This window comes from Dromiciops gliroides, chromosome 1 (assembly GCF_019393635.1).
Source record: "Dromiciops gliroides isolate mDroGli1 chromosome 1, mDroGli1.pri, whole genome shotgun sequence".
NCBI classification, from domain to species: Eukaryota; Metazoa; Chordata; class Mammalia; order Microbiotheria; family Microbiotheriidae; genus Dromiciops; species Dromiciops gliroides.
Window position 1 is genome coordinate 338,966,472 of NC_057861.1, and position 123,004 is coordinate 339,089,475.

Below are 123,004 nucleotides of genomic sequence, written 5' to 3' on the forward strand. Positions count from 1 at the left end.
TACTTCATTTAATGACATCCATCAGCAAAGACACTGACCAAACAATTATTTTAGGTGACCGTGTGTGTGTGTGTGTGTGTGTGTGTGTGTGTGTGTGTGTGTATGTGTGTTCACTATACTCTTGTAGTTAATTCTTTCTTCTGTAATAGGAAGACAAAGATTTTCCCCTTATGTTATCAAAATGCTCTTTGCACAGGCATGCCCACTTCCAGAAAAATCAGATAATCACTTCCACCCGAAGCTGGAGAGATTCACTGTGTCCTGCCAGACTCTGGCAAATACAGACAATGTATAAGGTAAGCAAGTAGGCTCCTTATGTAGGGTGACCCTTAAGGTTAAGGAACTCTGCTTTAGAATCATAAGATGTCAGCGCTGGAAAGGACCTTACAAATCATCCACGGGTTCTTAACCTTTTTTGGGTCATGGAGCCCTTTAGCAATCTGTTGAAGCCAATAGATCTCCTCTTTTGAGTAATATTTTTAAATGGAAAAAGTAAAGCACAAAAAAAGGAAACCAATTATATTGAAATATAGTCATATAGGGGGAAGCTAGGTGGCATAGTGGATAGAGCACTGGCCCTGGAGTCAGGAGGACCTGAGTTCAAATCCGGCCTCAGACATTTGACACTTACTAGCTGTGTGACCTTGGGCAAGTCACTTAACCCCAATTGCCTCACCAAAAAAGAAAGAAAGAAAGAAAGAAAGAAAGAAAAGAAATATAGTTATATAAATACATATATTTTCAGAAGTTATTTGACCCCAGGTTAAGAACCTCCGGTGAGTCCAATGCCTTTATTTTACAGTTGAGGAAACTGAGGCTCAGAGAGTTAAATGACTTGCAGTAGGCAGTGGCAGAGACAGGATCTGAATAGAGGTCTTAGGTTGGGGAAGCAGGTGCTCTTCCTACTTTTCCACACTGTCTAAATTTAAAGGCCATACTTTTTTTTTTTTTTTTTGTGAGGCAATTGGGGTTAAGTGACTTGCCCAGGGTCATACAGCTAGTAAGTGTCAAGGTGTCAAGTGTCTGAGGTCAGATTTGAACTCAGATCCTTCTGACTCCAGACTGCAGGGCCGGTGCTCTATCCACTGCGCCACCTAGCTGCCCCTTAAAAGCCATGCTTTAAACAGGGCTTGTTAGCATTCTGAGGCTCTGCTGTGCACAGGAGCCCATAGGTCCACTGTATAGCCTTCATTGTAATCTCCTGGGTATGGAGGCATCTTTAGCCTTGTCTGAGAAACTTAAGCCAGTACAAAAGAATTTGTAGAGATATTGCTTGTGTGACTTTTCTAAGGATTTCAAGCTGAAAAGGAACTTTGATACCATCTCCCCCAACCTTCTTTGGAAACTATGACAAAGTAGGAAAATGCAAAACCTTGTGGTCATCCAGAATGCTACAGAAAGAACAGTGTGTGAAGTTCCTCAATAAGATCATTAACTTCTCAAGAGTAAGGCTATTCCATTTTTTGTCTTTGTATGGCTAGCACTTAGCAAATTCCTGGCACAGGGTAAGCACTAAATTAATAAACACTTGTTGGTTTTCTGTTAGTTAGAAGGGTCTTTCTGTCATACTAACACCCAGCATGACTGCTGATAATAGGTGGCCACCATGAAATATAACAATCAACTGTATTGTACCTCCCTTGTTGGTTGATTGTAAGCTTCTAGTCTTAAAGGGTTATCCAAAACACTGAGAGATTAGCTGATGCCCAGGATCGCACAGCTAGTACCTTATCAAAGACAAGACTTGAACTCAGGCCCTCTGTCATGCAAACTATCTTCTAAAGATGATAGCAATTCTATTCACTGAGAATTTATTTTCAGATCTGTTGTTGTCCCTCAGGGGAACACAAGTCCATTGAATACCAGAATATCTTGAACACCAATTCCATCCTTTTCTGAATAATTGGGTCCTTGGGGACCCCACTGACTCTTTAGACCAAAGAGTAACTGTTTATGATCTGGTCAGTGTTTTGGACAACCCTTTAAGACTAGAAGCTGCAGACAAAGTGTTGCCCTGAATTGGTAGAGGGGGTTTCCTCATTTTGAATTCTCTGTATCAGAGAGATCACAGGTCCAGTTCCTTGGCTTTACCCTCCTACTCTCTTTAGAAGGTAAGATGGACAAAGCTACAGAAAACAACCTGTCTACTTTCATTGATTGGTTTTTATAAAGAAAGGGCATTAGATAAACCAACATGAAAGGGGACCATTCTAAAGGAACATTGTTCTGCCATTATTGGGTGACTGGTCAACAGTTTTAGGATGTTATGGTAAGATGTGATGATAACATTTCCATGACATTAGTCCAAAGCAAAAATCTTCAGGACAATATTGAGGGAGATGTGCCAGCACAAGGTTTTGAGGAAAATAGCATCTTAATAACTTTATTTAATGCTTAGCCAAGAAGGGAATATGGAAAGTAGGTATTTGGGGACTGGGAACCTTTCCAAGAGACCCTCAAGTCATATCAATTAGGTTCATAGCTGCTAAATCCAGGGGGATTTGCTTATAATATTAAGATAGGATTTTAGAGTTGGATAGGACATTGAGATTATGTAATCTAAGGGGTTCATGAACTTGGGACTTTTAATATTTTGGTAACTTTATTTCAATACAGTTGATTTCCTTTGTTATCCTATGTATTTTACTTTATACATTGAAAAGTGTAATTCTGAGCATTCATAAGCTTTCCCAGATTACCAAAGTGATCCATGACAAAACAAAGTTAAAACCCTTGTTCCAGGCTAATCCTCTCTTTTCCAAGATGACTTAACTGAATCCCCGAAAGTTAAAGTGATTTGTAGGAAGTTGTACAGTGTCAGTCAGGATTCTAAGATCTCTCAAAGTCAAACTCAATGTTCATTCCACCACACCAAAAAATATGGGTAGACAGTGGAGGGAAGTTCTTCAAGAGCTCAGTTTAGTATCATTAGAATCTTCTTCGGTGGAATGCAACCTTATAATTTGAGGTATGTTTGTTCCCCCCAAGGAGGGAAGGTACAATGTACATATACAAAGCAGAGAATAATTATCAACTAGTACTTCCTCTAAGAGTTAGTGAAATGAATGCTCTGCAATATCTGAGCATACTTGGATAATAGCTATCATTTGGGTTATTCTATGGAGAGAATGCAAGACTAATGCTACTTTACCATTTAAAAATATAATTTATATACTTCTAGATTGTTACTCAAATTTTAGAAATTTCAAAAGATTTTAAAATACTTAAATATACATTCCTTTTATCTGACTGTCTACCTATCATCTATAGATTCATTCTTCTACTTATTTTTTTGTGTATGTATATATGTATCTACTTAGCTATCTACCTATCTATCTGTTTGTACTTGGGCTAGACCTGTCAGGACTTTATTGATGTGGGGAGTTGTGGGACTGTTAATATAGATCAGCTATTCATCCTTAATTTGCAGTCTTAGGGAGTTGCCAAGGTTAAGTGCCTGAGAGGTAAAGTGATTTGCTCTTGAGTCATACAACTAGGATGCATGAGTCAGTAAGCCTTGTGTTCGTGACTCCAATGCCACTATACCGTACTAGATCATTCCACAATTTTTGTGATATACAAGCATGCATATATATGAATGTAAGTATTACATATCTAGAATTTGAATTGTGTAAGAGAGTTGCCCCAAATATTATCATTTCTAACGAAATGGTGTGAATCACTCCTTAAAGACAACTCTAATGGGAGATTTAAGCTGTAGCTAAAATGTATTAGCCTCTATGGCCAGCCAGAGTGTGCATATTTATAGAACTGTGATTCACAGTGTAAATATCTCAAAACACATAATCCTCAACTCTCTCTCTCTCTCTCTCTCTACGTGGGACAATGAGGGTTAAGTGACTTGTCCAGGGTCACATAGCTAGTAAGTGTCAAGTGTCTGAGGTTGGATTTGAACTCAGGTCCTCCTGAATCCAGGGTCGGTGCTTTGTCCACTGCACCACCTAGGTGTCCCCTCTTAAGTCTCTTGATAGTGATGACCAAGTATAGCTTTTGGAATTTAATAAAAAAGAAAATAATTGTCTATCCCATTGAATCTTGCATCTCTATAACAAACAACCTTCCATAAAAGGAACTCAAAGAAGGAGGTTTTTAGACTATTGGTTACTCTATTTATTGTTTCTCTCTGCTATTCCCCATAGTAACTTTTCTAAACCTTCTCCTCTCTCTTTAACCTTCCAATAACAGCTCCTATTGCCTTTCAATACATACTTACAACTGAAGGTCAATTCTCCCACTTTATACAGATTAAAGTAATTCCAACTGACCTCTCATAGGTCCCTTTCTTCACTACTTAAAATTTCTTTGCATATTTTTCACTCTTTCCTTCTTTCTTCCCATCCTAGAGGAGGGCGCATGTATAAATATGCATGTGTGTGTGCATGTGTGGTATGCACATGCATATGTATATACTCACACACATCTATATGTATATGTGTATGTATACACACATACACAGATCTTTGGACTTCAGGTCTACATTGAATAGTTATGCCTTCCATTATAAGAGATCAAGGGATGTTCCTGAAGCAGGGTCCTGTATTCAGTTTGGGGTACCAAATACAATAGGGTACAGGTCCTATTATTCCCAGACTCAATTTTATTGGTTCATATGTACTCATATCCATCCCTCTGGGACTTCCTCTTAGGTCCTTGAGGTTGTTCACAAGTGACTCAGTCTCAAATTTGTAACTAGACATTTAATTAGAATTTTTTTTTTTTGGTGAGGCAATTGGGGTTAAGTGACTTGCCCAGGGTCAAACAGCTAGTAAATGTCAAGGGTCTGAGGCCAGATTTGAACTCAGGTCCTCCTGAATCCAGGGCCAGTGCTCTATCCAATAATTAGAATTTTTTAAAAATCAAGAAGCATTAACCCTTCATGAAATGTGACATTCTGGTCACTTGCCAGTTACAACCCTCCTTTCTTTGTTGGAGTCCATTTTCAACCTCTTCAGTCTCATAAGTTACAAGAGAGGCACAGCCTGGACAAAGGATCTTTTGGTAAACTTCCCATATTCCAGTACAGTCACAATGGAATCCAGCTGTTAGCTTACAACTGGCTACCACATATGGATTGTGATTTCTATAGAAACTTTAGGTGATCCTCTCTGTTATAACTTCAAGGGCAAATAAGACAATAGGATGACTGACTTCATGGCCCTATGTGTGGCTCTAAGATCTAAAAATCATAACATTGTGGGCGCTTGTGCACCTGCCTAACCCTGCAATAGCCTCACTGAAAAGAGATGATGCTCAAATACTTGGACTGTCACAGTTCTAACCCATGGGGGACAACTGGTACGGGTAGCATTTTTTGTCCTTTGACTTTCTCCACCTTCACATAGAAATCACGTAGCTTGTGCCATGCCCGTGAAGTCATCCAATCTAAACTCACATACTGAGGCATTTAGCATTTTAGGAGGAAAGGGAAAACCAAGCTATAAAGGAATATCAAAGTACTGGCAGAGTATTTAAATGCCCCCTTTACATTGTAAAGCAAAGGGAAGGAAAGTTAAGCCTGATGTGGGGTGTGCCAAAGGTTTCTGGCCTATCAGATCCAGACAGGGCGTGACAGGACTGGAGTTTGCCTCAGTAGTTTCAAAGGCAGGGAGGTCAGGTAAGACTGTACTATATAGAGGAAATAAGCAATAATTGTTTTTTATAATCTCTCCTTCCAAAATAGCATTCAGTCATGGCAGAAGTATGCAAACTGTTCTTTCATGATGCCATCTTAGCCTTTTTTTTTTCAACTGATGGGAATGGACTTGTGGCTCATGGCCTTCGATAGACCCTAGTTTCTTAAACTGTGGGTCATGGCCCCATATGGGGTCACATAAGTGAATGAGGGGGTCGTGAAAAATTTGGCAACAGTAAAAGGTTATGTATACCTATTTTATTACCTATATTATATACCTATATACCGGGGTTGTATCACAATTTCTCAGGCAAAAAGGGGTCACAAGTGGAAAAAGTTTAAGAAGTACTGTGGGGGCAGCTAGGTGGCACAGTGGATAGAGCACTGGCCCTGGATTCAGGAGTACCTGAGTTCAAATCCAGCCTCAGACACTTAACACTTACTAGCTGTGTGACCCTGGGCAAGTCACTTAACCCCAATTGCCTCACTAAAAAAAAAAAAAAAAAAAAAAAAGAAGTACTGTGGGCTGTTCACGCAAACATGGATGGGGTTAAATTAGGATTTTTAAATAAAATAAATGGGAAATAAGTATCAGTGGAACACATTTACCCTTTAAATTACTTATTCCATTGACATCAAACTATTATTAATATGGATTTTCCTTCAGGAAGTATTATAAGGCTTTGCTTGATTTTTTCCTGTTAGATTTTGAGTCTAAAGGTCAGACTCCTAAGGGTGTAAAATTCTATGTTAAAATGCAATGTGGACATTAAGTCTAAAGCTCACTATTCAAATAGGATGAAAGATGATAAATGGGCAAGATACTTCCTGCATTCATCTCTAGCTTATTTGTTCACTTTGTTTAATACGAAAAGAAAAATAATTCCTCGGCAAGTATAAAATTAGCACGTTTCATTTATCTGAAATATTCCTCTTCTGAAGAGCAAATACCAGATGTACCTTTTCTTTACCGAGCAAGATAGGAGATTGCAGGTTTGGGTTAGAGTCACATTCATGTAAAAGGAACATAGGAGACTCACTTGGGAGTCCGAGGTCTTGTGAATTCCATTTCTGCTACTTTCTACCTTTGTGACTTGGGCAAGTCTCTGGGCCTCAGTTTCATCCTCTAAAACTAAGGGTTTGGCATCGATATTTTATATTTTGAAAACCTCTCATAACTTCCCTAGCAAGGTAGAAGATCCTCTTATAACAGGTAGTTATCCAACCTCTATCTCAACCTTTCCAGCGAATGATAATAACAATGATGGTAATAATATTATTTAAGAATCCTGAAAACAAAAAAATACCAGAAAGTACCGTTAACCTTAATCATCATAGGTATCAACCTGCGTTGGTATAAGAAATACTCTCATTCTCACTTTGGGAATTCCCTAGGCAAATGAAACCACAGGTCCAATCTCTATCCTTCAATCAACAATTGAAATAAAAAGGCAAAAGATTAAAGGAATATAAGGAGTTAAGGCAGTTTAAAGAACACAATGAACAATTCAATATAAAAAAAACCCATTATATAGAAGTTTGAGAAACAATGCAATTATTGAAGAGAAAAAAACTCCTGAAGGAGGAAGTGAAGAATTTATTTTTTAAATTATCAGTGGTCTCAAATTATATTATTAAAATACTTTTAAACCCCCTCCAATATGTTTATTTACTTACTTATAAATTATTTACACATACTATTATATTGATAAATGTCTATCAAAAAATAAAAAGAAAATCTAAAAATGATGAACTAAAAATGAAATGTATTAAAATAATATTTATAAATGATACAAAACTTTTAAACTCACCTTATTATGAATAATAGTGTTTTTTAGCAAGAGCAATGGCAGTGAATATGTTTTTTTTTTGGTGGGGCAAGGAGGGTAAAGTGACTTTCACACAGCTAGTAAGTATCAAGTGTCTGAGGTTGAATTTGAACTCAGGTCCTCCTGAATCCAGGGCCGGTGCTTTATCCACTGCGCCACCTAGCTGCCCCTGAATATGCTTTTAAAAATATCTTTGACACCTTGTGGTACAGTGATTCAATAATGATCTGGTACTGTTTAATTTATTTGCAAACTTGGTTTTAGTTGCTGCCATAGGTTAAAAAAAATGTTTCAGGGGGCATCTAGGTGGCGCAGTGGATAAAGCACGGGCCCTGAATTCAGGAGGACCTGAGTTCAAATCCGGCCTCAGACACTTGATACTTACTAGCTGGGTGACCCTGGGCAAGTCACTTAACCCCCACTGACCCACACAAAAAAAAAAGCTTCATAAAGAAAAGATCTCTGTTTTGGAGATTTTGAGTTTGAGCTGCCCATTGGTCTAGTTGGATATGTCTATTAGGCATTTGGTGATGCATGACTAGGGCCCCCAAGTCACATTTCCACTGCCTCTTTTCCCTCTGTCCCTGGATGGCAAAGCTATCTGTCACTCCATCCAATGACAGCTTCCAATGCTGTTTATGCTGACTGGTCTGCTGCTGATTGGAGGAATGCTGGAGGTCACAGAAAAATCGATAGTTTGCCCAGCAATTCTTTGGTCACTGGTGGAAGCAGGAACCTAGAGGCTAGCTTGGCTTATCATGATTCAGAATGTTTGTCCAAGACAAAAACCTAGATTCATTGCTTGCCCCATACTAATATATTCTGTATTGGGGGTTGCATTGAGAGGTGGGTAGGGGGAGAGGAGAGGGTCTAACAATTAAATCACAAGCTCTCCCCCCTAAGGAAGTATCACAATGGTCACATAAAGAACAGCTCTACTGTCAGTCTGAGGCCCTGGTACTTCCCAGCCTTTGGCCTTATCTTTATCACCTTTACCTGTCAGGGCACTCGTGAAATTTATCTTCATGGAGGTCAAGCTGTCATCCTACACATTTATTCACTTTGTACCTCTTTATCCTTTCTTAGGTCATGGTTTAAGTGTACACCCACTCAGAACCTGCTTTTTGGCTGAAGGTATAGTCAGAATATACATTGGCTTTCATTACTATCTCCATATTACTGTACTGACAGCACCCAGCCAGCCTGCAGCCACCTCCAAGCCAACTATGCCAGTGTTCTAGCTACTTCCTGATGCTCCTAAATAATGCCAAGGGTATTGTAGTCAAGTGCTCCCTACTGGTTCTCATCAGCCAGAGATGAGAAAGAATCTTCTCACACAAGAGGCAACACACACCTGTCTTTTCTTCTTAATCCAGCAGCCTCCTGAGGGCCCGACAGGCACATTCTCCTCTACTTTTTCCTCTCTGCTATTTCAACACAAGAAGAAAGTTCTAGTACAAGAATTCTTAATCTTGTCTGTGTGTGTGTGTGTGTGTGTGTGTGTGTGTGTGAATGCATATATGCCATGGTCCCTTTTGAAAATGAAGCCTAAAGACCTCATTTCAGAAGAATGTTTTTTAATAATTAAAGGAAATCTAAGCTTGAGTTAGAGCTTAGTGAAAATACATATAAATATATAAATACATATATTTTCCCCATTCATGTTTACCGATCCCATGAGGTATAGCTACAGACCTCCTGAACTGCCAAGTTAAGAATGCCTGTTTTAAGCAGAGATGTTGTTGTTGTTGTTTATCCTTTGTTCTGAACTTACAATGAATTGGATTTAAGTGAGGAAGGGCTGTGCAAAGTCACCAGCTTCACTCTAATCCAGAGCCATCTGGGTCCAGTGGCAAGATATACATCAGGATGACTCGAGATGCCCATGAATGCAGTGGGAGACCTTGGTCTCTTTTTTTTTTTTTGGTGAGGCAATTGGGGTTAAGTGATTTGCCCAGGGTCACACAGCTAGTAAGTGTCAAGTGTCTGAGGTCAGATTTGAACTCAGGTCCTCCTGACTCCAGGGCCGGTGCTCTATCCACTGCGCCACCTAGCTGTCCCCAATTGTGCATGTAATTGTTGAACTTTCTTTTCTTTTTTTCTTTTTTTCATTTTTTTTTTTGAGACCTTGGTCTTTTGAAGCTAAGGTCTTTCCCAGGTCTCAGTTTGCCTGAAGCAATGCCCATTCAATGGTTAAGGATAGGTAAGAAAAAAAAAAGTGATATCTAGAGTTAGTAGATGGGAAATAGACTTGGAGTCAGAATTATATGGATTCAAATTCTCTGACATTTACCAGCTGTGTTATCCTGGACAAGTCACTTTGATGTCTCTGTGTCTATATTTCCTCATTTGTCAAATGAAGGGGTTGGACTCAATAACTCTAAATCTGTCTGTCTATCTGTGTCCATCTGTCTATCCATCTGTCTGTCTATGTGTCCATCCATCCATCTGTCCATCTCTCTGTCTATCATCTATCCATCCATCTATCATCTATGTCTACCTCTCTCTGTCTCTCTCTCTCTCTGTCCATCTATCTGTCTGTATATCTATCTATCTATCCATCTATCTATCTCATCACTCCAAATGACATTAGCCAACTTGAAATGTATCATGGGGTGAATAATCACTGTTAGAGCTATTTAAGACACCATGGTGAATCTCAAAGAGATGTTGGAGACCCTCTGCTAACCACTGGGAGCCAAAGACATTCATTAGCCAATCAACTGGTAAATGGCAGCCACGTAGAGGAGTCAAAGCAGGGACAGCCACTGTGGGTGAGGAAAGACTGTCCTTTTCTCATCTTTATGATCGTTGATGTTAGGAGGTTTCCTGATAAACCTATTGCACAAATGGCCTCTGTAGGACAGCTATTAGCTGGATGGAAGTGAGGCAGAGATCTGAGACATTTTCTGGAGCAGCATAGCTGTTTGGGAATTTTAATATTGTACCATTTAAATGTCCCAGACCATTAATTAATCTATATGTGCACTAATCTCTATCGAGTGTACATTTTGGGGGGTCACTTGAAGTTGGGAAGATGACAAGAATCTTAATGGGATGGGGATAAGGCGAGCAAATTTGAATAAATTTATGAAATACTGTATGATAATGACATTTGAATTTTAAACCCTAGATTGAGTTGAAGTAAAATTGGGGCAGGCGCTGGAAGGTTAGGAATGCTTTCTGATAATTACACAGGGATCTAAGCAGGCTGTGAGGGAGGCAAGTGGGCACCATCCACCTACCTACATGTCTTTCTAACTCCAATACCTGTGTAAAGGCAGGTGTTTCTGTTTAGGGGAAATTTACCTATACCAGTGACAACTGAGGCATGGGGAGAAAATCCAGTCAAATGATACTTAACTTCTTTTTGGTTAGCAATTTCACACCTCCTGGTCTCCTAATTCCTTGGAGTCAGTTTCTAGCTGCTGAGGTATATTTTCCCCACCCCTTTCCTCTTCTACCCCTGTTTTCCATTATTTCTATTCCCCTCTGTTTTTGTTGTTGCTGGTCAGTGGTATCTGACTCTTCATGACCCAGTGGACCATAGGACACCTATACTGTCCATGAGGTTTTCTTGGTAAAGATACTGCAGTGGCTTGCCATTTCCTTCTCCAGTAGATTAAGGTAAACAGAGGTTAAGTGACTTGCCCAGGGTCACACAGCCAGTAAATTATCTGAGGTTGGATTTGAACTCAGGTCTTCCTGACTCCACTGCATCACCTAGCTGTCTCACCTCTACTTTATCACTGTTTCAATAATATTTTTCTTGATTGTGTTCCATTGTGCCTTCTGCAATCTATATCTCTCCAACCTCCCCCTATCCATCTCTTCCACCTTTTGAAAAACTTTTAAAATAAGTTTTTAATTGACTTCTTTTTCTTATATCACATAGCTATCCTGAGTATTTCTCCCCCACCCCCTCCCAGAGGGTCATCTATAACAAGTTCATTTTAAATTTTTTTTTAGAGAGGAAAATAAAATCAGCAAAACTGAAAAAGTGTGTGAACCTGTGCAATGAGTAATACCTGTGGACCTCACACCTCCTCAAAGGGGTCCATTGGGGCTGTCCTCTCAAATCTCTTCATTCGAATCCTGCTTGATCTTTTTTGTTTGTTTGTTTGTTTTGTTTTTGCAGGGCAATGAGGGTTAAGTGACTTGCCCAGGGTCACACAGCTAGTAAGTGTAGTAAGTATCAAGTGTCTGAGGCTGGATTTGAACTCAGGTCCTCCTGAATCCAGGGCCGGGACTCTATCCACTGCGCCACCTAGCTGCCCCTCCTGCTTGATCTTTGTAATTTTGTTATATTCACTTTTAATTTTTCAGAGTATAGTTGGTTTTTTTCCTCCCATTTACATTGTTGTAGTTATATGTAGTGTATGTTATATTTTTGGGTAAGCTTATTTCACTCTGCATCATTTCACTCCCCTCCCCCCAGATTCTGTTGTTAACAAATTTCCCTTCACATTATACTATTTTCTTCTCACAAAGTCTTCTTGTACTATTGAAAACCTAGCTCTCTTAAATGAATCTCTTTCATGGGAGCACTAAGTCAAGAAGCAAGCTCTTGCTCCTTTCTCACTGCCACACATAGACCCTTTCTCTGCAGCCATTGTGCATCAACCTCTCCTAATATAGACTTTCCTCCATCCACCCGAGCCTGTCCAGATCCTAGTTACAGTCAACAGGTTCTACGTCATTTTCTCTCTTTTCCTCCTTTCTGAAACTGACTTACAGGCTCCTTTTCCACCCTAACCCCTTCCCTCCTATTCAAGGACTTCAATGCACACATGAATGTGCCCACAAATATTATCCTTATCTCCCATAACCTATACCTTCATTCCACATTAGCCACCCATAGGGACTTGATCTCTCCATGACTCACAATTGTTCTCTCTAATCATAGCCTCCTATCCTCTTGCTTCCTCTTTCTCTTCTCTCTCACTCTTTCCTTTTCTCTCTCTCCTCTTTCTCCCTCTCTTCTTTCTTCTCCCTCTCTTTTGTCCTTTCTCTCCTCTCTCTTCTTTCTCCCTCTTCCCTCTCTTCTCTTTTTTCTCTCCCCTTTCCTCTCTCCCTCTTTTCTTTCTCTCCTTTCTCCTTCTTCTCTCTCCTCTCTCCCTCATCTGTCTCTTCTCCTCTTCTTCCTTTCCCTCCCCTCTCTCTCTCTCTCTCTTTCTCCCCCCCTCCCCTCCCCTCCCCCCCTCTCCTACTTGAATGATTCTAAATGTCACCTGAGGAAGTCAGAGAGCCAAGGGAATAAGTCTACTATGAATTGATGTTATCTAATCTCAAATGGGCCCTCAATGCTGCATGCCAATTCCATATCAGTTCTTACTTACCTCCCACAGCAGCTGTTCCCAACCTTCTCTTTTTCCTCCTCAAGCCTCCTGTGTCATGTTCTTTATCTTGTCTTTTGGCAGTGGCCTTCACTAACTTTACTTTCTATTCATTTCCCAAGGTACTCCATCTTTTGTCTCTTGGCTTTTGCCCTGGCTGATTCCATGTCTGGAATGTATTCTGTCTTCACCTTTACCTCAGAATCTCTTTCTTCAAGACAGTTCAAGTACTAGGTTCTACATGAAGCCTTTCCTGACCTCCCCTCCCCTCCTTTATAAATCTAGCTACTTGTCTATGTTCTAGATTAAATATATCTAAATCTAAACCCAGATAGACATCTAGCTTTATCTACACATCTATGTCTAGCTTTCTCAAAATAGATCTGATATATTTAGGTGTCATCTGCTTAGTAGTAGCAATGGTTGACAAGGAAAAATTCAGAGCCAAAGAGACACAGAGAGAGTGAAAGAGAAAGCAGAGTTCAGTGTGACTGGGGTTCCTTGAGGAGTGAGCTGGCATCAGAACAAGGAAGACCTTGGTCAAAGTCTCCGTTCTAACTCTTCTTGGAGCTGTGACTCTGGGTAAGTCCCTTAACTTTCTAGTGATCTTGGGAATTCTTTTAAGACTATAAATTGCAGGGGGCAGCTAGGTGGCCCAGTGGATAAAGCCCAGCCCTGGATGCAGGAGGACCTGAGTTCAAATCCGGCCTCAGACACTTGACACTAGCTGTGTGACCCTGGGCAAGTCACTTAAACATCATTGCCCCCCCCCCAAATTTTAAAAAATTATAAATTGCAAAGAATTCCCTGACCTGCATTAGTAGAGGGAGTTACTTCATCTCAGATTTCCATATACCAATGAAATCAGAGGTCCATTTCCTAGGTTCTAGGTGATGTAGGTGTTGGGTTTGTTAATGTGTTAAATATAGGCACTCTAAATAATGTATGTCCATGATAATCAGCATTAAACAACGGTACTCAACAAAATCAACATTAAAATGTAGTGTCTAAAGGGGCAGCTAGGTGGCACCTGCCCTGGATTCAGGAGGACCTGAGTTCAAATTCGACCTCAGACACTTGATACTTACTAGCTGTGTGACCCTGGGCAAGTCACTTAACCCCCATTGCCCCGCAAAAAAAAAAAAATAATATTACTATTAGATTTTGTGGGAGGCAGCTTTTAGATTATGACAGGGTAATAGTTTGCCTGTAATAATGTCATTCTATGTATGCCTCTGCTATATAATATCATTATTCGGTCAATAAACACTAAATGCCTACTATGTGCCAGGTTCTGTGCTAAGTGCTAGGGATATATTTTTTAAAAAAGGCAAGAGCCAGTCCGTGTTCCCAAAGAGCTCACAGTCTAATGGGAGAGGCAACATGTAAACAACTATATACAAAGAGGATACATATATAAATATAAATATATGTATATATATATATATAAACAAGATAAATTTGAAAAATCAATAAAAGGAAAGCACTAGAATTAAGGGAGTTGGGGAAGGCTTTCTATAGAAAGTGGGCTTTTCGTTGGGATTCAAAGAAAGCCAGGAAAGCCAAGAGGCAGAGATGAGGAAGGTGAGCCTTCCTTGCATCAGAGGCAGCCAGTGAAAAGAGTCAGTCAGAAGATGAAACAACTTGTTTTAGGAATTGGATCACCCCCTGTTTGGGTGTGGGGCAGGGCAGACAGTGACTCCTAGGGGAGGGGCAGGTTATGAAGAGTTTTGAACAGCAAACAGAAGATTTTATATTTCGTTCTGGAGATGACATGGAGTCATTGGAGTTTATTGGGGGGGGGGATTAATATGGTCACACCTGCACCTTAGTAAGATCACTTTGATATCTGAGTAGAGGATGGAATAATGTAATATTGTTATTATATTTGTATTTAAGCAGTTGTTTAAATTATGAAAATGCTTTCGTATTTATTATCTCATTTTCCTTGTCAGGGAAAAGAGTTAGGGCAGGTATTATTTTTAGTATTTGAGAGATGAGGAAACTGAGGAATAGGAATATGGAAGCTAGGTGAAGTGCCTAAGGTTACATAGCTAGTTGGGCAGATAGGTGGCACAGCAGATTGAGCATTGGGCTTGGAATCAGGAAGATTCATCTTCATGAGTTCAAATCTGGTGTCAGGGGGCAGTTAGGTGGTATAGTGGATAAAACACTAGCCCTGGATTCAAGAGAACCTGAGTTCAAATCTGGCCTCAGACACTTGACACTTACTAGCTGTGTGACATTGGGCAAGTCACTTAACCCTCATTGCCCCACAAAAAAAAAAATAAAAATCTGGTCTCAAACACTTACTAGCTGTGTGACCCTGGGCAAGTCACTTAAACCTATTTGGCTCAGTTCCTCATCTATAAAATGAACTGGAGATGGCAACCTTCTATAATATCTCTGCCAAGAAAACCCCCCAAATGGGGACGTAAGGGGTCAGACACTACTGAACAACAATAACATAGCAAATTAGTAAATGGATGTAACTAAACCCCAGAACTGCTTGCTTCTATGTATGGAGATCTGAACATGTCTATGTTTATCTTGGAAATAAGCAAAATAACAAACACACATGGGGTACTGACTTCTGAGAATATGACCCTTCTCACAAAATAATTTCTCTGACTACTCTGGGTCACTCAGCTAAAAACTTTAATTTTAGGGTGCCTTTGTGATCAAATCATGTGCTTTACACAACTATTAGGTGAAAGTGAAAACCTAAGGAGGCACCTGTGATAGGAGGGAAATTGTTCTATGTCTCTGGAAGTATGTACTCAAACAGAACTGTGGTTTCATTCATTTGAATGTTCCCTCTATTGATTCAGATTGCCTTGCATCCATCTCTACCCATCCTGTATGACTCTAGTCCATATGCTCCTCTGTGTTTCTTCTAAGAGGTCCACTCATAGATCTAGGGACCTTTTTTTTTTTTTTTTTTTTTTTTTTTTTAGTGAGGTAATTGGGGTTAAGTGACTTGCCCAGGGTCACACAGCTAGTAAGTGTTAAGTGTCTGAGGTTGGATTTGAACTCAGGTACTCCTGACTCCAGAGCCGGTGCTCTATCCACTGTGCCACCTAGCCGCCCCAGCCTTTTTTTTTTTTTTAACTTGTGCTATCACAAGGATATAAGTAGAGCACACAGGTTATCTATTTGTAATTCCTCATTCTTGTCATGTCACTAGTCCATCTTTTATTTCTGAAATTGAAAGACAGCCCATGATATGTGTTCTTTTTCAGTGAATAACTACACATTTGTTTTTCTTTCCAATGAGAGCTCATTTTAATGGAATGTCTTATATTCAGATGTGGACTATTTTTTTTTTTTTTGCCAGGCAAAGAGGGTTAAGTGTCTTGCCCAGGGTCACACAGCTAGTAACTTCAAGTGTCTGAGGTCAAATTTGAACTCAGGTCCTCCTGAATCCAGGGCCTGTGCTTTATCCACTGTGCCACCTAGCTGCCTCTGAGTGTGGACTGTCTTTACTTAGTACCAAAGATCTCACGGTTTACTGAATGTAAATGAGATTTTTTTTTTTTTTTTTTGCTGGGCAATGAGGGTTAAGTGACTTGCCCAGGGTCACACAGCTAGTAAGTGTCAAGTGTCTGAGGCTGGATTTAAACTCAGGTCCTTCTGAATTCAGGGATGGTGTTTTACGGGGCACCTAACTGCCCCGTAAGTGAGAATTTTTAAGCATGAGAAAAAATGAAAAACTGAATCAACAGAAACAAATAATACCCATTTTCCTAAGGTGTTTTTTCCCAATTTAGGATTTTATTGTTAGTTGTGACCCGTACAAGGTATTTATTGAATAGTGAAACGTGAATTGACATTTATGACATCAGGGTTTCTACGTAAAGTACACAGAAACTATAAACTTAAAATTGAGAAGGATCCCCCCCGGATCCCCCTCTAGCACAAGCACAAAACAAGTTGTAGACAACAAGCTATGATGTCACACAAAGTTCTATAGGCATTTGTTAGACTTCATCTTCCACATGCATTAGACAGCTGGGAAATAGACTCATGGGTTCAGAAATCCACAGGTAAGACATAACTAGAAGTTGCTTTAAAAAAAAAGGTCATTGGTATTTTTCCACATTCATTAACAGCACCTCAATGTTCAACAGCCATTGTACAAGTCCTCATACAAACAGCACAGAGTCAAAAGTTTTCAGCATGTGCTGAAATGTCACATATGATGCCCAACAATTCTTGAAAAATGTCTATGATGAGATATTCTTGTTAGGGACATTTAGGTATATAACAATTGGAAGCAGTCATAAGTGCTAAACTTTTAGACCCACCAAACACATCATGAAGTATTTCTGCCTATTTAATATTTCTAAAAAACATTCTCCTAACATTAAAATTAATATTGTTGTCTATTGGGTGTATTTAGAAGAAATAAAATTAATTATTGTTACTTCTAGCCTTAAGTCACAGCTCTTTAAAAATAGAGGTTCTTCTTTCCTCTTTCTTCCTTCCTTCCTTCTTTCCTCCCTCTCTCTTTCTTCTCTCACTTTTTCTTTCAGGTGGTGCAGCACCAGGATAAAGTAATACAAAAAGTTCTTTCCATTACTAGTTAGAGGGTAGCATATTCCACATTAACATTGTGTTAGAATCCAGATCTGCTCACAAATCAGTGAATAATGGCTAGACGAGTAAGTTATTTGGTTCTCACGACTCTGAGAGGTACTTGCCCTATATCATATGGGTGAGACTCTGGTTATAACTTGTTAAAAGTTCACAGGATAGTAAAAAGATACAGCAGGAACTAGAATCATGTCTTTTGACTCAGTACAAATACTCTAACCCATATTTTGGATGTGTTCTAGGATAGCTTGTTTTTATATAGTTATAGTGTATGAATATATTCCTCTTTAATGGTCATTGTTCTGCTATGTCAACTTTTTTTTTCTTTCAGATCTTCAAATCCGGTTTTCATATATAGATCTGTGACATGATGTGATATTCTGTGATGTGCATTGTGACTAGAGAATAGAGGTTCTTAACCTGGGCTCTGTTAATAAAAAAAAAATCTTTATAACTGAATTTCAAAATAATTGATTTCCTTTATAATCCTGTGTATTTTATTGCACTGTTTAAAAACATTCTAAATGTGGGGAGGTGGGAGGGAGGGGTCTGTAAGCTTTACCAGACTGCCAGGGGAACTTATGACATAAAAAAGGTGAAGAACTGGTTTAGAGCAACATGAATCATATGGGCTCTGGCTTTGTTGTATAAGGCATCTCCCAGGTTCCTGGTTGTCCTTTTAGTTATCCCTACAACCTGTCCAGACTCTCCAATGAGGAGGAGTCTAGGGTTGGTTAACTCAATCATGATAAAAACCAACTTAAGGCCAGTGCAAAAAAAAATACTCAAACTAAATTACTCCTCTAGCAATAGAGGACAGAAATGTATTTCTGAGCTGTCAGGCATAAATCTGTTGACAGCTCAGTTACAAAAAGAAACCATAGAATATGAATTGTGCTATGCTGTGTTACTTGGTAGGCTCTTGGCACTCAGTGTCAACTAATGATTTTTACTTCATCTCTGAAAGACAACAAAGTCATAATTTCAGACAGGCTCCATCAATCAATACAGTACTTTTAAATCAATATGCCCAAAAGGCGAAGTATATTTCTGTGGCATTTCCATATTTTGTCTCATTCAATCAGCAAATTAAAGCCTGTGGCATGGTAATGTTACTGTTATAAAGATGGACATGCAAGGAATGAATCAATCAAAAATGGAACCCCACCTCAGATTAAGGGTTATGGTTGGGAAATCAAGACATACACATGCAGGCAGCTGATATTCCAGAACATATTTCTTGCTATATTATAAAACTGGGCATAGACTGACTGGCCACTTCATAATTAGGTATCCCTCTGATGATGCACAACTGTGATATTTAGCTATACCTGTATTTGCCAACTGCATGCCCCTTCTAGTCCAGAAACTCTGTTTTGCTGTGTCCAAGAGGATACTCAGATGCTGCTCTGTCAATTCAGTTCAGAGCCAAGTTGTATTAGATTGTTCTGGATCCCCCAACCTATCAGGTGTAAAGCTGCATCATGTTAATTCAACTTATCTCTTTCTCTTGACTAAATGAAAATAAATTTTATCCCTGATCATACTTAGTATATGTTTGACCTGGATGGTTTCCTAAACATACCACTATTATATATTACACACAATCATAATTCTTATTTTTGTAACCTTAACTTTGAACTAGAGATTATTAAAGTGGTCTAAAATCAAGAATTACTTCTTTTGTTTCACATTCTCCACAATTAAACAAAATGGAATAGTTGGTTTCTGTAGGTGAGCAAAAGTCATCTAGGAAGTTGATGATAGATATACAAATTTGCAGCATAGCATGTCCCTGATAGTTACTGAATAGGACATTTCTTTCTCTCCAAATTCACCAAGAAAACATAAACAAGATGCTGCAGGTTATGTTCCTCTGACCTTAAGTGTGATTTGGGGGAAGGGGTTTGCATGAATAGCATAAAGTGATTTACTCTTTCCTCCTAGTAGCAATTGAGCATTTGAACCAAAGAACTCGCCATACTAATTGTATGCTATATTTAACCAACACAGGACAATGACAATAACTTATCCCTTGGTGCAGACACTGTAAACAGTCAGAAGAGAAAAGTCTTTTTTTTTTTCTTTTTTCTTTTTTTCCCCTTCTTTGCAGTAAAGAAGAGGTTACATAGTAAAAATAGTCTTCCTTTCTCCATCAGTTCATGTTTTGGTTCTTCTCCCCAAGCTAATCTTCTCATTTTCTTCTTTCTTCATATCATTTTACACCATTAGCCAATGGCGGAGCTAGAAAAAGAGAAAATGGATTTCTATTGAAATTGAACAGTGCTTTACCTAGGGACTCTAAGGAGTGGATGGCCATACTTGGTGCCAATAGTTCTCAATCTTTTTCAGTCTATAAACCATTGCAAAAAGGCTAAGCACTCAATGGGTCACTTAGCCCCCTTCCTATCCCTGCTCCTTCTTGCCAAATGCAAAAGGAAACCCAATAAGGGGCAGCTAGGTAGCGCAGTGGATAGAGCACCGGCCCTGGAGTCAGGAGTACCTGAGTTCAAATGCGGCCTCAGACACTTAACAATTACTAGCTGTGTGACCCTGGGCAAGTCACTTAACCCCAATTGCCTCACTAAAAAAAAACAAAACAAAAAAACAAAAAAAGGAAACCAAATATATGAATACAAGGGAATACTATTGTGCTGTAAGAAACGATGAGCAAGAGAAGTTCAGAGAAACCTGGAGGGTCTTGCATGGGCTGACGATGAGTGAGATGAGCAGAACCAGAAGAACATTGTACACAGTATCATCAACACTGAATGTTGATCTACTGTGATGGACTATATTCTTCTCACCAGTGCAATGGTACAGAAGAGTTCCAGGGAACTCATGATGGAAGAGGATCTCCAAATCCAAGAAAAAAAAAAAGAACTGTGGAGTATAGATGCTGAATGAACCATACTATTTCTTTTGTTTTTGGTGCTGTTGTTTTTTCTGTTTTGAGGTTTTTCATCATTGCTCTGATTTTTCTCTTATAACATGACTAATGCAGAAATAGGATTAATGTTATTATGTATATATATATATATATATATATATATATATATATATATATATATATATATATATATATATATATATATAAAACCTATATCAGATTACCTGCTGTCTAGGGGAGGGGGGAAGGAGGGAGAAAAATCTGAAATTGTAAAGCTTGTATAAACAAAAGTTGAGAACTATCTTTACATGTAATGGGAAAAAAAGTACTTTATTAATTAAAAAAAAAAAGGAAACCCAACATAAACTCATAGAATATTAAAGCATGAAAGGACCTATTTGGGGGAGTGCGGATAAATATTTAACAACTAGTTCTCCAGAGAAAAAAAAGGACCCACTACAACCTTTTAAGTTTAATCTGCCTAATTAATATTTTCTTCATCACTTTCTTAAATCTGGATAATCAGCAAAACAACAAACCAAACTCTGTTTTATAGCATTTGCTGATTTCAATGTTCACTCTGACAATTTGTCCATTGCTAGTCAGTAAAAGCTGGCTTTGGCATACCTGTTCAAATCCCTCATTTTAGAGATGAGGATACTGAAGTCCAATGAGTTGAAGGACCTTGTCCACGTGTGGTTGGACTTTATTGTTTTTTGCCTCTGCTGCGTGGGATATTGAGGACCTTCACTGAGGAAGAGTGGCCGAGCTGTCCTGTCAGAGCCCAGGTGAGAATGGGATGACATCTACATTCCCACCACCAGGCAAGAGCATCTCTGACTTTTTTTTTCTTTCCATTCCCTCTCTCCCCCTTCCTTTTATCCTCTTCCCTTTCCTCTTCAATTCATCCAATGTCCTCAATTCAGGGGAGGACTAGGCTGGTGCTTTAAGATCACAAGGAGGCTATCCTACTGGCTTCCTTGCTGCCTACAGTATAGAAGGCCTAGCTTAAGGAGGAACTGGTGTCAAAAGGTTTATCAAAGCCCCTACTGCCCAAGGGAATGCTTTCCCGACCCAGTGGGGCCTGTTGTCTTGGTAATTATGGAGCTGGAGGAGAGTAGCATTTTATATCCTTTTAAACTATGGTTATATTCTTTTAAATGCTTAAGATTAATTTTTTTTGTTTTTGGTGGGTCAATGAGGGTTAAGTGACTTGCCCAGGATCACAAAGCTACTAAGTGTCAAGTATCTGAGGCCTAATTTGAACTCAGGTCCTCCTGAATCCAGGGCCGGTGCTTTATCCACTGTACCACCTAGCTGCCCCCATGATTAGTTGTTTTTAATCACATGTTAAGTGTTAAGCATTTTAACCCCCTAGCCAGAAATATTATCCTGATGTGGATTAGGCCTGGCTCAGAACACTAAGGTCACACAGCTAAAATATAAGGAAAGACTAGCATTGCTTTTGATAAGTAACAACAAGGGAATCTTTTCTTTTATTTGTTGGAGTCAAATTTTATATATATGTATGTGTATTATATATGTATATATACATGTATGTATATATACATATACACACAGACACACATATATAAATATATATTTTAATATATATATATATAAAGTATTATGGAAATGTTAGTTATGATTAACTTATAAACAAAAGTATGACACTCATATTATAAACTTGTGACAATAGACTTCTTGCTACCTGTGTGGCCTTAGTCTAACTTTTTTTGGTTTGTTTTTGTTTTTAGGCAATCCATGTTAAATGACTTGCCCAGAGTCACATAGTTAGAAAGTGTCTGAGGCCAGATTTAAATTCAGGTCCTGCTGACTCTAGAGCTGGTGCTTTATCCACTGCACCACCTAGCTGGAGTAAGGAGAACAAGAGTTCAAATCTGGCCTCAGATACTTACTAGCTGTGTGACCCTGAGCAAGTCACTTGTCTCAGTTTGCCTCATTTCCTCATCTCTAAAATGAGCTGGAGAAGGAAATGCCAAATCACTCTAGAATCTTTGCCAAGAAAACATGGATATGACTAAACAACCACCACCACCACTTCTACTTCCTGACTCCAGATTGAGTGCCCTAGCCACAACACCCAGCTGGCTGATGGGATAGTACAGGAGTGTGGTGTACAAGTCTGGGTTTGGAGTCAGAACAGAGACCTGGGTTTGCATCCCATCTCTAACTTTAATTTCATTAGAAGAATTGCAAATCATCTCTCTGAACCTCAATTTCCTCTTCCATCTATGAAGATAATATCCAGGCCGTCTATTTCACAGGGTTGCTATAAAGATAAAATAATAGTTCCTGATCCAGTTTTGTCCTGACAAGCTAAATAGCGGGGCTGGCCAGTTACTCTCTGTGCGACTGGACCTTAGGATTTAGACCTTGAAAGGGTTTCTCAATCCTCAATCAGGTAACAGGAGAGGCTTAAAATCTATAACTCTATCTTGATTTTATGGATAAAAAACAAAAAACTTAGCCCCACTAACCAGTGGTAATGACTATCTGCCCACCTGTTTCAGTTTCTTGGGATTGATGTATTTGTTTTTTGTTTGTTTGTTTTGGTGGGGCAATGGGGGTTAAGTGACTTGCCCAGGGTCACACAGCTAGTAAGTGTCAAGTGTCTGAGGCCAGATTTGAACTCAGGTCCTCCTGAATCCAGGACCAGGGCTTTATCCACTGTGCCACCTAGCTGCCCCCTAATTTTTTTGTGTGGGGCAATGAGGGGGATTGATGCATTTGAACAAATAGCTATTTAGGCTTCAAGTGACATGTCATACCCTATTATTATGGTACTTCTTGCTTTGGTCTAATTGTGAACCTTATTCATTTGACAACAACCATGTAGTCAGGACTTCAGCAAATCAATGCATGCACAGTTAATAGCTGGCTAATAATAATGATAATAACTAGCATTTATTTAGCACCTATTAGGTGCCAGGCACTGTGCTAAGTGCTTTAGAAATATTATTTCATTTGATTCTTACAACAACCCTGAGAGGTAGGTGCTACTGTTATTATTGAGGAGACTAAGTCAAACAGAGGTTAAATGACTTGCCCAAGGTCACATAGTTAATGCATATTAGAGGCTGGATTTGAACTCAAGTCTTCCTGATTCCAGGTCTAACGCTTCATCCAGTGTACCACCTAGTCTAAAGCAGTAGCCATGGCAAATACAAGGATAGCTGATCTTCCTCTAGAAACTAAGTCTCTATAGAATATACATTCCTCCTCTCATGCCTTAATTGGGGAACAGAAAGGGAGAACAATTCTTGCTCATTTACTAATAGTGGTTTTATCCAAAATGGGTATCTCTGAAGGCAGGAGGATGGCATCTGTGTTAAATAGTAAAAGTCCCAGTGCTGCCTCTAACTCAGACACATCACTGAAGCTTCTCTCAAGAGGTTAAAATGGAGTGTTTAAGTCAAGGCAATAACAGGGTAAATTTCCTGAGTTTAAACTGCCCAGAATTGTTCATCTAATCGCAGGAATGGAAAGTTTCTCAATAATTAGCAAGCTAGGTCATTGCTCTTTCTAATTGGTGCAGCTACTACTATAAGTGTAAGTGATTCCAGCAAGATGTCCCATGGCTTTGATTTGATGTGTTGTTCTTTTAATATATTCATATAAATACAGCATAGTGGCTTGTATAGGTTGAACATTAAAGAATGTCATTTCTATAACGGAATTGCATTCCACTTCAAACAATTGAGATTATGGATAATTAGTTATCCATTTTGGTGAATTATATTATTTTATTTGATCTCATATAAATATACTTTTATTAATCTAATACATAAACCGAGCCCTCCCTAAAGCCTGATGCCTCAGGGTGGATAGCTTAGAGGTGATCTGGAGTTCTGAAAGGCACACAAACTCTGTCAGATCCTACCAAGCTAGAAAGACTTTGGGTATATGCCTAGTGATGGACTTTGACCTGTTGGCCAAGGATCAGTCTAAATGTGGATAGGTTTGTTATCAGAAAGTGAGCTACCACCCAGTTGATGTTTTCATCAGTGGTATCTCATGAAAGTCAGTAGAGAGAGTGCTCTCTGTGTCAGTACATGCTCAGGGTCAGGAAGCACTAAAATTTCTGCCACTGCCCAAGGTTAAAAACCATTTTTCCCCAAGCAGTGATTACTTACAGTGAATTGACGAACTTCCCCATTCTCTACCAAGCCATGTTCTTTCTCAGGAGTGATTGCATAAGCTAGTTTCTGAAAGAAATCCATGGAAGATACTAGTTAGCATTAGAAGGTATCCAGGGCTGGATTGAGATTGGCTCAATTTTTATACCAGTGTCTTTTCTGAAAAAGCAAACAGAAGATTACTATTGGTCTATGAATTGATCAAATTAGTAGAATGTCAGCTTTACAGAAACTGTTTAAGAGATTATAGGTCCATAGATTTAGGTTTAAAGGGACCTTAGAGAACATTTAGTTAAAATCCTTCATTCTATAGATGATCAGCTTGGGCCCACAGAGGATGTGACTTGCCCCAAATCATATAGGTACTAAGTAGAAAAACCAGGATTTGACTCCAGGTCCCCTAACTCCAGGGCTGATGGATCTAGTTCCTTGCTAATTATATTTAAGATTAGCCCTACCTGTAACCTTTCTTTTTAACCTACATCAAGATTTTACAAGTGTAAGAAATCATGTTGGCTTTTCTTAATTTCATAGGTAAAGTGGAACATTTTCTACTATAATATAGTACTTGTGTGAACAGAATACCCATACATGTAGTTGAACTTTATGGCTTCTGTTTCAAATACCTTTGCTACTAATGTAGAATTCTATGACAAGCGATTCATGACTTTGATTTAAACATAACTTTTCCCAGGTATTTTGCTTAAAAATGTTAACACCTCTTGGCTAAGAAGTTGTCACTGATATTGTCAAGACAAATAAATAGCCATAATTGACAGGCCTGATAAAGACCGAAAGCATGCAAAACAATGATCAGATTGGTCAATACTTGGATTTTTTAGAAAGAGTTGTGGATTGTTGGAGGGATTCAAAGGAACCTGCCCAATGACCTCACTTAATCTACCATCTACTACAATCTGGCTGACCTAGATGCTTTTTTTTCCCTCTGAGTAAGGATTCCTGGGCTCAAATGAAAAAAATGCATACTGGAAAACACTGAACATTATCTTGTTTATCACCATAATCACTAACTGGATATAGATATGTTAAATAACAAAGCAAAGCACACACTTCTATTTATCAACTACTTTGTAAAGATTTTTCCTGTTTTCCCCTCATACAGTTCTTTGGAAATGACAGTTGTGTTGTCAAAACTTTAGTCTTTTGAGGGGGAAGCAATTACTCTTCCCACTTTTCTAGCAAAGTCAGACATGGCTTGACAGTTACTTCCCTTGCTAAACAGACTCAAGAGTGGCAGGTTCTTAAGTCCATAGCTTTACTTCTTCTTTTTTCTTTTTTTTTTTGGGGGGGCAGGGCAATGAGGGTTAAGTGACTTGCCCAGGGTCACACAGCTAGTAAGTGTCAAGTGTCTGAGGCCAGATTTGAACTCAGGTCCTCCTGAATGCAGGGCCAGTGATTTATCCACTGCACCACCTAGCTGCCCCCATAGCTTTACTTCTTATTGCTGGGTAATCTTGGACTTGACCTTTCTGGGGCTCAGGTTTCCAAGCTATAGCGCTTGTCATTCATCTGAATCATGGAGAATTATAGTAGGTAACTATTGGTTACACAAAATGCTTTTAAAATCAATAATTCTTCAGTTTTATTCCTCGATTTTGATATCTCCCTCCCTCTTATGAAGTCAGGGCAGCATACTTTCTGAGTGACTGTATAATAACCATTGATCTCTCTCTTTTTCTTTCATCACAGTATTGCTTCCATATTTGTTTGTTTAGGAATAGAAGTAGGAAAAGGAAAAGGTGGGAAGAGTGTGTGGGAGAAACAAATGTAATTCCTAAAAGAGTACTGTAGCTACTCCAGATTAGTGTTTCCCAATTCTGACTATGCTTTGATTTGGTAAAATACCTAAAATTTATGTTGTTTTATTCCTTCCCCATTTTAGCTTCAGTGCAGTGCTTCTTCAATTCTGTGTGTATGTGGGTGTGTTTATGAAGGGATGCAATGATTAGGTATGGGGACCCAAGAAAAGAAGGAAGGCAGGAGTAGAATAAGCATGATTCACAGAGACGGAAGAAACTTTGTTTTTTAAAATTTTTTTTGGAGTTTATATATTTTTAGAAGGGCCTTCAGCAATAAAAGTAGTGGTGGTGGTGGTGGTGTGTCTGAGTCTTTGTGACTCATTTGGGGGTTTTGTGGCAGAGATTGGAGTGGCTTGCCATTTCCATCTCCAGCTCATTTTACAGATGAGGAAACTGAGGGTGAAACACAGCTAGTAAGTGCCTGAGGCCAGATTTGAACTTAGGTTCTCTGGACTCCAGGCTTAGTGCTTTATCCACTGTGCCACCTAGATGCCCCAAAAGTTTTATAGATTAGTACAAATTTGCTACAAGCCAGAACTGGCCCATGCACCAATGATTTGAATCCCTTGCTCTGGACAGTTCTGTCACCTCATACTGTTTAACCTATTCAGTTTGTTTGTTTGTTTGTTTACTTATTTATTTTTCTTTTCTTTTCTTTCTTTCTTTTCTTTTCTTTTCTTTTTTTTTTTTTGCGGGGCAATGAGGGTTAAGTGACTTGCCCAGGGTCACACAGCTAGTAAGTGTCAAGTGTCTGATACCAAATTTGAACTCAGGTCCTCCTGAATCCAGGGCCAGTGCTTTATCCACTGTGCCACCTAGCTGTGCCCCCCCCCAGTTTATTTTCTAATAATACTTCAAATCAGTTTAGTGAAAATGAAAGTCACACAAAACAATAACACAGCTGTTTCAACTCTATACCAGCTTGGTAGGTGGCTAAAGTAATCAAAATACAACCTTTGGGGCACTAAATTTTAGTTTCACTCTTTACAAACTACATCTAAGCCCCATAAGAAGCTCACTGGCATTTTAAGAAGGCCTTTCAGATTATTGCAATTCTTGCCCCTCTTCTCCCCTATTCTTTCCCTCCTCTGAAGACACTACCCCTTATTCCACCATTTGTGAGAACTGATGTCGAGCAACATTATTTCAATGTTCAATACAATTTTAACAGTTTCCAAGAAATATCACAGCATGAAAACTCGGGATTATTTCTAAGAATCTCTCATTTTTACTGCATGTTAAAATGGGTTTCATATTCCTTTAAAGAGAATGTTGGGCCTCACTGGTGTTTTTTTCCTCCTAAGAATTATGTATTCATAGAATTTTAGAGCTGAAAGAGACCTTTGAGATAATTGGATCCATTCTGCTCAATCGAAGTCCAGAGAAGTTAATTTCTCAAGAATATACAACTGTCAAAAGCAAGATTAGAACCCAGTTTTAGTTCAAGATGTGTTGAAGAATGTTGGTGTTGAAAAAATGTACGTATAGAATTCTCCAGACCAATGTTTCTCAAATATTTTTCAATTTGTGCCATACCAATGGACTTGCTAGAGGGTGAGGAGGTGATCATTTTCCACTCCCACCTGTACCTACATTTAACAATCTGTCCATCTATACCAGCACTGGCAAGTGTATATGTGTATTATATGTACATGTACCTGTATGTGTATACACATATAATATGTAATACATATATGTACAAACGCACACAAAGTATGCATTCCATATCCCCCACCACCAACATCCCCTTCTTTTTTTTTTTTTACCACGGTTACCATCATCTCCATTCTATATCTTCCTGACCAAAGGGAGTACTGAAACCCAGGATATGAAGACACACCATTACCATTTTTGGAATGCCCTAGACCAAATACATACCTTGCGAAAGGATCCAGGTAAGCTGCAGAATTTGTAGGTGGCGTAAATTGGTACCATTGCCATGGAAGAAGTTGCAATTATCCAGCCCACCACATTGGCCCAATCTGGAAAGATGTATGTTCCATAGTTGGGTGGTTTGAATGTAACAATGCTGACCACCACCACAAACTGAAAAGAGTGGAGGAAGAGAGAGAAAAAGTCAAGAGATAACCAATTTGGCTTAATTCAACTAGCATTTATTAAGTACACACTGTGTGAAAGACACTGGAAAAATAGGATAGCTGACTGTCACTTTTTGAAGTTTATAGAGTGCTTTACATAAGTTATCATTTAAATCACACAACAATCTTGGGGGAAAAGGTATTTCAGGTATTGTTATATCCCCATTGTACACATAAGGAAACTGAGATCAGAGAGGTTGAGTGACTTGTCCATAGTCTCATGGCTATACTCATCAGAATATGCTCTGTGTGAATCAAAAACCAGAACTCTGTCTGATATGCCATGCTGCCTCAGTATCTGATTATTTAGTAGGGGAAAATCACTTGACTTGCTAGAACATGTTAGATTTTTTTACCCCATAAGTAAATTTTCAATAATCATTGGATTATTTAATAAATATCCTTTGTAAAAAATGAAACCAAACACTGTGGTTCTGATAACTAGGTTTGTTCCTGAAGAAGAAAAGAGAAAATAAACAACTTTCCATTCTTTGCAGTGGAATGCTCCATATGCTGTGAGATTCAGCTGATGTGTTGGTTAGTTTTGCTGAAGTGCCTCCCCCCCCCATTTCTTTACTTACTTATCTATCTATCTATCTATCTATCTATCTATCTATCTATCTATCTATCTATCTATCTATCTATCCATCCATCCATCCATCCATCCATCCATCCATCCATCCATCCATCCATCCATCCATCCATCCATCCATCCATCCATCCATCCATCTATCTATCTATCTATCTATCTATCTATCTATCTATCTATCTATCTATCTATATTTCTTGCAGGGCAATGAGGGTTAAGTGACTTGCTCAGGGTTACACAGTTAGTATCATGTGTCTGAAGTCAGATTTGAACTCAGGTCCTCCTGAATCCAGGGCCAGTGCTTTATTCACTGCACCACTCAGCTTCCCTCCCCCCATTCATTTTAAATCTCTATTACAAATCTTGTTAAGGGCTAAAATTCTAGCCAATGTCACTTCCTGACACCAAAGAAAAGACTCCTGGTCTTGCCCTCAAAGACCTTTACTTCATGGGCAGAACTCTTCTACAGTAAGTCTCCAGCAGGTGGCATCATTCCAATCGTTACAATCTGAAATTGGAAAGCTTGTATAAACAAAACTTGAGAACTATCTTTTCATGTAATGGGAAAAAAATAAAATATTTTATTTTAAAAATTAAAAAAATTAAAAACCAAACCAAACAAAACCAAAATGACTAATATGGAAATGTCTCACATAATTGCATATGTGTAACCTATACCATCTCAGGGAAGGGGGAGGGGAGAGAGGAAGGAAAGGATAGAATTTGGAACTCAAAACTTTAAATAAAAATGATTTTAAAAATTGAAAAAAACTCTATTATAAGTAATGGCTCTTTGGAAAGGAGAAGGAGAAGATACATTAAGGTAGGAAGGTGAATAGATATATTAAAAAAAAAGGAAGAGCATGTCAAAGCAAAAGCCACCAATAATACTTAAAAACAAAACATCTTTTTTGCTGTTCATTTTTTAACAAGAGAAGCAATCTATACATGAATCAAGTTTTCAAATTCCTAGAAAGTATTTATAAAATGTAAAAAAAAGAATAAATAGGAAAATTAGTCAGGAACTCTTATGTGCTTTATGATGACACAGAATAGTGTGAAGTACCCATGAAGCTGATACTACAAGTAATATTCCCATTTAACAAATGAGGAAACTGAGGCTCAGAGAAGAAAAGTGATTGACCTAAGGTTGTCCAGCTAAAATGTGAAATGGGATTCGAACCCAGGTCTTTGTGGACTCTATGTCCAGGACTCTTTCTACTATGTAAACTATAAGTAACCTCATTCAGCAGATGAAGAAACTGACATTCAGTATGGTTAGGTGGGTGATTCATCCAAAGTTGTACAGCTTAGAAGTGACAGCCTGGGATTTGAATATAGTCTTCTGATATCAAGTCCAGTGCTCTTTGCCCTACATTATGTGGCTATTTGTTCTATATCAAATGCTTCCAGATTGATAGAAATGTAAATAAGAGCCAGAGGAGCTTGGTGCCTGGATTTTGTAATTATTTTGGCTGCTCAAAAGCTGTTTTGGCTCACTTCCTTCTTGGCTATGTTCTGGATAGATGAGGTTGTGGTACAGCTGAATTTCACATCAGTTGTTATTGTAACAATTTTTCTTGGTTCATTTGACTAGTTACCCATTAAGCACTACATTTATGAAAAAGAACTGTTTTCAACAGGGCTATAATTTTACATGTCAAACAGCTTTGATCTGGTGTAAATTATCTTTCAGATGAGTTGCAATTGTGACTCTGATTAAAGTCAGAGAAACCATCTGGGAAAGACTTGTTCCACATATGTAGCATTCTCAATAAGTTTGATTTTTAGAAAATCTCAACTGATCAGCCATGTAAACAATTATAATAAATATAGTGTAACGATTGGAATAACGCCACCTGCTGGATACTTACTGTAGGAGAGTTCTGCCCATGAAGGGAAGGTCTTTGAGGGCAAGACCAGGAGTCAGGAAGTGACGCGGGCTAGTGGGAGGAGGAAGGAAGAGACTGGCGCTCAGTCTCGCGCTCTTTCCTGAGGACGCTGGTGGAGAGCGGAGCTAGAAATGTGCTCTCCCTTTAATAGATAGGAATCTAGGCCTTTCTCTCTCTCTTTACCAAATTCTTATTCTCCTTAATAAATGCTTAAAAGTCTAACTCTTGCTAAAGCTTATAATTTATTGGCGACCACTCACTAGATATTTTAGACAGTTTAGCTAGAATTTTAGCCCTTAACAGATGGCTGACCACGAAGAGGAAAGCTAACCCTCAGTCTTCTTCTGATCTTCTGGTTGGGTAAGAAATTTCCCCTCCCTCTCCCTTTAACTGCTAAGTACTGGCGTACTGGCTGTGTTTTCCTTTAAATTTTTTCGAATGGACCTTTTAAACTCCCTAATTACCCTATTTTTGATTTTAGTCTGTTTAACCAGACAAATGGGAGATAAGATCATGTTAATGCTTTGTTTTTGTGGATTTTCTATTTTTCTTTTTATTTTTGTTAAAAGAGCCAGCAACTTACTCACACAAGGAAATATCTCTCCCTCTCCCAACCATGCTTTTTCAGAGAAACCTGAAGAGATTCCTGCAGCTTTTCCCAATTCTAACAGTAATTGTTGCTTTAATTTTGCATGCCTGGAGGCAATGACCCACCCTCTAGAAGCTTTTAATCCCCTAGCACCTGGAGGCAAAGTGGGGGAAGAGGAATCCAGGCCTGAGTTCAAAATCAAGTCTGATTCAAATTGCTCTGGTCCCTCCCCTCCTCTCCAGACCCCACCCTCTACTCCTCCTATGGCCAAGCCCATAGCTTCCCCTGCCTGGGAAGTCCAGAGATCTGATGCGCATGCTCAACTTTTTCTACCTGCATTTGCAGCTTCAGGCTCAGCCCTTCCCCGGCCTGGCTGTGCTTTTGAGACAATCTTAGAAAACTCTTTAAATTCCAGATATGCTCATTTTGTTCATAATTTTGCTAACCTGCTTTTGTCTTTAATTAGTAATCTTATAAAGCATTTGTATGGTGAAAAGCCCGACAGACAATATAGAGGGGTTAAAGAAGAAAAACTTAAGCTGAATAAGAATGACAATCAACATAGTTCAAGACTCTGCTTCTTTTGCCATGGAAGGGTATATATTTTACAGAAATGTAGAAGTAAGCAGCAAGGTATTGATATGAGTATTGGGGATTTTAGATACCGGAATCAAAAGTGTTCTGAATTCACTCAGAGTAATAGTATCAGTTCAGAGGTTACATAGGATTTCTATGCTATTATATATACATTTTGAAATTAATGGTATGGGTTTATTTTCATAGAGATTTTCATGCTTTTGAGATTGTGTCTTATACTTAGTTTCTAAAACAAGGAGAATATTTGTAAAAGCTTTTTATAGTCATGTGATCAAGTTTATATTTTATAATACTCTTATTGATATTAAGTTCATATTCATTTAGATTTCCTTAGTTTGAATTTCACTGTATTTTATTGTTCCATGTGTATTTTCTTCTATTCGTTTATCTATCTAATTTTGAAACATTGCAAGATGGTTTTGATTTCATAATACAATGTTAATTCTAGGAGTATTGTGCTCCCACATTCTGAGTTGTTTGTTTTTGTTATTTTTTTTCCTCAACTGATTATTTGATCAAACTCTTTAAAGCATTTCCCTGGCAAATTGGTTGCCATGGCAAGTTTAAATTGATTCTAGAAGTATTATTTTTGATAAGCATATTCCCAAAAAAAAAAAAAAGAGGGGAATGTTTGTAAAAGTTTTCTTTTTTCAAAAAAAGTTTTCTTTGGGATTGTGTTGTGCTTTAACTTGTATTTAAATATGTTCTGATTTTTCACAAAAGTAATTGTATACTAAGTAAAAAAAGATATTATTTGAAATTGTTGCATAACTATATATTGTGTTCTGAGTCAAGATGTATTCACATTTTTTGCAATCATTTATTATCCTCAATTTTAAATCCATATGAGACTTGGATTATGGGAACTTATCATTTAAGACATTAATTGCCTTTATTCTGAGTTATCAGATGCCAGTTGGCCAAGATGCCATCCAATCACAAAATGAGGAATACATTCAAGAGCAGACACTGAACTGTCACATGAGGGGAGACATGCATGAAGTCAAGGTATGGCCGAGGGAACGGCTTTTGACAAATGTTGAGGTTGGATTCTCTTGGTTTCATATTTTATTTTATTTTTCCCCACAATATTGTACAGATGGCTGGAAGTATTGATCCCACCCATCTCACTTCTACACCTGGCTTCTATGCTCCCTCCTATATGCCTGATGCCATGGACATCTGAATCCCATGCATCTGATTAAGTCTGACTCAGTTTCCTCCAATATGTTCGGTGGCATGGACATATATTCCATCCACCTATTTTAAGCCTGGCATACTGTATGGGCAGTACATATTGCTCAAGTGTGGGAATGCTCATATCCCATCATTTCTCTGTTCTTTTATGGTAACCCCCATAATTATCTCAGGTGTCATGATAAATAACAGTGTTGAATTTGGCCTTGACATCTGTTATTAATTATATTAGATTTTAAATTTCTCATAATGGCATGAGGATAATTAGGCAGATGATGCAAAAAGTGATGAAACAAAGATAAAAATTATTTTTAATAATTAATATTGCAGCAATTGTCTTCTCAATTACCCTCCATAAGGGGGGGACTATAGTAATATTATAATTTTAAAGAATGGTTCAATTTTTGTTTTATTATATGTTTCATGTGTAACAACTAAGATTATGAATTCCCTTAGACATGTTTTTGAGAACTTTCATTGTTTGATTTGATTATTGACAAAGCTATTTTAAAGTTGTGTTAAGCTCAATTTTGTAGGAAATTTTCCTGGCTGATTACCAGCATCCACACATCAACCCCTGAAAAGACTTCCATTCCACGACTACACCTAGAGGACATCTGAGAAAAGACTTTCAGAGACTTTAAATGAACAGTTTTGATTTGTTGTTTTTGTTGTTTTTTTTTCTCTTTCTGTTATAATATACACCATCTGTAACATGTATTCTCTGCAGAGGCCCTCCCTTTGCAAGACTAATGTCAAAGCGTCGGTTCATGAGGACAAAAAAAAAATCGCCCCTCTGGACAAAACTTTCCTCTCTTCCTTTTCTATATTGTTGTTCACATATTATTAGTTAGCAATAGTTATTATATTCTTTTTACTGTTCCGTCAAGGAAACATTTTGTTTCTTGAGGAACAACAGGGGGGACTGTAACGATTGGAATAACGCCACCTGCTGGATACTTACTGTAGGAGAGTTCTGCCCATGAAGGGAAGGTCTTTGAGGGCAAGACCAGGAGTCAGGAAGTGACGCGGGCTAGTGGGAGGAGGAAGGAAGAGACTGGCGCTCAGTCTCGCGCTCTTTCCTGAGGACGCTGGTGGAGAGCGGAGCTAGAAATGTGCTCTCCCTTTAATAGATAGGAATCTAGGCCTTTCTCTCTCTCTTTACCAAATTCTTATTCTCCTTAATAAATGCTTAAAAGTCTAACTCTTGCTAAAGCTTATAATTTATTGGCGACCACTCACTAGATATTTTAGACAGTTTAGCTAGAATTTTAGCCCTTAACAATAGGCTAATAATGATTTGTTATCCCCTTCTAGCACACAATGATCATGTCATTATAGAAAATAGTATTCCCACAGACTGTGGATTCAAAATTTTGTGATAAATAGTTATGGAGAGTAAAATTAATGAGATTTCTTCTAAGTTTTGGAAATGAATAGTTGTTAAATTCATCTAGTGAGGCTCACCCAAACCTCTTGATATTGTCTTTAATGTGCTCCATAAAGTGTGTCCTAAATTCTATCTCTCATGAGTGAAGATCCCCTTGATCTCAAATAAATCTCAAAAACATTACTGCAGCTTTTCAAGTATTGAAGGGTTAATTCTGAAAGGGGATAGAAAAGTTCTATCAGGCAAAGTCATCACATTTTAAATTAGACTGAGAAATACAAAGGAAAACTAATGAAAAGAGAAGGGAATTTCAAATGTGAAGTTTTAGGAGTGTTCCATTCTTTTTTTGAACTCTTCTAAAATTAGGGAAGCTAGGTATTACAGTGGATAGAGTGCTAGGCTCTATCAAGAAGACCTGAGTGTAAATCTAGCCTCAGATGCTTACTAGCTGTGTGACCCTGAGCAAGTCACTTCACCCTAGTTGCCTCAGTTTCCTCATCTATTAAATGAGCTGGAAAAGGAAATGGCCAAGCATTCCAGCGTCTCTGCCAAGAAAGTCCCAAATAGGATCATGAACACTCAGACATGTATGAAACATCTCAACAGTAAAACAAAAAAGTAGGGGGCAGGAGAAATTTAGAATCGTTCCACTAATTATAGTATGGATTTAAATGAGATGTTTTTTTTTGTTTTTGGTGGGGCAACGGGGGTTAAGTGACTTGCCCAGGGTCACACAGCTAGTAAGTGTCAAGTGTCTGAGGCCAGATTTGAACTCAGGTACTTCTGAATCCAGGGCCGGTGTTTTATCCACTGAGCCACCTAGCCACCCCCGAGATGGGTTTTTAATGAAATTGCTTTAAATGGTCATCATTTTAGAAGTAAAATTAGCTTGGTTCTGAACAACCATCACACAGAGCATTTCACAGTATTCATTCATTCACTCATTTACTCACATATACTTATTGGTCCCTACTATGAACATGTTAATATGGGGGACACAAAAACAAAGACAATCCTTGTTCTGAGTTGTTCCTTAATTGCTTCACACATGTTAATTTTATCTTTCTGACAGAGTATAAGAACTCTCCTTTGAGTACCCCAAGAGCTTAGCATGGTGTCGAGTATTTAGGTGACTGACATTAAAGAAATAAATACCTTACAAAAAAGCCACCACCAGCTCATTTGCAGAAATATGCTTTGAGTTATTTTCATGTTGGCAGGTTTACACTGACCCTTCCACCCTCTATTGTCACCCCACTGTGTGACCACTGGATGGACCAGGGTTAGAACTCAATAGGGCAGGAGAGGATAAAAGCATTTTGTTATTTGCATAAATCAAACTGGACAGTACAGGATTTGAACCACTGACCTTTACTTCATTATAATCATGATGAAGCCATGGGAACTAACCTTCCCTGACAAACAAAAATGATAAAAGTGTTGAGTTTTCAGAGTTACTTCTGTATTAGAAGGTGATTTTCCAAGTTTACTGTGGACCATTTTGAAGATGGAAATTCTTCTATTTTGATTGTAAATCAGCATGTTTTAACCACTCTCCCACTCTGCCCCATCTCTTCCTCAATGACAATGCAGTACCAGTTATTTCTGGTCAGCAAGATTATGGGCAGTAACTGCTAACCAAGTTTAGATTAGGGAGGTAATGTTTTAAGATTTAAAAATCTGTAATCTTCTAGGTAGGCACAAAAGGAAGAAATTAGAAAATAAAAGCTCAGAAGGATCCAGGATGTAGGGCCTCTTAAAAATACCAATACTGGGGCAGCTAGGTGGCGCAGTGGATAAAGCACCGGCCCTGGATTCAGAAAGACCTGAGTTCAAATCCAGCCTCATATATTTACTAGCTGGTGACCTTGGGCAAGTCACTTAACCCTCATTGCCCCACCAAAAAAAAAAAATACCAATACTTCACCCTTTCTGGAGAAATCACTAAGGAAACACGTGACAAATTCTACCCATAAATTGCTTTCTTTTAAAACAGCCCCAGTAATCCTTCTTTATTATATATTCCTAATTTCTTCAATTTACTTAATCTGAGAGTTTATAAGAATTTTGGAGATTATTTATTCCAATGTACTCATTTTGTGGAGGAAGAAACTGAGGCCCAGAGAGGTTAAATCACTTGCCCAAGATCATGAAGTCAGTATCAGACCTAGGACCCAGGTCTGCTGGCTCTCTAAATACACCCTACATGGAGCCTGCCTCCTTTTTAAAATCCAAAGGAGCGTGTCTGTTTGTGGAAGGCAAGGAAGAAGAGTAAATGGTAAAAACTGACAGAGACTTGTGAAGAATGAAAAATGGTTACACAATTGTCCTTTAAAAATGTTAAAAGAACATTATTTTACCAAAAGAAAACAGGGGCTGACAAACTTCCAACAAAGTCGCCAATACAAGCCAGGTCTCCGACCAATCATTTGTTTGATGTCATCACTGAATTGACCAACCCCTAAAGAAGAGAGAAAAACATTCAATAACTGAGAATATTATCATGACACATAATGGAGGCTCACTGGTCCCATCAATGATCATAGCGGATGTGAATTTTCGGTTACAAGAGATGTCTGCTTTGGTTGGGGCCCTCTAAAGGCATGTTGGACCCCATCCTTGACTGAATCTAAATTAAACTCTTTTGATATCTGCCATCTGACCTACCATCTTGAGTTTTGGGAGGAAGGAAGAATTGGGATGGGGATGACCTATGACCAACCACATGTTTGGGGACCTATTTATGAATTGAGTTAGACCAGATGACTCAGAAATTAATCAGCTTGTGGTGATGAGACTGTGCAGTGCATTTTTTCTGCCAAAAAAGACTTCATTTGGAGATCTTTAGCACCTGTTTCTAAGACCCTCTCTGAAGGTGTCACTCAATTTTTCATTCTTCCTCTGAGAGGCAGAATGAGTCTATCTCACAGGTGTAACTCTGAGGCAAAATTGTGAAATAGGTAAAGTCTATCTTGAGCCCCCTCCCCCTCTTCATCTCCTTTGCTGTATTTTCTTCTACCATTTCACTGCCATCCCTATATTTTACAATAATCCAGAATCTTTTACAAAAATTAATGCTTACTACCCTGCCCTGTTGAAGCTCTAAGTTTCCTCCAAGAGCTTTCATTCTCTTCTCTAACCCATGGGTTCATGTGGGTCTGTGTCCTGCGAGTGGGAACTCCAGTGGCCAAGAGCAGGTTGTAGGTTTCTCAACACTAACTTCCAGCAGCCAGTGCGGGGTTTATCCCTAGACACCCCAGTGATACTGGATATCATGAACTCTCTCTGCTCCTCTTCTTATGAATCACATTCCTCTGGGAGGGAGTCTTATTGATTCATACTCATGCCAGAGCTCCTCATGGGTGAAATCAGAAAACAGGCTGGGAGGCATTTCTGAAAAAATTAATGTTTACACAGCACCCACCCACCCCGCCAGCTTCCTTGGGGTAGCCCTGTAGGATTACACCAATTTGGGGAGGGTCCTATGCTCTCAACTTTTCCTTCGCCTCTCCCCATATCAAATTTTACCTGTATCATGACCCTTCCCATCAATTAAATACCATTAGTGATTGGATCATCCTGATCCAAATATTCCCCTCCCTGCACAACTCAAGATGGTTGGTCACATGGCCGCTGTCAGAAGACTTAAATTTAGGATTAGTCAGGGATTGAGTCCCAGAGGGCCTTCAGAGGAACCCAACCACATCCACTGTGATCATTGATGAGATTAAACTAGGTAACTGACTAACTGGCAAATAATTCAAACTGAGGTATAGGTATCCTAATGCATTCTCCCTATGATAACATTTACATTTCATTATAGCTTTAATCCAAGGATTAGCTAATAATAAGAATTTCAGGCACAGTAGAGGGAATATTCAGAGGGTCTTTTTAGAGGCCCCAAACCTGCCACTCAGGTAGCTATCAAGGAGTCTCAGGTTTAGAAGAATGCAGAACTTTTCGTGTTTACAGGTCCTTTATCCTACATTCTATAATTTATTTATTTTTTTTGGTGGGGCAATGAGGGTTATGTAACTTGCCCAGGGTCACACAGCTAGTGTCAAGTGTCTGAGGCCGGATTTGAACTCAGGTCCTCCTGAATCCAGGGCCTTTGCTTTAGCCACCTAGATGCCCCCCATAATGTTCTTATAATCCTAACCAAAGCAGTAAATTCACATCATTAATAATCACAAATTTCTCTTAGGTATTCTAAATGGTGTTTTAATTTTAAATTATGATGGCTGTGTGCTAAGAAAAAAATATTGTTGCCCATAAAAATATTGATAAAATGAAGCAACTTCAGTGCATTTAACATCTAGAGCTATATCTTTTGGCAAGAATTTTTCTCTTGTTGTTTTATGGTGGAAAGTTAAAGAGAAACACCCTAGGCACATGGCCTCAATATGTCTGCATCATGTATTTACCTAATCAATCATTCATAGACATCCCACTGGCTGAGGTGCAATTAGAATATATGTAACAGGCCTGATTCATTGGTGTATTTAGGCTTTTATTAATGTAAGGTGCTGGTTGCATGCCAGTCTTTAAGGGACCTTTTGTGGGGTAACCTATTCAGAATGTTCTGAATTTACTGATTGATGGCAAGATAAACTATAGAAAAGTTATTGAGTTAATGTAGCAATATACTATTTATGAGCAGGAAGTCCAAGGAATATTTTGGAGCAAAAAAAAAAATTACTGTCCAGACCCAATCACTCTTTTTCAAATGAAAATATTTATGATCAATCAATTAATAAACATTCATTAAGCTCTTATGTGTGTTGGGCACTGTGCTAAGTGCTGAGCTTAGCATGAGATTAAAACAATTATTTTTCTCCAAATGTGAATATGAATTATTGCTGAATTTGAAACTGTCATTAAACATCAGACATATTTATATAACGCTTCCTTGGAATGAGGGAGAGAAGGAGAGAGGGAGGAGAGGGAGGAGAGAGAGAGAGAGAGAGAGAGAGAGAGAGAGAGAGAGAGAGAGAGAGAGAGAGAGAGAAGAAGAAGAAGAAGAAGAAGAAGAAGAAGAAGAAGGAGGAGAAGCACCTTTGGCAGTTTGTCTTGGCACACAAATTCAAAACACATTGTGAAACTTCTGTCCTTGAAATATGGGGAAAATCAGAAAAAAATTTCTCTCGTGGGAACCTTTTGTGTCAGACATATAAATATTATGATCCACTTTATGACTGCTCCTCAGAAACCATATTTATTTCCTGAAAATATTGAAGGGTACTTTTTAATTCTATATATACTCTATAGGCTAAAGGGAAAATAAAGAGGAGGTCAGAAAGAAGGAAAGTCTTACCTGAAAGCAAGAACCTATTTTCTGTTATTTTATAATATAAAGGAACAATTCCAGTCTGTTTCACTAATAAAAGTGTAATGGGGACATAAGCCATTGACATCCCAGTAGCTGGGTGAGCATTCACTGGGGGCTCAAGTTTGCTCCTCCCTACTTGGATTTTTCTAATGTTTTATTGATACTTATGGGAACACCAGGGTAGTCATATGACTTGGGCCTGGTGGCGGCTGGGGATGAAGGGAGTTGGAAAAGCAAGCGGAAAGGAGGGCACAAGTGTTTTCACTTAAAGCCCAAAAGATTCAACGGAAGATAGCACCATGAAGACCGAGGAGATAGCCAATCACTTGCACCCAGACTTTGGGGAGAAATGAGAAGAATGCAGCCATCTAACCTGGCTAGGAATGAGTTCTGGAAACAATAGGTCGAATGAGGTGAGCCAGGTGTTCATAGCTGCCTAGGGGTTCATTTGTCTGCTAGCTTCTGGGCATTATTAGAAGTGGATATTTGTTAACTAACTCAGAGGCAGGTTGGTGGTGGGGGAAGGAGCTATAATTCTCTTTGAGAAAGCAAGGCAGTTGGAAGCAGATGGCAGCTACAGATGCTGCACTAACAATGCAATGAAGTGATGAGACCTTGTCACTGAGTTCTACAGGATGGCCCCAAAGAGAGAATGATGCTGTGGGGGGGGGGAGGGGGGCTGGAGATAGTCACAGAGTAATTAAAGCACAATGAGGCACAGAGCCACAAAGAAGAGGAAATCCAGACTGTGCCTTTCACTGGTATTGAGTCATGAGGGCTAGGCAGGTCCAGGGAAGAGGAATTAATGCCACAGTAACCCCAAGTTATTTTCTCATAGTGGGGACCTCAACCTCAACCTGAGGATGGCACTACAAGCCTGGAGAGGGGTTACAGAAGTCTTTTGAGAAAGGAGCTCAACAATGGAATAAATTGCTTAACTTTCTAAGAATATTTAGTTCTTTTCCCACATGGGGAGGTTTGAAACTGAGGGTGATGCCCAGAGTCTCTATGTCACTCCCACCAGAGGGGAGAGTTTTCTTGGTTGACTCTGGGCTTAGATACGGGTCCTGTCTGTAATTTTTGCTTATAACTAACTCATTCAATGTCCTATCCTTTAGAAGGTTGATGCTCATATGGGAGCTGATAACTTTTGGGGGGAATTGTGAAGGAGAAATTCAGAGGCAAACCTGAGTTACAGATATCATTAATTATGAAGAAACCTCTGAGAGGTTTCCTCCAAACCCAGTCTGTTTGAGGTCAGAACTGTGGATTCTAAGCTAGGGGTTATAAATGGTAAGATAAAGGGTACTGTGAAAATACCTCCAAGCTGGCTTAAAGTTGATGAATAAAGACTTTCAACTCCCTCTTTTGAAATTTATCACCTCTAAACTTCCATCAGTATTTGTAGTTACATTTTTCCAAAAAAAAAAGAAAAAACAACTATACTTGGGAACATATTTAGGCTGTTGGTATAGCATGAAGTTCAGTAAGAATTTAATAATTATGTGGGTAATCTGATCAATGTAGTAGATTCTTTTTTGCATGCCTTGACTAGCCTGCCTATTTATACTGATCTAATCTAACCAACCAATTGCCAGGTCCACACTCCATCATATTCTAGGGAGTCAGAAACTAAATTTCATGACGTAACATTTATTGTATTTCCAGTTAATTTTGTCAATAAAAATATCAGCATGACTAATAAACATGCTGAAGGGAATTCAGGGTAGGTCACAAAGAAGTCAGGGAAATGGGCTTTTCTGACCCATTCCCAACCATATAATGCAACCATAAAATGTGGTATCTTTCCTTACCATAAAACCATGCAACTCCAATGGCTTCAATGAGTACTCCAAAAAGGATAGATGTCCCTGCAGCAAAATGGTCCAGCAGTGTAAAGACATAAATTCCACCCTGGGAAAGAGGTAAGAGACTTTCAGAGGTTCAAGATATTCAAAAGTCAATGACCAACATCTTAATACTCAAGGGTATGAGTATATCTTGTTTCAGGTACTATATTAAATAGGGATTGAACATAAATATGGATTATATATTTTATATATGAATATAAATATGAACAATAAATATGGATTGAAATAATGGCTAGAACACTTGATTGTGAAATGAGGAAGACCTGCATAGATACTTACTTCTTCACCTCTCTTGGACCTAGTTCCCTCAATCTGCCAAATGAGTGTAAAAGTGAATGCATTACGTACCTCACAAGGTTGGCATGATTAAATGAGATATGAATTTTAAAGTGTTATAAACATGCGAGTTATTATTATTTTTGTCAAAGATCATAGAATCAAAGGACTTTGGAGCTCATTCTTAGTTCCTTCAGTTTATGTATGAGGAAACTTGGGTCCAAAGAAGTTAAATGTGTTGTCCTTGGTGTGAGCTACTACTACTAAGCAATTCAGTACAGACTGGAACCCAGGGCCTCTCTGAATCCATTGCTCTTTCCAAATCATAGTCTTTTGATTAGCAGGTGATTACTCATTTGACCTAAGTCATTGTTTACTTGCAAAAGGATTCATAACAGAATGTCATTAAACAGCAATCCACACTGATTAAACCATCATTCAGCTTGCAAGAACTCAATTTACATGAAACTTTTAAAGAACACAGATATTCTTCAAATTGAATTATACCTGCACTGTTTTCAAAATTAAAGAGTATAAAGGGCCAAATGCTATGAGGGCTACATTTTCTTTGAATTAATAAATATTTACAGTGGCAGTTAGGTGGTAGAGTGGATAAAACACCAGCCCTGGATTCGGGAGGACCTGAGTTAAAATCTGACCTCAGACACTTGATACTTACTAGCTGTGTTACCCTGGACAAGTCACTTAACCCTCATTGCCCCACTAAATAAAGAAATAAACAAATAAATAAATAAGTAAATGAATGAATGAATAAATAAATAGATAAATATTTGCTTTCCCTTGCATCCCCCTCCCACGGGGGGGGAAAAAAGAAAAAACCCTTTTGACAAATATTAATAATCAAGTAAAATTCTCTCATTGGCCATGGTCAAAACTATGTGTCTCATTCACATCACAACTTGACCTTTTGTCCAGAGAGTACACTTTAATGCAGTGCACGTCCCAAAAAAACGTCTTGATATTAAAGTTAGTTCAGTGACCAAGTAAGATGGTAATAAATGGTACGATAAGTCACAGGCACTCTCAAAGATGCTGCTTTCAGTAAATTCTGAGACTTAAATTTGATCTGGCAGAACCAAATGTAATATGTAAGCACTGCGTGCTAAGGAAAGATACCCTCATGCTTAAAGGGGGCTCTCATCAGCAGAAGACCTAGTTCAAGAATCAAGTTGGCAGGTTAACATTTAAAGTGTTGGTGACATACATTGGTGACGCAGAAGAGGGAGGTTAGAAATGTTGACAAGACAATGAACAGAGTGAAGAGCTCCCGGTGCCGGTGGAGAAACTTAAATTCATCAATCAGTCCAGTGATCACAGACTCCATTCCTCCCATCTACAACGAAATAAACACAACATGAAATAAATTAATATGTGAAGCTGCCTGTGCCCTGCAGTGTTTGCCTTTTACAAACCATATTTGAATAGGAATGATGAAAACTGAATTATACAATTCTATACTGATCCACGGTTGTCTGCCCTAAGGCAATGGAGTTCTTCCTTCCTCCTTATCACCCTGACCCCCAACCTTGCCCCTTCCCTCACCTCACTGCCAATCTCACCATATACTCAATTCAACAAATATTTCTTAAGTGCCCTCTAGGGACAAAATGACTGTGGGATATGCAGGTACATGATAATAACAGGTTTCTCAGTTGTTTCAGATGTCAGGAAAATTCCCTTGGGTGGACAAAAATTAATAACTATGTTGGTGCCTGACCAGATCATAATTGCTCGGCTTTGTAGTTATTGCCTGATCCATTTAAGTAAGGTTCCATACACACATGTACATAGATTACACAGGCACATATACATAGTTCTGTTTGGTTGCCTGCTCATTGATACATAGTGACCATGGACCAGAGACCACAAAGCACGGTGGTATCATTTTTTTTTTTTAAACGGGGCAATGGGGTTAAGTGACTTGCCCAGGGTCACACAGCCAGTAAGTGTCAAGTGTCTAAGGCCAGATTTGAACTCAGGAACTCCTGAATCCAGGGCCGGTGCTTTATCCACTGCGCCACCTAGCCGCCCCATGGTGGTATCATTTTTGCCAGTATTCCCTTCCTCCTCCAATTTTCTTAGAGCCTTTGTTTTATCTCTTTCTTGTTTCCTTTATTCCCTACTATGTAATATACTTAGCTGTAGACATATGGTATTGTACAACTAGAGTGTAAAATGCTCAATAGCACAGACTATTATTTTTCATTTAGTCTTGTCTTGCCAAGACCTCAAATAGTGCTTTACTTATAGTAAATGCTTAATTAACATTGAACTTAATAACATTAACTTATTAATTAACATCAGTATTATTCAATAACATTGAACTGCATTAGTCTCCAAGATCCAGGATAACAGATGATTAAGGCAAAACATCAGGAAGAGGACAGGCAACCTTGCACAGGAAAAGGGCATTCTCTTTGATTAAGGCTGATAAGAACTTGCACATGATGAACAAGATCTGGAGGAAACATTCCAGAAATACTTTAATATATAGTGTTATTTAGAGATATAGTATCTCTGAGATCAAAGTACAGCAGGAAACAATTTCAAATGTGATCAATATAAAATAAATGGTAAGCTTGGGGATGATAACATAATTATGAAAGTATTCTATAATGACAAAGCATGATATCACAGTGCTCAAAGGACAGCAAGCCTGTATGCAATCTGGAGAAAAGAGAGTCCTAATCCATGACAATTCCTCTATTGGGAATGTTAAAGATTTGGTCTGTCAGCTTACTAGCGCCGAATCTCTGAGCATGGTACGCCAAGTTTACTCACAGCACTGTCAATTCCTAATGTGAGAAGCATGATGAAGAAAACCACAGCCCAAGCAGAGGACAAAGGGAGAGTAGCAATTGCTTCAGGGTAGATGATAAAAATAAGTCCAGGTCCTAAAGAGAAAGCAAAATGGTCACTGAATGCTAATCTTTCCTCTTGATTTCACCTAAGCCATCCTGAAAAAAAGGACAATTATCTTATTTGTAAAGATTTCCAGTTGATAATATTCTGTACATACTCTTCTTTTTTCCTATTCTTTGTCATTCATTTTTCCCCTTCTATCTCATTCTCCCCATCTCCTTACATTATTATTATTATTTTTTTTTAGTGAGGCAGTTGGGGTTAAGTGACTTGCCCAGGGTCACACAGCTAGTAAGTGTTAAGTGTCTGAGGCCGGATTTGAACTCAGGTACTCCTGACTCCAGGGCCAGTGCTCTATCCACTGTGCCACCTAGCTGCCCCTCCTTACATTATTAAGAAATTATTTTTAAATCTTTCCAACTACAATTTCTTTTAGGACATCACACTGACTCTGGGATAGGGAAAAGGAATTGGAATGCTTTTTTGGATCACCATCAATCAGTCAGGTCTAATGTTCTTACCCCATACTCCATATGCAGAATCTTGAAAAGGAGATGGGGTTAGGCTTGTGGTTGGGAATGAACTTAAAAGAAAAGGGAAAGAGAGAAGAAAAGAGTAAGGCATAATGGTGGGAGGGTTATCCTTGGGTGATTTATATTTATTTAAAAGTGAGAAAGTGGAATTAAATGTACAAAAAAAAGGGTAACTGAGTGTTCCCCCAACTTATGATTAACCACCACCCTTTCTTTGAATGAGACCTTTTGTTTGGGAACTTTCCCAAGTTAATACATTTCTGTTCCTTTAATCTCTATTTTCCCAACCCTTTAGTTATCATCATCACCTACAGCTAAGCCATTTCTAAATGTTTATCTTAGATGGCAGCATGCACACTTGACAGAATACTCTAGGAAAGATCTTAAAAAAATATATGATGACAGAATGTATATTTAATAGAACAATTGCAGATTCTCATTAACTCATCTTTAACTGATGGGAGGAAAAAGTCTTAGGTATTTCTAATGATGAGAAAAATGATTCATTGCACCATCTTGTCTAAAATTTCTAAATACCCAAATCATGAGTCTATTTTACTCCTCCTGAACACTTCCTCTGTGACGGGTAAAATTAAATGCATGTGGTTACCCTATCTGTCTCCTTGTGGGGAAAGCTAACTAGGACAACAGTTTAACAGTTGAAGTTAACATGAAAATGTTAGAAAAAATTTTTAAATGCACATTTTTCAAGCGTATAGTAACTTTCACAAAATTGTACTTTTCTCACAGCAGGGGGCCTCTGGTAATAATAATATTCTCATACCACTCCATTATGACTTTCAGTATCTCCACCCCTTAGCTCAAAGCCATTATTCTTGATCTGACTTCACTTTCTTACCTTACCAATCTGGATCCAATAGTTAATCAGTATAGAATGATTTTTACATACACACACACACACACACACACACACACACACACACACACACACACATATATATATATCTGTCTCTGATTATAACTATCTTGGGGGGAGGAGGAAAAAAGGGGGAAAAAGAAAGCTATATTATATATTTAAAAGGAATAGCAGGGACAGCTAGGTGATGCAATAGATAGAGCACCAGCCCTGGAATCAGGAGGACCTGAGTTCAAATCTGACCTCAGACACTTGACACTTACTAGCTGTGTGACCTTGGGCAAGTCACTTAACCCCAACTGCCTTGATTTAAAAAAGAAAGAAAAAAGGAATAGCAAGTTGTACATAATGGATATGCAGTTTTATGTACAATCATATTTTTCTTATTCTACTATACTATGAAAATGCTTGTTTTATTTCTTAAGTTCAGAATAAAATAAACAAAATTTTAAAAAACCCTTAATCCCTGGATTACTTCACCATATGTCTCTTTTGTGCCTACTCACATGCTATTGACTGGGTCTATTACAAATTTATGTTATATAAACTCAGTTGGACCCTAACTACAGCAAGGCAATCCTTTTTATTTCTACCTAATTTATTCTTTGTCCTACTCCTCACAGAAAGTGATCCAAACCTTCAATTCTCTAGTCAAACCTCTAAAACTTTCCAATCCCCCAACCCTCTCAGTTGAAGACCTGGTCTCATACTTTATGGAGAAAATAGATTTTGTGAACTTTCTCTTCTCTTGTTTATTGCAAAACCCCATTGACATAATTCCTCACTCCACCTTTGTTCCAGTCTACTTGATGAGGTAGGTCTTCTTTTTTGCCAAGGCCAATCCTTCTACATGTACCCTTGATCATATCCCCTTCCATTTTCCCTATTAGATTCCTCAATCATCTCTCTATTTCTACTTTTTTTTTTTGGCAGGGTAATGAGGGTTAAGTGACTTATCCAGGGTCACACAGCTAGTAAGTGTCAAGTATCTGAGGCTGGATTTGTACTCAGGTCCTCCTGAATCCAGGGATGGTGCTTTATCCACTGAGCCACCTAGCTGCCCCCTCTCTATTTCTATTACTGATTCTCTCTCTATCTACTGGTTCTTTCCTGCTGCCTATAGGATCACATATCTATTAAGTATCTGAATCCACATTTGAACTCAGGGCTTCACAAATCTGTGTTCAGTGCTCCATCCACTACAACACTAGCTGGAGTGTCGGAATAGCTGGAGTGTTCCACTAATAACTTTGCAATGTCAGGAGGAAAAAAAAAGAAAGGACTCCAGCACACTGAGAAGTGATGAACCTGAGTTGCTCAAGATGGACAGACATAGATGGGCTGTAACTTACATCATTGGAGGAACTTCAGAATCAGTGGGATCACAGATCCATTTAAATGTTTGAGTAACAATCATATATAAAATTGTTCTAATTCACTAATAAGAGAAATGCATAGAAAAATAACCAAGAATTCCAAAAGAGGTAAATCATAAATGTTCAGACAGGCACACTACTACACTGTTGGCAGAGCTGTGCATTAGCTATCCATTCTGGAAAGCAATGTAGAATTATGCTTTTTAAAAAATGCCCATATCCATTCAGAAATCCCACTGTTATAGGTGTATTTGCCAAAGAGGTCAAAGACAGGCAGTCCTATGTACACAGAAACATTCATAACAACACTTATTTTTTGGTAATAAAGAAGTAAAAACAAAGTGGATAAACATTGAAAGGGAGATAGTTTATGGTACAACTTGTGGTATAGGAATATAATGGAATATTGCTGTGCTTAGAGAAATAACAAATATGAATCATTCAGAGAAGCATCATAAAAATGAGATAAACTCAAATAGAATGAAATAAATAGAACTAGGAAAACAATATGTCTATGATAATTGAAAGAAAAGAAACCCTTAAAACTGAATACTTTAACACTGTTGATTACCCTCTTCTCCTTGATATTGTTCATTATGCGTTTTTGCGACATGTTGGACTACCTGTTGGGATTCCTCCTCTCCGGTCTCCTTTGCTGAATCTTCATCCAAGTCACATCTACTAATGGTGGGCATGTCCCAAGGGTCTATCCTGGGACCTCTTCTTTCCTCCCTCTATACCTTTTCACTTGTTGATCTTGTCAGCTCTCATGGATTCAATTATCACCTCTATGCTGATGATTTTTCAGATCTACTTATCTAGATATTTTAGACAGGCTAGCTAGAATTTTAGCAACCTTACAGCCCTAATCCATATCCTAACCTCTAAACTCACATCTTCTACTGTCTATTGGATATCTCAAACTGGATGTCCCATAGAAATCTTAAACTGAACTCATCTTTTCCCCCAAGACTTCCCCTCATTCTATCTTTCCCATTACTATAAAGGGTACCAACCATCTTCCCACTCACCTAGACTCACAATCTAAGAGTCATCATCAAATTCTCTGTCTCACCATCACCATTCCACTTTTCCACTCCCCATATCCAATATATTGCCCAATTCTTTAAGCTTTACCTTCCTAGTATGGCCCATACTTGGTACTTAATGAATGCTTGTCTGTTCAACTTGATCTTTCCTCAGAGATGAGACAGTGTACCTTCCTCCCTTCTTTGCAGAGGTAAGGAATAAAGGATGTGAAACATTGCATTGACTAGCTTGGTTAAAGTGCTGATTCATTTGGCTAAACTGCTTTTCTCCCCTCGTTGTTTGTAATTCTTTATTACAATACTGGCTTACTGAGTAGCAGAAGAGTGAGGGATCTATTTAAAAATTAAGGTAGTATAAAAGCAAAAGATCAACAAAAATAAAACATTTGAAAAATGTCATTTCAGTAATTAGTTCAAACCCTGAAGAAATGAAAATAATATCACATAGAAGGCAAAGGAGAGGCATAGAGTGGGTGTAAGAATGCAACATAATAAAAGAGGAACTTCAAAGAACAGAAATAAAAGATGTCAAATGGGGAAATATATGATAGAAAAAGAAACTGGGCTGATCACATGGTGGGGGATTGAGGGGCAGCAGGGGTACAGCCTGAGTGATCCACTTTGTCATTGTTGTTTCAGTCGTGTCTGACTCTTCATGACCCCATTTGGAGTTTTCTTGGCAAAGATACTGGAGTGGTTTGCTATTTCCTTCTCCGGTACATTTTACCGATGAGGAAACTGAAGCAAACAGGGGCAAGTTACTTGGCCCAAGTCACACAGCTGGCAAGTGTCTGAGGTCATATTTGAACTCAGGTCTTCCTAACTCCAGGCCTGGCTTTAAATGCATTATGGCACCACCTAGGGACCCCAAGTGACCCACAGGTGTATTCTTTTTTTTTTTTTTTTTTGGGCAGGGCAATGAGGGTTAAGTAACTTGCCCAGGGTCACACAGCTAGTAAGTGTCAAGTGTCTGAGGCTGGATTTGAACTCAGGTCCTCCTGAATCCAGAGCCAGTGCTTTAACCACTGGGCCACCACAGGTGTATTCTTAACATGAGGAGATAATTGAGGAATACCTCCAATACATTGGGTAGATCCTCTGCATTGAACTTAATTGGAGAACAAACATAAGAGTCACCCAGGATATTTAGGTGCGTATGGGACATATAGTATAGTTTGCACTTTTGAAGCAAATAGCCAATCAATGAGATTACAGATCTATTTGCATATTTGAGTTGAGAAATTCAAACTTCATTCAAAAAAGATACTATTAGATATAGGAAGAATAGATGATGAAAATGATTAGTTTAAATATCTGTGGTACACCTGGGGAGGGGCCAAGCAGAGTAGATACACTCTGTATTCCATGGATAATGAACATATCATGCACATTCACTTTCTACTGCCACCTAACATCATCTGGCCTTGACATGAAACATGACAAAATTAATATAATCAACATCTGGCTATGTTAATGGAAGAGGACAGAGGCATAGGTAGTACAAAACAGCTGATTATTTTTAAGCCACACACACACACACACACACACACACACACACACACACACACACACAGAGTAATGTTTTGCTTAGGGGAGTTGTTGAAATAAATCATAGAATTTCAGAGTTGGATGGGACCTCTAAGACCTAATTCTTCTATGAGAATCCTTTCTATATATACTTGACAAATGGCTATCCAGATTTTTCCTGAAAAAATTGTAAGGGACAGCGAACCTTTTCCCATATGAAATAAGCATTTCAGGGGCAGCTAGGTGGTGCAGTGGATAAAGTGCTGGCCCTGGATTCAGGAGGACCTGAGTTCAAATCCAGCCTCAGACACTTGACACTTACTAGCTATGTGACCCTGGGCAAGTCACTTAACCCTCATTGCCCCATACATACACATATGTGTGTGTGTGTGTGTGTGTGTGTGTGTGTGTGTATGAAATAAGCATTCCCCTTTTAGATACCTCTAATTTTAGGAAGTTTTTCTTTATGTCAAACCAAAATCTGATTATCTGTAGCTTCCAGAAACTGCTTCTAGCTCTTCCCTCCCCAGAGACAGGAAGTAGAAGTAGAATTTCTCTTTTTTTTGTTTTTGTTTTTGTGGGGCAATGGGGGTTAAGTGACTTGCCCAGGGTCACACAGCCAGTAAGTGTCAAGTGTCTGAGGCCGGACTTGAACTCTGGTACTCCTTAATCGAGGGCCAGTGCTTTATCCACTGAGCCACCTTGCTGCCCCCTAGAATTTCTCTTTTAAAGATAGTTATTAGGTTTCAATGAGGTTTTCTCTGCTCCAGGCAAAAATCCTCCTGGCCCTTCACCATCCTACTAACCCTCCAGAGAACCTCTGGGTTGTGAGGTTCAGATGACATAATGGATGCGAAGCACACTACAAACCTTAAAGTACCATATAAATGCTAGTTATTATTATTGTTATTGTAAGCCTACAGTGACTAGGTCACCAGTCTGGTGAGGACTTCATTCCCTGAGCTTCCTATTGAGCTCCTGATAACTCCAGCAATGTGTATAGAGCAATACAGGGGATGCTAGTAAATGTTTAATGGCTGAGCTGTAGGAGGGGGCGGGGAGGTATGCACAGGTATCCTAAGTCTATAGAAGAATCAACCTTATAAATCAAGACCTGATTTTTAGTGTTCATGTATTTCTGAGGTGTAAATAAATGCTCACACTGAAACTTTAACAATCACGTCTCACAACCCTTTGCAGGATCCTCTTCATCTCGTGAATATCCTTCCTAAAAGATGACAGCCCAAACTGAAAACTATGCTCTGCATGAAATTTGACTAGAATAGTCCAATGGGACATGTACAATGGGACTGCCTCTTTCAGTGTTATAGATATTACATCTCAATATAGTCTAAGATCACATGAGGTTTTGTTTTGTTTTTGGATACCAGGTTACACTGTTAACTCATAAGGTATAGACCGATAAACCCCTTATATCTTTTCAGATAGAATGGCTATCTAGCCATGCCTCCTCCATCTTTTATATTTTAGAAGTTGATTTTTGAACCCAAGTGTAGGATTTTACACTTATTTCTATTAAATGCCATATAGAGGCTGGCAGTAGGACATAATAGACAGCTGGCCTTGGAATCAGGAAAACTTAGGGTCTTTTCCTGACTCTGATGAACTGAGTGACTCTGGGAACATCAGTTAAGCTCTAAGTGCCAAGCAATCCTCTAAGACTATAAGTTGCAGAACAGGTGCCGATCTTCATTAAAAGAAGATTTTTTTTAAACTGGAAGTTTCTTATATCAATGAAATCTGTTTGTTTTAAAAATAGGTCTGCTTTTTAAAAATGCCATATCAGTATATTTGGCCCATTATTTTGACCTTCCCTGGGGCAATTTTGTAACCTGACTCTGTCATCCAGTATTAGTTATTCCTCCCAGCTTTGTATTATCTTCAAATTTAATAAGCATGTCATCCATGCCTTTATATGTCTTTGATAAAAAAAATTTAAAAGCACAGAGAAATAAAAGATATTAATAAAACCATATTGATAAACTATATTCTAATAAAACCAATGATTATATAAAATAAATGAATATTTACAAAATATGAAATAATAGAAAAAAGAATTTAAACAAATTTCAGAGGAAGAAACTGAACAATTCTTTAAAAACTCAAAGAATAATTAATTCTAAATATTACATAAATTATATGTAAAAACAGCAAAAGAAAATTCTTACCAAATTCAATTTATGACATAAATATTGTCTTATATATAAGGCAGAGAGTTAAAACAGAAAAACTGAATATTGATGCATATATTTTAAACAAAATATTAGCAAAGAGGCTTAATGTACCAAAGATTATACATCTACTCTGACCAGGTTAAATTTATGTGAAGGATGTAAGGTTGGTTTAATATTGGGAAAACTAACTTAATTAGCCACATTAATAACAAAATTAATAAAAGCAATGCAATTTTATCAACAAATAAAGATAAAACTTTTAACAAATAAATTTCTGCTAAAAACACTAGAAAACATAGGAATAAATGCATTTACCCTTAAAATGACAAAAAGCACATATGTAAATCCAAGAATAACAATTACATGTAGTGGATATAAACAAGAATCTTTTCCAACAAAATCAAAAAGTAGTGAAACAAGTATGTTCATTGTCACTACTTCTATCTGACATAATACTAGATATGCTGGCTATAGCAATAAGATAAGAAAAAGAAAGAGGGAATAAGCAAAGGAGAAACAAAATTATCATTTTTTCAGATGATATCATGGTGTAGTTAAGGAATCCAAAAATATTAATTAAAAATGAATTGAAACAATAACATCAGTAAACTTGCAGGATATAAAACAAGTCTATAGAAATTATTAGCATTGCCACATAATACTAGTGAAAATTAGCAGAAAGAGATAGAAAGAGAAATTCCATCTAAAAGAACTACAGATTATAGAAAATACTTAGAATCCTATCTACAAAGATATGCTATAACTATATATATATATATATGAGTACAAACAACTGTTTATAGAAATAAAGACAGACTTAAATATTGAAAAACATATCAATTGTCCATGGATTAGACAAGTCAATACAATAAAAATGACAATATCACTCAAATTAACTTACCTATTCAATGCCATACCAATCAAACAACTAAAGGATTACTTTATAGAATTAGAAAAAAAAAATTTTAATTCACATGAAAGCAAAAAAAAACTTCAAGAATCTCAGGGGAAATAATGAAACAAAGTGACACAATATAGCAGTACTAGATCTCAAACTATACTACAAGTAATTAATTCTCAAAATAATTTGGTACTGGCTAAAAAATAAAAAGATTGGGGGTGGCTGGGTGGTGCAGTGGATAAAGCACCAGCCCTGGATTCAGGAGTACCTGAGTTTAAATCCAGCCTCAGACACTCGACACTTACTAGCTGTGTGACCCTGGGCAAGTCACTTAACTCCCATTGCCCCGCAAAAAAATATATAAATAAATTTTTAAAAATTAAAAAAAAAACCAGAAAGATTGATCAGTGAAGCAGATTAGGTATACACCAACAGAATAAAATATATCTATTACCCTAATATTTAGTAAACACAAAAAAACTTAGCTATTAGGATTTGAACTCACTACTTGACAAAAACTTCTGGGAAAATTGGATGGGAGTATAGAATAAATTAGATGTAGACTAATACCTTACACCTTATACCAAGATAAGTTACAAGTGGATAAGTGACCTACATATAAAATGTCACATTATAAATAATTAGAGAAACATAGAAAAAAATGCCTTCCAGATCTACAGACAGAAAAAAAAGTTCACAACCAAATAAAAGACAGAGGATCAAAGAAGATAAAATGGATAACTTCAATCACATAAAATTAATTTTTTGCATGAAGAAGTATAGTAAAATTAATTGGAAAATGTAGCAAGTTTCTCTTATCAAGATATATGAGAAAAAATAAAGATATATAAGATACTGATTCAAATTTTGAAGAGTAAAACCCCAATTGAGAAATGATTTAAGGATATAAATAGGCAGTTCTCAAGGAAAGAAACTCAGGCTATCTCTAGGTATATGATAAAAAGGTGCTTCAAGTCATCACTAATTAAAGAAATCCAAATTAAAAACAATTTGGAGGGGGGCAGCTAGGTGGCACAGTGGATAAAGCATTGACCTTAGATTCAGGAGGACCTAAGTTCAAATCCGACCTCAGACACTTGACACTTACTAGCTGTATGACCCTGGGCAAGTCACTTTACCCTCATTGCCCCACAAAATAAAATAAAAATAAAAACTGGAGATTTTACTTCATATCCATCAAATTGACAAAAGGTAAAAAAAGAAAGTGATAAATGTTGATGGGGTTATGAAAAAATACACATATTGGGTTTTTTTGCTTTGTTTTGTTTTTGGTGGGGCAATGAGGTTTAAGTGACTTGCCCAGGGTCACATAGCTAGTAAGTGTCAAGTGTCTGAGGCTGGATTTGAACTTAGGTCCTCCTGAATCTAGGGCCAATGCTTTATCCACTGTGCCACCTAGCTGCCCCCAAATAGGCATATTATTGATGGGGGATGCAGTCATCTTGGAAAGCAATTTGAAATTATACACAAAATATTAAGAAAGAATGCCCTTTGACTCAGCTATATCATTGCTAGTTATATTCTCAAAAGAGATCAAAGAAAGGGGGAAAGATCTTTATGTAAAAAAATAGTGTTTTTGTGGTAGCAAGAACCTGGAAATTATTGGGAAGTCCATCAATTAAGGAATGGCTGAATAAGTTGTAGCATACTAACATGATGGATTACTATTGTGCTGTAAGAAATGAAGAAATAGAATATTTCAAAAATGAAAAGATTGGGGCCAGCTAGGTGGCACAGTTGATAGAGTACCGGCCTTGGATTCAGGAGGACCTGAGTTCAAATCCAGCCTCAGACACTTGACACTTACTAGCTGTGTGACCCTGGGCAAGTCACTTAGCCCCATTGCCCCCCCCCCCATGAAAAGATTTATATGAACTGATGAAGAGCGAAGTAAGCAGAACCTGAAGAACAATTAATACTGTAACATCCATAACAATTTTGAGGACTTTTATAAATTGATGAAGACTGAAATGAGTAGAACCAAACAATTTATACAATAACAACACTGTAAAGACAAACAACTTTGAAAGTTGTAAGAGCTATGATTAATGCAATGATGTTTCATGATTCCAGAGGACTGATGGTGAAACACACTATTCACCTGACAGCGAAGGAACAGATTTAAGGTGCAGAATGATACTTAAATATTTTTGTATGTAACCAATGAAGGAATTTGTCTTGCTTGACTATACATATTTATTACAAGAAATTGTTTTTCCTTTTTTATTTTAAAATGGAATGGGCGGTAGGAAGAAGAGATAATAATTTTTTGTTAATTAAAAACATTTGAAAATAGCAGGTAAAGAGTGTGCTGCATGCAGATATATATGTTACATGCTCTTTCAGATGAGGTCATTTTTATTAGTTTTGCTTGTTTTTCTTTGTTATAGGACCTCTCACAGAGTGAGAGTAATCTGTAAATGTTTAAAATGTAAAAGTAAAGCATATTAATTGAAGCATAAAAAATGGCACAGTGCCAAGCACTGATGTCTATGTAATTCAACTGGAGACCTCTTTTCAGGTAACATGAGCCTATAGTGGCAACATATTGGGTGTAATTATTCAAGCAATTCCAAATACACCCAACTGTACTGTGATTTAGCCCATGCCTCTCCAATTTATTTATTAAGAGTAGCATGAGATTTTGTCAAATACTTTGTTGAAACCAAGGAAAACTATATCAACAGGATTCCCCTGATTTACTCATCTGGTGACTCTGTCAAGAAAGGAAATTAAATTTTTCTGTCATGACTTGTTCTTTTTTGTTTTTTTGTTTGTTTTTGTTTTGTTTTTCAGTGAGGCAATTGGGGTTAAGTGACTTGCCCAGAGCCACACAGCTAGTAAGTGTTAAGTGTCTGAGGCCAGATTTGAACTCAGGTACTCCTGACTCCAGGGCTGGTGCTTTATCCACTGCACCACCTAGCTGCCTCCATGACTTGTTCTTTTTTTTTGTTTTGTTTTGTTTTGTTTTTGCGGGGCAATGGGGGTTAAGTGACTTGTCCAGGGTCACACAGCTAGTAAGTGTCAAGTGTCTGAGGCCAGATTTGAACTCAGGTATTCCTGAATCCAAGGCTGGTGCTTTATCCACTGCGCCATCTAGCTGCCCCATGACTTGTTCTTAATGAAGCCATGCTTCATTGCTCTTAGGGGTCACTTTCTAGATTCTTAGAAATCATACACAGTACATTTCAGAACCTGGCCAGAAATCAAGTTAATCTTACTTGTCTAATATAGGCAGTGTTCACACTCCCTCATTAATAAAAATTAAAAATCAATACATTTGCTCTTTAGTCCTATGGTACTTTTCTCATTCTCCATGATTTGTCCAAGATTGCTATCACTGGTTCAGTAATCCATTTACTAATCTGCTCAGTAACACAGAACCTAGCACACTATCTGGCTCACAGTGTGCACTTATATAAATACTTGTTGATTGACTGATTTTCAGACAACGTCTTTTCATCCAGCTGCTTACTTTTCAAGTCTGGTTTTCTCTTCCAAGGCCCAAGTTTTTAATCAGCAGCAGTGAAGGGAAAAAACCAAACAAACTCAATGCTGGTTCCCATAAAGCTTTCGTTTTTTCTTTTCCAGGACTTCATAATCCCTAGCAATACTTTCTAGAATTCTTTTGACAGTATTATTTGTCACCCACCCCTTGAATCACCAGTAAGCAGTGGATAATGGTTATAATGTTTGACAAATCTTGGTGGGGATGACGGGTGCTTCAGCATTTCCCAGTTATATGCCCTAGAAAAGAGCAGATCTCTCATCATTAGGTTAACAAAGAACTGCCCAGTATTAATCCTTCAGCAGAGAGTCACCAACCACCACCACTCATCTCTTCTTCCACTATTTCATTGTCATCTCTCTTTTGGATATCTATGGGTTCATATTGTCAATTTAAGGAGCACAAGTAGCTGATTTTTCCTTAGGAGAAAAGGTTCAAATGCTCTTTCTGTAGGAAGAGCATATTAAACATATTTAATTCCAAGTGTTCAGTGGTTGTACTTTTTCTCCTTCCTTCTCTGTGTTAAAATCTTTCACCCTTTTTACCTTAAAGTCCTTTCAGTTTTTCTGAGGAACAATTCATTTTTTTCCCCTGAAGGCCTGGAGAGTAGAGAAACATTCCTTCAATATTTTTTTTCTGTTTTGTTTTTTTTTTTAAGAAGGGAGAAACATACTGCATATTAAGCCTAGATAGCAGTCATGTGGTCATGGTAGAAAGGCACAGTTTACTCTCTACAGTACACTGCATCGTGTACCCTCAAAATTCTTCTTACCCTTTACACTTGCTAGAAACAAGACCCATTATCTTCTCTTATTCTGGTTGGTAGACCTTGTGGCCAACTGGTGGAGAATTGATGTGATGTTTTCTCTTATAGTAGTTGTTCCTCCCCTACAGATTCCTGACCTAGGACAGTCTTCTGGACTTTTCTCAAGTTGCTTGTTCTACTGCCTTTGATTGGCTTTTAGCAGCCTCCTGCCAAAGTCACAATTCAAAGAGAAGCTGAGAGCAGCTGGTACCTAGGAGGGGTTATCTAGCAGAAGTCAGTTTGCAACCACTCTGGGTCTTCATCCTCTTCTATCTTTTCCTTTCTCTTAATGAAATAATGCAAAATCACTTTGCATTTCTTGCACAAATACCATCAGCAGAGAAGGACAGAAGGGTTCAAGGTGGTAGGGGAAGAAGAGGTCAGACTGGGCTACAGGCAGTATGGAAAGCCTAAGTCTTTTGTGACTTGGGAACACTGTTCACAACTTCTTTAAAATTAATAAATAATTTATATACATTATGCTAGAAAAAAGATGTATATAAAAGATATGATACTCTCCTCTTGCTTCTATTTCTTTTCTATACTTATGTCTATTTAGCAATTTAAATTTATTCTTATTTTGAAATAAACACCAACCACAATTCATCTTTGAGTCAGCACTATTTGTGCAGATATATTTACTGTTCTTGGTATTATTTAAACAGATGGCAGTATTTAGCCAAAATAATAAATTGTTTTCCTGACTTTCAAAAATATTAAAAGTGAATTTGACAAATAAAATGGAGACTTTCAAATGACTTTTAATGAGATTAGACCCAACAATCATTGAAATGATCTAATATAATCTTCAGCTCCATTATTAACCTCCCTGTTCTTACATGCCTCTGAGAGACACCTCTCCTCTCCAAAGGCAATGTCTCCTCTAGTTTATTCAAGTTGTAGGCACAATAACCATTTTACATGAGAAATAAATCATTAAGACTAAGTATTAGCATTTAGCATTTACTGTCAAAATAATAATAAAAAAGTTATTCTGACATTTATTGATATGCTGAATTGTTATTGTCTGAATAGGAATTAAGCAGAACTAGTAAGCAGTTCTCACAATTGTCTGTAATTAATAATACTTTCAGAAAAAGACAAACTCAATTTTTAGTTCTTTTCTCATTCTGTTATTTATCTAGTATCTATAATCATTCAGTCAAGTGTTTTCCTTGAAGCTATGTACCATTTAATTATTGCCATCATCATCATTACATAAGTTGACACACACTGAAAGACCAATTCAAGTTATCTAATCTCAACTAGGGCATTACTGCTGAGTGGCAATCCTTTTATTTTTCCTTGATTAACTGGGTTCCTCCTTTGTTCTTAAACCCCAGATTTCATTTCTCCCCTCTTGTTCTCAGTAGATGACCTCACCTCCTACTTTACAGAAAAACAATTTATGGCTACTTATCATAAGCTCCCACAATATTCCCAATTCTATGCTTCAATATCCCACTAGACCTTTGCCTTTACTTTCCATCTTTGTTTCAGTCACTGAGAAAAATGTCAGAACTAATACTTCTACTCATATCCTTGTTTCCATACTTTCCTGTCTGTTCTAAGAGCATAACCCAGCAATCATCCCCCACTATCATCTTCAATCTCTCCCTATTCATTAGCTATTTCATTACTTTGTAAGTTCTGTACCCTCAAAAAACCCCAAGAAAATAAGAGCTACAAAGCAATGTTTATCTAGCCCTTTCTTCATACCAAAAAAAAAAAAAGTGAATGGGAGGGGAGGAAATGCATTAGTACAGATGATTCCTAGGAATTTGGCTATGAAAGGAGTAGAGATATAGAATGATAGCTTGAAGGGATGACACTATAGATGTTTTCAAGAATTTGAAGGAGAAGAATTAGGTCTGTTTGGCTTTGTTCTAGAAAACAGAGGCAATATGGTAGGTTAGGTTTGATATATGGAAAAACTTCCTAAAAATTAGGGCTATCCAAAAGTGAAATAGACTGCCTCAAGACATGTGTTCCCTTCGAATTGGACATTTTTAAAGCAAAATTTGGATGGCCACTTGTTGGGTATGTTGTAGAAGGGGATTCTTTTTCACCTAAGGGTTGGACTAGAGGGCCACCGAAATCTATTCCAAGTCTGAGACTCTGTGGTTCTTTGAACAACCTAGGTGGCAAACTCTTGGCAGAAATGGGAGGAAATGGAATCAAGGCACAAGTTTGGTGTTGCCCGTGGCGAGGAGAAGAACTATATATTCCTCAGACTCTGGAGCAGTGACTATTGAGGGATGAGATAAAGGGGTTCTGAGATGTCTGAGAGTAAGGGGGCAAGATTACAAGCTGGGTCTTGAACTCCTCCAGAAAGAAGCTGGAATGGCCTGCGGGGCAGTTGATGAAAGAATCGTTTCTCTCCAGGCTGTATTACTCTGGGACTTTTCTGACCTCTCTACCATGCATGCCTCTGTGGCTGGTACCTTTGGGGGCTCTTTCCCCTACTTTCCACCTTCCTTTTTTGTGTTGTCTTCCCCTGTGAGATTAAAAGCTTCTTGAGGGCAAGGATTATCATTCTTTTTCAATATTTGTATTCCCAATGCTTAGCCCAATGCCTGACATATGGTAGGAGTTTAATAAATGTATGACTATGACAAAAATCTGACTCAGTTGATGAAGATGGATTGAAGGGATGACATTATAGATGTTTTCAAGAATTTGAAGGAGAAGAATTAGGTCTGTTTGGCTTTGTTCTAGAAAACAGAGGCAGTATGGTAGGTTAGGTTTGATATATGGAAAAACTTCTAAGGAGAAAAAGTTGTCGATGGGTGATAACTAAAGGATGGTATGGAAACAAAAGCAAAACACAAGAAAAATGATTCTTTCTAGCCAAGAATTTTGAGGTAGCATGAGAGAATTATAGGATCATATATCTAGAGTTAGAAGGGAACTGAGTGGTCATTTAATCCAATACCATCCTTTTGACAGAAGAGGAAACTGAGGCCCAGGGAAGTTAAGGGAATTGCTCAAAGTCACACAAGTAGTAAATGTCAGACATGGGATTTGGAGCCTAGGTCCTCTCTAACTCCAGAATCCATATTCTTTCCTCTGTGCCATGCAGCTTTCCCAAGGTATACTCAATACTGGAGAAGGCAGCTGGGACTGTATTATCTTCTGGAGGGAGCTCTGTTCTATAATCCACAGAATATAGAAAAAGTGTCATTAGAAATGAATGCAATAATTGTGACTCTTCCCCTCCAAGTTCAGAACACCAGTCATCTGAACTCCTGGGCATAAAGGTGAGGAGACATACCTTTAACCTTTACCAGATTTTCTCAGAGTATCAACACCTTGGAGAACCATTATCACATAGCCATATGCCCAGGACTTGGCAGCTGAAAAAATTATGGCCTGACTTTGATCACATAGAAAGGTGGGCCTGGAGGCAAAGTGAGGTTAAGGTGCTATGTCAAAAATCATATAACAACATATTCTTGAACTCTTTTTTCTCCTTAGGATTCTCCTTACCCTTTAGCTTATTATAAATCCAGAATTTTTCACTGGAGTTGCTTGAGTTGTAATAAGGGCCTGGGAAAGGGAAATTCTGATCCCCATATAAGCCTACCCAAGACATAGTAAAACATGAAATTAAGTAGGCAAGCTTCCCCTTTTCAGACTGGGAAACAGTGTGGAGGAGAGTAAAATCAAGCTTGATAGATGTCCTGTAAAATGCTTTAAACTCCTGGTAAAAAGGCAAGAAATATTAATAGTTAACTATTCTTTACTTTAAGTTATCCCCTTTGTGAAACAGGGATAATTGCACTCCTCATTCATCTATTTCAGAGCTATTGTGAAGATTAATTTAGATGTGACTATCAGTCATGAACAATAGAAAACAAGATAGAAATGCTACATGAATAGTTCTATTCTCTCTCCTAAGCCAGTGCCAAACAACTCTAAATATCCCACAACTTTGCTTCTTTCCTGCTCTCCCCAACTCCAAGTTGGTCTACCCAGTTCTACATGGTAAAAAATAAATCAGTGTCTTTCTCCTATAGACATCTCAGGTGTAGCCCTCCCTGGTTCCAATGGAATCTAAAGGAGGAGCAGGGCTTGAGCAAAGGCTAGAAATATAGACACATTTCCAGTGATTCTTTGGGAGTGGATTGTAGACTCTATGCTGAAGCTCATTTGTCTGAAGGAATCAAAAAGAAGTATGGCACAAATAAACTCAAATAGAAGAAAATTCAATGATCCTTTATACTTATTTCTTTGGCCGTCTGGTATAATTTTGGGGGTGTAATTTAAGATGGAAAATATCTCCTCTCAAGTAAAACTTCAATACCTCAAAATGGCATGGAAGTGATCATGACTTCCCAAAGGAGGGGATCAAATGAGATAATATTTGTAAAAAGCACTTACACAGTGTCTAGCACATAGTAGGCACTTTGATGTTGCTGTTGTTCAGTTGTGTCTGAATCTTTGTTATGGGATTTTCTTGGCAAGGATATTGGAATGGTTTGCCATTTTATTTTCCAGATCATTTTACAGATTGTGGGACTGAGTCAAATAGGGGTTAAGCGACTTGCCTAGGGTCACACAGATAGGAAATGTCTGAGGCCAGCTTTCAACTCAGATCTTCCTGATTCCAAGCCCAATGCTTTATTCATTGTGCCACCTGGTTGCCTTCTAGTTGCCCCCTAGTAAGTACTACATAATATGCTTATTCTTCCTCTCCTCTTTCCCCCTTCTTGAAAGTCGTATCCATAGGTCCTAGGAAAGGCTTTGAATACAGGGTGCTAAATGGACTCTCTGACTGTTGTCTAAAGACTAGCCTAGGTTCAATATCACCAGATGATGAATTTTTTGAGGTCCAACAACTCACGAAGTACTAAGGTGAAATGAGATAATATTTGTAAAAGTATTTAGCATATGAACAAGTTGTGGTATATGAATGTAATGGAATACTATTGTGCTGTAAGAAACAATGAGCAGGCAGATTTCAGAGGCACCTGGAAGGACTTACATGAAGTGATGCTGAGTGAGATGAGCAGAACCAGGAAAACATTGTACACAGTATCAACAACATTGTGATAGATTTGACTCTTCTCAGAAATACAGTGGTTCAAGATAGATCCAAAGGACTCATGATGGAAAATGCTCTCCAAATCCAGAAAAAAATAACTATGGAATCTAGATGCAGATTAAACCATACTATTTCTATTTTTTTAGAGTAATTTCTTTTTTTTTTAAGCTGGGCAATGAGGGTTAAGAGACTTGCCCAGGGTTACACAGCTAGTAAGTGTCAAGTGTCTATGGCCAGATTTGAATTCAGGTCCTCCTGAATCCAAGGCCGGTGCTTTATCCACTGCACCATCTAAGCTGCCCTTTGTTTTTCTTTTTTTGAGGTTTTTCCTTTTTGCTCTGATTCTTCTTTCACAGCATGACTAATGTAGAAATATGTTTAATGTGATTGTACATATATAACCTATATCAGATTGCTTGCTGTCTTGGGAAGGGGGAGGGAGGGGAGGAAAGGAGAAAAATTTGAAACCAGAAATCTTATAAAAACAAATGTTGAAAGCTATCTCTACATGTAACTGGAAAATAATAAAATACTTTTATGGAAAAAAAGTATTTAGCACAGTGCCTGGCACATAGTAGGCACTATATGAATGCTTATTCCCCCTTTCCCTTTCTTTCCCCCTTTGCCCCTTCCCTTATTTAAGGCATGGAGAAAGCACATCCACCAGTTATATCATACATCTTTTCAACTATTGAATATTAGGCAATTAGGTGGCATAATGGACCTGTGTTGGACTAGGAGTCAGAAAGATCTAAGTTCAAATCCTGCCTTAGACACTTACTAATTGTGTGATCCTGGGCAAATCACTTAACTTTGTCTCAGTCTCCTCATCTGTAAAATGGGGTTATTAACAGCACCTATCTCACAGGATGATTTTAAGGATCAAATGAAATAACCTATGTAAAGCACTTTGTAAACCTTAAAGCCCTATATAAATGCTAGCTTTTATTAATAAAAGGTTTGCATTCCTTGTAAACACACACTAATGGATTAAGGTGAAATGATTAGAGATATTGAGAAGAGGAACCAGATCAGGGGCAAATTATACCCATGGATAATCCATAGAGCAGGCGATTTTACCAAAGATAAAATTTTTTTAAATGATCACAATTCTAATATGCTTTTCATACAGAAGACATCAATCCACCTGGTAGTTTTTACTTTTCTCAAAGATATACAGATTCTAACAATGAGTGTTTTTCTATTTCAAAGTTTCTCAAACCTAAACACAGTGTCTCAGGTATCTTAGATTTAGAAGTACAAAGAACACAGAAGTAAAAAATTCTTAACTCCCTTTTTTTACAGATGGGGAAATTGAGGTCACATGGATAGGAAGCAGGAGAGCAAACCTAAGTCCTCATTCCAGAGCTCTTTCCACTGTATAGAACTGAACACATTTCCTTCTGCTGTAGCACTAAGTCATTTCATTTTCTTTCTGAAGAACCAGAACCCACACTGATCAGCTACAGATTTCTGAAGCTCCCTATTAGAAGGAGTTATGAGCAGGCTGTAATGTCATTCTAAACTAAGCTTTCTCACCATTCCTGATTGAACAGAGGCACATTTTCAAATAGAGTCTTTGCCTTTAGACCCCTCTACGGATTCCAAATGCCACAAACTACGCACAGGAAGATATCAGTAAGCTTTACAGAATGTAAAATCAACATCCTCTTCTTTCATTTCTTTAGGTGGGTTAATATTTTCTGGAGAATTAGAACCATAAATGACATTTACTTTACTTGTCACTGTAGCGGATGGAACATTTTTAACCTTTACTAGCAGGGGTTAATGGAGGTTTTTGTAAGCACTTACTATTTATCATAATAAAGGGCAAAACCAGCAGTAAAAATGCAGAAAAGCAATAGTGAGTAAATTCCACCACCCCTATTTTTGTTTTGAATTACTTTCTTCTCCTCTTACTCTGCCCCAAGATTTTTAAATGTCCTATGATTTACATGAACACAAGCATCACTTATTCAGCTGGCCTCATCTAGGTACACAGTCCAAACTGAATTTAAGGTAGAAAGAATTACCTTTGTTACAAATAGGACCGTAGGGGAACAGTCCTGAAGTGGACATTGAAGACTGTCAATGAGTAACAAGCACCACAGATAAGAGGAATGAGGGCTTTAAGGCCATGGCTACACTGTCAAATTAGTGGTGACAAGAAAAAAAAATGTACCAAGGTTAAATTAGCCTTAGGATTACTTGGCCTTATTATCCAATGCTCCAAAAGCAAATAAATTATTCAAGATGCACCTGAATTTTCTAGACTTTCTGGAGCTCCAAATCAAGACATGATTTAGAGCTAACGTTCCTACCAAAGCACTGTATTAGAATATGCTAATTCATGGCAAAGTCATCGTTGGTGTCTTGTAGAAATGGTGGCTTTTTCCAAAGCTTGGCATTCTCCCTTTCATGAAGTGCTTGTGAAATAAATCATGTCACTGGGCATTGTGTTTCTCCATATTTACACCTGAAAGCCGGATATTCTCTTTTCTCCTTTTTTTCTCCAATTCCAGAGATACACAGATTGTTAAAGATGGAAGGGAGTTTAAAGGTTGCCTCAATCAAACAATTCAGGCTTTTAGATTCCAAGTCTAGTGTTTCCCCCACTTGACCAATACTAATTTTCATCTGAGCATAAGAAGGATCCTCTCTCTCCAGCCATTTTGCCTTCTCCTTATCATGACCTTCTAGATTTGTTGTGGTTGTTCAGTCATTCTTCAATTGTGTCTGACTCTTTGTGACCCCATTTTGGGGTTTCCTCACAAATACAGTGGAGTGGTTGGCTATTTCTTTCTCTAGCTCATGTTACAGATGAGAAAACTGAGGCAAACAGAGTTAAGTGACTTGCCCAGGGTCACACAGCTAGTAAATGACTAAGGCCAGATTTGTACTCACACAGATGAGCCTTTCTGACTCCAGCTCTGGTACTCTATTCACTGTGCCACCAAGTTGACCTTCTAGATGTTCAGAGTCAAAATTTGAAATTCACAAAGATGCTTTCAAGTGACTTCATTTGGAATTACATTTATTTTCGACCTTTTCAGCCAGCAAAGAATTTGAACAGATTTCCTCTGGGCACAACAGCCCTGGAATCTGTGGTTGTGTCAGTCACTCTCCTGCCCAGCTAGTGCCTCCTTATTATCTCTAGGATCAAGCACAAACTCCGTTGTTATCTAAATCTCTCCACAGCCTGCTCTGATCCATCGCTCCCCTTCATGCACTCTGGTCTTGCCTAGCTGGTCGTCTGGCTATTCCTCATACGTGAAATTCCACCTCTCATTTCTATGTCTGTACAAATGTTTGCCCGTACTTGAAATGTACTTCATCTTCATCTCTACCCTTCAGAATCCCTAGTTTCCTTCACAGCTCGTGCCTAGCCTTTCCTGATTCTTTCATTTAATCGAACCTCTCTTCTGAAATAAACTTGTAATTATTTTGTATATGTGCATGCTTTGTTTGCCCTCTATCGAATGGAAGCTCCAAGAGTGGAGGGTAGGGATTGTTTCATCTTTGTCTTTGTATGCCCAGAGTACGGTGCCTGACACATAGTAGGTACTTTATAAACGCTTGTCAATTGACTGATTGAATCCCTTTTATTTGACCCTGTTAACCCAAGGAGTAGCATTCACTTAAAAAATGAAGTATTTTCATAATATAGATGTGTCATTCTTTGGGCAAAGTCCTGATCTATTTTCTAATATACATATAGTATAGACCATTGAGGAATGGATGGGGGAACTTTCAGAAGAGGTCATTATCTTTAAGAGTGTTTAACCATGCTGCAGTTTGAAAGTATTTCAGAAGGGCTCTCAACCATTCTAATGAATAACTCAACAAAGACCTTCTTGTCACATTTAAAATTCCCCCTCCAATTTTGGAAAGTCTGTCACCTTCCCCTCAGAGTAGTTTACAATGATATATGGACAACCGAGATCAAGTGTGTGAGGACAGGATTATAGCGGAGGAATCCAGGCCAAAGCCACAAGTTCACTTGTAAGAACTGGTAATCATCACATACTCACCATCTTTGGCCACATCACCAATGGGCACATTGTGTTTCTGTGACATGTAGCCCAGAAAGGAGAAGATGACAAAACCAGAAAAAAAGCTTGTCAGGGAGTTGACAGAGGTAGTGATGATCGCATCTCTGGGAAAACACAAAACAATTCATCATGAAGCAGAGGAAAATTATGGGAGCAGATGTAATTTTCAACTCATTATTCTTAATTTACTGGGACTTGAAGAAGTGAGGCCAAGGGGTTAGGCAAGGCCATTATTCAAGGCATTTTTGTAAAGGGGTCTGGTTTTTTTTTTCAGAATGAAAATGATCAACTCTGTGGTTGACAGAGTAGTTTCCTGCAAGCTTTTTATTCAGGGCAGCTCTCCTGTGCTTATAGTAACCCCACAGAAGAACCCAATACTGGCCTCGCCTCTAGGGACCTCTCTGACATCTCTGACTCTCCAATGAATATGCTCAAGTGGGCATCTGGAAACAAGAGTCGGAGCTGGTCAGGTTCTCATAGTCCCATCTATTACTTAGTAGGGGACAGATGAGATACTCTTTTGTACAACCTTCTCATCTTCAATGGCAAAATCCATCAATGTTTTGTTTTAAGCAAAATTTGGGCTTGAAGGAGGGAGGAAAAAAATGAACCAAAATGTTTTCCCTAACTTATCTTGACCATGCAGCTTCCTCTAGCCACTCTTTTGGGGGGTTGGGAAGAAACAAGATGACTAGAGGGAAAGAGGAGAAGTGAAGGAGAAGAGGTAAGAGAAGGCAAGGGAAGGGAAGAGTATGGGAGGAAAGAGGGAGAAGAGAGAGCAGGAGTTTGCTCCATCTTGACCGCAATCTGCTCAGACATTCAGGAGCAGAATCAAAGCTAGTGTCAAAAGTAAAGGAAGAGGGGCAGCTAGGTGGCAAAATCTGGCCTCAGACACTTGACACTTACTAGCTGTGTGACCCTGGGCAAGTCACTTAACCCTCATTGCCCCACAAAAACAAAACAACAACAACAAAAACAAACAAAAAAGTAAAAGAAGAACAGTTCTTCTGACTCCCCATATCTTGAGTACTAGATATAACCAATTAGCAAGAAGGAAGACTGGAAGTCTCTTTATTCCTCCATAAGAACCACTTAAAACAGGAAATTGGCCAGCAATTGAGCTTATTTCCCTGATTAACCAAACACTATTAATTAAGGGAACCCTGTGACAAAAGGTTTTGTGAGCAACACATTTCAACTATTGGGATTTCTTTTGGAACAATGCATGAGGCTTTTTTTCAGGGGAACATATATTTTCTTGAGGTGAATTTCACCTAGTAATGAATGTATCAAAAAAGTTGTTCAGTCGTGTGTGACTCTTCATGACTCTATGTGGGGTTATCTTGGAAGAGATACTGTGGTGGCTTGCCATTTCCTTATCCACTTCATTTTATAGATGAGGAAACTGAAGCAAACAAGGTTAAATGAGAGTGACTTGCTCAGGGTCACACAGCTAGTAGGGGTCTAAGGCCAGATTTGAATTCAGGAAGATGAATCTTTTTGACTCCATGCCTGGTACTCTGTGCTACCAATTAACTAATCTATATAATGATTCTGCTTTTAAGTTGATTGATGCACACACACATACCCATACTGAAAAAAAATGTTTCTGTGGGGGGCAGCTAGGTAGCTGAATGGATAAAGCACTGGCCCTGGATTCAGAAGGACCTGAGTTCAAATCTGACCTTTGACACTTGACACTAGCTGTGTGACCCTGGGCAAGTCACTTAACCCTCTTTGCCCTATTCCCCCCCCAAAAAAAAAAAAGAAAAAGAAAAATGTTTCTGTGACTTCTAGTCAACAATACTTAACTGATACATATAGAAAAAATTTGTTTTATGACTTCATTTGACCTAGACCTTAGAAAACAAGGTATACCTGGATATACTTTACAAAAATGGTAATAAGAAAGGGGACTTCTGGGAGCCATTTTAGGTATAGTGTCAATGAATTATTAAGATTGGGAAGGTGATGAAGACATATTGGAAACACAATATTTTATGGGGCTTTTCTATTGTTTTGCCCAGACTCATAATTTCACTGGGGTGGGAAAATATTTCTACTAATAGCAACTATTTTACAACTTACAGTTTTAGAGAGTGGCTTGGGACATGGAGAAGTAAAGTGACTTGTTCAGGGTGACATGGGCAATGGACCTCAGATGTGAGACTTGAAGCCAATTCTTTTTTTATTTTATTTTATTTTATTTTTTTGCAGGCAATGGGGGTTAAGTCACTTGCCCAGGGTCACACAGCTAGTAAGTGCCAAGTGTCTGAGGCCGGATTTGAACTCAGGTTCTCCTGAATACAAGGCAGTGCTCTATCCATTGAGCCACCTAGCTGCTTGAAGCCAATTCTTAATGACACTAAGGCGAACCAATGCACTGCTGATCCTTAACTTATTTAGCTTTCAAACACCCTCCTAATGTAAATGCTTATTTGCATACCATGCTAGTCAGTAAATGGGAATATAATCAGTAACTGGATAGAGAGGAAGCCTGCCATAATGGAGACATAGCTGCCCTTAAAGCCATGAAGATGTGGGTTCCAGTCCTGTCTTGGTCATATACTGGCTGTGTGACCTAGGACAATCCACTTAAATTTTCACTCTTCTGAGCAGCTAAGACTACAAGTCACAGAGAATGAGCCAGCCTGTATTCATAAAGGTAGTTTTCCCATCTGGTAGTTTCCAAGAGCAATGAAATCATTGTTCCAGTCTTTATCCGTATGCCAGGAATATGATACAAAAGTTTAAATCTATGATATTCAAAGGAGTAAAGCTAGAAATTCCTGAATTGATTTAAAGTACATATCTGGCACATAGTAGGCACTTAATAAATGTTTATTGACTGACTGAGATAATAAGTTAAAGAATTTTAATGGAATTCAAGGAATTGTATGATTGGAAGACAAAAATGGCTAGTCCCATGGCAAGAGTGGGGGATGACAGGGGGCATTCAGAGAGCTGCAATTTGAATTGTTGGAGGGAACTCCCAAATTGATGAGATCACATATCTATTTGAGTATTTTAATGGCTTTCAATGTGTACATTTATATCATGTTCTGAAAATGATATTTGAGTTGTTATGCATTTCTTAAATGAAGATTCTAGAATTAAAGAATTCATTCTGCAAGTAGTTGTTTTTGTTATTTGTTCTTCATTCTCAAAGAGGACCATGATAGTGGGAGGTGATGTCATGACTTGTGGTGAATTAGATTTAAGTGAGGGATGGCCGTGCAAGGTCACCAATCTCACTCTTTCCTCCATCTAGGTCCATCTGGGCCTTCTGGGTCCAGTGGCAAGATATACATCAGAATGATTGGAGATGGCCTGGATATTTGAGGCAATCGGGGTTAAGTCACTTTCCCAAGGTCACATAGCTAGTAGTGTCAAGTGTCTGAGGCCAGATTTGAATGCAGGTCCTTCTAACTCCAGGGCCATTGTTCTATCCACTGTGCCACCTCACTGCCCCTCTACAATTAGTAGGGGAGATGGAGAAGCCCAGAAACATGAATCATAGAGTCAAACAGTTGGAGAGTTGGTAAGGATCCTAGAAATTATTTGGTCTAAACCTTAATTCAATACATAACTTTCTACCCCATCCTCACTCATTAAGTGGGCCTCCTACTGGTCAGTCACTTACTTGTAAGCTGGGGGAAAGGGTATAAAGCACCACTCAAGTTCAGAGGAAGAACCCTGGTTTCTGGTACCTGTCACTGCCATTATTATTTGGGCACATTATGTTATTTTTATTTAGCTTCTTAGAAGGCTAATTATTATTAAGATGAAAATCTAAATATGACAATTCAGACTGAAAGTGGTTTTGTTAAAAAAAAATTTATAGTGGGACAGCTGGGTGGCACAGTGGATAAAGCACTGGCCCTGAATTCAGGAGAACCTGAGTTCAAATCTGGCCTCAGACACTTCACACTAGCTGTGAGACTCTGTGCAAGTCACTTAACCCTCATTGCCCCCCCCCATAGTCTTAATAGCTAATTTGGAAGGAGATTCCATGAACTGATTGCTAATCATTTTTGGAAGGGATTTTTTGAGTTTCTTTTCTTTCTTTTTTTTGGGGGGGTGGGGAGGGTGATGCAATTGGGGTTAATTGACTTGCTTAGGGTCACAGAGCTAGTGTTAAGTGTCTGAGGCTGAATTTGAACTCTGGTCCTCCTAACTCCAGGGCTGGTGCTTTATCCACTGTGCTACCTAGCTGCCCCTAAAGAAACTGAGTTTCTTCTTCTTCTTTTTTTGAAAGGATTTTTAACCTCAACACAGTATTAATATTTTAAGTTTTTAGCCAATAAACATTTTTAAAGCAACCAAAATGTTCAGAAATGAAGCTTTGAATTTCCTCTCCTATTCATTTGGTCTCTCCATATTTGTGTCTACAGTAACTCTTTTTATAAAAAAGAAGGTAAATAATCAGTCTATAAAGGTCAAAGACACCAGCATCTCCACATAAAATCCCTGGGTTATTTTAAGTCATCTTCTTTGGCCAGTGAATTCATGTAAACAAGCTGCATATGTCACTTTTTATAGCAACACAGCCCAAAATGAGCTTACCCAATAGCTGCTGGGGAGGAAAGAAGGAAAGGGGGAAGGGAACAAGCATTTATCAAGCACCTACTATATGCCAGACACTGTGTTAAGCGCTTTACAATATTATCTCATTTGATTGTCACAAATATTATCTAATCTGATCTCATCTGAAAGAAGAAACACAATGATAGAAGAGAGTCTGGTTCCATACTCCACTTTACAGACATCCAGGGACATGTCTAGTGCTGCTCCGAATTACTCAGTGCTCTTTGGAACATGTTTCAGATTTTCTGCTGCAGGAGTGAACATAGTAGCAGACATTGTGAATAAGGATTTAAAGATTATTTTCAAAACATGTTAAGAATATCTATTTTAGGGGCAGCTAGGTAGTGCAATGGATAAAGCACCAGCCCTGGATTCAGGAGGACCTGAGTTCAAATGTGGTCTTAGACACTTGACATTTACTAGCCGTGTGACCCTGGGCAAGTCACTTAACTCTCATTGCCCTGCAAAAATAAATTAAAAAAAAAAAAGAAGAAGACAGGGAAGTGTGTCAGATTCAAATCCATATTTTAAGTACGAATCTTGGCTCTACTACTTGTTAGCTGTGTAAACTTGGGCAAGTCACCTAATCTCTCTAGGCCTCAGTTAAATCACCTTGTAAAATGACTAATATGATCATGTTTTACATAAATGTACATGTATGAACTATATCTGATTGCTTACCACCTCAGGGAAGGGGCAGGGGACAGAGTGTAGGAGGGATAGAATTTGGAATTCAAAACTTTAAAGAAAAGTGTTTATTATTTTAAAAAATTAAAATAAATCACCTTGTAAAATGAAGAAGTGGAACTAGATGACCTCTGAGGTACCCTTTAGTTCAAATACTGTCATGTGATCTAGAAGAGATCTTGATGTTTAGTTGCGTCTGACTCTTCATTACCCCATTCATTTGTGGTTTTCCTAGCAAAGATACTGGAATAGTTTGCCATTTCCTCCTCCAGCTCATTTTATAGATGAGGAAACTGAAGCAAACAGGATTAAGTGACTTGCCCAGGGTCACAAAGCTAATAAGTATATGAGGCTGGATTTGAACTTGGAAGATGAGTCTTCCTAACTCTACCTAGCTTCTCTAGAAGAGATCTATATGAATATAATGATGCTAGGCTGCTGACTACCATTAGGAGGAAGCTTATCAGGAAAATGTAGAGGATTGAAAGTGATCGGGAAAGAGATAGCAAAGGAAGGCTAAAATTGTAAAGAAAGAAAATATAGGTTTTAGAGAACTTTTAAATAAAGTTTTCAATTCCTGCACATGGATATCCTCAAGTCTCATTTAGACTCATCAATTCTAGAAAAATGAAAATCCCACTGAAATAGAGGTGATATGTTTTTTCTCTTTGTTTTACATATTTAATATGAGTATTTTAATCAATTTAAGACAAACATTTCACCTGTTCTATCCTTATTCTAATTTTAATTTATTCAAAAAGATAGTCTAGCACAGGGTCTCTTAATCTTTTTCCACTTGTGATTCATTTTTGCTCAAGAAATTTTATGTGACCCCAGATATATAGGTCTAGGAAATAACCTTTTACTGTTGCCAAATTTTTTGCACCCCCCCCATTCAGTTATGTGACCTCATATGGGGTTGAGACCCACAGTTGAAGAAGCTTTTGTCCACAAAGGTCTTATTGTGGGGTCTAAAAATTGTGTGATTACTGTATTTCAATATGATTTATTTCCTTTGTAATCCTTTAAAAAATTTTATGCATTTAAAAACATTACTCTGAGAAATCTATAGCTTACCAGGGTCCATGATACACAAAAAGGGTAAGTTGAAGGTCTAGTTTCTAGGTTTCCTAAGCAGTTTTCCCTTTCTCTTCTTCAAAACAGTGACTTCTGTATCAGTTATTTTAAAATCTCAATAGAAAAAATAAATGACCCATCATTTGATCATTCAAACACTTTCAAAGATAAGAGTTCAGGGCTTACCTATAACAGTTGTTAGTAAATTTATTGTAACTGGAGAATGCTATTAGCACACCAAACCCAACACCAAGAGAGAAGCATATTTGAGTGGCAGCATCTATCCAAACCTACAAACAGATCCAGAACCAGATATACAAAAGAAGAGAGAGAGAGCAAGAAAGAGAGAAAGCTGTTATTAGAGATAATTGCAGGAAACTCATTCAGCCCAAAGATGAAAGATAAGAGCTGAATACAAGGTAATTTTGCAAATCACTGCTGCATGCATGCATGTACCCAATCCTGCCCCTCAGATTATTGTTTTCAGTTATAATGTCCCGAGTTCTTGCTGAGGGGAATCGTGCCTGTGCCTGGGTCCTGTTCTTTCTTACGGAAAGTGGCATGAGTTTAGACTCAATTCATTATCGAAAATAAAATGGCATTCAAAACACGATCAGTAGCAAATTATACTTTAAGGAACAAATATTTCCTATGGTCTTAACAGAAAAGAGAATATTGTTAAAAAGAGGTATCTTTTTTTGGTACCTTCAATTGCTATCTTATCCCTATATAGCAATAATGTGCTGTTAAAATAGGTTTCAAAAATAAAATTGTAACACAATAACATGTGTAAGAATAGGAATTTGTGAAACCCAAGTTAGTGTGTCCATTCATAAATTGAATACACATGTCCTGGAATTTGTGAAACCCAAGTTAGTGTGTCCATTCATAAATTGAATATACATGTCCTAAAATATGAATGAGATACTTTTCTATGGCATCTTTAAGAAAGTTTATAACCAAGCCTGGCTGAGAAGATATATAAGCAGGGGGTGTGCTGGTAAATGTTTAACAGCTATTGGGGGGGGGTAGGAAATGCATATATAGTCCACTTTTAAGTGTATTCTACACTATTAAGACTTTCTTTCTTTCTTTTTTTTTTTTTTGTGAGGCAGTTGGGGTTAAGTGACTTGCCCAGGGTCACACAGCTAGTAATTGTTAAGTATCTGAGGCCGAATTTGAACTCAGGTCCTCCTGAATCCAGGGCCGGTGCTCTATCCACTGCGCCACCTAGCTGCCCTCTATTAAGACTTTCTGAAGCCTAAACAATCAACAAACAATAAACCAAGTCCTAATTTGCAGCTTTGGGGGATTTCCGAGGAGTAAAAGCTCATATTGAAAATTTAACAATTGCCTTAGAGCTGGCTCTGGCACCTCTGGATATAAAAATATACCCCTCTTGGAGGCACCTAGGTGGTGCAATGGATAAAGCACCAGCTCTAGATTCAGGAGGACCTGAGTTCAAATATGACCTCAGACACTTGACACTTACTAGCTGTGTGACCCTGGGAAAGTCAATTAACCCTCATTGCCCTGCAAAACAAAACTATATATATATATATATATATATATATATATATATATATATATATATATATATATATATCCCTCTCAATTCGTTACAGAGTTGGTGGACTATGGGTGTGGAACATTGCATATAATGTTGGAACTGGTTGATGTCCTGGTTAGTTTTGGCTTCTTAAAAAAACTTTCCTTTTTTATTCTTTGGTTATGAGTGTGTGTGTGTGTGTGTGTGTGTGTAGGGATGAAGATGACAAAAAAACAAAAGATAGTAATAAAAATGTTAAAATAAAGAAATGGTCTAAATAATATATTAAAATATTCTTCTAAAACCCAGGTTAGTTAGTTCACAATCTTTGGACTAACACTTCTAAAGATACTTCCCCTCCCTCCTTTGTATTCCCCATTCCTCCATTCTATTTCCCAATAGATAGAAAGTCATGGGGCAGCTAGGTGGCACAGTGGATAGAGTACCAGTCTTGGATTCAGGAGGACCTGAGTTCAAATCCAGCCTCAGACACTTGATACTTACTAGCTGTGTGACCCTGGGCAAGTCACTTAACCCCAATTGCCTCACCAAAAAAAAAAAAGTTATTTGTTTGAGCATCTTTTCTCTTCTGTCTAGTTGTAAGCTCCTTGGGGACTACTACTGCTTTGTATTTATATTCATATCATATCTGTCCTGCATAGGATAGGAGCTTTAATGCTATACTTAAGTGAAATGTCTGTATTCTTCAATAGATACCATGCATGAGTCAAGGATAACCATGCATGTCATGGATCAATTTATACACTAACAGAGTGAGTTGTTTTACTCAGAAATAGTGTCAAGCACTTGGTTCTAACCAAACACAGTGGGTGGTAGTCAACTCTTCATTATCCATTTGAATCTTGTCCTCATTCTCTATAGCACGGGTTCTTAACCTCGCTTGTGTCCTGGAGCCCTTTGGCAGTCTGGAGAAGCTTGCGGACCCCTTCTCAGAATAATGTTTTTAAATATATGAAATAAAATACATGGGATTACAAAGGAAACCATTTCTATCGTAATACAGTGATCAAATTAAAATAAAACAAAGCCAAAACCAGTTCACGGACTGCAGGTTAAGAACTCTTGCTCTCTGTGCAGAGCTGACCTTGTGGTTGAGCCTTCTTCCCAATTCATCCTCTGTTGACAATCCTTTCCTGCCCTAATGCAACTATATAAAGACCTGCATGCTTGCTTCCTCTGCCCATCCACTGTCCTGGCCAAAAAAAAAAAATGCATAGAATACACTGGGTGATCAGAAGACTGGAAAGGGGTAGGAGGAAGACACCAGGAAGCCTCCGTAGTAAGGTTTCCTTCTTCAATGTTCATTGGAGACAAAGCACAATTTTTCTCCCTCAATTTATACTATGTTCATGACTTATCAGTCAGGTGCTGTCGTTTTCCTCAGATAGAGGGGTGAATGCTGGAGGTGGTGAGGGATTGTGGCAGTAGCAACAATGTGCTCAAAGTGGTCTGGGCTATCTTCCTGTAGGGACCTGTAGCAGAAATAGCCCTTTCACTCTCTGAATCTGAACTCACTTCACCCTCAACCCCTGGGGAAGGATGCAGAGATTAGGCATATGATCCTTATCTTTTAAATTGAGATAGTAATAGCATATGGAGTGGCTTGGTGGTGTTCTGAATAGAGTCCTGGGCCTGGAGTAAGACTCATCTTTCTGAGTTCTATCTGTCCTCAGACACTTACTTACTAGCTGTGTGACTGTGGGCAAGTCACTTAACTTTGTTTCAGTTTCCGCACCTGGAAAATGAGCTGGAGAAGGGAATGGTAAACTGCTCTAGTATCTTTGCCAAGAAAACCCCAAATGGGGTCACAAAGAGTGAAATAGTTTTTTATTCATTATATGTAGTGGAGGGCATGGAAGGAGGAGATATGGTGCTTCCATTTGTTGGTGGATATGCCACAACTGTCTTTTGGGCAGAATTAGTTTAGTAGCAGAGAAATGACTGAATGAAATGTCTTGAGGAAGAACACGGACCTTTCCCCAGTAGCTGTTATTTTTAGTGCTCTGCTCTGGGTTCTCACTGCCTGGGAAAGCAGCTTCAGAGGCTGGAGTGGTGGGCGGAGAACATGATAATTGTAGTGTGTCTGTGTCTCCTATGAGCTTCTATGGTGTCTTATAGTCTCTGGCTGCACTTGGTGTCTGCCCTCTGGTCATTAATGTCAATCCAGACATAAAACAGAATAATATTCTCAGCAGCAAGGTGTTCACTACTGTAAAAGATTATCATATTATAGATTTACCTCCGCCATCTTGGCTCTGCCCCCCCCCCAATTTATAGATTTACAGTTGGAAGGAGCCTCTGAGGTCATCTAATCCAACCCTATCATCCTACAGATGAGGAAACTGAGGCCCAAAGAGTGGCTTAGCTTGTCCTCCAGAGAGTCACCAGAACTGGGATTCAAAGCCAACCCCTTCGCCTCCAAGTCCAGTGCCTTTTCTGCCTTTAATGTCTTTCTCAAGATCTCAAGATTCTCTATTGATGGTGAGGTTCTCCAGATGCTCTTTTCTTTTTTTTTTTTCTTTTTTTTTGGTTTTTTTTTTTTTTTTTTTAGTGAGGCAATTGGGGTTAAGTGACTTGCCCAGGGTCACACAGCTAGTAAGTGTTAAGTGTCTGAGGCCGGATTTGAACTCAGGTACTCCTGACTCCAGGGCCGATGCTCCATCCACTGCGCCATCTAGCTGCCCCTAGATGCTCTTTTCTAAGGACAATATTGGGCTAATTGCATCAGGTCCTAGAACATTGCCCACCCTCCTTCCATGTGCTCAAAAGAAATTGGCCCAAGAATCCATTTTCTTGGATGAAAAATGCCTGTTGTCCATATTAGTTGCAGTTGGATGACCACTTCATTGAAGTCAGATGGTAGTACAAATATTCAAAATAGGCATTGCATATGGACGTATGAGTTATGGCCAAAATGAAACAGCAGGATGAAAGGGCTGGATTTCATTTGTAAAATTGTGCAGTGCTTTTTAACAATCACAGGCTGCTTCCCATAGTAAAAACCCATCTTTTTTTAAACACAAATATTCTCCCAGAAAATATGGTTGAGATCCTTGGATTACCATAATCTTTGAAAGATCAAAGTTGTGCCTAATCCAAAGAGCCACAAAGAGGAACATAGTGGGAATGTATAGGTGGCATTGTTTTTCTAGTTATGCCCCACATTTAAAAATTGGTAAAACATACATCAGTGAGGAAATGTATGATCATAAAAGGATATGGGCTCATCCTGTTCAGCAAACAAGAGATAATAGATGGAGAGAACTTGTGTGCTCCTTTGACATACATTAAATAGAAAAAGACCTACAAGAAGCATTAGAGTGTATTGGGTAGGCCCTCTGTGGAGGTACTATGGATGAGCATGGACAGGGTTCATACAGCATAAACTAGAGATGGGTTTCAATTTGAATTGATAGAGGAAATCTCTGCATTGAAGGGATCACTTTCCTTCAAAGAGGAAGGCAAGTAATAGGGGGTGAGGGAGGAACTTTGTCTAGTGTTAATCATGGTGCACAAATCATGGACTCATAATGATGGAGACTTTGCCTCTTGTGAATATCAAACTTGTCACAGTATATTCCCCTACCTTGTTGATGAGTTTGGTACTAGAAAATATTTCCCAGCCAAGGAAATAGGGCACACATAAGGAGACAGGTTAGGTGGCATCACAGTGCATAGAATGGTGAGCCTGGGGTCATAAAGACTCATCTTCCTGAATTCAAATCTGGCCTCACACACTTGCTAGCTGTATGACCTTGGGCAAGTAACTTAACCTTGTTGGCCTCAGTTTCTTCATCTGTAAAATGAGCTTGAGAAGGAAATGGCAAACTGCCCTTCTTTGCCAAGAAAGCCCAAAAGGGGCCACAAAGAGTCAGACACAACTGAAAAAATGACTAAATAACAACAAAGGAGACTGCTGCTAGCCACAAAGGAAAAGGCAGAACTTCTGTCATCTAAGAAAATGTTTACAATTGCCTTCAGTGATCCCAAGGAAACTCATATAAGGAGAGATACATCTTAAAGTAACTGGACATACTCAGAGGGTTAGAGATTTGCTTGGAGATTGAGAAGTTAGGTGACCTGCCCAGAATCACAAAGACAGTGTGTTACAAGCAGGACTTCCTGATTCCAGGGCCAGTTCCTTATTCATTACAAACTGTTGTCTTTATAGAGAAGTTACTGTGATATCTGGGATGATTGGTGAGATGAACCTAGTTTGGTGTAATGAGATTTTTAAAAAGAGGGGATGGATGTGAAACATGTTTTGAATGTGGAACTGAAGAGTAGTTGAGAACCAACTTGAGATGAGAGGTGAACCTAAGCTTCTATATAGTATGAGAACTGGGCCTGACAAAGAAGGTTGTGGGACATAGCATGAAAGGGTGTAGCTACATCTTAAATGACCTCCTGAAAATCCTGGACTCTATGATAAGACAGGAAGATGCTTCCCAGGCTCCCAGGGGCTGGATGTTAGATATGGTATCTCGGTCCAGAAAAAGGGTAGGGGAAGAGGTCATGGCTATCCATAGATCTTCCATCTCTCTCACCTCTCAAATCCAATCAGTTATCAAGCTCTGTTTAAGTCCATGTCCAAAATATCTCTTAGATCCAACTGCTCTTCTCTGTTCCCACTGATGCTACACTAGGGTAGGTACTTTTAACAACCCTCTCAACTGTTCAAATAACCTCCCTATAGATGTAGCATGGCATGGTGAAGTAAGAGCTGACCTCAGAGTCAGGGTACAAGACCTGGGTACAAGTCCCAACTCTGACACATAGTGATGATATTATTTTGGGTAAGGCACTTTCTTAGTGGCCCTGAACAATTCTCTAAGGCTGTAAATTGCAGAAAAGTTGATGATCTGCATGGATAGAGCAATCTGCTTCACCAGGAGTTCCCTATCCCAATGAAATCACAGGTCTGGGCCCAAACAAATATCTACCTATCATTATCTATCTATCTATCTATCTATCTATCTATCTATCTATCTATCTATCTATCTATCTATCTATCTATCTATCTATCTATCTATCTATCATCTATCTATGTACCTATCTATGTATTTATCTATCTATCCAACTATCCATCCATCTATTTATCTGCACAGACACATGTGTGTACGTGTATACCAGGCAACTTTTTAAGACTATAAGTTACAGATAAGTTACAAGCTGCTATGGAAGAATAAGCTCTCATACTGGAAATCCCCTACAGTAATGAAATCATATCTGTATATGCATATCTGTTATACATTATAAATTCATCTGCATATATGTATATATACATACATACACATGCATATATATCACATAGGCATGTGTATATATGTATTATATGCATATACACATTTATATGTGTGTATGTATGTGTATATATAAATAGATATTTAAATAGATATAGTTTTATCTGTACAGAGTAGCAGTTTAATTGCTAAGCTCTATCCTATCCCTCTAGTTTTTCTAAGTGACACTTTAGCAAAGACAACTATCATCATGGGAATTGAAAGGAGTAGAATTTTCTCAATCTAAGTCAAATAAGGGCCTGAACTCACAAGAGTGGCAGCTTAGAGAGAATGAATGAATTCCAAAGTACAGACCTAAAATGTCAGAGGGATTCTCCAGCTAACCCATGGGTGTCACTGGTTGGAATCTACATCCCCAAAGAACTAAAGATAGCTTCTTGGGCTATAACTTATAGAACATGTAATCCCTCCATGCAAAGCACCTCTCCACACAAATTCCCCATGTGGGGGCTTCTTCAAATGTGTTCCTTGGTGATATATGTTGCTTGTATGTACCCTTTCCCCCACTTGTGGCATAGTAACTTTTTTTTTTTTAAGTGAGGCAATTGGGGTTAAGTGACTTGCCCAGGGTCACACAGCTAGTAAGTGTTAAGTGTTTGAGGCCAGATTTGAACTCAGGTACTCCTGACTCCAGGGCCGGTGCCCTATCCACTGCGCCACCTAGCCTCCCCGGCATAGTAACTTTTAAGAGAGCATATCTATGTATTTATTTGTTTTTGTTTTTGTTTTTGCTTTTTTTGTGAGGCTATGGGGGTTAAGTGACTTGCCCAGGGTCACACAGCTAGTCAAGTGTCTAAGGCCAGATTTGAACTCAGGTACTCCTGAATCCAGGGCCGGTGCTTTATCCACTGCGCCACCTAGCTGCCCCCTCTATGTATTTATGTAGAGAATCTTGTCTATTATTTTTCTATTCTGTTTACAGATTTTTGCTGTGAACTATTGTGTCCTCTGGCTGATCTAATAAAAGAAACCCAACAGTGGGGTCTTATGAGCAATAATTTTGAGGGACTGCTGACCCATAAAATCCCTTAAACCTGGGGTCACTTCACTTTCTGTGGGTCCTTGGGGGGAAAGGTGCCCAATGGGCTACATTTGTATAGACAGTTATATTTATTTTGCTTATAACAGTGGAAATAATAGCACTATAGGGTTGTATGATTGCTGTTTATAATGCTAATGATTATCAGGTGATTTATATAGCTTCTTATTATAACTCCCTGTCCATATGCCTTAGATACTCAACTAGATGACAAGTTTCTAGTAAGCAGGTATGATGTAAAATTTCTTTGAATTTCCTGCCTAATCTGGTCTCCTGTATAGTTGGTACTCAACAAATGTATCATGATGAAATGAATAACACACTATCATCCTGCTTTTCTTATGAACCTTTAGCTCTAGAATAGATACATCTTTGACATAAACATTCTAGGTTGTATAAGATGAATTCATAAATGAGTAAGGAACACACTCACAGATGCCTCACAGAGACGGTAGAAATCAACACTCAAGTAGGCTTTAATACCATCGATGGCTCCTGGCAGGGTGACCCCACGTAGTAGCAAGGCTGTGAGGACTACATATGGCATGGTGGCCGTAATCCACACCACCTAAATGGAAAATCATGATAGTTATCCTTTTTCACTTTCGTTCTTGCTATCACTTTCATTTCTCTCTTTCTCTCTCCATTCACACATATACATACATGCTTCTGCACTGCCCCAGGTGATATTCATTTTGAATTTTTTGGAGGTTGTAGTGTCCCATGACTCAGTAATATAACATCATTGGTAGAACATTTGTACTAAAAAGGTTGATCATTGTTTCAAGGAGAAGTTTGGGGTCATTAAAGGAGATTTTCAATTTTCCAAAAGTAATCTAGCTGGTTCTCCTCTTCCTGTTTAATTCTAGGCCCCAGGTATGATCCATCTGCATTGCTTGTGAGAGAAATTATTATTAAGAACCAATGATTTAGGGAGATCCTTCCCTCTTTTCTAAAGTCCTCATTTCAAAGTTCAGTCCCTGAAGGACATTACTGATAATCAAATTGAATTTGCTTTCTCAGACCCCACCCAATTTACATATGGCTCTACATGTGTTTGGGTGGGGATAAATTCTTTAATTAGATTGCCCAAAGCTGGGCAATTTAGAAGTAAATGACATAACCAAAGTTATGTCCCCTAATCCCTCATTAGAATAGGTCAACCTCTCATTGTAATACTCATTCTCTCTCATTAATTCTTAAGCAATCAGAGCTGATTGCCACCCTCAGGAACATCAACTCTTCCAAGGGCATATAAACTGTGAGCCCACCAGCATGATTCATCTTTGGTCCAAGAGAGATGGCCAAATGACCATTCCATTTGTTAATAGTATGCTAGGATTATTAATAAAATGATTAATTACCCAGAAATGATGTCTCTCAGACTTTTTAAATGTCGCACTTCTCCAAGATATATATGCTGATGGACAAGTCTTATAGGTTGTCCATCACAGAACTTCATAACCTAGACAACCAGTATTTTTTAATCACTTGATATTTTCTCTATGAATAGTTAGGTAAAAATTATTTCATTTCTATAGGCATGTTTACATTTCACATATCTTTCATTTCAGAGCATAGGTACGGACATCTATAATGAAGACAAAGAGTCCCACTTAAGCTAACTAATAATCATCTTTTTAAAAAAGAAAATGTAATACTGAATCTCCACTCCGAATGTTAGTATTCTATCGTGGGAAGACAAAAACGACTTGAGCTTATGTGCATCTTTGGTTCCATAATGTCCAGCTGTTGATGAACCTTACCTTTCCAGATGTCTTCACTCCTTTCCATAAGCTGAAATAAAGGAGCACAATGACAATCACCAAGCAAGCTGTCAGCTGCCAGCGAGGAAGGCCCAAATCATCAATTCCTTTGCTCTGGTGAAGATGCAGTACTCCTCGTCTGAAAAATCAGGGGGAGAAAGGTGATATACAATTCCATTACTTCTGTATTGGCAAAGTGAAGGATCTGGAGTCACATGATTTGGGTTCTTATGTCAGCTTTTGGTACTTACTGGCTGCATGAGATTTCAACAAGTCACAATTTCTCTGGATCCCAGTTTCTTTGTTTGATATCTAAGGTCCCTTTAAATCCTTTAAGGTCAGCTTTAAATTCCATGAGACATGATCTGCTGACTACCCCCATGACTCTGGATAAGATGATGCTATCTATATAGAAATAGTAACTGCTTCCTTCCATGAACCCTCATAGTTGGAACACAACTGCTAGAGCATCCCTGAGCATCTCATGGGAAAGAAAATCACAATCCTTGATCTCTGGCATCCTGTTTAGAAGAGAGGTAGGAAGTCTCATCCACTTTGGAGTCAATCCTCAGCTCTGTTTTCACTCTCAATGCCTTTAATACATCAATATCTTGGTGAGTGGTCATGTAAGTAGTTTATAAGAAGAGGAAGTTCTAGATAATTGTTTTACCCACTTAGATACGCTGGTCATCTGTTTTTTGTGAAGAGAATAAACAACTTGGTCTTCAAATTCAATTTACCCAATGTGTAAATGGTCAATGCATATGAATATGGAGTTCTCAAAAGGATTGTGACTATTAACAACCACATGAAAGATTGCTCCAATTATAAGATAAATGCAAATTAATAGAACTATAAAATTTCACCTCCAATCCAGAAAACTGGTAAAGATGGAATTTAATCTGTGCTGTAAGTGCTTTGGGAAGATAGGAACACAAGCACAATGCTGATTAAACTGTGAGTTATTTCAGCTTTTCAGGAAAGGAATGAAAAATTATGGTGAAAAAAGTGACAAAATATTCAAATATATGTGACCCAGGGATCCCACAGTTAGGTAGATACAAGGAGGTCAAAGACAGAAAGAAAGGTCCTATCTATACCAAAATACTTTTTTGTAGTAGGAAAGAACAGGAAACAGTAGATGCCCATTGTTTGGGAAATGATTAAACAAACTGTAATAGAATGTAATAGAATATTGTAACAACATAAGAAACAATGAATATGAAGAATACAGAGAAGCATTTATATGAACTGCCACACAGTAGAGTAGAAGCAAGAAAATAACATACACAGTGACCACAACAATGTAAATGGAAAGAATAAAAGGAAAATTAACATGCATAGTGGTAAGTAAACTTTAGGAGGAGAAGAGCTGAAGAAATGCACATCCTTTCATTGTAAAAGTGAGGGATTTAGACATGGAACATAGATACTATCAGACTCAACTGATATGTCTTTTTCTCTTTTTTAATGTTACAATATGGAGGGCTTTCTGTGTATGGACAATGGGGAGGGTATATTAAAAATAAATAAGATATAAAAACAAGGGTATCAGTTTTTAGAAGGGAAAAAATACCATGTACAAGACAGTATGCTAGGAATTATATTTGTTCTGGATCTTTGACTTAATTGGTGTTGAGAATTCCTTGTGAGGACCTTTCCTCTACCAAAGCAGTTTGGAGCCTTCCCTGCAACATACAGTCTTAGAGAGTTGTTTAGTGCACTGAGAATTTATGTGACTTGCCCACATTCACAAAGCCCATATGTTTTGAAGGTTGTAAAACTTGAACCCTTCCTGACTCCAAGGTGGGATCTCTCTTGTCCCATGCTGTCTCATAAGGTGCTATGGATACGAAGTCAAATATAAATAATCGTCCATTGTGATAACAAAAGGCACAGAAATATAATTTGTAAAATAAAAAGGAACATGAAGATAATGAAATAATACTGTCCCACAAGAAATGATGGATATAGAGAAGTATAGAAGGACGTATTTGAACTGATGCAAAGTGAATTAAGCAGAACCAGGAAAAAATATACACAATGAGTATAATAATATAAATATGTAGATATATAGTACATAATTGCTATCACCATACATTATAGGAGCACTGCATACATTCTGCTTCCCACTTGGATACTTGCTGTTGAGAACCTTAGCAAATACTGAGAATTCTCAAGCTCCTTCTCTTTTTTACCTTCTCCTCAGCAGTATATATACCCCCATAATGATACATGCAGAATGCATGTCTTGGCTTAGATAAAGGCCAGTGTGAAACAGGGTCAAAGAAAGCTCTGCCATTTGCTACCAGTATAACCTTGGACAAGACATTTAGTGTTTCAGAACCTTAACTCCCTCATCTATAAAATAAGGGGATTGGATTAGATTTCTTCTAATATCCCTCCTGCTTCCTTAGCTATGATACTAAATTCTGTGATTTCACCATAATTTCACCACAAATTAGTAAAGTGCCACAATTTGATCCTATATCTCTTCTGATTCCAAGATGAGCATTCTTTCCTCTACAACATTCACTCAATATTTATTTAGCATCTGCTAAATGCACTGCTAGGGCAGCTAGGTGGTGCCCTGGATAGAGCACAGGGCCTAGGGTCAGGAAGATCTAAGTTCAAATTTGGCCTTGGATGCCTACTAGGTGTTCAACCCTAAGCAAGTCATTTAACACCTATTTACCTCAGTTTCCTCATTTGTAAAATGGGCTGGAGAAGGAAGTGGCAAACCATTCCAGTATCCTTGCCAAGAAAACCCCATGAGTTGGATTCAGCTGAACTGAATAAGTTCCTTGACTGTAAAATATGCTTCTTATTTTCTCTCTGTATTCTCAGCATCAAGGGCAGCTAGGTATTGCAGTAGATAGTAGGGCAGCTAGGTGGCACAGTGGATAGAGCACTGGCCCTGGAGTCAGGAGAATCTGAGTTCAAATCCAGCCTCAGACACTTGACACTTACTAGCTGTGTAACCCTAAGCAAGTCATTTAACCCCAATTACCTCAAACATTGGAGGCCATCTCCAGTCATCCTGAGGTGACTCTGGAGGAGAGAGTGAAGCTGGTGACTTTGTACAACCCTCCCTCACTTAAATTCACTACAAGTCATGACATCACCTCCTGATGTCATGGTCCTCTTCGAGAAGAAACAACAAACAACAGCAGTGCACTGGGGAATGCAATGGAAAAGGAAATGGCAAACCACTCCATTATCTTTGCCAAGAAAATTCTATGGATGGGTCCATAGAGTCACAAAGACTCAGACACAACTGAACAACAAATGCACTGGGGATAAAAAAAACTTTAAAAGTAAGACAGTGTCTGCATTCAAGAAACTTCAATTTTATCATGGAAGAGGGCACTAGAAACCTTGGCGGATCAGAAAAGGCTTTATGTACAAGGTGGCACCAATTAAGGTGATTAGATATTCTATCATATTGCCTCTTGCTAAGACTAACACTGCCTCAGAAATACTTATAAACACTTAGTCCAGTTTCTCTTTTGATCTCTCTACTATGCTTTACATACCTTATTTAGGTCAACAGAAGAGAAAATTTGCTTAAGAAAATACCTGATGAGTTTTTATAACCTCTCCACTAAAAGGGTGTTCAGTGAGGATGCAGACTCCTCAATTACATAATTGGTCAGTCTTGATATTCACCATATTGCCATTCACTTCGTTTTCTGTGTACTTCTTGGGATGAGGGGGAACTGGATGGTTAGAAGGGAAATTGTGAACTGGTATATCTGTAGGTAAAGTATTGTATGTACTGTATGTACTGTATGTACAATAGTTATCCAAGAACATAACAGCAATTTTTCATATTTTTCTGGAGTTGCTAGCAGCATCACTTCCTTTAATATAGCTCTATGTCCCTTTAATAGTACAGTAACTAACCATACAAATTAGAAGGTCCAGGACTTAAAGGAAATCAAATCAGCCCACAGACCTTTAGGAAATCTAGTTGGCTTCAAATAAATTTAATAAACATGACCTTTCAAGTCTTTTTATTAGATTTTCATGTGAATTTGTGAATATGGGGGAACCCTATGGTAAAAATAAGCTACAGTTCTGTTAACATATATTATTTTTCAGGAATTCCTTATATAAATGATTAGGGTAAAGATCAATTTGCCTAAATTAATGTTATTTAATGAATATTTAGTATGCATTTACTATGTTCCAGTCATGGAGCTAAGTTCTGGGTAAATAAAGTTAAAAACATAGCTTCTCCACTCAAAGAACTCATATTCTAATGGGAGAGATAAGATTCAGATAAGATTTATACAGTGTAAATGTAAGGTAATTTCAGAGGGAAAGCACCAGCATTTGGGGGAAGAAAAAAGGGAAAACAGCCTAGGAAAAGGTTTCTGCAGAAGGTATGATTTGTACTGAATCTTTCAGGAAGTCAGGGAAACTAGGAGACAGAGAGCGGTAGGGAGGGAAAGAATTCCAGTCAATGCAAATTAAGGTAGTCAGGAGGTGGGGCATATAGTGTCAGAGATAATAGAGTACATGGTAAGAAGTGTGTAATAAGATTGGAAAACTTTGGAAGCAGCCGGGTTGGGAAGGGCTTTGAATACCAAACAGAGGATTTTATATTTGAGTCTAGAAGTAATTGGGAGCCATTGCAGTTTACTTAGTAGGGATGTGTGACATGATCAAACTTGCACTTTTGTCAAATCACTTTGCAGCTGAGTAGAAGAGAGACTTGAGGCCAGGGGACCAACCAGAATACTATTACAATAATCCAGTGCCAACATGGAGAAGGGCACTGAGACCCCTTACCTTTATTCCCTCATATAAATGCTTTCTCCCCATGCTCAGGTATTGTTTGAACAAACCGACAATGCAAGAAAAAAAATCAGTCCTTTAGAGATAGAAATGGTCATATTACTATCCTCTCTGTCCCAAAGCAATATGTTAGTGCCCTGCTCTAATGAAAATCTATAAAGCAATCAACTAAAAAAGAGGAAGCAACAAAAACACAAAGAGAATACTCCATTAATGTTCAGTGATCTTCCATCCTCCCTCATACCCCCACAATCTCATGCTAGAAAAGATCCTACCCTGAGTGAGATCTTTGAGAGACTAATTCTATTGGTTCATCCTGTGAACTAATTGGATTTTTCCTCAGTCTTAACCCTTACCTTCCCTTAACTTTTATGCAGTGTTTGATACTATTAACTACAAATCTGTCCTCCTTGTTTTAAGATACACTTCTCTGGGGCAGCTAGGTGGTGCAGTGGATAGAGCACTGGCCCTGGAGTCAGGGGTACCTGAGTTCAGATCCGGCCTCAGACACTTGACACTTGCTAGCTGTGTGACCCTGGGCAGGTCACTTGACCCCAATTGCCTCACTAAAAAAAAAAAAAAAAAAAAAGATACACTTCTCCCTTCTGATTCTCTCCTTCCTATCAACCTGTCACTTTCCTTTACTAGTTTTTTTTCTCTTCTGAACACCATTGTGAGGGTCCCTCAAGACTGTCTTTGACTCTGTTCTCTTCTCTCCACTCTCTCTTTTGGCAGTGTCAAACTCAATATACTCCAGCCCGAACTCATCATTTCTCCTCTCCTTTCCCCAGTCTTCCCCTTCTCCCAACTTCCCAATTTCTTTTAAAGCTTTTTTCATTCTTAAGGAGCTATAGAAACAGGAGTTATGAATTCCATCTCTATTCTCCTAGTTTCTCCAGCTCTGTAGAAATATGAGTTGTTATTTCTACTACCTGTTTACTCAGGCTTGAAACCTCAGTCATCTCTCACTCTTCCCTCTTCTCTCTCTCCTTGCCCACTCTGAACCAATGCTTCAGGGAACCTCAGGGGGAGATCTTTTGTTTCTACCAACCAATCTTCTCCTCCCCAATATCACAACTTTCTCTTTCATTGATCTCCAGGTTCTCCTCCAACCCCTCTGGACTTTATGCACTTTACCATGGCAGCCTTCTCTCAGCCAGGAAGTTCATTTTACTTCTTCTTCATTCCTAGACTTCTCACAATGGAAGAGTAGTTTGCCCCTGGGCCCCTCCCTATGTTTGGTGAGCTTTTTCTGGAACCTCTTTTTTTTTTTTTTTGTGAAGCAATTGGGGTTAAGTGACTTGCCCAGGGTCACACAGCTAGTAAGTGTCAAGTGTCTGATGCCAGATTTGAACTCAGGTCGTCCTGAATCCAGGGCCAGTGCTCTATCCACTGTGCCACCTAGCTGCCCCTGGAACTTCCATTTAAATGAAAGTGTCCAGACCAGTCATGTCTTCATTCCTCCCCAGACTCCACTCTTGTCTCCCCAGACTTTTTCTACCATGCCTCTATGTGGGCACCTGGTCTTCCTGATTTCCTTTTGAACTTTCTTTTATGTGTTGTATCCCTTTAAAATGTAACTTCCTTGAGGGCAGGGATTATCTTTCTTTTTGCATTTATATAGAGCCAGAGGCCTACTTTTAGCCAACAGTCCCAAGTAAATCTCTAGGCCTGCAAACAAGTAGTAGAATTGAGAAGTTTGAATTTGGTTTGCTTCCCTTTCACCTACCCACATGCTAGAGAGAAGAACTAATGGAAAATGGACAATAGACAAGAAATAGGAAGATGGATTATCTTCCAACTCTCATGGGGATGTGTTCATCCAGTATCGCATAACATCACATATTACATACCTGACATGTACACCTGGCATATGAAAAATGCTTGTACAAATAGTAAATGAGAAAGCAAAACATGTACACGCAACACTTCATGCATGAGCAGTATTTTCCATGAATTAGACATCTGCAAGTGGGGTTATTCTAGGATGGAAGGAAAACTTACTAAAGACATAAAGGTAAATAATTCCAACAAGAAGGAAAAATGAAAGTTGTCTGAAGAGATCAATGTGTACACCCAGACAATTTTTCAATCTACCTAAACTTTAAAAAGGAATGTACAAAAGATGGAAACAAAGTCAGGTAACAAAAGGAGAAACAAAGAGTATTGCACAGTCTTGTAAAAATAGTGTCAAAAGTGCTAAAGCTCAGAATGATCTGAAGGGAAATTTAGGACAACAAAAGTTTTTTAAAACTATTGAGAGGAGGATCAAAGAAGTGATAAGATCTTTGATTTTGGAAAGATGGGACAACTTTCAAAAGACAGAAGGCAGAGCTACTAAATTATTTTACTCCTGTCTTCTCTGTCATGGAGAAGGACCTTTGCACTGGAAATAACAGAACACAAATGTCTAACAGGGAGATGATAACCAATGTAAGTAAGGAGACAGTAAGAGACTACCTTCATCCCCTTGACAAATCAAGTCACCTGGTAGTGAACTCTCGAACTCACGACACGATTGTTCCAAAAAATATCCAAATGATGCCACAGGACAAGGCCTGGAGCAGCAAAACCCACAGAAGAATGTGCTGAAATCATCTTCTAACCAAGAATGGCTGGGAAGGTTGGAAGGAGGGAGCTGCTGTGCTGAGACAGGAAAGGAGCCCAACCCCACAGTCACCCTAACACAGATCCACTCCCAGGAAGGCCTCACCAGAAGTGTCCCCCAGAGCCTCTGAATCAGCTGAAGTGCCAGTGTCTGGAACTAAGCTCAAAGTCTGGCAAGAGGGCTGAGCCCTTGGCAGGGGGGAGACTACAGGGGTCTATGCTGGTGCTCAGGCAGAACTTGGGTTTTTCACCTCCTTTTGGGAACCAGGAGGCAGACTTGAGTAGCAGTGGTCCAGGTAGGGGAGGGGCACAGGCTCGTTGGAGCTGACAATAACAACACACAAAGCCGCTTGATTAGCAAGTTTGTCTGGGGTCATCTATGGATCAGGGAACAGGCCAGGTGAGGGAAGAACCTTATCCTCCTTAAATCATACCACCTGGGACTTCTGAAGCTTGGGATACTGCAGCCTGGAAACAGTGCCCCACTTTAAGGAGCTAAAAGTCAAGTAAAAGAAAGGCAAGATGAGTAGACAGAAAAATGTGAGGACCATAGAAAGTTTCTTTAGTGACAAGGACAATTGAGGTGCACCCTCAGAGGAAGATGTCAATGTCGGGGCCCCTATATCTAAAGCTTCCAAGAAAAATATGAATTGGTCTCAGGCCATAGAGGTGCTCAAAAAGGACTTTAAAGATAAAGTTAGAGAGGCAGAGGAAAAAATGGAAAGAGAAATGAGGGTGATATAGGAAAGACATGAGAAAAAAGTCAACAGCTTGAAAAGCCAAATTGGCCAAATGGAAAAGGAGGTAGAAAAACTCTCTGATGAAAATAATTGCCTAAGAATGAGGATTGAACAAATGGAAGCTAGTGACCTTATGAGAAACCACGACACAATAAAGCAAATCCAAATGAATAAAAAAATAGAGGGCAATGTGAAATATCTTCTGGGAAAAACTACTGACCTGGAAAATAGGTCCAGGAGAGATCATTTGAAAATTATTGGTCTATCTGAAAACCATGATCAAGGAAAGAGCTTAGACATCATCTTCCAAGATATTCTCAGGGAAAATTGCCCTGAAATTCTAGAAGCAGAAGCTAAAATAGAAATTGAAAGAATATACCAGTCACTTCCAGAAAGAGATCCCAAAAGGAAAACTCCTAGGAATATTATAGCCAAATTCCAGAGCTCTCAGATCAAGGAGAAAATATTGCAAGCTGCCAAAAAGAAAGAATTCAAATACTGTGGAGCCCCAGTCAGGATAGCACAAGATCTAGCAATGTCTACATTAAAGGACCAGAGGACATGGAATATGATATTCTGGAGGGCAAAGGAATTGGGATTACAACCAAAAATCACCTAACCAGCAAAACTGATCATAATCTTTCAGAGGAAAAAATGGGACTTCAATGAAAAAGAGGACTTTCAGGTATTCGTGATGAAAAGACCTGAACTGAATGGCAAATTTGACTTTCAAATACAAGACCCTAGAGAATCATAAAAAATTGGAGTCGGGGGACATACCTGGGGTCGTGCAGTGGGTGACTGTTTTGTGACAAATTCAAGTCACCTGAGCCAGTTGGGTTATGTCTTGAAAAAACTGGCAAATCTAATTGCTGAGCCATTTTCAGTAATGTTTGAGTCTATGGAACACAGAAGAGGTACCATAAAACTAGGGACTGGATTTTCAAAAAAATGAAGAGATTAATCTGAAAATTATAGACTACTGGGTTTGACCTGGTTTCCTGGGAAAACTCTGGCATGGATCATTAAAGGGATGGTTAGTGACCATTTAGAAAGGATAGTTGTGATTACAAAAAGGAACCATGGATTCATCAAGAATAATTCATTACAAACTAACCTCATTTCTTTCTTTTTTTTCCTTCAGGATTACTGAATTGATAGATAAAGGGAATGCTGTGGACACAATTCATTTGGGTTCTAGCAAATCATTTAATAAAATATCTCATGTTCTTCTTGTAGAGAAGATGGAGAGATGTGGCCTAGATAATACACTTAGAAGGTTCCAGAATTGGTTGAAGGGTATCACACTCAAAGAGTAGTTGTTTTTACAAAATTAAATTTTTTTCAATTATTAATCATTTATTTTTCTCCTTCCCACTTTCCATCTCCCCATCCCTATCTTTATTGAGGAAAAAAAGAAAATCAAAAACCTTTTCATGAATAAGAAATATTGGTCATGTTCCAAAATGGGTCTGCATATTAGTCCATCATTGCTCTATCAAGTGGTAAGTAGCATTCTTTATCATTAGTCCTCTGGAATCATGGTTGATCATTGTGCTGATCAGAGTTCCCAAAGTAGTTGTAAATGATTCAGTGTAAATGTGAAAAGCAGTCTTCAGTCAGGGATCACAGGGATATGTGCTTGGCCCTTTTCTATTTAACATTTTTATTAATGACTTGGATATAATTTTGATAAAATTGGAAAATCAGACAAATCCGAGAGCTAGCTAATATACTATATTTCACTGGACTCTATCTAACAGGAAATTCAATATAGATAAATAATTGTAAAACTTTACATGGGTGAAAAAAACAAACCCCAAACCCCAAAATACAACTCCTAAACATAGGAGTGGGGGAAGCAGGGTTAGATATCAGTTTGCCTGAAAAAGTTCTGGAAATTTTAATGGACTGCAAACTCAATGAGTCAGTAGTATGATAAGGCAGTTGAAGAAAGGAAGGAAGGAAGGAAGGAAGGAAGGAAGGAAGGAAGGAAGGAAGGAAGGAAGGAAGGAAGGAAGGAAGGAAGGAAGGAACAAATTATTGCCATTTTGGACTTTATTTTTTAAAGGCCTAAGTTCTAGTAATAAAGGAGTCATGATTCCCCTGCATTTTGCCCTAGGCAGGCCACATTTGTTGCTGTTATAGTTTGAAGAAGTTTCGCTATACTTTCCTATAATTGGTCAACAGCTGAGAGGTCACCCTGCCCTTTAACAGGTGTATAGCTCCATTTTGTCCCCTGGCTCCCTATTGTGAAATGTGGAGTGAAAGCATTGTCAGATGACTCCTTACTATGTTATGCAAAGTTGACTTGATAAATAAAAAATAATTTTCATTACCAGGCTCTACTTGGCTATTCAACTTCAACCCCAACATTGTGACATGTGCCACCTTTAGTCCTATTGCATATGGGGACGCTACCTACATCATTGTTACATAGGGAGACTTTATCTTCATTCTTTAACCCTCCCCCCTTACTTATCCTGTCAAGTACTACAAAACAATGAAACAAATAAATATTTAAGATTTTTCAAAGCATTGGAGAATGATGCCTTTGTCAGAGCCTCTCTGGGTTGTTGGCTCTGACTTGGTGAGATTAAAAGACCCTATAAGATGTGGCAGACTCACAGGGATAAATGATTTCAAGGTCAATGTTCTGGTCTTGTAATACAGCTGCCCAATTCTTATTTGAATCACTCTCCCAAAACAAGAAGAAAAATATTGGCACGTATGCTAAGAAAGAAAAAATGAAAAAGAGCAAAAAAATTTTAGAAGAGAAAATGAAGGGAAAAGGTGTAAGTTATCAGGAGCTGGAAGCACCTTTACACATGCTAAGTATACAACACAACAGTCACTGTCAGTATATGTCTCTATTAGGACCCCTGATTAGCTCCTTTTATTGAAAGCCTCAGAGATCTGCTATAGATGTAGTATGCAATGGTTGAACTTTAAACAACTAAAACTTGGTGGAATTTTGTTTTTAAGAAATCTGAAATTGTACAGAGTATTTCATAACTCTCTTCAAAAGTCATTTCAACATCTTACAATTTTTCCTCATACTTACACTATTTTCTGATTACTTAAAAAAATTTGTTCCCTTTTCCTGGGCATCAGGATAACTAAGTTTGGTGGGGTTTTCCCCCTACCATCTCATTAGTGACTCTCTATGAGGTGGCTGTCATGAATTAGTTCCTTCAAGGCAACCATCAGGTTTCACCAAACCAACATCAAAGGGAAAAGATTCAGTGTGGGAGGGTCTTCTCAGCACATTCTTTGAGGGGCAGATAGCCCTTTTAATAAAGAGCACGTAGGGTTCCCCTCATTTTCCCACCATTTCTAGTCACATCTGTTCTCTTGGATAAATTAAAAGCACAAAATATGCTTGGTAGGAGTAATATTTATGGACTACAACACTCTTTCTGTGTATGTAATCCTCATGAAAAAAGTGGCCCATTGTCACCTGGCAGTAAATTATGCTCAAGTGAAGAACAAAATTACTTAGGGAATAAGAAAACCATAAAATTAAATTTAAAATATTCATTACATTAAAATAGCTTAAAAGGGACATATTTTAAAATAAAATTAGTTTAAAACTTTACTAACAACAAAATTAGAAAAAATAAAGTTAACAAAAGCCACATATTGATTTTAACTGGGAAGTCATTTTGTTAATTTTTTAAAACTCTTTGACTTTTAACTCTAAAAACTTTTTTAACTCACCTCATATTAAAGACCTGAATCAAGTTTTTCTTTGGACATGGATAGGTTCTATCTATCTTTTTCATTTGGAAGAATGGATCAGGATCAGTGGGAATCTTGAACTCCATATCATAGTATTCAGTTTACATTAGTATAATATCAAGTGGAAATGCCATCTTTTTCATAGCATCAAAGAAATTGAAGGTTTCTAATGGAATAATTCAAAAATCATGAAATTCTTGATGGGTCACCCAAGCTCTCTGTTGTGAAAATATCCTGATGAGATCCTCAAAATACCATGGATAGAGATTTTGATCAAATTCAAGCATTTATAAATTTGTAAAGAAAAATAATTGCAAAACTTCTAAGGCCAAATGATGATTAAAACAAACAAACTAACTAAAACTATGTTAATGTATATTTTGGACATCTAGAATTGGATACAATTTTTAAAAAATTTGTTGTGAACATGACCAACAAGATGAGGATAGTTTCCCCATTCTCCACTGACTCTCAAACACCCTCATAAAGGGAATTTACATGCCAAATGTAGAACAATTACAGTTGAATCCACAGACTAAAAAATAAAGAGGACCCGGACAAGATAAAATCCTTATGAATGAACAGGGAGAATGCTAATCTTTACAAAATGCTCATTCAGCACCCGTCTCATACCAGCCTCTCTGCTCCAAGCAGGCACAATCACAAATAGACTAGTATGGCCTACTTTTGGATAGTCTCCTATTGCAAAAGATTTGCCAGCACACTTTTTATCCCTCGTCCACCCCCCACCCTGCAACAAATAGCAGACATTGTTTCTGCCAAGCCATATGAGGAAAAGAAAATGGGAACATGCTATCGCCTGGTTGGGGAGACTATAACATAGTGACTTCTATGTTATAGAACCTCAGGAATGTAAACATTCTTCCCAGAGTATCCTTCATGCCCTCCCCTGCTACCCAACATAGTGGTAGAAGCTAATTCGAACCAGCCAGAGAAGGAAAGGGTGAGTGCCAAAAGAGGAACTGAGGCAATGTGAGTGGCTGCACTAGTCCTAAAAGAAAGAAAACTTATTGAGGCCAGTTCTTTCTCCTCCAGAGGTAAGTAAGAATAGGGATCTAGGTCAGTAAAACCCAAATCATCCAGCATGGGAGGAGAGTGATGCAATTTTGTAGTCCAGTCTCAGTGGTATATGCAACAATAAAGGAAGAGAAGTCAGGAAAGGAGTGATGGAGAAAAATAATGAAAAAAGGGCTTAAATATTAAAGATTATGAGGAAGAAAACTCAGGAAAAACCCTGAGCACAATCAAATAAATTATAGAATAGATACTAAAACTAGGCTGAGTATTAAACTCTCAAAGAGACTACAGGTCTTTCAACAAACATTACAATACAAAGTGAATCAATGCCTGATGAATCCTGTAGAATCCTAAGAGAACATGAAACATCATTAAAAAAATCCAAAATGATTCAAAAGTAAAAGAAAATCTATTTGTGCATTGAAATCCTAAGAAATTAGTAATGAATATGACAAAAGTTCTATTTACACACACACACATGCACACACACACATATGTGTGTATATGGAGATAGAGAGAGTAATTTTAAAAAGTCATTTAGAAAACTAGAAAAATCAAATCAATGGAAGAAAGCTTCATCAAAAAAAGAAAAGAAGGGCAGCTAGGTAGCACAGTGGATACAGCACCGGCCCTGGAGTCAGGAGGACCTGAGTTCAAATCTGGCCTCAGACACTTAACACTTACTAGCTGTGTGACCCTGGGCAAGTCACTTAACACCAATTGCCTCACCAGAAAAAAAAAAAAAGAAAAGAAAGATAAACAGATTTGCCATACAAAACACTAAGGTGAAGGAAAATGTGGCAGAAGCGAAGCAAAGGACATTATCATTAAAGGAACACATGATCTCTCTACAAGGCAAAGCCATTGATCTCAAAGACAGGATATGAAGACACCACTTAAGTGATTCAAAGTTCTCTCAGAAGAACATGACAAATCAAAATTCCCCAACACCCTAATGAAGGCAATAATACAACAAAACTGCACAGAACTATGAATACAAAACCAAAGTATTAATTTAAAAAATCCATAGCCTCCAAGGAAAAAAACACTCAACTTTATGCTTCCATGACAACAGTTGTTAAATAAGTCCAGTGATAAATAACAATGGAAGCTTCTCCAATAAATACAAGACTAAAGCAAAATCTCTCTTCACTGTGCAGTTATTTGGTAACATTTCTACAAATGCTAGCAATAGAAATAATAAAAGAATAAGAAATTAAAGGCATAAAGATAAAGGAGACAAAATAATCCCTATTTGATATGATTATTTACTTAGAAAATCTTAGGTAATTAGCAAAGAAACTAATTGAGATGATAACATCATAGATTTAGAACTGGAATCTTTTCATTTTTATAGATTCAGACACAGAACCCATGGAAGTTAAGTGACTTACCTAGGATCAGACAGCTATTAAGTGTTTAAGGCTGGATTTGAATTCAAGTCTCCCTGCTTGTAAGTTCAATGCTCTATCCACTAATGCATCTATCTCCCTCTCAAAAAGTTATTAGATTGTAGTCAAAATAGCTTCTGTAAATTTGCTGTCCACAAAATAAACCCACAAAAGCAATAGTATTTCTATATAGTAAGAAAACAATCAAGGAAGTAGTAATAGACATAGAAATTCAGGGGTGTGCTGGAGCCAGCTCTAATTGACTAATTCTTAAATTTTCAGTGTGAACATTTGCACCTCAGAAATTGGCAGTCACTACAAATAATGGAATGGTTTATTGTTTTGTTGATTATCTAGACTTAAGAAAGTCTTAATAATATAGATTAAATTTAAAAGTATGTACATACATTTTTGAGAGCTCAGTTATTAAATATTTACCAGCATGTCTCTAATTGCTCTATAAATATTGCTTGAGCTCAGAAAGAGTGCTAGAAGACACACAGAGTGAAGTCATAACCAGACTGGACACCTAGTGACTACAAGATAATAATAATAGTAATAATAATAATAACTAACAACAACAATTAGCATTTGTATAGTGCTTTATGGCCTTTAAGGACCCCAGATCACGTAACTGAATGTGGGGGTCACGACAGCCTTGGTTCTGAACACACAACATATGCACTTTGCATTGTGCATGCCATCATGGGGTCATAGAAAAATTTCCTGGGCGAAAAGGGATCTTGAGTGGAAAAAGTTTAAGAAACCCTACTTTAAGATTTGCAAAGTGCCATCAAAACTTACAAAAGGAACAGATTATTTCCTTTCACAGATAGAGGTGTATGTGTGCATGTGTGTTTTGAATCCCTTACCAAACAAGGGATAGAAGCAATTACAAAAGTTAAAATAGATCATTGTGATTACATAAAAATAAAAAAGATTCTGAATTAACAAAATCAATGTAATTTGTATAAGTGGGGAACAGGTCAACTGGGAAAATATTTGTTTCAAATATTCCCAATAAAGATTTTCTGTCCAAGATGTAAAGACAAGTAATAGAAATATATCACCCCAAACCATTCCCCAATAGAATTGGACAAACAGCTCACAAAATAAAGATAAACTATCAGTATCTGTATGAAAGGATGTTACAAATCACTACTAATAATAAAAATGCAAATCTTTACAATCCTGATGTTTCACCTCACACCCAGACAATTGATCTGGGTGGCATATTTATAATGAGCTAAAAAAGTGATTGCTATTTTTTTAAAAAAAGAAAAAAAACACACACACAAGAAAGCTGTGGAGACAGAAAGGTCAGGAAGAGAACAAAAGGATAAGTTAATCAGTGACTATCATGAAGATGGTAAGAAAAGGATAGTAGCAATTTGGAGAATGGGGGAAAGGCTGTGAATCCAGAAAAATGGTCTTTGGAGGAGAAATATTCCTTTGTTGTTCAGTCATTTTTTTCATTGTATCTGACTCTCTGTGATACCATTTGGGGTTTTCTTGGCAAAGATACTGGGGTGGCTTGCCATTTCCTTCTCCAGCTCATTTTACAGAGGAGGAAACTGAGGTAAACAAGGTTAAGTGACTTGCCCAGGGTCACACAGTTAGTGTCTTAGACCAAAATTGAACTTGTGAAGCTAAGTCTTCCTGATTCCAGGTCTGGCACTGTATCCACTGTGCTATTCCTTAAGGGGTAGCAATGAAAATTTAAGGGCCAGCCAACAGCAGTTAAGGAATCAGGATGGGGCTGAGGGTGAGAATTATTTTAGGAACTGTTTCATTTTGTCAAATCTTCCTGTTTCCACAAGAGGAAAATGAAGTGTTTTGCTCCCAGAACCAGCCATGCTATTACTTACTCAAAATATTCTGCAGCAGGAGTCGTTTTATAGGTGTCGTTGATGTCAAAGCTGTCACTGGAATTGGAAAAACGAGTATCTGAGCAGTTCAGGCTATTCCAGGTGTTATTACAGTGTATCCAGGGAAGATCCATAGTGAAGGATGAGAAGAAGTAATGGAGAGCCCAGGCAATGATGACATTATAGAAGAATCCAACATAAAGGGATATAAGAATAACAGTAAAGCCCACACCTAAGATGAAAAAAAGGGAAGGAAAGGAAAGATCAGTCCTTTGAGTCTACTAGCAACTTTCTTATCTCACCAAATATCTTCATTACCCCAAGAAATATAGTGCTATAAATATTCTCCTTTCTTACAAGAAAAAAGGAAAAACTGGCATTGTATTATTGTATTATTTTTTCATTGAGAAATCTAAATCACAAGAAATCTAAATGGCTATGAACATTTCCTGTGTAATATATGTAATATTTCAGGACTACTCTACTTTAATAAAAGGACCAATATATCATTGTTGTTGTTGTTGTTGTTCAGTTGTTTTCAGTTGTGTCTGGCTCTTCGTGACTCCGTTTTGGGTTTTTCTTGGCAAAGATACTAGAATGGTTTGCCATTTCCTTCTCCAGTTCATTTTATAGATGAAGAAACTGAGTCAGTCAGGTTTAAGTGACTTGCCCAGAGTCACACAGCTAGTAAATGTTTGAGGTCAAATTTGAACTAAGGAATTTGAGTCTTCCAAACTTCAGGCCAGGCACTCTATCTACTGTACCACCTAGCTTCCCCAAAGCAGTACTATTTTGATTTAAATATATTGTTCAAAGCAAACTCATTTTAAACTCTCCATGTCCATTTGGTCCTCCTTTTATTTTTTTGTGAGTGGCCTCCAAGTTCCAAGAATTTCTAAACTCTAGAATCCTAGACTTAGATCTGATTTTTGAAGTAGCCAGAATAAGGATTTTGTACAAATAAACTAAAATTTTCTTAAATGTTTTAAACTAACATATCCTTTCCAGAATTTATCTTTTATACTAGTTAGAATTATCCCAAAATACTTAGTGTCATAGAGTCATAGATTTTGGAATTGGAAATAACCTTAGAAAACATCCAATTCTGTCTCTGCATTTTATAAGAGGAAACTGAGGCCCATCTGCCTGAATTAATTTTGCTTTACACATATAGACACTGGTGCTTTTTTTTCCCCAACATTGGCTTTTTTTTAGCCGAAACTCTAGTCACACTGACTGATGTAATTCCTTAGAAATGGCTAGAGTTGGGGCAGCTAGGTGGCTCAGTGGATAGAGCACTGGCCCTGGATTCAGGAGGACCTGAGTTCAAATCCGGCCTTAGACATTTAACACTTACTAGCTGTGTGACCCTGGGCAAGTCACTTAACCCCAATTGCCTCACAAACATCCCCCCCCAAACAAAACCAGAAATGGCTAGAGTTGTTATACATTTAGTTACTACATTTTTTATAGCTGAATAGCATAATTCTGATGTGTTTCTCAGGGAATCTTTCAATTTTTTATGGGCCATTTGAGTATAATTAAAGGAGGATGCAGGGAATAACTAGGGTGGAAAAACTAATGATGTGTTTCAGGGTGCTGAAATTTAGAGGGTGCTAATAGTATGTGTACTCTCTTTACAGTATAGAAACAATTGGCTAATAGTATGTGTACTCTCTTTACAGTATAGAAACAATTGGGTTTAGTACCTAGTTGGCAAGAATAATTAATTTAAAAAGGAAGTTATCTGAGAGCTACCTTTCTTGGCCAAATTCCAGGTTGTCTCCTTTTTATTCTCCTAGTATTAGCCTCCAAAGCCTTAATGGTCACATGTCTATGCTAATGATATCCTGGGATCTTTGTCTCTCCCTAACTGAATTGCTCTAGATGCCAAATTATTAATTATAGCTGGGGTTATGGTATGGGCAAGAGGCCTACTTTTGTCTAAATTAGGATTTCCAGGGTGTTAGACAAAGGGTAGGAATTTTTAGGTCTCTATATCACTCCAGTCCCCATATATGCTACACCGTAGAGAATTTAAGTCATATTTTTGCTTTGGAAATTTTGGAAATTTTTTAGAAATGAATCAATATAAGAGCTGCCTTTGGGGCAATAACAAATGTAATGTAGCTCTCGCATTGACAGGAAGCATGGCACAGTGGGAAGAGAACTATACTTGGGCATCAGAAAGACTTGGGTTCTGATCTTGTCTCTGATACATAGTCTGTGTTACTCTGGGCAAGTCATAACCACTCAGTGTTACAAGGAACTCTTTAAATCTTTAACTTACAGAAAAGGTAATGATATGCAGAGGTAAAGAAATTTCCTCACCAGATGCTCTCAACACTAATGAAATAATGGGTCTGGTAAAATTAAAAAAAAAATGGCATCCATAGTTTGATGATTGTGGCCCTTTTTATTTTGGTATGTGCTTTTCGAGAGAAAAATTCATTAAAATAAGAGCCTAAATATATATTTACATTTCCATCCCTGGATGATTGTTTGACTATTTGCAATCCATTAAATCATAGGGATCAAAGACTGGGAGCAACCATGATCCTTTTTCAATCGAATACTGCCCAGTTCAATTACCCTTTCTGAACTTTTTCCTTATTATACCATCAAGATAATAAATTTTGTAGTTTAAAGTGCTATAAAAATGCAAACTCATGAAGATGAATGAAAATACTAACATTTTAGTTCTATTTCAAAAGAGAAATTATCTACTAAGTATTTCAACCAGATTAATTTTAAATTTTTTAAGTTGTCACTTGGGACTTACTGAAAAATGAATGGGTTAGATTAGCTGAATTCTAAGATCCCATCGACTTCTAACAATCTATAATTCTAAATAATGTAATGAATGTTTTCTCAATAAACATTCCTGCTGACTATTTACATGACACAAAGTCCAAATGGTTTCAGTTTCTCTTACCAGTCTCAAAATGCCTTCTTGACAAATTTTCATTTAAAACCATAAGACAATGACCTGGTTATAAAAGTTAACAGTGAAAACAAGCCTAAGCATGAGCATAATCTGGCTCTTAAGTGTCTGGAATTGATGCTTGGAAGGAAAATCTTTATAATGTCTCACTCCTCCACTCCCCTTCCCTATCCATTCTTTCACTAATCTAACATTCTCCTCTAATTTCGAGTTTCAAAGTAAGGTAACAAAACATAAAGCATACCTTGTAATTTTCGAGAGTACCTATTTTTCTCAAATTATTTGATGAACTGAAACAGACACCCCTAAGAAACTAATGGGCTCTCTTCTGCCAACTCTTTCTTAATATTCCATCAACTGCTATGTTGGATGGCCTACTTTGGCTTTCAGTGTGGCCCAGTACAAAGAGTAAAACTGGAGTGTGAATGAGAGGATCTGAGTTTAAATCTCAGTTCCACCACTTTCTATCCAGGTAATCTTGGGCAAGCAACTTAAAGTATCTGGGCTGCAGAATGGTGTTCTCTGTAATGGAGAGGCTGAGCTAGGAATCAGGGATTCATCACTCAAGGTCTGTGCATGTTTTTACAAATATCTTAATGATGATTTCAACGTAATTGGTTTCTTTTATGATGTTCTGTATTTTATTTCAAATATTTTAAAACTATCCTGAAAAGGGGTCACTGACTTCATCAAATTGAAGAGGCACATGAGACCAAAACACGGCTAAGAGCCCCAGAGAGAGATAAACTCTATAGTCTGTTCAAACCCTAAATCCATGATCCTAGGTTTGGTAAGACAGATTACAATACTAAAAAAAGCAAGACAATACAGGACTGCAATAGCCGGTATATGGGAAAGTAATGACAGTGGAGAGATAGATCCAGGGACTCTTTTGACATGGGTTCTTCTGTTCTAGGCTTGGTTACAAAGGGCTTCCTTTGGATTTTATTCTCTCCCAAGGACAGTTTTCAGTTTAGGGACAGCTCTCCTTTCACCTCTATTTCTTTTCCCTTGGAGTTTTCTGTTTTCTATCAGGGCCTTTTCCAACAAGCTCCTGTGAACTACAAAGGTTCACAGCCTGGCCCCTGCTTTGTTGTCTCAGCCTTTGCTGGTATAGAGGGAGGTAATGGATCTTTGATTTCACAAATATAAGAAACTCCCAGGTGGGGAAATGCTCTCTACCACTACAGGTTGGCACTTTCTCTGCAACTCTTTGTCCTTTTAGAGTTGCCTAGAGCCCTGAAACATGAAGTGACTTGCTCCCCTGAAGAGATACAGAAAATTCACCTAACCTGACCTTGATGGAGAAATTTAAGACAAAGTCACAGTGAATTGTTTTTCCAGCTCAGTTTGTCATAGGAAGACAGAGAGGTCTGGTTCAAGGATACCAGCTAAGGATACCAGCACACAAAGAGAGGCTTTGTACCAGTGCAAAAGGTCCCAGAACCATACTGGGGTAGCCCTAGACTCATAATGGAGTTCCTCAACAGGGTATAGTGCCAAATGGCACTCACCACCCATTTTGTTTCATAGATACAGGTTGGACTGAGGAAGGGACCTGATCTTCCTTTCTCTTACAGTCCCAGAGTAGGTCCCATACCATGTGCTGAGGGAGGAGTAGATTCAGTAGAAAGCAGTAGTAGTGTATCTCTGAAGCCTGCAGAGGGAAGGAATTCCAGACCAAAGAGCAACTTGCACTTCTATCACGGAACCAATGAAACTTCTCAGTTGGCTAAAGTGGCTAAGTCCATCAGTGGTCAGTCTATTCCTGCTCACACCCAAACCCAGGTCAGGATATTGCAGAGCTCAGACACATCGGGGAGCAACAATCACACTTTATCCTGGATCAAACCACTTTGGGAAAACTTGCAAGTTCCCAGCCTGAGCTGTGTCTAAAATTCTGCAACAATCACCCTCCAGAAGTACACAGAGTTTGATCCTCCCATCAAGTCCAAAGTCAGAAAGTAGGCTGGAAAAATGAGCTAACAAAAAATAATCTCACTATTAAAAAAAATATTATGAGGACATCATTCTCAAGATACAAAGCCAAAAAAAGAGAATGACTCCAAAACATCAACAAGCAAAGCCTGAAAGAAAAATGCAGCTTGGACATAAATTAAATTAAAGTTTCTGGAAGAAATGAAGATAGATATTTTAAAAGGAGTTTAAAATGTTTTTGTCAAGGAAATAAGAGTATTAGAGAAAAAACAATTGGAAAATATTAAAGCGATGGAAGAAAGAATTGGAAAGAGAATTAACAGTTTGGAATAAGAAATATAAAACCTTGCTCAACCAACAAACTCCCTGAAAATTAGAATGGACCAAATAGAAGATAATGATTTCATGAAACAATGTGAAATGTTAAAAACAAAGTCAAAAGACTAAAAAATAAAATAAAATGCAAAGTATTCAAAAACTGATCTGGAAATCAGATTAATGAGGAAAAATGAAGAATTATTGAACTACCTAAATGCCATGATCAAAACAAAACAAACAAATCAAAACAAGAAACTAAAAAACCTTCCCAGATATCTTAGAATCAGAGAACAAAGTAGAAATAAAAAAGAATCCACCAGTCGCCTTCTGAAAAATACCTCCAAATTAAAACTTCCAGAAACACTTCAGTCAAAATCCAAAGCTTCCAGGTCAAAGAAAAAAATGCTGCAAGCAGTCAGAAAGCTAAAAATCAAGTAATAAGGAGGAACAGTCAAGCTCACAAAGGATTTAGCAGTCACTACTATCAAGAGTCAGAGAGCTTAGAATACAATGTTCCACAAGGTAAAAGGTATATAGCCCTACAGTCAAGAATAATTTATCCAGAAAAACTGAATATAATCCCAAAGGGGGAAAAAAATCAACCTTTGATGAAATAGGAGACTTCCAAGCATTGCTTATGAAAAGACCAAAGCTATGTAGAAACTTTGAAGTTCAAAGACAGGAATTAAGAGAAACATTAAAAGGTATATACAAATGAACGATGATAAAGGACTAAATGAGGATAAACTGCTTATATTCTAATGTGAAGAGATAATACATGTGTCCCCTCCGAACCCTAGCATCATAGGGATCATAGAAAGATTCTATTATCTCACATAATTAAGAGGCACAAATAAAAAGACATCTATTACAAACAAGGAGGAAGGGGAGACACTTGAACCTCACTCTCACCTGATCGGGTCAGAGGAGGGAATAATCCACACACACAGTTGAATACAAAAATACATCTCATTCAACAGCAAAATTGTTGTTTGTCATTCGATCTCAAAGAGGACTGATGACATCAGGATGGAGATATCAAGACTTGTAGTGAATTGGATTTAAGTGAGCCAGGACTTTGCAAAGTCACCAGCCTCACTTTCTCTTCCAGAGCCATCTGGGTCCAGTAGCAAGATATACATCAGGACGATGGAAGAAGGGGAAATTAGTGGGAGAGTAGTTCAAGGGAGTGAATTAGTCTTAGCCAGAACAAGGTTTAAAGATGTGCAGAAATATTTTTAATTCTTTGAGGTGGCAAAAATGGGATTCTTAGCCCATAAATTGGGAGATGGCTGATTAAATTATGGCATAGAACTGTTAAAAATATTATTGTAAGAAACAATGAGGGGGCAGCTAGGTGGCACAGTGGATAAAGCACCAGTCCTGAATTGAGGAAGACCTGAGTTCAAATCCAGCCTCAGACACTTGACACTTATGAGCTGCGTGACCCTGGGCAAGTCACTTAACACTCATTGCCCACCAAAAAAAGAAAAAAGAAAAAGAGAAAAGACAAATGAGAAACAATGAAGGAGATAGTTTCAGAGAAACTTGGAAAGACTTTTTTGGGGGAAGGGAAAAGAAGAGAATAAGTGTTTATCAATTACCTACTGTGTGCCAGATACAGTGTTAAGCCCTATACAGATATTATCTCAGTTGATCCTCACAGCAACCCTTTGAAAGCAGGCGCTGTTATGATCTCCATTTTACAGCTGAGGAAACTGAGGCAGACTAAGTGAATGGCCCAGGGTCACACAGCTAGTAAGTGTCTAAGGCTGTATTTGAACACAGATCTTTCTGACTCCAGGCCCAATGCTGCTTCATTTGAACTGATGCAGAATAAAGTCAACAGAACCAGGAAAACAATTTATATAGTTATAGCAATATGGCAAAGAAAAACAACTATAACAGAATTAGGAACTCTAATCAGTATAATCACTAACCATGGTCCCAAACTACAAATGATAAAACAGGGCCTCCTGATAGGGAGACAAAGCACCGATTTTTAAAAAACATAGCCAATGTGGAAATTTTATTTACTTGACTATATGTGTTTTATACATATGTAGGGGTTTTTGTTTTTCTTTTGTTCTCAAATAGGGATGGGGTTGGGATGGTAGGGAAGGAGGCAGATTTTTACTGATTTTAAACAATAAAATATTGTGGGGTTTTTAAAGAAAAATTTGTCAAAAACTATACCTCACCTGCTCTTGGTACTTCTGATGGCTTTCGTGGCATGGTGGCTCATAATTCTAGGCTATGTGATAAAAACAACTTCAGCTCTTTCTTACCAGGGAGAGGCTTACTAGGACCCAGAACAGATGAAAGCAGAGGATAGCAGATGGCTTTGAAGAGGTTAAACAGCTGATGACCAGCAGGTGGTAGCAGAGAGCAGCCCACTGACCATATGTCAAGAGAGATGCCCACCTCAGAATGAAGATGTGGTGCTCAACAGAAAACAGAGGAGAATAGCATAGTGTTATCACCAGGGATACCAGAGTCTTCAGCACTGAAGGGGTGAGCTGGCCCAGCCAGATGTCCATATTGGTAATACATGGTCACCTGCTGATGACACAAATCTGGAAGGGATAACTTCCATGTTGGATGATAGTCAAGATCCCCAAAGATCTTTACCAGCTAGAACACTGAACCAAATTCAATAATATGAAATATAATAGGGAAAATGCAAATAAAGTCTTACATTTGAGTTCAAAAATTAATTTCAGAAGTATTAAATGGGAGACACAAGTCTAGATAGTCATTGATTTTGAAAAATAATTGAAGGACTGCTAGGTGGCACAATGGATAAAGCACCGGCCCTAGATTCAGGAGGACCTGAGTTCAAATCCAGCCTCAGACACTTGACACTTATTAGCTGTGTGACCCTGGGCAAATCACTTAACCCTCATTGCCCTGCAAAACAAAACAAAACAAAAAACCAACTGCTAGAGACAGAAAGTTCTCTCCTTGAACCTTTGACACGCAACCTGTTATGACTCCTCAGCCAATTAGAAGACCCTCCCCCTAGGCTGTTTTTTTTTTTAAAAGAAAGAAATAAAGAAAAATAATTGAAGCTCTTAATGAACTGCAAGTTTAGTATCAGCCAACAGTATGATATGGCTGCCCATAGGGCAAGTGGGGTCTTTGACTACGTGAAGAGAAGTATGATGTTCATGACTAGGGATGTGATAGTTCTACTATACCCAGCTCTAGTTGGATATCTGGAGAACTGTATTCAATTTGAGGTGTCGTATTTTAGGAAATACATAGAGAAGTTGGTAAGGGTATAGAGAATAGTGACCAGGATAGACTTTAAAGCCAAACCAGATTGGTTTAAGGAAGTGGAGATAATTAGCTTGAAGAACAGAATCCTAGACAGAAGCAATCAACCCATCAGTCACCATTCATTGGGGCTCCACCTATGTGTCTTTCTGCTCTTCTGACTATAGCTTTTAGAACTCAGTAAAAAAAACATATTCATCTTTGAACCATATTCATCTTTATTAAAGTGGGTAAATAGTTCTAACAAATAATCATAGATGATATAAAAAATACTAAATAAAGCATAATCTTAGGGAGCCATTATTCAGCAAATTGGGAGATCAAATATAGGCCCTTGATGTTTATTCATTAATGGAGGTACAAGCAGTGCTAGGATTGGTGGTTGCTGTTAGACTGATCTATCTTCGGAGTAAAGAACTGAAGGAAATCTTAGAAATCACTCAGTCTAAACCCCTCATTTTATAGAGAAGGAACTTGAGACCCAGAGACATTGTGTGAATGAATGTCTTATCCAAGGCCATGTAAAAGTAAGTGGGAAGGGGGCAGCTAGGTGGCACAGTGGATAGACAACTGGCCTTGGATTCAGGAGGACCTGAGTTCAAATCCAGCCTCAGACACTTGACACTTACTAGCTGTGTGACCCTGGGCAAGTCGCTTAACCCTTGTTGCCCCACCTCCCCCCAAAAAAATAAGTGGGAAACCCAGAATCTTTGATTCTAAATCCAGTGTTCTTTCCACTACACCACAATACCCTTTTGATTCTTGCATTTGTACCTTGAAAACAGTTCTTGGGAATGAGGAAGACTATAAGATTGTCTTTGCTGAAAAAAAGTAAGGTTTGAGGCAACTTTCCAACAGTGTTCTCCAGTTCAGGAGGACCAGCCAATGTGGATTTTTTTTTTTCTGTTTTATGATTTCCTTCTGTACTGCTCCTTTCCTGGGAGTACCCCTTTGGGTTCTCTTCTCTAACTGCCCTGCTTTCCTTATTTTGCTTTTGAAAAGCAGAGTTCACTTTAAAAGATTTTGGGTATAAAGTTGGGCAATTGGGAAGCAAATGGTACCTTGCTCCAAAGATCAACCAAAAAAGCACAACAAACGGGTATTTCTAACCTGGCATCCCAACAAACAAAACGGATGTGGATTTTAATACTAAGGAACTAGAGTCTTGGAGAAAGATTAAAATTTTTAAATAGGGCTAAAATAATCGTGTATACATGGAAAATGGAGTTTAAAAATCATGCTTTTGAACTACTACAGAGATAAATGTTAGATATTTTTATTGATTGCAAAATGACTTCCTAGCCCTGTTCTTGATGTCCAGACTCAAAACCACAGCTCTGCTGCTGTCTCATCCTGGAACTCCCCTCAGAAACTAGGCTTTCCTTGACCTGCAAAACCTGATCATGCCTATGGACTTTTGAACCTAGAATATTTCTTTGTAAGTCTTTCCTTCTTCTTCCATTGGTAAATTCCTCCTGAGGCCTCCATTTTGTGGAGGAGCCCAAGTCAGTCTTAATTCTCCTCCTAGCCCCATTGCTGATTCCTGGAATTTTAAACCATGCCTCCATATTCAGTGCTTTCAACCCTTCCCCCTCCCCTCTTCTCAGCTCCCTTTTGGGTCTTGTCTTCCCCCATTAAATTTTAAGCTCTTTGAGGGCAGGGACTATTTTTCTTTTTCCTTGTATTTGTTTCCGCAGCTCTTAATACTTGTATTATAAGTGCTTAATTGATCCTTCTTCTCTTCCTCCCTCCCTACTTTTCTCCTTTTGCTCTCAGTTGCTTTCTCCCCCTCCCTCCACTCCTTCCTTTTTTCTTTTGTTACTTCTTTTCTCCCTTCCTTCCTTCTTTCATCTCCTTTCCTTCTTTCCTTTGTTCCTTCCTTCTTTTTCTCCTTCCTTCATTCTTTTTTCCTTCCATCCCTTCTTCCTTTCTTCCCTCTTTTCTTCCATCCCTCCTTCCTTTGTCCTCCTTCCTTACCTGCTTCATTTCTTTCTTCCCCCTTCCTTCTCTCCTGCCTTTTTTCCTTCCCTCTTTTCTTCTTTTGTTCCTTTCTTCCTCCTTCCTTTTTCCTTCCTTTTTTCCTTCCTTCCTTCCTTCCTTCCTTCCTTCCTTCCTTCCTTCCTTCCTTCCTTCCTTCCTTCCTTCCTTCCTTCCTCCCTCCCTCCCTTCCTCCCTCCTCCCTCCTCCCTAGGTATTAAAATAAGACCTTTATCCCATTCTCCAAACTGCAGGTTTACCTTTTAATATTGGACAGATTTTCCAGACTCCAGCAGCTCCTTCCCTATTGAATTGTCCTAATGCCAATTCCATGTAGAAAAGTGGCATCCCAGCAATCACCATAAAAAACAAGTATGGGACCAGGAAGGCTCCTGTAAAGAAAGGATAACATGTGATCACCAAGGTGATTGATATATGGAGATTCCTGTCACTGAAGCAATTAGCTCACTTTTTTTTTTCGTGCCTTCAGGTTTACCAAATGCATGTAGCTCATAACAATCCTTGGAAGTAGGTAGTAAAAGAGTTCTTGTCTTCATTTTACAATTAGGGAAATTGAAAATTAGAGAGTTTATGGGACTTGCCTACAATCATACAGTTGGTTGGTGTCAGAGACAGTGTTAAACAGTATCAAAACTGTTGATTTTAAGGTCATCACTCTTTCCCTTTTACCATGCTGAATGAATGTTAAGTGAGGTTGCTCAAGGTTCTTCAGGGATTTTGAGTGTTCATCTATGTTTCCCCATAATGGATATAAGCATATGAACTAAGGGGGAATTTGAATTACTGAAAATTCTCATAAAGTCAGGCCACTGGGCAGGTTGCCAGGGCTGAGACTTGCTGGGATTGGTAGAAATCTATGTAATATTACTAGTTCGTGGAGATGGAAGCAAGGGTCACAGCCATGTATGTCTAGAGCATAGGATATAAGCATAGGTGTCAAACTCAAATAGAAACAGAACACTGGGGGTCATATATTAACTTAGAAAACCACAAATTAACATTATCTATGTTAATTTTTATTTTGTTAAACACTTTGAAATTACATTTTAATCTGGTTTGGGCAGCACTTGGGAATTTTGTGGTTATGGCTGAAAGACCTCAAGTTTGACATCTCTGTGGTAGATGAATAACCTCTAGGTTTTCAACAATTCACTGAATTTTATTGTGCCAAGCATGTCATTTCATTAGCAAAACAGTTTCAGTCATTTTGACTTTATGGATATGTTATGAGGTATTATCCAGCCAGTGCTTCTCAGAGCACTCTATAAATACAAAATAGGAAAATGACAAATGAGGATTGTAGAATTGAGACCTTAAATCTATCTTTTTTATGCTTCCAAAAAGCTAGATCTTATTGTGAATGACTATGGGTAGACTAGACATTCTTATAGTCCCTAAGGGACTATGAGAAATTTTATTTCCCATTGGAAACTTTTCTCCTGTCCAACTTGCTATAGCCATGTCCTATTAATGTTCCCAGGATAGAAATATCTAACTTGACCTTGTACTCCCCACTGTCTTACAACTCTGAACTACCCACTTTTGTCTTCTTAGCCCAGTTTAGAAGGAAAGTGAGGCAGAATAGGGGTGATGAATTGGATGAATAGGGTGAGACGGAATGATGGGAGGTTATGGTAAGGATGAAGAATAGGTTTAGGAAGAATGAGGCAGAGGGAAAGATGGAAGGAAAATAAGTTATTTTCAGACAAAAGAATTTCATAATAAAAATAATGGCAGGAGCACAGTTACAGGTGATGTCATCATTCCTATGGGGGGCTGAGGTAGAGTGAAGATGTAGGTCATGGAGTTGAGAAGGTTGATGAACTAGGAAGCTAAATGTTTGAGAGGATATGAACCTGGATATTGAAGTCCTTGAGTATGAAAGCAGATATTGGGGTAGAAGGGAAGAATGTTAGCCAGGTACTAAATTCCTTGAGAGAGAATGACCTGGAGACTAATAGATCACATATTTGGAGCTAAAAAGAACATTGGAGTCCATCTGGTCCAACATCCTCATTTTATAGATGAAGAAATCCAAAGAGTGTAGGTGACTTTCCTAAGATCACATAGGGCAGGAGCAGCTAGGTGGTGCAGCGGATAGAGCACTGGCCTTGGGAGTCAGGAGGACCTGAGTTCATATCTGACCTCAGACACTTAACACTTACTAGCTGTGTGACCCTGGGCAAGTCACTTAACCCCAATTGCCTCACAAAAAAAAATGTAAAAAAATTTTTTTAAAAATCACATAGGGCGTAAGCAATGAAGCTGGAATTCCAAACCAGATTCTCTGATTCCAAATCCAATGTTCTTTTCAGTGTATAATTCTGCCCTGGAATTATGGCTGGGTGATATGAACAGATTGAGGGAAAGTCAAAGAACAGGATGCTCAATAATGGGGAAGAGTGGTCTGGAAATGGCAATTAGAAACAAAGAGTGTGTCTGCTCTTCTTCCTGGTCTAGGATGTTGGGTAACATGAGAGAAAGTGCATCTAGTACTGGGAAAGGTAGCCAGGGATACAGTTTCTTTTAGAAGGTTTCTGCTAGCTCTAGAAGATGGAACAAATACAATTTTTTGAAAGACTCAGGAAGAAGGGAATCCATTAAGAACAGAGTGGGAATTCCAGAGGGAAACTTGAGCATGAGGGGAGAAGCTATACATTGTAGACATTTATGATTGAGGTAGATGAAAATGAGTTTATGGGGAGAAATAGAGAGAAGGGAGTTTTCCCTCATGGCAAGGTTAAGGGGAAATGGAGCTGACAGTTTGCCTGCCATAGTATGGGAGAAGTACCAGTTGATCTGGGCCCCTGTCCTTCAGGGTGCAGTAATGACTCTAAATAGCATTAGTACAGGACAATGGCAGCTAGGTGGTGCCATGTTGGATAGAAGGCCTGGCCTGGAATCAGGAAGACTCCTCTTTGTGAGTTCAAATCTGGCCTCAGACACTAGCTGTGTAAACCTGGGCAAGTCACATAACCCAATTTGCCTCAGTTCCTCATCTATAAAATGAACTGGAGAAGGAAATGGCAAATCACTCCAGTATCTTTGCCAAGAAAACCCCAAATGGAGTTATAGAGAGTCAGACACAACTGAAACAACTCAACAACAACACAAGGTGATGTCATGAGTTTTCACAGCTGGTCACTACACAACAGGGAAATGAGGAGTAGAAGCCCCAAGAGGTTCTTTCTTGGCATCTAGAGAAGTAAATAACTGGTATTTCCTGACCTAGTTCACACAGTACCATCCAATGGATGAAGTGGTTCTCCCAGAAAGACACTCCATGGGGGGGGGAACCCTCAGCTTCTAATCTTTGAATTTTAGGAAAATGGATTAATGGCTGTCATATTTATCTAACTGGGTTGTGATAATAAAATGAGATGATGTATGTAAAGTACTTTTCCAGTATTTAAGCACTATATGAACATAATTCAATTATTATTTTTAGGCTATTATTGTCAGCAGCAGCATCACTGCCACCATCACCAGCCAACAGGGAGAATACTTTGAAGAGCTGGAATTAAATTGGTTCTGTGAGTTTATAAGACAGAACTTCACCCAATACAGATGAGTAAATTGAGACAAATGTTTAGGTAATATCCCTAAAATCACATAGCATGTTATTGAACTGGAAGTTCAGCCTAAACAGGAGCCTTGTATGTTAAGTCTCCATTTGCTTTTTTTGTGGGTGGGGGGGGGGCAAAGAGAGTTAAGTGACTTGCCCAGGGTCACACAGCTAGTAAGTGTCAAATGTCTGAGGCTGGATTTGAACTCAAGTCCTCCTGAATGCAGGGCCAGTGCTTTATCCACTGTGCCACCTAGCTGTCCCTTCCATTTGCTCTTTTGAATGCCCTTCTAATTGAAAGTAAAGTTGGATATATTTCTCTTTTAAATAAAAATAAGTCATTTATTAAAAAAGTGGTACTTTTATTTTGAGATCCAGAATAAAATCTAGACAATTTAAAAACAGTGGTTCTCATATCAAATTGGCTTGAATATGATAACATAAATTAGGCTTTATAATTGAAGGTAAAGTAGTGCACATATTAGAATTTTAATACCTGTATTTCTTATTGGTTTTAAATATTTGATTAAAATGAGGTTTGGACATTTTGGGGAATTATGTATATATATATATATATACACACACACACACATACACATATGTACTTATACGTATGTGTCTATATGTGTGTATATACATATACATACAATTTATATAGAACTGATGTCTGTGCCTCATTAGTTAAATTGGCTATTATGCCTTACCAATCAAACCAAGATCAGTGTTCAATCCTTATGAGGCATAGATTACATTAGTTCCACGTCCAAAAATGGTACCTTCTGCCATAATAGTTAATAGAGGGAGTCGCTTTGTACTGGGAGTCAGGAGATCCCAGTTTCTAGAATTGTAAGGTTTAGAGATGTGATAGATCTTAGAAATCTACTAGTTCAACTCTCAGCTTATGTGTGATGAAATTACGGACCAAAAAAATCAAGTCAAAAGCATTTATTAAATACCTACTATGTGCTAAGCTGATTTACTAAGCACTAGGATACATAGTAAGGCAAAGGACAGTCCATGTTTCTAAGGAGTTAACAGTTTAATGATGAAGATGACATTCAAACAAGTATGTACAAACAAGATGTACCTATATATGGGCATGTGTGTATGTTTGTATATACATGTATATATACATATATATGTTTATGTGTCGATAGATATAGAGAGAAAGATGGATGGATGGATGGATGGATGGATGGATGGATGGATGGATGGATGGATGGATGGATGGATAGATAGATAACCCTAACCCTAACCCTAATGTCAGTTTATGGAGGGCTGTAAAAACATAAGAGAGCATTTTCTGATTTTTTCCTGGAGGTAATAGGGAACCACTGGAATTTATTGAATGGGGGATGTAACATGGGCCAGAACTGAGCAGATCAATTTGACATCTAAGTGAAGGAAGGACTGGAAAGGGGAGCAACTTTAGGCATGGAAATGAGGCAGCAAGTTATTGTAGTAGTGCAGGTGTAAGGTGAGGAGGGACTTTACCAGGGTATTGTCAGTATCAGAGGAGAGGAGGAGAATATATGAGAGAGACAATAAAAGTAGAATGGAAAGGATATGACAGATATATGAGCCATATAAGGTCACATAGGTAATAAACAATTGAGTCAGGATTGGAAAAATCCAGTGCCTTTCCCACTACACCATCCCTCCTCCCTGATTCTAAGAAGGCAAATACAGTTATTATTACCTAAACGTTTAGTGAATATTTATTATAGCTTATATGTTAGTTTGAAGTTGAATTTATGGCAGAGGTTGCTAGATTGCAAAGTGGCTAGAGCTCTGGAAGATCTGAATTCATATTTGGCCTTGGATACTTACTAAGCCACATCGGCCTGGACAAGTCACTTAACCTCTTTCTGACTCAGTTTCTTCGTCTGTCAAATGAAGAAAATAATTATGCCTACCTTCCAAAATTGTTGTGAGATATTTTTAAAGTGCTCTGCAAACCTTAAATCACTTTAAACCTTAAATGAATGGATAGTGATGATGATGATATAGTAAAGTTGTTGTTGTTGTTCAGTTGCATCCAAATCTAAATAAACTCATCTGGGGTTTTCTTGTCAGGAATACTGGAGTAATTTGACATTTCCTTCTCCAATTCATTTTACATATGAGGGAACTGAGGCAAACAAGGTTAAGTGACTTACCCAGGGTCACAGAACTAATAAGTGTCTGAGACTAGATTTGAATTCGGGTCTTCTTGACTCCAGGCCCAGCACATTGTCCACTGAGTCACCCAGCTGCCTGATATAGTCAAGTACTATTTTTAAATTTTCATTCATACACTTTATAGCTTATACTGGACCTTTAAATAATCAATCATTCAATCTATCAATTCAATCCATCAAATAATCTTGTGGTTATAACCTCCACAACATTTCTAGTATCTAATTCTCATCTACTTCCAAAGTCACCACCTTAGTTCAGACCTTCATTAGCTCTTGCCTGGACAATTAACCCCCCTAATTGATCTCTTTGCCTTAATTCTCTTCTTACGATGATCTATCCTGCGCATAGCTGTCAAAGTGATTTTTTACTCTAGTAAAGATCAGACCAAGTCACTCTCTCACTCAGAAAACTCCAGAGACTCCCTATTGGATAAAATGTAAGCTGTTCTGTTTGGTTTTTAAAGTCCTTCACAACATGGGTCCAATTTTTCTTTCTATCCTTTTTCTATGTTATTTCCTTTCCTGCACTCTACAATTCAGTCAAATTGGCCTTCCCTCTGTTGTTCATTTATGGCACTCCATTTCCTGTCTGCTCCATGTATTTGCACTGGCCAACCCCCATATCTAAAATGTGCTCCTTCCTCACCCTCTACCTCAAAGAATTCCTCTTTTCCTTCAAGACATGACTGATGCCGCCTCTCTCAATGCACCCAAATGCTAGTGCCCCCCACCTCTGTCCTTAACTCCCTTGAATATAGTTACCTAATATTAATCTTGTTCTTATTTTGTATATATTTCTTCTGTAAATACTTATATATGTTGTCTCCTCTAATAAAATATTAGTGCCTTAAAAGTGGAGTTTGTTTTAATTTTTAGTATTTGTTTCTAAGTCCTTAGCACAATCAATACCTGACACATAGTAGGTGCTTATAGAATGTTTGTGGATTATTTGCATACATACTTTAGAATACATTGGTGACCTTATATAATCAACATGAACTGTACATTTATTCCAATTTTATAAGATTTAGAGAATAATTTTTACAAATCAAAAGTCTTGGCTGTGCTATTAGCTAGCTGCAGAACCTTTGGCAAATTACTTCATCTCTCTGGGTTTCAACATGATCTACAAGGCTCTTTTGTAACATTTCTAACATCCTGAGATCTTAAAACTATAGACTGATCCATAACAAAACCACCACAAATCACAAATCCATCTTTTTTCCTATAAAATTAGCTCAAAGTATCCCAGCACTTTGATATATAAAAATAGCCTCAAATATGACCTATCAATAGTGGGTGAGAAGCTTCATAGAATTACAGAGGATTAGGGGCAGCTAGATGGCGCAGTGGATAAAGCATCGGCCCTGGATTCAGGAGGACCTGAGTTCAAATTCGGCCTGAGACACTTGACATTTGCTAGCTGTGTGACCCTGGGCAAGTCACTTAACCCCTATTGCCCCGCAAAAAAAAAAAAAAAAGAATTACAGAGGATTCAGATTGGAAAGAACCATACAAATCATCATCAGGTCCAGCCATGCCATTTTATATGTGAGAAAACCAAAGCCCCTAAAAGTCAAGTGATTTGGTAAAAGTTGCAAAGCCAATTAGTAAGATATCTAGGACTTGGTCCCATCATTTGACATCTAGTCCAGTGCTCTTTCCATTGCACTGTTCAAATGGTGTTATTTTTATTGACAAACTATGTAAAAGTCGTGAATGTCTTATATCTATTTACTCTTATCCATTAAATGCCCAAGTTATAGTTATTAGAAATGCACAGAAGTATTGTGCTGGGCCTTACCGCCTCCATTTTTGTAGCAGAGGTAAGGAAATCGCCAAACATTTGCAAGGTCTACTGCAAAGCCAATCACGGAAAGGAGAAAGTCAATCTTTTTGCTCCAAGTCTCTCTTTCTTCTGTTTCAATGCTGGTTTGGGCTGGGTTAATGAGGGTTGAATTGGTGAATTGCATTCCATTTTGCTCTTTAACAAGAATGAGCTCCATTTCCTTGGGGCCCATGGCATTGGATTCTTTAGCTGGGGCCACCACTGAAGACATCTGTCCCACCGGGGATCTAGCTTTAATTATGCACAAACTCGGGAATGATGAAATATTATGAAGCTTCTCTGCTTCTCCCTGTATGGGTCATAAATGTAAAAAAAAAAGAAAACAAAGAAAATTATTTAACAGTTAAGAACCACTTGTGGATATACCATGTATTATGTGGCATGTGATATGATGGAACAGAAAAGGGAGATAACGGAGAACCAAGCTATAAAATACCTCTTAAAGGGTAAGGGTACTAAATATAGATGTACTGTTTACATTAAAAACAAAGTATAACTCTCCTACTTTGGTGTTCTAGTATGAAAAACTTTCCCTGCTTTGAGTACAATAAAGTTTACTTAGTGATAGTAATTTAATAGTCATCAAAATCATGTAGCAACAAGTCTTTAAAAGTAACATATGCATTTCTTATGTTCATCTTAAAAATACAAAGCAAAATATAGATAAGCAAAATCATTGGAAATGGATATAAAATGTAGCTAGCTGGAGAACACAAAATCAAAGATCCCATCAAACCTTTCTTCTGTGAATGCCTATTGATATAACACTCACCCTATACAACCTCTCTTACTTTTCTCCTCCTCCAGCCCTGCCCCCCCTCCCACTACCAAACATCAAAGAAATGTGCACATGGCTTCATGATTTATAATATCAACTACCAATTCAAAGAGAGAAAAACCAGGAACGTCTAATATATCCAGAAGCTTTACCATATAAGTAAATTTCTTTATAAGATACTAAAGGGGCACTAAGTAAGGCACTTCAGTTTTACTCATGATTAAGACAATACCTCACACTTTAAGCTGTTCTTAATATTATATATTTTCAATATTTACAACCCAACAGGAAAAGTTGGGTTAAGATACTCACTTATTCCAATTTCCAATTGGAATCATATTTTTCAAGCTCAAAGAGACATTAAGAAGCCATCCATTCAAACTCCAATAGAATATTCCCTTTTTAAAGATAAAAAAGAAACTGAGGCCTGGAAAAGCTGTGGCTGCCTCATGGTTATGCAGGCAAGTAGCAGTATTTGAATCTGGGTCTGCCCACTCCAAACTCACACCCCTTTCATTCTACCATGCAGCTTCATCATGTAACATTCTTCAGCACAAGAACATAAAATTATAAACATGATGGTCACCTTAGAAGTGATTATTTCCCTGCAACTCTTTTCCAAAGGAAATTACCTTAATGTCAATTATTTCCTTTTTGTTAAATATTTTGCAATGTTTGATTCATGTCTTCCCCAAGGGCAAACCCAGCAAACAGACTTCTTAGATTTCTGTTGCTTAAAGATGCACTTGGTTTTTGAAATACCTAAGAAAGAACCCAGGAGAAGAAGGTATTAATCTGCCTAGATTTCAAAGCTTTGACATTTGTGCTTTATAAAAGGTCATTTAATTTGTTTCTTCTTCAGCCACCTAAATGAACTTGAAATGAAAAGTAACTATATCCATCTCTCTCTCTCTCTCTCTCTCTCTCTCTCTCTCTCTCTCTCTCTCTCTCACACACACACACACACACACACACACACACACACACACACACACACACGTTTTGGAAGTAGGTAGACACAAATTCTCAAAGCAACAGCTGTTGAAAGTAAATTTTCCCCCCTCTCGTATAAAGTGCCCATGGGTGTCCAGCCTCATTGCCCTCTAAAGAGAGAGTTTTCCACTAAGAGCAGTGCGGAGAGGGGGAGACTGGACACGTTTTCCTTTTGCTTTATTGAGTACTGTGACACCGAAGCAAAGATTTCCCCAGTCAGGCATAGTATTTCTCATAAAGCAGACTCTCCACCCTGGCCCCCAATGAATCACCTTTCTTACAAAGCTCCTTAGACAGTGTATTTGTTGAGAAAATTATTTTGTGTGTGTGTGTGTGTACGAATATTGGGGGATATTCTTGCCGATCACAGGTCCCTTTATGCCTTTGGGAGGAACGAACCAGACTCGTTATGTACTGTCAGGTTCTCTGATTCACTAAAGGAGAAATCGTGACATGAAACCAACATCAACAAATACATTTTGGCCGCCCACTGTGTGGACCGCACCGTACTCTGAAGAGACCCACCTGTTTAAGGAATTAAAAAAAAAAAGTCAGGGCCCTGGGAAAGATGGACAGGATTGTTTTCTCTGGATCTATGGTCACCCTTTCATTTGTTTTCTTGCATGGCATATACTCTGCAAACTGCAGCAGCTCCTCCCAGTTCAGCAGCGCTTCAGAAAAAGCAGGATTGAGAAGCACGAGGTTGCTCAAGGAAGATGGGCAGAGGAGTCCCAGACTCCTGAGCCGGGATGCTGCCAAAACACCCAAGAAATGAGAGCTCCTTCGGAACTTGGGAGGGGATTGATTCCGCGAAAAACACGGCTCTGGCTTCAAAGTCCCGGAGCACAAACAACCACCACCAAAAAACCCAAACCAAAACAAAAACCACCCAAACAAGAACAAAACCCCCCAAAGACGTCTCTTCACTTATTCCGGGGGCGAGGGGGCTAAAGAAACAGCACAGAACGGCTTGTCTAGTTGATCTCAAACAGGCCCATTAGTGCCCACGTTTATGTTTTTCAGTAATTCCGAGTTGGACTTTCAATGCTAACTCTTTAGGACATTACTTTTCGGGGGCGGGGGGTGCTTTCCACTTGCTACCGTCTCTAGTTGCCTCTTCTCTAAATCGTTGCCTCTGTTGACCCTCACCCTCAACCCCACGTGGAGGCAGGGGTGAGAGTTCTTGTACCCTAAGGGACTCCCTGTCCCCCGACCCCCAGCCACGGAGGGAGCGCTCCTCAAGTCAAGCAGGGGTGGTGGGGGGAGGTGGGTGTAAAGCCCTTCTCCCAAGAAAGTGCTGACCTGAAAGAACAGCGGGGAAAGTGGGCTCTCCGGGTAGATGCGGGAGCCTGGGAGGAGGGTGGCAGTCCGGAAGACCCCGGGGAGGAGTGGCGGGTGGGTAAAGGTGCAGCTAGGTAGGTACCTAACCCAAGCAGGGGTCAAAGGCTTCACCCCAAGTCGCTTCCTTACCTGGCTATGGAGGAAGCTGGCCTCCAGATTATTATTTTTTTCCAAGACTCAAATGGTTTGTCTTAGTTTCACCTTCACAGAAGGGCTTCCAAGTCTGCGGGGCTGCCTCGCAGACTTCTCTGAAGACTCGAGCCAACCGGACCGGCCATTGGCTCTCCCTGGGACTTCAATGTTTCTTTCTGTCTCAGCTTAGGGCTCTAGGTTCAGCGAATCCTCCCTCCGGCCCCGCCCCTCCCCGCCTCACTCCTCCCTCTCCACTCCAGGGACCAAATTCTTCATCCCCCCACCCCCCCACCTCCTCCCGCCTCCCCACGCGAGGTAGTTGCCTTCTGACCTCCTGCTCGGTAGCTGGAGGTCCCAAATCTCAGGGTCCTAGAGAAACACTGAACTCAAGTGGCCAACTTTTCCACCTCCGTTCCGCCCTTCTTCCCCACCCCAGGCCGAGGAGGGGTTTGTTTTAGGAGAAGGGGAAGACAGAAGCAAAAGGACTAGCTCACCCAGCACACTCCTGCACCCGGTTTTCGGAGGCGGTGGCAACTGCAAGGAGATCCTCGCTTTAAAGTTCAGGCCTAATATCTCAGGGAATTGGCTAGAGAGGGATTCTGTTTCCGTGCGGGGGGAAAAGATGCCTTTTTCTAGCCCCTCAGCCAAAGCCCTGACCTCATGCACCGGACCAAGCAAATTCCTGGTGGCCACAACGCTTCCTAAGGTCTCCCAGAGTCTCCTGGGGGAAGGAGTCTTAGCTGAACCACATCCCCTGCCTTTAGCCTCTATGAACCAAGGCTTAGGTCTTTCAGTGCAGTTTGTGTGGGTGAAAGGTTTGTGGGAGGATTGGGCTAATCAGGAAGAAGTAGTATGATGGACTTCATGGGAACTCACTTCCTACTCACCTACCTAGGTGGGCAGATTGGTATAATGGAAAGAGGGCTACACTTGGAGTCAGGAGGACTCCTTGGGTGAGCTGGGGTAAATCATTTAATCTCTCTGGGCCTCAATTTCCTATCTGTTAGATGGGGGTGGGTAGAATTTTGACATCTAACTAAATTCCTTCCATTCATAAATCTAGGACTTCTGAAAGTAGTCTTGGACTACTAGCTTCGCAGTCCTGAATGATGTTTTCAACCTCTCTTTGAGTTGCTTCATTTGTAAAATGGAAAGAATAACAACACCTCGGGATTGTTCTGAGCTTCCAGCGAAATCATATGCATAGAGCTTAAAGCATTTTATATGTTAGCTATTTACAGACTTTTTCTTTTTTTCTTTTTCTTTGCACAAGCCTGGGGAACTTGGTGAACTGAACGGTTTGTCTTTTACGTTTAAGAAAAGCTAAGCAACAGTCTAGAAATGCCTAAATTGTAAAGATTCCTGTTGTTATGAGTTCTATTCAAATTAGAACACAACAATGTGACCTAAACTTTGGACTCTTTTAACTACAGTCTCCTCTTTACCCTCTGGATTCAGAGATTATGAGATCTGGAAAGCCTTTTCTTTAGAGCTGGTCTAATTCAACCCCCTCCTTTTACAGATAAGGACATGATAAATATCCAAATAAGGAGGCCCAGAGTGGTGACTTGGCTTAAGTAAAGTGACTTGTGGCACAGATAGTGCCAGTTAGTGGCAGCGTCCGTACTAGGGCTTCCCGAATCTCCCCAGTCCTCTTTCCATTACCCCACTGTTGACTTCACTGGGACCTGTTGGACCAGCTCGAGAAGTTGGGATGGAGCTCCTTCAGTACCTGCTCTATAGTCCTGATTTTTAAAAAGTACTTGTTTTTCCTTTGTCTAACTCACTATGGAGCGCTCAGAGCATAAGATCCAGCAGGACTGGGGCACATCTGGCAGCTTTTTGCGAAGAGGGAGAGCAAAACAAGTCTTCCGGGGCACTTACCTTCTAGTCAAACCTCACAGATCTTTGTGTTGAAGCTAACCGGAACCCCCTAGCATGTCACACCCTCCGGTGCTCAGGCTCAGCGTCCCAGGTCAGGATATTTCCATACACATGTCAGGTTCTCCGCCCCCATTCGGGCTCTGTGATCTATCCAAGATTCTCTGTTTTCTTTTCCGGCCGCTGATCTAGTTGTGGTACATGGATTGCCTTTAACCCTCCTCTCTCCTCTTTTTAGCTGGACGCCTCCACCAGCGGTGCTTGGGTGCAAGTTGACTCGCAGAGGTTGGCGAGAAGCTCTGTAGCCAGACTCTTCCTCCTCTAAGCAGATAAAGTGGGAGCATAATATCGCCTGGAAACGCGCTGCATCCTTCCTTCCTTCCTTTGCTCGCCCGCCACCCTCCACCCCAGCTCACAAAGATGTTTGCAGAGGAGGGAGCGTACCCTCAGTAGTTAAGCTATTTATTTCCGTGAGGCTAACTGAATTGGTCCAGAGGACTGGTTGTTGTAGCGGCTGCGATGGCTGGGTACTGTCCTTTCCAAGACAGTTGCAATTAATTGAATTGCATGGAGTCACTAGGGCTGAACTAGAACTCTCAATCAGACAACTGGTTTAGAAGGGAGAGAGTTTCCTTATACTTTACAATACAGACATTCACTTCAACTCGATTTTCAACAAACATCTACTTCATACATTCAAAGCA

At 38.5% G+C, this 123,004-nt stretch overlaps 1 protein-coding gene across 1 annotated transcript; it reads right to left on the reverse strand.

Moving 5' to 3' along the window:
• Positions 1-18,045: 18,045 nt before the first annotated feature.
• SLC6A3 (solute carrier family 6 member 3) lies at positions 18,046-120,561 on the reverse strand. Its single transcript, XM_043975947.1, has 15 exons — positions 120,417-120,561; positions 117,131-117,464; positions 109,821-109,952; positions 99,105-99,336; positions 82,917-83,055; positions 81,584-81,718; positions 73,425-73,528; positions 66,867-66,991; positions 44,916-45,028; positions 43,339-43,467; positions 41,781-41,880; positions 36,998-37,098; positions 28,163-28,330; positions 24,462-24,533; positions 18,046-19,658 (listed from the first exon to the last, which is right to left on the reverse strand). Exons 2-15 carry the CDS (start codon positions 117,384-117,386, stop codon positions 19,635-19,637), a joined length of 1,830 nt encoding a protein of 609 aa, XP_043831882.1. The 5' UTR covers positions 117,387-117,464; positions 120,417-120,561; the 3' UTR covers positions 18,046-19,634.
• Positions 120,562-123,004: the final 2,443 nt, after the last annotated feature.

What these genes read in the sequence shown, in the direction of transcription:
- SLC6A3 (XM_043975947.1), bottom strand. Translation starts at nt 117,386, where the DNA reads ATGTCTTCAGTGGTGGCCCCAGCTAAAGAATCCAATGCCATGGGCCCC. An exon ending in TGGTGATGTGGCCAAAGATG is followed by an intron (nt 45,029 to 66,866) that starts GTGAGTATGTGA and finishes CTTTCTCTTTAG; the next exon opens with GACCTGGACTTATTTTTATC. An exon ending in TCAGCCCCTGTTTTCTTTTG is followed by an intron (nt 28,331 to 36,997) that starts GTAAAATAATGT and finishes CACTCTTTTCAG; the next exon opens with TTTGTGGTGGTGGTCAGCAT.